We start from the raw sequence: 142,670 nt of genomic DNA, 5'->3' as shown, positions 1-142,670 counted from the left end.
GCCACAGGCTCCTTCTACAGGGCAAGGGCCCCCTCCACAAGGCCAAAGGCCCTTTGCAAAGGGCCATAGGTCCATTCCACAGGGCCATAGTCATTTCCATAGGGCCATAACCCCCCTCAAGCTCTCTCCACAGAACCGCAGGCTCCTTCTACAGGTTTACAGGCATATACACAGGGCCACATCCGCCTTCACCTCTCTCCACAAGGCGACAGGGCCCTTTCACTGTGTCATAGGCCTTTCCATAAGGCCACAACCCCCTCTGTCTCTCTCAAAAAGGACAGAGGCTCCCTTTACAAGGCAACAGCCCCCTCCACAAGGCCAAAGGCCTTTTTCAAAGGGCCACAGGTCCCTTTCGCAGGGCCATAGGCATTTCCCCAAGGCAATAACCCCCTCCAGCTCTCTCCACAGGACCACAGGCTCCTTCTACAAGACTACAACCCCTTTGAGCTCTTTCATCAGGGCCACAGCCTCCTCCGCCCCCCTTTAATCAGTTAAAAGGGCTCAATTGAGTGACCACAACACCTTCAGCTCTCTCCACAGGACCACAGGCTCCTACTGAGCCACAGGACTTTCCACAGTGCCACAAGCCCCTCTAGCTCTCTCCACAGGCAATCATGTTGCATGTTTTTTACTGCAAAGGACTTCATAGGCCAAAATCTTACTCCAGAGCCTTCCACAGGCCCCTCCAGCCGGCTCCACATGGCCTTTTCCTCAGGCCACAACTCCCTCCAGCTCTCTTTACATCGCCACATGCCCCTCTGCGGGGCCACAGACCCCTATACAGGGTCACTGGCCTTTCCACAGGGCCTCAACCCCTTCAGCTCTCTCCACAGGACCACAGGCTTTTCCACAGCCCACAACTCCTTCCAGCTCTCACCACAGGGCCACAGCCCCTTCCACAAGGCTAAAGGGCCTATCCATAGGGCCACATACCTTTCCACAGGGCCACAACACGCTCCAGCTCTCTCCACAGGACAAGAAGCTCTCTTTACAGGGCCATAGCTCACCTCCACAGGGCCAAATGCACTTTCCACACGGCCACAACTCCCAACAGCCCTCTCCACAGAGTCACAGGGCCCGTCTGCAGAGCACAAGCCCCTCTTTAAGGCCAAAAGGCCTTTCTACATGGCCATAGTCATTCCCATAGGGCACGAGCACCTCCAGCTCTCTCCACAGGGCAACGGACCCCTGTACAGGGTCACAGTCCTTTCCACAGGGCCACAACAGCTTCAGCTCTCTCCACAGGCAATCATGTTGCATGTTGTTTACTGCAGAGGACTTCATAGGCCCAAACCTTACTCCAGAGCCTTCCACAGGCCCCTCCAGCCCGCTCCACATGGCCTTTTCCTCAGGCCACAACTCCCTCCAGCTCTCTTTACATCGCCACATGCCCCTCTGCGGGGCCACAGACCCCTATACAGGGTCACATGCCTTTCCACAGGGCCTCAACCCCTTCAGCTCTCTCCACAGGACCACTGCCTCCTTCTGCCGGGCTACAAGCCTTTCCAGAGGGCCACAATCCCCTCCAACTCTTCTCCACAGGACAACAAGCTCTCTTTACAGGGCCATAGCTCCCCTCCACAGGGCCAAATGCACTTTCTGCACGGCCACAGCCCCCTTTACCTCTCTCCACAGAGACACAAGGCCCGTCTGCAGGGCACAAGCCCCCTCTTCAAGGCCAAAAGGCCTTTCTACATGGCCATAGTCATTTCCATAGGGCACGAGCCCCTCCAGCTCTCTCCACAGGGCAACGGACCGCTATACAGGGTCACAGGCCTTTCCACAGGGCCACAACACCTTCAGCTCTTCCACATGACCACAGGCTCCAGCCCGGCCACAGGCCTTTCCACAGTGCTACAAGTCCCTCCAGCTCTCTCCACAGGCAATCATGTTTCATGTTGTTTACCGCAAAAGGACTTCATAGGCCCAAATCTTACTTCAGACCCTTCCACAGGCCCCTCCAGCCCGCTCCACATGGCCTTTTCCGCAGGCCACAACTCCCTCCTGCTCTCTTTACATCGCCACATGCCCCTCTGCGGGGCCACAGACCCCTATACAGGGTCACAGGCCTTTCCACAGGACCTCAACCCCTTCAGCTCTCTCCACAGGACCACAGACTTTTCCACAGCCCACAACTCCTTCCAGCTCTCACCAGAGGGCCACAGCCCCTTCCACAAGGCTAAAGGGCCTATCCATAGGGCCACAACACCCTCCAGCTCTCTCCACAGGACAAGAAGCTCTCTTTACAGGGCCATAGCTCACCTCCACAGGGCCAAATGCACTTTCCACACAGCCACAACTCCCAACAGCTCTCTCCACAGAGTCACAAGGCCCGTCTGCAGGGCACAAGCCCCCTCTTCAAGGCCAAAAGGCCTTTCTACATGGCCATAGTCATTTCCATAGGGCACGAGCCCCTCCAGCTCTCTCCACAGGGCAACGGACCCCTATACAGGGTCACAGGCCTTTCTCCAGGGCCACAATCCCCTCCAACTCTTCTCCACACGACAACAAGCTCTCTTTACCGGGCCATAGCTCCCCTCCACAGGGCCAAATGCACTTTCTGCATGGCCACAGCCCCCTTTAGCTCTCTCCACAGAGACACAAGGCCCGTCTGCAGGGCACAAGCCCCCTCTTCAAGGCCAAAAGGCCTTTCTACATGGCCATAGTCATTTCCATAGGGCACAAGCCCCTCCAGCTCTCTCCACAGGGCAACGGACCCCTATACAGGGTCACAGGCCTTTCCACAGGGCCACAACACTTTCAGCTCTCTCCACAGGACCACAGGCTCCTACTGGGCCACAGGCCTTTCCACAGTGCCTCAAGCCCCTCCAGCTCTCTCCACAGGCAATCATGTTGCATGTTGTTTACTGCAAAGGACTTCATGGGCCCAAATCTTACTCCAGAGCCTTCCACAGGCCTTTCCAGCCCACTCCACATGGCCTTTTCCTCAGGCCACAACTCCCTCCCGCTCTCTTTACATCGCCACATGCACCCTCTGCGGGGCCACAGACCCCTATACAGGGTCACAGGCCTTTCCACAGGGCCTCAACCCCTTCAGCTCTCTCCACAGGACCACTGGCTCCTTCTGCCGGGCCACAAGCATTTCCACAGGGCCACAATCCCCTCCAACTCTCTACACAGGACAACTAGCTCTCTTTACAGGGCTATAGCTCCCCTCCACAGGGCCAAATGCACTTTCCACACGGCCAAAATCCCCTCCAGCTCTCTCCACAGAGTCACGGGGCTCGTCTGCAGGGCACAAGCCCCTTCATCAAGGCCAAGGGGCCTTTCTACAGGGCTACTGGCCTTTAAATAGGGCCACAACCCCCTCTGGTACTCTCAACAGGGCCACAGGCTCCTTCTACAGGTGTACAGGCATTTACACAGGGCCACAACCACCTTTACCTCTCTCCACAGGGCAACAGGGCCCTTTCACTATGCAATAAGCCTTTCCATAAGGCCACAACCCCCTCTCTCTCTCTCAAAAAGGACAGAGGCTCCCTTTACAAGGAAACAGCCCCCTCCACAAGGCCAAAGTCCTTTTTCAAAGCGCCACAGGTCCCTTCCACAGGGCCATAGGCATTTCCCCAAGGCAATAGCCCCCTCCAGCTCTCTCCACAGGACCACAGGCTCCTTCTACAAGGCTACAACCCATTTCAGCTCTTTCATCAGGGCCACAGCCCCCTCCACCCCTCTTTAATCAGTTAAAAGGACTCATTTGAGTGACCTATTGACCATTGGTCAGCTCGAGTAAAGGAACCTGATATAGTATACTGCACTGTTTAATATTCTTTTTTTTCTTTACACAGGTTGAATGCTGGCAAAGAAATGTCACCTATGCCATGCTCCTTTATACCAGTTTTCTTGATTGACATGTTATTTTTGGAGCCAAATGAGAAAATTGGGAAATAGAAAGCTCCCCCCTCCTTCCAATCAGTGGATCCGGTCAGGTGCTCAGTGGCGGTAGGCCACCGCCTGGAAGCCAAACATGAAAAAAGGAATGCTGGCACCGGTTTCCATATGATGAATTTTACTTTATTCCATGAAGATCAATACATTAAAAAGAAGGCATCTTTACAGGCAATCCGCCATCATGTCATTTTTGGTTTAAGCCTAATTTCTTTCAATAAATAAAATGGAATAAATGTGTCACTTTTTTGCCTATACTAGTAGTTGTGGGGTATTATGACATCACAATAGAATTAATACTTACCCTTTCCGATGCCTTTTAGGGCTATCCGGTGCAGAACCAAGGCCAAATACCAACCGACAGGACCTTCATGTGACATCATGGAAGGTCCTGTCGCTCAGGACGTGGCTTTGGCTCTGCACCGGATAGACCGAAAAGGCGTCTGAAAGGGTAAGTATTAATTCTTTATTATTTTTAATACATCTGTATTTATTTAATTTTGATTTCGTACTGTATAGTAATACATTACAAAATGAAATGGGGGCTGGCAGACATGTCACAAAGGGGAGGAGGAACAGGATTCTTCTTCCACCTCTGTGACATCACTTCTCCTCCGGACCGGGTGGTGTGTGAACACAGCCTCAGGCTGCGTGCCCACGTAGCGATTTACAAGCGTATATGTTGCGTAATTTACGCAGCGGAAACGCTTGTGAAACACTTGATAATCTGCACCCCATGGTACTCAGTGGCATTCCGCAATGTTAATGCCCATGCTGTAGATTTTTACGCAGCGTTTCTGCTGCGCTTAAAAATCCTTTCCACAGGGCCACAACACATTCAGCTCTCTCCACAGGACCACAGGCTCCTACCCGGCCACAGGCCTTTCCACAGTGCTACGAGTCCCTCCAGCTCTCTCCACAGGCAATCATGTTGCATGTTGTTTACCGCAAAAGGACTTCATAGGCCCAAATCTTACTTTAGACCCTTCCACAGGCCCCTCCAGCCAGCTCCACATGGCCTTTTCCGCAGGCCACAACTCCCTCCAGCTCTCTTTACATCTCCACATGCCCCTCTGCGGGGCCACAGACCCCTATACAGGGTCACAGGCCATTCCACAGGGCCACAATCCCCTCCAACTCTTCTCCACAGGACAACAAGCTCTCTTTACCGGGCCATAGCTCCCCTCCACAGGGCCAAATGCACTTTCTGCACGGCCACAGCCCCCTTTAGCTCTCTCCACAGAGACACAAGGCCCGTCTGCAGGGCACAAGCCCCCTCTTCAAGGCCAAAAGGCCTTTCTACATGGCCATAGTCATTTCCATAGGGCACGAGCCCCTCCAGCTCTCTCCACAGGGCAACGGACCGCTATACAGGGTCAGAGGCCTTTCCACAGGGCCACAACACCTTCAGCTCTTCCACAGGACCACAGGCTCCAGCCCGGCCACAGGCCTTTCCACAGTGCTACAAGTCCCTCCAGCTCTCTCCACAGGCAATCATGTTTCATGTTGTTTACCGCAAAAAGACTTCATAGGCCCAAATCTTACTTCAGACCCTTCCACAGGCCCCTCCAGCCCGCTCCACATGGCCTTTTCCGCAGGCCACAACTCCCTCCAGCTCTCTTTACATCGCCACATGCCCCTCTGCGGGGCCACAGACCCCTATACAGGGTCACAGGCCTTTCCACAGGAACTCAACCCCTTCAGCTCTCTCCACAGGACCACAGACTTTTCCACAGCCCACAACTCCTTCCAGCTCTCACCAGAGGGCCACAGCCCCTTCCACAAGGCTAAAGGGCCTATCCATAGGGCCACAGACATTTCCACAGGGCCACAACACCCTCCAGCTCTCTCCACAGGACAAGAAGCTCTCTTTACAGGGCCATAGCTCACCTCCACAGGGCCAAATGCACTTTCCACACGGCCACAACTCCCAGCAGCTCTCTCCACAGAGTCACAAGGCCCGTCTGCAGGGCACAAGCCCCCTCTTCAAGGCCAAAAGGCCTTTCTACATGGCCATAGTCATTTCCATAGGGCACGAGCCCCTCCAGCTCTCTCCACAGGGCAACGGACCCCTATACAGGGTCACAGGCCTTTCCCCAGGGCCACAATCCCCTCCAACTCTTCTCCACACGACAACAAGCTCTCTTTACCGGGCCATAGCTCCCCTCCACAGGGCCAAATGCACTTTCTGCATGGCCACAGCCCCCTTTAGCTCTCTCCACAGAGACACAAGGCCCGTCTGCAGGGCACAAGCCCCCTCTTCAAGGCCAAAAGGCCTTTCTACATGGCCATAGTCATTTCCATAGAGCACAAGCCCCTCCAGCTCTCTCCACAGGGCAACGGACCCCTATACAGGGTCACAGGCCTTTCCACAGGGCCACAACACTTTCAGCTCTCTCCACAGGACCACAGGCTCCTACTGGGCCACAGGCCTTTCCACGGTGCCACAAGCCCCTCCAGCTCTCTCCACAGGCAATCATGTTGCATGTTGTTTACTGCAAAGGACTTCATAGGCCCAAATCTTACTCCAGAGCCTTCCACACGCCTTTCCAGCCCACTCCACATGGCCTTTTCCTCAGGCCACAACTCCCTCCAGCTCTCTTTACATCGCCACATGCACCCTCTGCGGGACCACAGACCCCTATACAGGGTCACAGGCCTTTCCACAGGGCCTCAACCCCTTCAGCTCTCTCCACAGGACCACTGGCTCCTTCTGCCGGGCCACAAGCATTTCCACAGGGCCACAATCCCCTCCAACTCTTCTCCACAGGACAACAAGCTCTCTTTACAGAGCCATAACTCCCCTCCACAGGGCCAAATGCACTTTCTGCACGGCCACAGCCCCCTTTAGCTCTCTCCACAGAGACACAGGGCCCGTCTGCAGGACACAAGCAACCTCTTCAAGGCCAAAGGGCCTTTCTACATGGCCATAGTCATTTCCATAGGGCACAAGCCCCTCCAGCTCTCTCCACAGGGCAACGGACCCCTATACAGGGTCACAGGCCTTTCTACAGGGCCACAACACCTTCAGCTCTCTCCACAGGACCACAGGCTACTACCGGGCCACAGGTCTTTCCACAGTGCCACAAGCACCATCCAGCTCTCTCCACAGGCAATCATGTTGCACTTTTGCAACAAGAGTCAATTTTTGTTGCAGTTCGGCAACATTGGAGTCAACCCTGTTGCAAATCGGACACGAAGCTTGAAAATTTAGATGTTTACTGCAAAGGACTTCATAGGCCTTCATCTTACTCCAGAGCCTTCCACAGGCCCCTCCAGCACGCTCCACATGGCCTTTTCCACAGGCCACAACTCCATCCAGCTCTCTTTACATCGCCACATGCCCCTCTGCGGGGCAACAGACCCCTATACAGGGTCACAGGCCTCTCCACAGGGCCTCAACCCCTTCAGCTCTCTCCACAGGACCACTGGCTCCTTCTGCCGGGCCACAAGCCTTTCCACAGGGCCACAATCCCCTCCAATTCCACAGGACAACAGGCTCTCTTTACAGGGCCATAGCTCCCCTCCACAGGGCCAAATGCACTTTCCACATGGCCACAACCCCCTCCAGCTCTCTACACAGAGTCATGGGGCCCGTCTGCAGGGCACAAGCCCCTTCATCAAGGCCAAGGGGCCTTTCTACAGGGCCACTGGCCTTTAAATAGTGCCACAACCTCCTCTGGCTCTCTCAAGAGGGCCACAGGCTCCTTCTACAGGGCAAGGGCCCCCTCCACAAGGCCAAAGGCCCTTTGCAAAGGGCCATAGGTCCATTCCACAGGGCCATAGTCATTTCCATAGGGCCATAACCCCCCTCAAGCTCTCTCCACAGAACCGCAGGCTCCTTCTACAGGTTTACAGGCATATACACAGGGCCACATCCGCCTTCACCTCTCTCCACAAGGCGACAGGGCCCTTTCACTGTGTCATAGGCCTTTCCATAAGGCCACAACCCCCTCTGTCTCTCTCAAAAAGGACAGAGGCTCCCTTTACAAGGCAACAGCCCCCTCCACAAGGCCAAAGGCCTTTTTCAAAGGGCCACAGGTCCCTTTCGCAGGGCCATAGGCATTTCCCCAAGGCAATAACCCCCTCCAGCTCTCTCCACAGGACCACAGGCTCCTTCTACAAGACTACAACCCCTTTGAGCTCTTTCATCAGGGCCACAGCCTCCTCCGCCCCCCTTTAATCAGTTAAAAGGGCTCAATTGAGTGACCACAACACCTTCAGCTCTCTCCACAGGACCACAGGCTCCTACTGAGCCACAGGACTTTCCACAGTGCCACAAGCCCCTCTAGCTCTCTCCACAGGCAATCATGTTGCATGTTTTTTACTGCAAAGGACTTCATAGGCCAAAATCTTACTCCAGAGCCTTCCACAGGCCCCTCCAGCCGGCTCCACATGGCCTTTTCCTCAGGCCACAACTCCCTCCAGCTCTCTTTACATCGCCACATGCCCCTCTGCGGGGCCACAGACCCCTATACAGGGTCACTGGCCTTTCCACAGGGCCTCAACCCCTTCAGCTGTCTCCACAGGACCACAGGCTTTTCCACAGCCCACAACTCCTTCCAGCTCTCACCACAGGGCCACAGCCCTTTCCACAAGGCTAAAGGGCCTATCCATAGGGCCACATACCTTTCCACAGGGCCACAACACCCTCCAGCTCTCTCCACAGGACAAGAAGCTCTCTTTACAGGGCCATAGCTCACGTCCACAGGGCCAAATGCACTTTCCACACGGCCACAACTCCCAACAGCTCTCTCCACAGAGTCACAGGGCCCGTCTGCAGGGCACAAGCCCCCTCTTCAAGGCCAAAAGGCCTTTCTACATGGCCATAGTCATTTCCATAGGGCACGAGCCCCTCCAGCTCTCTCCACAGGGCAACAGACCCCTATACAGGATCACAGGCCTTTCCACAGGGCCACAACACCTTCAGCTCTCTCCACAGGACCACAGGCTCCTACTGGGCCACAGGCCTTTCCACAGTGCCACAAGCCCCTCCAGCTCTCTCCACAGGCAATCATGTTGCATGTTGTTTACTGCAAAGGACTTCATAGGCTCAAATCTTACTCCAGAGCCTTCCACAGGCCTCTCCAGCCCGCTCCACATGGCCTTTTCCTCAGGCCACAACTCCCTCCAGCTCTCTTTACATCGCCACATGCCCCTCTGCGGGGCCACAGACCCCTATACAGGGTCACAGGCCTTTCCACAGGGCCTCAACCCCTTCAGCTGTCTCCACAGGACCACAGGCTTTTCCACAGCCCACAACTCCTTCCACCTCTCACCACAGGGCCACAGCCCTTTCCACAAGGCTAAAGGGCCTATCCATAGGGCCACATACCTTTCCACAGGGCCACAACACCCTCCAGCTCTCTCCACAGGACAAGAAGCTCTCTTTACAGGGCCATAGCTCACGTCCACAGGGCCAAATGCACTTTCCACACGGCCACAACTCCCAACAGCTCTCTCCACAGAGTCACAGGGCCCGTCTGCAGGGCACAAGCCCCCTCTTCAAGGCCAAAAGGCCTTTCTACATGGCCATAGTCATTTCCATAGGGCACGAGCCCCTCCAGCTCTCTCCACAGGGCAACAGACCCCTATACAGGATCACAGGCCTTTCCACAGGGCCACAACACCTTCAGCTCTCTCCACAGGACCACAGGCTCCTACTGGGCCACAGGCCTTTCCACAGTGCCACAAGCCCCTCCAGCTCTCTCCACAGGCAATCATGTTGCATGTTGTTTACTGCAAAGGACTTCATAGGCTCAAATCTTACTCCAGAGCCTTCCACAGGCCTCTCCAGCCCGCTCCACATGGCCTTTTCCTCAGGCCACAACTCCCTCCAGCTCTCTTTACATCGCCACATGCCCCTCTGCGGGGCCACAGACCCCTATACAGGGTCACAGGCCTTTCCACAGGGCCTCAACCCCTTCAGCTGTCTCCACAGGACCACAGGCTTTTCCACAGCCCACAACTCCTTCCACCTCTCACCACAGGGCCACAGCCCTTTCCACAAGGCTAAAGGGCCTATCCATAGGGCCACAGACCTTTCCACAGGGCCACAACACCCTCCAGCTCTCTCCACAGGACAAGAAGCTCTCTTTACAGAGCCATAGCTCACCTCCACAGGGCCAAATGCACTTTCCACACGGCTACAACTCCCAACAGCTCGCTCCACAGAGTCACAGGGCCCGTCTGCAGGGCACAAGCGCCCTCTTCAAGGCCAAAAGGCCTTTCTACATGGCTATAGTCATTTCCATACGGCACGAACCCCTCCAGCTCTCTCCACAGGGCAACGGACCCCTATACAGGGTCACAGGCCTTTCCACAGGGCCACAACACCTTCAGCTCTCTCCACAGGACCACAGGCTCCTACTGGGCCACAGGCCTTTCCACAGTGCCACAAGCCCCTCCAGCTCTCTCCACAGGCAATCATGTTGCATGTTGTTTACTGCAAAGGACTTCATAGGCTCAAATCTTACTCCAGAGCCTTCCACAGGCCTCTCCAGCCCGCTCCACATGGCCTTTTCCTCAGGCCACAACTCCCTCCAGCTCTCTTTACATCGCCACATGCCCCTCTGCGGGGCCACAGACCCCTATACAGGGTCACAGGCCTTTCCACAGGGCCTCAACCCCTTCAGCTGTCTCCACAGGACCACAGGCTTTTCCACAGCCCACAACTCCTTCCAGCTCTCACCACAGGGCCACAGCCCTTTCCACAAGGCTAAAGGGCCTATCCATAGGGCCACAGACCTTTCCACAGGGCCACAACACCCTCCAGCTCTCTCCACAGGACAAGAAGCTCTCTTTACAGGGCCATAGCTCACCTCCACAGGGCCAAATGCACTTTCCATACGGCCACAACTCCCAACAGCTCTCTCCACAGAGTCACAAGGCCCGTCTGCAGGGCACAAGCCCCCTCTTCAAGGCCAAAAGGCCTTTCTACATGGCCATAGTCATTTCCATAGGGCACGAGCCCCTCCAGCTCTCTCCACAGGGCAACGGACCCCTATACAGGGTCACAGGCCTTTCCCCAGGGCCACAATCCCCTCCAACTCTTCTCCACACGACAACAAGCTCTCTTTACCGGGCCATAGCTCCCCTCCACAGGGCCAAATGCACTTTCTGCATGGCCACAGCCCCCTTTAGCTCTCTCCACAGAGACACAAGGCCCGTCTGCAGGGCACAAGCCCCCTCTTCAAGGCCAAAAGGCCTTTCTACATGGCCATAGTCATTTCCATAGGGCACAAGCCCCTCCAGCTCTCTCCACAGGGCAACGGACCCCTATACAGGGTCACAGGCCTTTCCACAGGGCCACAACACTTTCAGCTCTCTCCACAGGACCACAGGCTCCTACTGGGCCACAGGCCTTTCCACGGTGCCACAAGCCCCTCCAGCTCTCTCCACAGGCAATCATGTTGCATGTTGTTTACTGCAAAGGACTTCATAGGCCCAAATCTTACTCCAGAGCCTTCCACACGCCTTTCCAGCCCACTCCACATGGCCTTTTCCTCAGGCCACAACTCCCTCCAGCTCTCTTTACATCGCCACATGCACCCTCTGCGGGACCACAGACCCCTATACAGGGTCACAGGCCTTTCCACAGGGCCTCAACCCCTTCAGCTCTCTCCACAGGACCACTGGCTCCTTCTGCCGGGCCACAAGCATTTCCACAGGGCCACAATCCCCTCCAACTCTTCTCCACAGGACAACAAGCTCTCTTTACAGAGCCATAACTCCCCTCCACAGGGCCAAATGCACTTTCTGCACGGCCACAGCCCCCTTTAGCTCTCTCCACAGAGACACAGGGCCCGTCTGCAGGACACAAGCCCCCTCTTCAAGGCCAAAGGGCCTTTCTACATGGCCATAGTCATTTCCATAGGGCACAAGCCCCTCCAGCTCTCTCCACAGGGCAACGGACCCCTATACAGGGTCACAGGCCTTTCTACAGGGCCACAACACCTTCAGCTCTCTCCACAGGACCACAGGCTACTACCGGGCCACAGGTCTTTCCACAGTGCCACAAGCACCATCCAGCTCTCTCCACAGGCAATCATGTTGCACTTTTGCAACAAGAGTCAATTTTTGTTGCAGTTCGGCAACATTGGAGTCAACCCTGTTGCAAATCGGACACGAAGCTTGAAAATTTAGATGTTTACTGCAAAGGACTTCATAGGCCTTCATCTTACTCCAGAGCCTTCCACAGGCCCCTCCAGCACGCTCCACATGGCCTTTTCCACAGGCCACAACTCCATCCAGCTCTCTTTACATCGCCACATGCCCCTCTGCGGGGCAACAGACCCCTATACAGGGTCACAGGCCTCTCCACAGGGCCTCAACCCCTTCAGCTCTCTCCACAGGACCACTGGCTCCTTCTGCCGGGCCACAAGCCTTTCCACAGGGCCACAATCCCCTCCAATTCCACAGGACAACAGGCTCTCTTTACAGGGCCATAGCTCCCCTCCACAGGGCCAAATGCACTTTCCACATGGCCACAACCCCCTCCAGCTCTCTACACAGAGTCATGGGGCCCGTCTGCAGGGCACAAGCCCCTTCATCAAGGCCAAGGGGCCTTTCTACAGGGCCACTGGCCTTTAAATAGTGCCACAACCTCCTCTGGCTCTCTCAAGAGGGCCACAGGCTCCTTCTACAGGGCAAGGGCCCCCTCCACAAGGCCAAAGGCCCTTTGCAAAGGGCCATAGGTCCATTCCACAGGGCCATAGTCATTTCCATAGGGCCATAACCCCCCTCAAGCTCTCTCCACAGAACCGCAGGCTCCTTCTACAGGTTTACAGGCATATACACAGGGCCACATCCGCCTTCACCTCTCTCCACAAGGCGACAGGGCCCTTTCACTGTGTCATAGGCCTTTCCATAAGGCCACAACCCCCTCTGTCTCTCTCAAAAAGGACAGAGGCTCCCTTTACAAGGCAACAGCCCCCTCCACAAGGCCAAAGGCCTTTTTCAAAGGGCCACAGGTCCCTTTCGCAGGGCCATAGGCATTTCCCCAAGGCAATAACCCCCTCCAGCTCTCTCCACAGGACCACAGGCTCCTTCTACAAGACTACAACCCCTTTGAGCTCTTTCATCAGGGCCACAGCCTCCTCCGCCCCCCTTTAATCAGTTAAAAGGGCTCAATTGAGTGACCACAACACCTTCAGCTCTCTCCACAGGACCACAGGCTCCTACTGAGCCACAGGACTTTCCACAGTGCCACAAGCCCCTCTAGCTCTCTCCACAGGCAATCATGTTGCATGTTTTTTACTGCAAAGGACTTCATAGGCCAAAATCTTACTCCAGAGCCTTCCACAGGCCCCTCCAGCCGGCTCCACATGGCCTTTTCCTCAGGCCACAACTCCCTCCAGCTCTCTTTACATCGCCACATGCCCCTCTGCGGGGCCACAGACCCCTATACAGGGTCACTGGCCTTTCCACAGGGCCTCAACCCCTTCAGCTGTCTCCACAGGGCCACAGGCTTTTCCACAGCCCACAACTCCTTCCAGCTCTCACCACAGGGCCACAGCCCTTTCCACAAGGCTAAAGGGCCTATCCATAGGGCCACATACCTTTCCACAGGGCCACAACACCCTCCAGCTCTCTCCACAGGACAAGAAGCTCTCTTTACAGGGCCATAGCTCACGTCCACAGGGCCAAATGCACTTTCCACACGGCCACAACTCCCAACAGCTCTCTCCACAGAGTCACAGGGCCCGTCTGCAGGGCACAAGCCCCCTCTTCAAGGCCAAAAGGCCTTTCTACATGGCCATAGTCATTTCCATAGGGCATGAGCCCCTCCAGCTCTCTCCACAGGGCAACAGACCCCTATACAGGATCACAGGCCTTTCCACAGGGCCACAACACCTTCAGCTCTCTCCACAGGACCACAGGCTCCTACTGGGCCACAGGCCTTTCCACAGTGCCACAAGCCCCTCCAGCTCTCTCCACAGGCAATCATGTTGCATGTTGTTTACTGCAAAGGACTTCATAGGCTCAAATCTTACTCCAGAGCCTTCCACAGGCCTCTCCAGCCCGCTCCACATGGCCTTTTCCTCAGGCCACAACTCCCTCCAGCTCTCTTTACATCGCCACATGCCCCTCTGCGGGGCCACAGACCCCTATACAGGGTCACAGGCCTTTCCACAGGGCCTCAACCCCTTCAGCTGTCTCCACAGGACCACAGGCTTTTCCACAGCCCACAACTCCTTCCACCTCTCACCACAGGGCCACAGCCCCTTCCACAAGGCCAAAGGGCCTATCCATAGGGCCACAGACCTTTCCACATGGCCACAACACCCTCCAGCTCTCTCCACAGGACAAGAAGCTCTCTTTACAGGGCCATACCTCACCTCCACAGGGCCAAATGCACTTTCCACACGGCCACAACTCCCAACAGCTCTCTCCACAGAGTCACAGGGCCCGTCTGCAGGGCACAAGCCCCCTCTTCAAGGCCAAAAGGCCTTTCTACATGGCCATAGTCATTTCCATAGGGCAAGAGCCCCTCCAGCTCTCTCCACAGGGCAACAGACCCCTATACAGGATCACAGGCCTTTCCACAGGGCCACAACACCTTCAGCTCTCTCCACAGGACCACAGGCTCCTACTGGGCCACAGGCCTTTCTACAGTGCCACAAGCCCCTCCAGCTCTCTCCACAGGCAATCATGTTGCATGTTGTTTACTGCAAAGGACTTCATAGGCTCAAATCTTACTCCAGAGCCTTCCACAGGCCTCTCCAGCCCGCTCCACATGGCCTTTTCCTCAGGCCACAACTCCCTCCAGCTCTCTTTACATCGCCACATGCCCCTCTGCGGGGCCACAGACCCCTATACAGGGTCACAGGCCTTTCCACAGGGCCTCAACCCCTTCAGCTGTCTCCACAGGACCACAGGCTTTTCCACAGCCCACAACTCCTTCCAGCTCTCACCACAGGGCCACAGCCCTTTCCACAAGGCTAAAGGGCCTATCCATAGGGCCACAGACCTTTCCACAGGGCCACAACACCCTCCAGCTCTCTCCACAGGACAAGAAGCTCTCTTTACAGAGCCATAGCTCACCTCCACAGGGCCAAATGCACTTTCCACACGGCTACAACTCCCAACAGCTCGCTCCACAGAGTCACAGGGCCCGTCTGCAGGGCACAAGCGCCCTCTTCAAGGCCAAAAGGCCTTTCTACATGGCTATAATCATTTCCATACGGCACGAACCCCTCCAGCTCTCTCCACAGGGCAACGGACCCCTATACAGGGTCACAGGCCTTTCCACAGGGCCACAACACCTTCAGCTCTCTCCACAGGACCACAGGCTCCTACTGGGCCACAGGCCTTTCCACAGTGCCACAAGCCCCTCCAGCTCTCTCCACAGGCAATCATGTTGCATGTTGTTTACTGCAAAGGACTTCATAGGCTCAAATCTTACTCCAGAGCCTTCCACAGGCCTCTCCAGCCCGCTCCACATGGCCTTTTCCTCAGGCCACAACTCCCTCCAGCTCTCTTTACATCGCCACATGCCCCTCTGCGGGGCCACAGACCCCTATACAGGGTCACAGGCCTTTCCACAGGGCCTCAACCCCTTCAGCTGTCTCCACAGGACCACAGGCTTTTCCACAGCCCACAACTCCTTCCAGCTCTCACCACAGGGCCACAGCCCTTTCCACAAGGCTAAAGGGCCTATCCATAGGGCCACAGACCTTTCCACAGGGCCACAACACCCTCCAGCTCTCTCCACAGGACAAGAAGCTTTCTTTACAGGGCCATAGCTCCCCTCCACAGGGCCAAATGCACTTTCCACACGGCTACAACTCCCAACAGCTCTCTCCACAGAGTCACAGGGCCCGTCTGCAGGGCACAAGCGCCCTCTTCAAGGCCAAAAGGCCTTTCTACATGGCTATAGTCATTTCCATACGGCACGAGCCCCTCCAGCTCTCTCCACAGGGCAACGGACCCCTATACAGGGTCACAGGCCTTTCCACAGGGCCACAACACCTTCAGCTCTCTCCACAGGACCACAGGCTCCTACTGGGCCACAGGCCTTTCCACAGTGCCACAAGCCCCTCCAGCTCTCTCCACAGGCAATCATGTTGCATGTTGTTTACTGCAAAGGACTTCATAGGCTCAAATCTTACTCCAGAGCCTTCCACAGGCCTCTCCAGCCCGCTCCACATGGCCTGTTCCTCAGACCACAACTCCCTCCAGCTCTCTTTACATCGCCACATGCCCCTCTGCGGGGCCACAGACCCCTATACAGGGTCACAGGCCTTTCCACAGGGCCTCAACCCCTTCAGCTGTCTCCACAGGACCACAGGCTTTTCCACAGCCCACAACTCCTTCCAGCTCTCACCACAGGGCCACAGCCCTTTCCACAAGGCTAAAGGGCCTATCCATAGGGCCACATACCTTTCCACAGGGCCACAACACCCTCCAGCTCTCTCCACAGGACAAGAAGCTCTCTTTACAGGGCCATAGCTCACCTCCACAGGGCCAAATGCACTTTCCACACGGCTACAACTCCCAACAGCTCTCTCCACAGAGTCACAGGGCCCGTCTGCAGGGCACAAGCGCCCTCTTCAAGGCCAAAAGGCCTTTCTACATGGCTATAGTCATTTCCATACGGCACGAGCCCTTCCAGCTCTCTCCACAGGGCAACGGACCCCTATACAGGATCACAGGCCTTTCCACAGGGCCGCAACACCTTCAGCTCTCTCCACAGGACCACAGGCTCCTACTGGGCCACAGGCCTTTCCACAGTGCCACAAGCCCCTCCAGCTCTCTCCACAGGCAATCATGTTGCATGTTGTTTACTGCAAAGGACTTCATAGGCTCAAATCTTACTCCAGAGCCTTCCACAGGCCTCTCCAGCCCGCTCCACATGGCCTTTTCCTCAGGCCACAACTCCCTCCAGCTCTCTTTACATCGCCACATGCCCCTCTGCGGGGCCACAGACCCCTATACAGGGTCACAGGCCTTTCCACAGGGCCTCAACCCCTTCAGCTGTCTCCACAGGACCACAGGCTTTTCCACAGCCCACAACTCCTTCCAGCTCTCACCACAGGGCCACAGCCCTTTCCACAAGGCTAAAGGGCCTATCCATAGGGCCACATACCTTTCCACAGGGCCACAACACCCTCCAGCTCTCTCCACAGGACAAGAAGCTCTCTTTACAGGGCCATAGCTCACCTCCACAGGGCCAAATGCACTTTCCACACGGCCACAACTCCCAACAGCTCTCTCCACAGAGTCACAGGGCCCGTCTGCAGGGCACAAGCCCCCTCTTCAAGGCCAAAAGGCCTTTCTGCATGGCCATAGTCATTTCCATACGGCACGAGCCCCTCCAGCTCTCTCCACAGGGCAACAGACCCCTATACAGGATCACAGGCCTTTCCACAGGGCCACAACACCTTCAGCTCTCTCCACAGGACCACAGGCTCCTACTGGGCCACAGGCCTTTCTACAGTGCCACAAGCCCCTCCAGCTCTCTCCACAGGCAATCATGTTGCATGTTGTTTACTGCAAAGGACTTCATAGGCTCAAATCTTACTCTAGAGCCTTCCACAGGCCTCTCCAGCCCGCTCCACATGGCCTTTTCCTCAGGCCACAACTCCCTCCAGCTCTCTTTACATCGCCACATGCCCCTCTGCGGGGCCACAGACCCCTATACAGGGTCACAGGCCTTTCCACAGGGCCTCAACCCCTTCAGCTGTCTCCACAGGACCACAGGCTTTTCCACAGCCCACAACTCCTTCCAGCTCTCACCACAGGGCCACAGCCCTTTCCACAAGGCTAAAGGGCCTATCCATAGGGCCACAGACCTTTCCACAGGGCAACAACACCCTCCAGCTCTCTCCACAGGACAAGAAGCTCTCTTTACAGGGCCATAGCTCACCTCCACAGGGCCAAATGCACTTTCCACACGGCTACAACTCCCAACAGCTCTCTCCACAGAGTCACAGGGCCCGTCTGCAGGGCACAAGCGCCCTCTTCAAGGCCAAAAGGCCTTTCTACATGGCTATAGTCATTTCCATACGGCACGAGCCCCTCCAGCTCTCTCCACAGGGCAACGGACCCCTATACAGGGTCACAGGCCTTTCCACAGGGCCACAACACCTTCAGCTCTCTCCACAGGACCACAGGCTCCTACTGGGCCACAGGCCTTTCTACAGTGCCACAAGCCCCTCCAGCTCTCTCCACAGGCAATCATGTTGCATGTTGTTTACTGCAAAGGACTTCATAGGCTCAAATCTTACTCCAGAGCCTTCCACAGGCCTCTCCAGCCCGCTCCACATGGCCTTTTCCTCAGGCCACAACTCCCTCCAGCTCTCTTTATGACGCGCCCCTGGGCCTGTGTCGCGCTGCGTTGCGCACGCGGGAGCTTACCCGGAGCCGGATCTGTTTAGGGTTGTAGTCTCGTGGCGGTGACCCGGTCCGTGCCCAGGGAGTCAAACTGGACGGCAGTCTGTTAGCGGTAGAAAATGGTTGATGACTACGCCACCCGTTGAATGCAGCCAGGGGGCTGCTGCTGCAGGGCAGACCGCTGAGGCCGGTGGAAGGATGGTGCAGCGTGATAGTATAACCCCCAACGGGAGGGGTATGGCCTCAGGGCAGCCGACGTGGATGATGGGGGTAGCAGGAACCACTCAGAGACGGTATGGTAGCGTTCAGGGTCTTTACTGGTAACAACGATAGACCCTCCCGGAGTACTTGCTAGCGAACGGGGCCTGGTCAGTCCTTGAGCAGATGGGATCTCCCCTGGCCAGGCGTAGTTGTAGGCCTCCCAAGCTGACTGTACTCTTCTGTCTACCTTGCTAGAAGCTGATGTAAGTAGCCCACGTCCCTGAGTGTACCGTGTGGTGCTCACCCGTATGGCCGGTGACTCGGGGCCTTCTAATGGCTTCCGCTCCACGATGGCGGTGCTGGTCCCACGCGTGTGACCGGGCCTTCGGGCTTCTGGGCCAGGGGACCTGAAATCCCCTGCCTGACGGATTCTGCTGCTGGGTAGAAGTTAGTCCCCACAGCCTCGGACGCCGGGTCCGGTAAAGAATCTTCTTAGTCAGGGCGAGCTCTTTAGCTGCCAGCCCCTGACTCCTTGTGACTCTGCTGCTTCCTATGCTGCTCTTGTCTCTACTCTTCCTGGACTCACTAACCCTGCCTCAGCCCCGGGTTTATACAGGGGAAGTTCTTCCCCTCCCAAGGCTGGGCAGGAGGTGTGGCATGCACAGGATCCCTGACCAAAGGACCTCCCACCTGCTCTCAGACGTAATATCTCTATCACTGTGACAACCAGACCCCTGGGGTGTCACACTCCCCCCTAGTGAAATTTAGTACTCCGGGACTAAACATTTTTTAGAAAAATATAACAAGGTATATCAAAGAACAATAAAATACAATAAGGAAACACAATAAGATGGTCACGGATGTCCGCAACCGGGTGCAGTCTTTGAAGAAAAGCAAAGGTGTCCATTTCACCAACACAGGGAGACGTAACCAGGTAGGGGTCTGTCCTACCCCGAGTCCTTAACAGTCTCTAGTCCATCCTGGGTTACGCTCCAACTATATACAAAGGATTCCCGGTAAATCCACCGAAGACTCCTAAAAACAACTAGAAACACAAAATTACACACAAGCAACAATAAACAGGTAAACATTGTAAAACAACTTAAACATTTAGATCCTCCAACGTGCGGGTAACTGGCCTCTAGTGGCCCTAGTGGACCTACGGAGCTGACTGTCTGGCCCTGAACTACAGGGTGTAGGAGCTGTCAAGGGTAAACTGGGCAGCTGTCTACCGGCTCTTTGTCTCACTAGGGGTACGGCAGGCTCACTATAAGCAGAGGGTGGATTCTCCTGTTCCGCTTGGGTGGAGTCTTCTGCCTCCTGGACCGGCTGCTCTTCCAGCTCTACCCGTTGCTCCGTAGGTTCTTGGGATGATGGTTGGAGGAAGGTGAGTACGGGTACCACAACTGCACCATTGACTTGAGTCCAAGACCGAGGGAAGTCCCCGAGCACGGTACTAACCATATCTTCCCTTTCTTCCACGGGTCGATGGTCTTCCTGTTCCTCCTCAGGGTTCCTCAGTTGTTCGGGGCACTTCTTCAGGTGGTCCCGGGATACAATGGCTGTGGTTTCCCCTCCGTCTTTACTGATGGTACAGACCTTCGGGTTCTCGTGGCTTGAGGGCAGTACGGTGTACGGGTCCTTCTCCCACTGGTCGTCCAACTTGTGGAGCCGTCTCTTCCTCTTCAAGACCTGCTCTCCGGGTACCAGGGGAACAGCGGGAGCATACTGGTTGTAAGTCTTCTCTTGTCTTTCCCTAGCCTGACAGAGACTTCGCTCCACGCTCTCCTGTACTTTCCGGTACTGCTGCTGCCTCTCTGTGTCCCAGTCCGTTTCTGGTGAAGTGTCCTCGGGCGTCAGGACTCCCATTTCCAGGTCAACAGGTAACTTACCAGGTCTTGCCCTCATTAGGTAAGCCGGGGTACAGTTGGTGGAACCTACCGGGATGTGGTTGTATAGGTCCACCAGATCGGGCAACTTCTCAGGCCACAGACTGCGTTCTTCCAGGGGCAACGTTTTTAGAAGATCCATTACCACCTGGTTCATTTTCTCACAAAGTCCATTAGTTTGCGGATGGTAGGGTGTCGTCCTTATCTTCCGGCAGCCATACAGATTGCAGAATTCCTGGAAGACCTCCGCTTCAAAGGCAGGTCCCTGGTCCGTCAGCACTTGGTCCGGGTACCCGTGTGGACGGCAAAAGTGCTGCTGGAAGGCTCTAGCTGCTGTTCGAGCCGTTAAGTCCTTGACGGGGACGACAACCAGAAACCGGGAGTAATGATCCACGATGGTTAACGCGTAGACGTAGCCACTTCTGCTGGGGGTCAGTTTTACATGATCCAAGGCTACCAGTTCCAACGGTTGCCGGGTGACGATGGACTGCAGGGGAGTCTTCTGGCTGGCCCGGTCCTTCCTTCTCAGATTGCACGGGCCACAGTCTCTGCACCACTTCTCGATGGTTCCCCTCATGCCTACCCAGTGGAACCGCTCGCGCAGCAGGAACTCCAGCTTTTTCCACCCGAAGTGTCCAGCTCCGTCGTGGTATGCCTCCATCACCATGGCTGCGTCTCTTCGTGGCACCACTACTTGCCAGAGTAGTTCATGCGTCCTGGAGTTAACCATTCTGCGGCACAACTTCCCCTTGTAAAGGAACAGTCGACTCTTCTCTGCCCATAGTTGTTTGGCTTCCTCTGGAGCGTCTGATTCCAGGCTAGCCTCCGGGCGAGTCAGCATCTCCTTCACCAGTCGGACGGCAGGGTCGCTGTCTTGCGTTTCCGCCCAGTTGTAGTGAGGTAAGGGGTTCAACGTAGCAGCCTGCTTACTCCTTACCCGGTGGGAATACTGGATAGTCCCATGACGGTGGAACGCAGGGAGTTCAACTTCTTCCAGTCCCTCCGGATCTTCTCCTCCGTCCGGCAGGTTGGGCATCCTGGACAGGGCGTCCGCGTTGGTATTGGAGCGCCCTGCCCGGTATTTAATTGTGAACTCGTAGTTGGACAGACGGGCCATCCACCTCTGCTTCAGGGCACCGAGTCTTGCCGTGTCCAGGTGTGTCAGCGGGTTGTTATCCGTGTATACGGTGAACCGGGAAGAAGCGAGGTAATGCCTAAAGCGCTCGGTGACTGCCCATACCACGGCCAGGAACTCTAGCTTAAATGAGCTGTAATTTTCGGGGTTCCTTTCGGTGGGTCGCAGTTTTCGGCTGGCATAGGAGATTACTCGTTCTCTCCCCTGCTGAATCTGGGACAGTACGGCTCCTAGCCCGATGTTACTGGCGTCGGTGTAGAGGATGAAGGGCTGGCTATAGTCCGGGTACGCCAAGATTTCATCCCCCGTGAGGGCCATCTTCAGCTGGCGGAAGGACTCTTCTTCTAGCTTTTCCCATTTGAAGGGCGGCTTCTGGTTCTTGGCCTTCCGGGACTGGCCTATCAGGAGGTCCTGCATAGGTGCTGCCTTTTTGGTGAAACCGGGAATAAACCTTCGGTAGTAGCCTACCAACCCTAGGAACTGCCGCACTTCTTTTACGCTGGAGGGGCTTGGCCATCCCTTAATTGCGGTGATCTTATCGGGGTCGGGAGCCACTCCGTCAGCGCTCACCACGTGTCCCAGGTATTGCACCTTTGGTTTCAGGAGGTGACACTTGGAGGGTTTCACCTTTAAGCCGTAACTCGCCAGAGCTTCGAACACCTCCGCCAGGTGTTTCAGGTGGTCCTCATAAGTTTTGGAGTATACGATGACATCGTCCAGGTACAACAGGACCGTCTCGAAGTTTCTGTGGCCCAGACAGCACTCCATTAATCGTTGGAAGGTTCCTGGGGCGTTGCAGAGTCCGAACGGCATGCAGGTGAACTCGCTAAGTCCCATCGGGGTGGTGAATGCGGTCTTCTCCCGGTCCGCCTCTGCTACAGGAACCTGCCAGTACCCGCTAGTGAGATCCAAGGTAGAGAAGAAGTTAGCAGATCTTAAAGCAGCCAATGACTCCTCTATCCTTGGTAAGGGGTACGCATCCTTGTGTGTGATACGGTTGATTTTCCGGTAATCTACACACATCCTCATGGTGTTGTCTTTCTTTTTGACTAAAACTAGTGGGGCTGCCCAGGGGCTACAGCTATCCCGGATTACCCCAGCCTCCTTCATGTCTCTAAGCATCCCCTTGGCGTGTTGGTAATGTGCAGGGGGTACGGGTCGATACCTCTCTTTTATGGGAGGATGATCTCCCGTGGGGATGCGGTGTTCTACCCCCTTGACTCGCCCGAAGTCTAACGGGTGTTTACTAAACACTCTCTCATACTCTTGAACCACCCGATAGACTCCTTGTTTCTGGTGTGAGGGAGTGGAGTCAGTACCCAGATGTAGTTGCTGACACCAGTCCTCCATGTCTTTCTTAGAGCCGTTACCTTCCTCCGGGTGAGATGGAGGCAAGGGTTCCACAGATTGTATAGAATTTTGATTAGTGGTATATAATTTGGCTAGCGTGGCATACCGGGGCAGGTACACTTCCCTCTCCCCGATATTTATTATGCGAACGGGCACCCTCCCATGGCGTACATTGACCACCCCCCGTGCTGTCAAAATGGTGGGCCTACTGTCTGAGTAAACTGGTTCTACCATTGCCTGGTAATCTCTACCTCTCAGACCAATAGCTGCCCGGCACCAAATCATCATTTCACTTTTTGGGGGCATGGCAATAGGAAAAGGGTCACACATTCTTACGCTACCAATCTCACCGCCGGAGAGTTCCACTTGTTGCCGTTGCATCAGTGCCCGGATCTCTTTCTGGAGCACCCGCTGCTCGCCGGAGCTGGCATTCTTGGCAACCTGCTGTAAAAGGAAAATCACCTCTGCAAGACAATTTTCAATTACATTAGTTCCTAGAGTTATTTTTGGGTGACTCTCATGTTTGTCAATATCTACAATGATCAGTCCCTGTGCGGCCAGTTCGACTCTACCAATTTTGATGGTCACCTCTTTAAATCCGATCTGTGGCACGGGCTGACCATTGCTGGCGATGATACTCAAGTCGTCGTCAGGGTAGCGGGTAATATCCGAGTCATTCCAGTACTGCTTGAAGAGCACGTACGGGATGGTGGTGACCTGTGACCCGGTGTCCAGTAGGGCACTCATGGGAATGCCATCCAGTACCACAGGCAAGACTGGACGTCCTCCCACATATCTGTCGCGCCAGTTCGATGGGCCTGGTGATCTTTTTCCTGGGGGTTGGCCCTCTACCCCAGGTTGTGCCCGTTTAAAGAACAGTACCTTTCCATATGTCCGGGTTGATTGCAGCGGCGGCAGATGGGTCGTCCGTCCTCGCTGTATCGGTCACTGGGTCTTCCTCTGGCCGGTGGGGTCCTCCTTGGTCGACGCCACGGGATGTCCTCCGGCCCGGATGCCAGCTGGATCTTCCCTGGAGTGGAAACCTGTAAAGACTGCACAGTTCGGGTTAGCGCAGCAACGCTTTTAGCTAGCTCTTGGACCTGATGGTGTAGGTCTGGAGCCGGGTCATTGTCCAAAGCCTGCGCATCAGCTCCCACAGGCCCTGCTGACAAGGGCGCCGCCTCCTGGTAGTAAGTGGTAGTGGGGCGTCTGTGGGTCACAACGCCACCTGGTGCCGGTTCTCGGAGCACCCGGATGGCTCTGTCCTTGAACTGTGCAAATTCTAGATGAGGGTCCTGTAAGGCCATTGCCCGCAACTGGGTGCGGTGGGCATTGCAATATAAACCCTCTATAAATTGTTCGGTCAACAGCCTGTCCTCGTTTCCCACTCCATTAGGGTCGGTCTGCTTAATGGCCCTCAGGGCCTCTTGTAGGTTGAGTGCATAGTCCCTTATACTCTCATGCGCTCGCTGCTTGCACCCGTAGAATCTAAGTTTAATCTCGGCTGAGGTGCGGGTATCAAAGGTGTCCTTCAGCCGGGTTAGTATCCCTGCGACAGTCTTCCTCCCAGGTGGCCAGGATTTTACTTCCCTTTTGGCTGCCCCAGTTAGTTGGGCCACCAGGATGCTCACTTTTTGCTCTTCTGTGAGGGGGTACACCTGGAAGAGGCTATCCAGCTTTTCTCTAAAGTCATGCAGGGTATGTGACTCCCCTGAGTACTGGGGTAGCCAAGCTGCTCCCGGGATATAGGGCATGGTGAAGGGCATAACTGCAACAGCGGTAGCGCTGGCGGGGGTTGAGGCAGTGGAGCTCTCCTCCGTATCCGACATCTTGCTCCCCCCTAGTGGACCGTGGCCTACCTTGCGATGATCCTGTTCCGTAGGCCGCGGCTCCGCAGTGGATCGTCAGGGTTGAGGACCTTCCGTCGCGCTCCTGTGACGTCGGCGTCTGCTGGGCTCCTTCCAGGACCTTACGCAACGTCCGGACGTGAGGCGGGGCTTCAGTTCTCGCGCGCTTTCGGAGTCCACGCCCCTCTTCTTCCCGCGCGGCGTCCTCAAGATGGCGTCCAATGGCGGGAAAACTCCACGGATGGCGGGAAGAAGGCTGAAGTTGGCGCCGGATGGCGGGAAACTTCACCGATGGCGGGAAGAAGGCTGAAGATGGCGCCGGATGGCGGGAATCTTCACCGATGGCGGGAATCTTCACCACTGGTAAGTTTGAACAGTCTTTGCTTTTCAGGCACGCAGTACCCGGTGGTTGCGGGCACATGATCCTGCCGACTACGCCAAAGTTGACGCGCCCCTGGGCCTGTGTCGCGCTGCGTTGCGCACGCGGGAGCTTACCCGGAGCCGGATCTGTTTAGGGTTGTAGTCTCGTGGCGGTGACCCGGTCCGTGCCCAGGGAGTCAAACTGGACGGCAGTCTGTTAGCGGTAGAAAATGGTTGATGACTACGCCACCCGTTGAATGCAGCCAGGGGGCTGCTGCTGCAGGGCAGACCGCTGAGGCCGGTGGAAGGATGGTGCAGCGTGATAGTATAACCCCCAACGGGAGGGGTATGGCCTCAGGGCAGCCGACGTGGATGATGGGGGTAGCAGGAACCACTCAGAGACGGTATGGTAGCGTTCAGGGTCTTTACTGGTAACAACGATAGACCCTCCCGGAGTACTTGCTAGCGAACGGGGCCTGGTCAGTCCTTGAGCAGATGGGATCTCCCCTGGCCAGGCGTAGTTGTAGGCCTCCCAAGCTGACTGTACTCTTCTGGCTACCTTGCTAGAAGCTGATGTAAGTAGCCCACGTCCCTGAGTGTACCGTGTGGTGCTCACCCGTATGGCCGGTGACTCGGGGCCTTCTAATGGCTTCCGCTCCACGATGGCGGTGCTGGTCCCACGCGTGTGACCGGGCCTTCGGGCTTCTGGGCCAGGGGACCTGAAATCCCCTGCCTGACGGATTCTGCTGCTGGGTAGAAGTTAGTCCCCACAGCCTCGGACTCCAGGTCCGGTAAAGAATCTTCTTAGTCAGGGCGAGCTCTTTAGCTGCCAGCCCCTGACTCCTTGTGACTCTGCTGCTTCCTATGCTGCTCTTGTCTCTACTCTTCCTGGACTCACTAACCCTGCCTCAGCCCCGGGTTTATACAGGGGAAGTTCTTCCCCTCCCAAGGCTGGGCAGGAGGTGTGGCATGCACAGGATCCCTGACCAAAGGACCTCCCACCTGCTCTCAGACGTAATATCTCTATCACTGTGACAACCAGACCCCTGGGGTGTCACATTTACATCGCCACATGCCCCTCTGTGGGGCCACAGACCCCTATACAGGGTCACAGGCCTTTCCACAGGGCCACAACACCCTCCAGCTCTCTCCACGGGACAAGAAGCTCTCTTTACAGGGCCATAGCTCACCTCCACAGGGCCAAATGCACTTTCCACACGGCTACAACTCCCAACAGCTCTCTCCACAGAGTCACAGGGCCCGTCTGCAGGGCACAAGCGCCCTCTTCAAGGCCAGAAGGCCTGTCTACATGGCCATAGTCATTTCCATAGGGCACGAGCCCCTACAGCTCTCTCCACAGGGCAACGGACCCCTATACAGGGTCACAGGCCTTTCCACAGGGCCTCAACCCCATCAGCTCTCTCCACAGGACCACTGGCTCCTTCTGCCGGGCCACAAGCATTTCCACAGGGCCACAATCCCCTCAAACTCTTTTCCACATGACAACAAGCTAACTTTACAAGGACATAGCTCCCTTCCTCATAGCCAGCCATCATGGTGTTTGTGTTATTAAAGAAAAAAAAAATTTGAGGGCTGGCTAGAGGCAGCCGTGGACACACTATAGCCAGCCCTCATGGTGTTTGTGTTATTAAAGAAAAAAAAATTTGGGGGTTGGCTAGAGGCAGCCGTGGACACACGATAGCCAGCCCTCATGGTGTTTGTGTTATTAAAGAAAAAAAAAATTGGGGGGCTGGCTAGAGGCAGCCGTGAACACACGATAGCCAGCCCTCATGGTGTTTGTGTTATTAAAGAAAAAAAAAATTGGGGGGCTGGCTAGAGGCAGCCGTGGACACACGATAGCCAGCCCTCATGGTGTTTGTGTTATTAAAGAAAAAAAAATTGGGGGGCTGGCTAGAGGCAGCCGTGAACACACGACAGCCAGTCCTCATGGTGTTTGTGTTATTAAAGAAAAAAAAAATTGGGGGGCTGGCTAGAGGCAGCCGTGGACACATGATAGCCAGCCCTCATGGTGTTTGTGTTATTAAAGAAAAAAAAAATTGGGGGGCTGGCTAGAGGCAGCCGTGGACACACGATAGACAGGCCTCATGGTGCTTGTGTTATTAAAGAACAAAAAAAATTGGGGGGCTGGCTAGAGGTAGCTGTGGATACACGATAGCCAGCCCTCATGGTGTTTGTGTTATTAAAGAAAAAAAAAAATTGGGGGGCTGGCTAGAGGCAGCCGTGAACACACGATAGCCAGCCCTCATGGTGTTTGTGTTATTAAAGAAAAAAAAAAAATTGGGGGGCTGGCTAGAGGCAGCCGTGGACACACGATAGCCAGCCCTCATGGTGTTTGTGTTATTAAAGAAAAAAAAAATTGGGGTGCTGGCTAGAGGCAGCCATGGACACATGATAGCCAGCCCTTATGGTGTTTGTGTTATTAAAGAAAAAAAAATTGGGGGGCTGGCTAGAGGCAGCCGTGAACACACGATAGCCAGCCCTCATGGTGTTTGTGTTATTAAAGAAAAACAAAAATTGGGGGACTGGCTAGAGGCAGCCGTTGACACACGATAGCCAGCCCTCATGGTGTTTGTGTTATTAAAGAAAAAAAAATTGGGGGGTTGGCTAGAGGCAGCCGTGGACACACGATAGCCAGCCCTCATGGTGTTTGTGTTATTAAAGAAAAAAAAAATTGGGGGGCTGGCTAGAGGCAGCCGTGAACACACGATAGCCAGCCCTCATGGTGTTTGTGTTATTAAAGAAAAAAAAAAATTGGGGGGCTGGCTAGAGGCAGCCGTGGACACACGATAGCCAGCCCTCATGGTGTTTGTGTTATTAAAGAAAAAAAAAATTGGGGGGCTGGCTAGAGGCAGCCGTGAACACACGATAGCCAGCCCTCATGGTGTTTGTGTTATTAAAGAAAAAAAAAATTGGGGGGCTGGCTAGAGGCAGCCGTGGACACATGATAGCGAGCCCTCATGGTGTTTGTGTTATTAAAGAAAAAAAAAAATTGGGGGGCTGGCTAGAGGCAGCCGTGGACACATGATAGCTAGCCCTCATGGTGTTTGTGTTATTAAAGAAAAAAAAAATTGGGGGGCTGGCTAGAGGCAGCCGTGAACACACGATAGCCAGCCCTCATGGTGTTTGTGTTATTAAAGAAAAAAAATATTTGGGTGGCTGGCTAGAGGCAGCCGTGGACACACGATAGCCAGCCCTAATGGTGTTTGTGTTATTAAAGAAAAAAAAAATTGGGGGGCTGGCTAGAGGCAGCCGTGAACACACGATAGCCAGGCCTCATGGTGCTTGTGTTATTAAAGAAAAAAAAAATTGGGGGGCTGGCTAGAGGTAGCCGTGGATACACGATAGCCATCCCTCATGGTGTTTGTGTTATTAAAGAAAAAAAAAATTGGGGGGCTGGCTAGAGGCAGCCGTGAACACACGATAGCCAGCCCTCATGGTGTTTGTGTTATTAAAGAAAAAAAAAAATTGGGGGGCTGGCTAGAGGCAGCCGTGAACACACGATAGCCAGCCCTCATGGTGTTTGTGTTATTAAAGAAAAAAAAAATTGGGGGGCTGGCTAGAGGCAGCCATGGACACATGATAGCCAGCCCTCATGGTGTTTGTGTTATTAAAGAAAAAAAAATTGGGGGGCTGGCTAGAGGCAGCCGTGAACACACGATAGCCAGCCCTCATGGTGTTTGTGTTATTAAAGAAAAACAAAAATTGGGGGGCTGGCTAGAGGCAGCCGTGGACACACGATAGCCAGCCCTCATGGTGTTTGTGTTATTAAAGAAAAAAAAATTGGGGGGTTGGCTAGAGGCAGCCGTGGACACACGATAGCCAGCCCTCATGGTGTTTGTGTTATTAAAGAAAAAAAAAATTGGGGGGCTGGCTAGAGGCAGCCGTGAACACACGATAGCCAGCCCTCATGGTGTTTGTGTTATTAAAGAAAAAAAAAATTGGGGGGCTGGCTAGAGGCAGCCGTGGACACACGGTAGCCAGCCCTCATGGTGTTTGTGTTATTAAAGAAAAAAAAAATTGGGGGGCTGGCTAGAGGCAGCCGTGAACACACGATAGTCAGCCCTCATGGTGTTTGTGTTATTAAAAAAAAAAAAAATTGGGGGGCTGGCTAGAAGCAGCCGTGGACACACGATAGCCAGCCCTCATGGTGTTTGTGTTATTAAAGAAAAAAAAAATTGGGGGGCTGGCTAGAGGCAGCCGTGGACACACGATAGCCAGCCCTCATGGTGCTTGTGTTATTAAAGAAAAAAAAAATTGGGGGGCTGGCTAGAGGTAGCCGTGGATACACGATAGCCAGCCCTCATGGTGTTTGTGTTATTAAAGAAAAAAAAAAATTGGGGGGCTGGCTAGAGGCAGCCGTGAACACACGATAGCCAGCCCTCATGGTGTTTGTGTTATTAAAGAAAAAAAAAAATTGGGGGGCTGGCTAGAGGCAGCCGTGGACACACGATAGCCAGCCCTCATGGTGTTTGTGTTATTAAAGAAAAAAAAAATTAGGGGGCTGGCTAGAGGCAGCCGTGAACACACGATAGCCAGCCCTCATGGTGTTTGTGTTATTAAAGAAAAAAAATATTTGGGTGGCTGGCTAGAGGCAGCCGTGGACACACGATAGCCAGCCCTAATGGTGTTTGTGTTATTAAAGAAAAAAAAAAATGGGGGGCTGGCTAGAGGCAGCCGTGAACACACGATAGCCAGGCCTCATGGTGCATGTGTTATTAAAGAAAAAAAAAATTGGGGGGCTGGCTAGAGGTAGCCGTGGATACACGATAGCCAGCCCTCATGGTGTTTGTGTTATTAAAGAAAAAAAAATTAGGGGGCTGGCTAGAGGCAGCCGTGAACACACGATAGCCAGCCCTCATGGTGTTTGTGTTATTAAAGAAAAAAAAAAATTGGGGGGCTGGCTAGAGGCAGCCGTGAACACACGATAGCCAGCCCTCATGGTGTTTGTGTTATTAAAGAAAAAAAAAATTGGGGGGCTGGCTAGAGGCAGCCATGGACACATGATAGCCAGCCCACATGGTGTTTGTGTTATTAAAGAAAAAAAAAATTGGGGGGCTGGCTAGAGGCAGCCGTGAACACACGATAGCCAGCCCTCATGGTGTTTGTGTTATTAAAGAAAAACAAAAATTGGGGGGCTGGCTAGAGGCAGCCGTGGACACACGATAGCCAGCCCTCATGGTGTTTGTGTTATTAAAGAAAAAAAAATTTGGGGGTTGGCTAGAGGCAGCCGTGGACACACGATAGCCAGCCCTCATGGTGTTTGTGTTATTAAAGAAAAAAAAAATTGGGGGGCTGGCTAGAGGCAGCCGTGAACACACGATAGCCAGCCCTCATGGTGTTTGTGTTATTAAAGAACAAAAAAATTGGGGGGCTGGCTAGAGGCAGCCGTGGACACACGATAGCCAGCCCTCATGGTGTTTGTGTTATTAAAGAAAAAAAAAATTGGGGGGCTGGCTAGAGGCAGCCGTGAACACACGATAGTCAGCCCTCATGGTGTTTGTGTTATTAAAGAAAAAAAAAATTGGGGGGCTGGCTAGAGGCAGCCGTGGACACACGATAGCCAGCCCTCATGGTGTTTGTGTTATTAAAGAAAAAAAAAATTGGGGGGCTGGCTAGAGGCAGCCGTAGACACACGATAGCCAGCCCTCATGGTGCTTGTGTTATTAAAGAAAAAAAAAATTGGGGGGCTGGCTAGAGGTAGCCGTGGATACACGATAGCCAGCCCTTATGGTGTTTGTGTTATTAAAGAAAAAAAAAATTGGGGGGCTGGCTAGAGGCAGCCGTGAACACACAATAGCCAGCCCTCATGGTGTTTGTGTTATTAAAGAAAAAAAAAATTGGGGGGCTGGCTAGAGGCAGCTGTGGACACACGATAGCCAGCCCCCTCATGGTGTTTGTGTTATTAAAGAAAAAAAAAATTAGGGGGCTGGCTAGAGGCAGCCGTGGACACACGATAGCCAGCCCTCATGGTGTTTGTGTTATTAAAGAAAAAAAAAAATTGGGGGGCTGGCTAGAGGCAGCCGTGAACACACGATAGCCAGCCCTCATGGTGTTTGTGTTATTAAAGAAAAAAAAAATTGGGGGGCTGGCTAGAGGCAGCTGTGGACACACGATAGCCAGCCCTCATGGTGTTTGTGTTATTAAAGAAAAAAAAATTTAGGGGGCTGGCTAGAGGCAGCCGTGGACACATGATAGCCAGCCCTCATGGTGTTTGTGTTATTAAAGAAAAAAAAAAATTGGGGGGCTGGCTAGAGGCAGCCGTGAACACACGATAGCCAGCCCTCATGGTGTTTGTGTTATTAAAGAAAAAAAAAATTGGGGGGCTGGCTAGAGGCAGCCGTGAACACACGATAGCCAGCCCTCATGGTGTTTGTGTTATTAAAGAAAAAAAATATTTGGGGGGCTGGCTAGAGGCAGCCGTGGACACACGATAGCCAGCCCTCATGGTGTTTGTGTTATTAAAGAAAAAAAAAATTGGGGGGCTGGCTAGAGGCAGCCGTGAACACACGATAGCCAGCCCTCATGGTGTTTGTGTTATTAAAGAAAAAAAAAAATTGGGGGGCTGGCTAGAGGCAGCCGTGGACACACGATAGCCAGCCCTCATGGTGCTTGTGTTATTAAAGAAAAAAAAAATTGGGGGGCTGGCTAGAGGTAGCCGTGGATACATGATAGCCAGCCCTCATGGTGTTTGTGTTATTAAATAAAAAAAAAAATTGGGGGGCTGGCTAGAGGCATCCGTGAACACACGATAGCCAGCCCTCATGGTGTTTGTGTTATTAAAGAAAAAAAAAATTGGGGGGCTGGCTAGAGGCAGCCGTGAACACACGATAGCCAGCCCTCATGTTGTTTGTGTTATTAAAGAAAAAAAATATTTGGGGGGCTGGCTAGAGGCAGCCGTGGACACACGATAGCCAGCCCTCATGGTGTTTGTGTTATTAAAGAAAAAAAAAATTGGGGGGCTGGCTAGAGGCAGCCGTGAACACACGATAGCCAGCCCTCATGGTGTTTGTGTTATTAAAGAAAAAAAAAATTGGGGGGCTGGCTAGAGGCAGCCGTGGACACACGATAGCCAGCCCTCATGGTGTTTGTGTTATTAAAGAAAAAAAAAATTGGGGGGCTGGCTAGAGGCAGCCGTGAACACACGATAGTCAGCCCTCATGGTGTTTGTGTTATTAAAGAAAAAAAAAATTGGGGGGCTGGCTAGAGGCAGCCGTGGACACACGATAGCCAGCCCTCATGGTGTTTGTGTTATTAAAGAAAAAAAAAATTGGGGGGCTGGCTAGAGGCAGCCGTGGACACACGATAGCCAGCCCTCATGGTGCTTGTGTTATTAAAGAAAAAAAAAATTGGGGGGCTGGCTAGAGGTAGCCGTGGATACACGATAGCCAGCCCTCATGGTGTTTGTGTTATTAAAGAAAAAAAAAAATTGGAGGGCTGGCTAGAGGCAGCCGTGAACACACGATAGCCAGCCCTCATGGTGTTTGTGTTATTAAAGAAAAAAAAAATTGGGGGGCTGGCTAGAGGCAGCTGTGGACACACGATAGCCAGCCCTCATGGTGTTTGTGTTATTAAAGAAAAAAAAAATTAGGGGGCTGGCTAGAGGCAGCCGTGGACACACGATAGCCAGCCCTCATGGTGTTTGTGTTATTAAAGAAAAAAAAAAATTGGGGGGCTGGCTAGAGGCAGCCGTGAACACACTATAGCCAGCCCTCATGGTGTTTGTGTTATTAAAGAAAAAAAAAATTGGGGGGCTGGCTAGAGGCAGCTGTGGACACACGATAGCCAGCCCTCATGGTGTTTGTGTTATTAAAGAAAAAAAAAATTAGGGGGCTGGCTAGAGGCAGCCGTGGACACACGATAGCCAGCCCTCATGGTGTTTGTGTTATTAAAGAAAAAAAAAAATTGGGGGGCTGGCTAGAGGCAGCCGTGAACACACGATAGCCAGCCCTCATGGTGTTTGTGTTATTAAAGAAAAAAAATATTTGGGGGGCTGGCTAGAGGCAGCCGTGGACACACGATAGCCAGCCCTCATGGTGTTTGTGTTATTAAAGAAAAAAAAAATTGGGGGGCTGGCTAGAGGCAGCCGTGAACACACGATAGCCAGCCCTCATGGTGTTTGTGTTATTAAAGAAAAAAAAAAATTGGGGGGCTGGCTAGAGGCAGCCGTGGACACACGATAGCCAGCCCTCATGGTGCTTGTGTTATTAAAGAAAAAAAAAATTGGGGGGCTGGCTAGAGGTAGCCGTGGATACACGATAGCCAGCCCTCATGGTGTTTGTGTTATTAAAGAAAAAAAAAAAATTGGGGGGCTGGCTAGAGGCATCTGTGAACACACGATAGCCAGCACTCATGGTGTTTGTGTTATTAAAGAAAAAAAAAATTGGTGGGCTGACTAGAGGCAGCCGTGAACACACGATAGCCAGCCCTCATGGTGTTTGTGTTATTAAAGAAAAAAAATATTTGGGGGGCTGGCTAGAGGCAGCCGTGGACACACGATAGCCAGCCCTCATGGTGTTTGTGTTATTAAAGAAAAAAAAAAATGGGGGGCTGGCTAGAGGCAGCCATGAACACACGATAGCCAGCCCTCATGGTGTTTGTGTTATTAAAGAAAAAAAAAATTGGGGGGCTGGCTAGAGGCAGCCGTGGACACACGATAGCCAGCCCTCATGGTGTTTGTGTTATTAAAGAAAAAAAAAATTGGGGGGCTGGCTAGAGGCAGCCGTGGACACACGATAGCCAGCCCTCATGGTGCTTGTGTTATTAAAGAAAAAAAAAATTGGGGGGCTGGCTAGAGGTAGCCGTGGATACACGATAGCCAGCCCTCATGGTGTTTGTGTTATTAAAGAAAAAAAAAATTAGGGGGCTGGCTAGAGGCAGCGGTGGACACACGATAGCCAGCCCTCATGGTGTTTGTGTTATTAAAGAAAAAAAAAATTGGGGGGCTGGCTAGAGGCAGCCGTGAACACACGATAGCCAGCCCTCATGGTGTTTGTGTTATTAAAGAAAAAAAAAATTGGGGGGCTGGCTAGAGGCAGCCGTGAACACACGATAGCCAGCCCTCATGGTGTTTGTGTTATTAAAGAAAAAAAATATTTGGGGGGCTGGCTAGAGGCAGCCGTGGACAAACGATAGCCAGCCCTCATGGTGTTTGTGTTATTAAAGAAAAAAAAAATTGGGGGGCTGGCTAGAGGCAGCCGTGAACACACGATAGCCAGCCCTCATGGTGTTTGTGTTATTAAAGAAAAAAAAAATTGGGGGGCTGGCTAGAGGCAGCCGTGGACACACGATAGCCAGCCCTCATGGTGCTTGTGTTATTAAAGAAAAAAAAAATTGGGGGGCTAGCTAGAGGTAGCCGTGGATACACGATAGCCAGCCCTCATGGTGTTTGTGTTATTAAAGAAAAAAAAAAATTGGGGGGCTGGCTAGACGCAGCCGTGAACACACGATAGCCAGCCCTCATGGTGTTTGTGTTATTAAAGAAAAAAAAATTGGGGGGCTGGCTAGAGGCAGCTGTGGACACACGATAGCCAGCCCTCATGGTGTTTGTGTTATTAAAGAAAAAAAAAATTAGGGGGCTGGCTAGAGGCAGCGGTGGACACACGATAGCCAGCCCTCATGGTGTTTGTGTTATTAAAGAAAAAAAAAATTGGGGGGCTGGCTAGAGGCAGCCGTGAACACACGATAGCCAGCCCTCATGGTGTTTGTGTTATTAAAGAAAAAAAAAATTGGGGGGCTGGCTAGAGGCAGCCGTGAACACACGATAGCCAGCCCTCATGGTGTTTGTGTTATTAAAGAAAAAAAATATTTGGGGGGCTGGCTAGAGGCAGCCGTGGACACACGATAGCCAGCCCTCATGGTGTTTGTGTTATTAAAGAAAAAAAAAATTGGGGGGCTGGCTAGAGGCAGCCGTGAACACACGATAGCCAGCCCTCATGGTGTTTGTGTTATTAAAGAAAAAAAAATTGGGGGGCTGGCTAGAGGCAGCTGTGGACACACGATAGCCAGCCCTCATGGTGTTTGTGTTATTAAAGAAAAAAAAAATTAGGGGGCTGGCTAGAGGCAGCGGTGGACACACGATAGCCAGCCCTCATGGTGTTTGTGTTATTAAAGAAAAAAAAAATTGGGGGGCTGGCTAGAGGCAGCCGTGAACACACGATAGCCAGCCCTCATGGTGTTTGTGTTATTAAAGAAAAAAAAAATTGGGGGGCTGGCTAGAGGCAGCCGTGAACACACGATAGCCAGCCCTCATGGTGTTTGTGTTATTAAAGAAAAAAAATATTTGGGGGGCTGGCTAGAGGCAGCCGTGGACACACGATAGCCAGCCCTCATGGTGTTTGTGTTATTAAAGAAAAAAAAAATTGGGGGGCTGGCTAGAGGCAGCCGTGAACACACGATAGCCAGCCCTCATGGTGTTTGTGTTATTAAAGAAAAAAAAAAATTGGGGGGCTGGCTAGAGGCAGCCGTGGACACACGATAGCCAGCCCACATGGTGCTTGTGTTATTAAAGAAAAAAAAAATTGGGGGGCTGGCTAGAGGTAGCCGTGGATACACGATAGCCAGCCCTCATGGTGTTTGTGTTATTAAAGAAAAAAAAAATTGGGGGGCTGGCTAGAGGCATCCGTGAACACACGATAGCCAGCCCTCATGGTGTTTGTGTTATTAAAGAAAAAAAAAATTGGGGAGCTGGCTAGAGGCAGCCGTGGACACACGATAGCCAGCCCTCATGGTGTTTGTGTTATTAAAGAAAAAAAAAATTGGGGGGCTGGCTAGAGGCAGCCGTGGACACACGATAGCCAGCCCTCATGGTGCTTGTGTTATTAAAGAAAAAAAAATTGGGGGGCTGGCTAGAGGTAGCCGTGGATACACGATAGCCAGCCCTCATGGTGTTTGTGTTATTAAAGAAAAAAAAAAAATTGGGGGGCTGGCTAGAGGCAGCCGTGAACACACGATAGCCAGCCCTCATGGTGTTTGTGTTATTAAAGAAAAAAAAAATTGGGGGGCTGGCTAGAGGCAGCTGTGGACACACGATAGCCAGCCCTCATGGTGTTTGTGTTATTAAAGAAAAAAAAAATTAGGGGGCTGGCTAGAGGCAGCCATGGACACACGATAGCCAGCCCTCATGGTGTTTGTGTTATTAAAGAAAAAAAAAAATTGGGGGGCTGGCTAGAGGCAGCCGTGAACACACGATAGCCAGCCCTCATGGTGTTTGTGTTATTAAAGAAAAAAAAAATTGGGGGGCTGGCTAGAGGCAGCCGTGAACACACGATAGCCAGCCCTCATGGTGTTTGTGTTATTAAAGAAAAAAAAAATTGGGGGGCTGGCTAGAGGCAGCCGTGGACACACGATAGCCAGCCCTCATGGTGCTTGTGTTATTAAAGAAAAAAAAAATTGGGGGGCTGGCTAGAGGTAGCCGTGGATACACGATAGCCAGCCCTCATGGTGTTTGTGTTATTAAAGAAAAAAAAAAATTGGGGGGCTGGCTAGAGGCATCCGTGAACACACGATAGCCAGCCCTCATGATGTTTGTGTTATTAAAGAAAAAAAAAATTGGGGGGCTGGCTAGAGGCAGCCGTGAACACACGATAGCCAGCCCTCATGGTGTTTTTGTTATTAAAGAAAAAAAATATTTGGGGGGCTGGCTAGAGGCAGCCGTGGACACACGATAGCCAGCCCTCATGGTGTTTGTGTTATTAAAGAAAAAAAAATTGGGGGGCTGGCTAGAGGCAGCCGTGGACACACGATAGCCAGCCCTCATGGTGTTTGTGTTATTAAAGAAAAAAAAAATTGGGGGGCTGGCTAGAGGCAGCCGTGAACACACGATAGTCAGCCCTCATGGTGTTTGTGTTATTAAAGAAAAAAAAAATTGGGGGGCTGGCTAGAGGCAGCCGTGGACACACGATAGCCAGCCCTCATGGTGTTTGTGTTATTAAAGAAAAAAAAAATTGGGGGGCTGGCTAGAGGCAGCCGTGGACACACGATAGCCAGCCCTCATGGTGCTTGTGTTATTAAAGAAAAAAAAAATTGGGGGGCTGGCTAGAGGTAGCCGTGGATACACGATAGCCAGCCCTCATGGTGTTTGTGTTATTAAAGAAAAAAAAAAAATTGGGGGGCTGGCTAGAGGCAGCCGTGAACACACGATAGCCAGCCCTCATGGTGTTTGTGTTATTAAAGAAAAAAAAAATTGGGGGGCTGGCTAGAGGCAGCTGTGGACACACGATAGCCAGCCCTCATGGTGTTTGTGTTATTAAAGAAAAAAAAAATTAGGGGGCTGGCTAGAGGCAGCCGTAGACACACGATAGCCAGCCCTCATGGTGTTTGTGTTATTAAAGAAAAAAAAAAATTGGGGGGCTGGCTAGAGGCAGCCGTGAACACACGATAGCCAGCCCTCATGGTGTTTGTGTTATTAAAGAAAAAAAAAATTGGGGGGCTGGCTAGAGGCAGCTGTGGACACACGATAGCCAGCCCTCATGGTGTTTGTGTTATTAAAGAAAAAAAAAATTAGGGGGCTGGCTAGAGGCAGCGGTGGACACACGATAGCCAGCCCTCATGGTGTTTGTGTTATTAAAGAAAAAAAAAATTGGGGGGCTGGCTAGAGGCAGCCGTGAACACACGATAGCCAGCCCTCATGGTGTTTGTGTTATTAAAGAAAAAAAAAATTGGGGGGCTGGCTAGAGGCAGCCGTGAACACACGATAGCCAGCCCTCATGGTGTTTGTGTTATTAAAGAAAAAAAATATTTGGGGGGCTGGCTAGAGGCAGCCGTGGACACACGATAGCCAGCCCTCATGGTGTTTGTGTTATTAAAGAAAAAAAAAATTGGGGGGCTGGCTAGAGGCAGCCGTGAACACACGATAGCCAGCCCTCATGGTGTTTGTGTTATTAAAGAAAAAAAAAATTGGGGGGCTGGCTAGAGGCAGCCGTGGACACACGATAGCCAGCCCTCATGGTGTTTGTGTTATTAAAGAAAAAAAAAATTGGGGGGCTGGCTAGAGGCAGCCGTGGACACACGATAGCCAGCCCTCATGGTGCTTGTGTTATTAAAGAAAAAAAAAATTGGGGGGCTGGCTAGAGGTAGCCGTGGATACACGATAGCCAGCCCTCATGGTGTTTGTGTTATTAAAGAAAAAAAAAAAATTGGGGGGCTGGCTAGAGGCAGCCGTGAACACACGATAGCCAGCCCTCATGGTGTTTGTGTTATTAAAGAAAAAAAAAATTGGGGGGCTGGCTAGAGGCAGCTGTGGACACACGATAGCCAGCCCTCATGGTGTTTGTGTTATTAAAGAAAAAAAAAATTAGGGGGCTGGCTAGAGGCAGCCGTAGACACACGATAGCCAGCCCTCATGGTGTTTGTGTTATTAAAGAAAAAAAATATTTGGGGGGCTGGCTAGAGGCAGCCGTGGACACACGATAGCCAGCCCTCATGGTGTTTGTGTTATTAAAGAAAAAAAAAATTGGGGGGCTGGCTAGAGGCAGCCGTGAACACACGATAGCCAGCCCTCATGGTGTTTGTGTTATTAAAGAAAAAAAAAATTGGGGGGCTGGCTAGAGGCAGCCGTGGACACACGATAGCCAGCCCTCATGGTGCTTGTGTTATTAAAGAAAAAAAAAATTGGGGGGCTAGCTAGAGGTAGCCGTGGATACACGATAGCCAGCCCTCATGGTGTTTGTGTTATTAAAGAAAAAAAAAAATTGGGGGGCTGGCTAGAGGCAGCCGTGAACACACGATAGCCAGCCTTCATGGTGTTTGTGTTATTAAAGAAAAAAAAAATTGGGGGGCTGGCTAGAGGCAGCTGTGGACACACGATAGCCAGCCCTCATGGTGTTTGTGTTATTAAAGAAAAAAAAAATTAGGGGGCTGGCTAGAGGCAGCCGTGGACACACGATAGCCAGCCCTCATGGTGTTTGTGTTATTAAAGAAAAAAAAAAATTGGGGGGCTGGCTAGAGGCAGCCGTGAACACACGATAGCCAGCCCTCATGGTGTTTGTGTTATTAAAGAAAAAAAAATTGGGGGGCTGGCTAGAGGCAGCTGTGGACACACGATAGCCAGCCCTCATGGTGTTTGTGTTATTAAAGAAAAAAAAAATTAGGGGGCTGGCTAGAGGCAGCGGTGGACACACGATAGCCAGCCTTCATGGTGTTTGTGTTATTAAAGAAAAAAAAAATTTGGTTGGCTGGCTAGAGGCAGCTGTGGACACACGATAGCCAGCCCTCATGGTGTTTGTGTTATTAAAGAAAAAAAAAATTAGGGGGCTGGCTAGAGGCAGCCGTGGGCACACGATAGCCAGCCCTCATGGTGTTTGTGTTATTAAAGAAAAAAAAAAATTGGGTGGCTGGCTAGAGGCAGCCGTGAACACACGATAGCCAGCCCTCATGGTGTTTGTGTTATTAAAGAAAAAAAAAATTGGGGGGCTGGCTAGAGGCAGCTGTGGACACACGATAGCCAGCCCTCATGGTGTTTGTGTTATTAAAGAAAAAAAAAATTAGGGGGCTGGCTAGAGGCAGCGGTGGACACACGATAGCCAGCCCTCATGGTGTTTGTGTTATTAAAGAAAAAAAAAATTGGGGGGCTGGCTAGAGGCAGCCGTGAACACACGATAGCCAGCCCTCATGGTGTTTGTGTTATTAAAGAAAAAAAAAATTGGGGGGCTGGCTAGAGGCAGCCGTGAACACACGATAGCCAGCCCTCATGGTGTTTGTGTTATTAAAGAAAAAAAATATTTGGGGGGCTGGCTAGAGGCAGCCGTGGACAAACGATAGCCAGCCCTCATGGTGTTTGTGTTATTAAAGAAAAAAAAAATTGGGGGGCTGGCTAGAGGCAGCCGTGAACACACGATAGCCAGCCCTCATGGTGTTTGTGTTATTAAAGAAAAAAAAAATTGGGGGGCTGGCTAGAGGCAGCCGTGGACACACGATAGCCAGCCCTCATGGTGCTTGTGTTATTAAAGAAAAAAAAAATTGGGGGGCTAGCTAGAGGTAGCCGTGGATACACGATAGCCAGCCCTCATGGTGTTTGTGTTATTAAAGAAAAAAAAAAATTGGGGGGCTGGCTAGACGCAGCCGTGAACACACGATAGCCAGCCCTCATGGTGTTTGTGTTATTAAAGAAAAAAAAATTGGGGGGCTGGCTAGAGGCAGCTGTGGACACACGATAGCCAGCCCTCATGGTGTTTGTGTTATTAAAGAAAAAAAAAATTAGGGGGCTGGCTAGAGGCAGCGGTGGACACACGATAGCCAGCCCTCATGGTGTTTGTGTTATTAAAGAAAAAAAAAATTGGGGGGCTGGCTAGAGGCAGCCGTGAACACACGATAGCCAGCCCTCATGGTGTTTGTGTTATTAAAGAAAAAAAAAATTGGGGGGCTGGCTAGAGGCAGCCGTGAACACACGATAGCCAGCCCTCATGGTGTTTGTGTTATTAAAGAAAAAAAATATTTGGGGGGCTGGCTAGAGGCAGCCGTGGACACACGATAGCCAGCCCTCATGGTGTTTGTGTTATTAAAGAAAAAAAAAATTGGGGGGCTGGCTAGAGGCAGCCGTGAACACACGATAGCCAGCCCTCATGGTGTTTGTGTTATTAAAGAAAAAAAAATTGGGGGGCTGGCTAGAGGCAGCTGTGGACACACGATAGCCAGCCCTCATGGTGTTTGTGTTATTAAAGAAAAAAAAAATTAGGGGGCTGGCTAGAGGCAGCGGTGGACACACGATAGCCAGCCCTCATGGTGTTTGTGTTATTAAAGAAAAAAAAAATTGGGGGGCTGGCTAGAGGCAGCCGTGAACACACGATAGCCAGCCCTCATGGTGTTTGTGTTATTAAAGAAAAAAAAAATTGGGGGGCTGGCTAGAGGCAGCCGTGAACACACGATAGCCAGCCCTCATGGTGTTTGTGTTATTAAAGAAAAAAAATATTTGGGGGGCTGGCTAGAGGCAGCCGTGGACACACGATAGCCAGCCCTCATGGTGTTTGTGTTATTAAAGAAAAAAAAAATTGGGGGGCTGGCTAGAGGCAGCCGTGAACACACGATAGCCAGCCCTCATGGTGTTTGTGTTATTAAAGAAAAAAAAAAATTGGGGGGCTGGCTAGAGGCAGCCGTGGACACACGATAGCCAGCCCACATGGTGCTTGTGTTATTAAAGAAAAAAAAAATTGGGGGGCTGGCTAGAGGTAGCCGTGGATACACGATAGCCAGCCCTCATGGTGTTTGTGTTATTAAAGAAAAAAAAAATTGGGGGGCTGGCTAGAGGCATCCGTGAACACACGATAGCCAGCCCTCATGGTGTTTGTGTTATTAAAGAAAAAAAAAATTGGGGAGCTGGCTAGAGGCAGCCGTGAACACACGATAGCCAGCCCTCATGGTGTTTGTGTTATTAAAGAAAAAAAATATTTGGGGGGCTGGCTAGAGGCAGCCGTGGACACACGATAGCCAGCCCTCATGGTGTTTGTGTTATTAAAGAAAAAAAAATTGGGGGGCTGGCTAGAGGCAGCCGTGAACACACGATAGCCAGCCCTCATGGTGTTTGTGTTATTAAAGAAAAAAAAAATTGGGGGGCTGGCTAGAGGCAGCCGTGCACACACGATAGCCAGCCCTCATGGTGTTTGTGTTATTAAAGAAAAAAAAAATTGGGGGGCTGGCTAGAGGCAGCCGTGAACACACGATAGTCAGCCCTCATGGTGTTTGTGTTATTAAAGAAAAAAAAAATTGGGGGGCTGGCTAGAGGCAGCCGTGGACACACGATAGCCAGCCCTCATGGTGTTTGTGTTATTAAAGAAAAAAAAAATTGGGGGGCTGGCTAGAGGCAGCCGTGGACACACGATAGCCAGCCCTCATGGTGCTTGTGTTATTAAAGAAAAAAAAATTGGGGGGCTGGCTAGAGGTAGCCGTGGATACACGATAGCCAGCCCTCATGGTGTTTGTGTTATTAAAGAAAAAAAAAAAATTGGGGGGCTGGCTAGAGGCAGCCGTGAACACACGATAGCCAGCCCTCATGGTGTTTGTGTTATTAAAGAAAAAAAAAATTGGGGGGCTGGCTAGAGGCAGCTGTGGACACACGATAGCCAGCCCTCATGGTGTTTGTGTTATTAAAGAAAAAAAAAATTAGGGGGCTGGCTAGAGGCAGCCATGGACACACGATAGCCAGCCCTCATGGTGTTTGTGTTATTAAAGAAAAAAAAAAATTGGGGGGCTGGCTAGAGGCAGCCGTGAACACACGATAGCCAGCCCTCATGGTGTTTGTGTTATTAAAGAAAAAAAAAATTGGGGGGCTGGCTAGAGGCAGCCGTGAACACACGATAGCCAGCCCTCATGGTGTTTGTGTTATTAAAGAAAAAAAAAATTGGGGGGCTGGCTAGAGGCAGCCGTGGACACACGATAGCCAGCCCTCATGGTGCTTGTGTTATTAAAGAAAAAAAAAATTGGGGGGCTGGCTAGAGGTAGCCGTGGATACACGATAGCCAGCCCTCATGGTGTTTGTGTTATTAAAGAAAAAAAAAAATTGGGGGGCTGGCTAGAGGCATCCGTGAACACACGATAGCCAGCCCTCATGATGTTTGTGTTATTAAAGAAAAAAAAAATTGGGGGGCTGGCTAGAGGCAGCCGTGAACACACGATAGCCAGCCCTCATGGTGTTTTTGTTATTAAAGAAAAAAAATATTTGGGGGGCTGGCTAGAGGCAGCCGTGGACACACGATAGCCAGCCCTCATGGTGTTTGTGTTATTAAAGAAAAAAAAATTGGGGGGCTGGCTAGAGGCAGCCGTGAACACACGATAGCCAGCCCTCATGGTGTTTGTGTTATTAAAGAAAAAAAAAATTGGGGGGCTGGCTAGAGGCAGCCGTGGACACACGATAGCCAGCCCTCATGGTGTTTGTGTTATTAAAGAAAAAAAAAATTGGGGGGCTGGCTAGAGGCAGCCGTGAACACACGATAGTCAGCCCTCATGGTGTTTGTGTTATTAAAGAAAAAAAAAATTGGGGGGCTGGCTAGAGGCAGCCGTGGACACACGATAGCCAGCCCTCATGGTGTTTGTGTTATTAAAGAAAAAAAAAATTGGGGGGCTGGCTAGAGGCAGCCGTGGACACACGATAGCCAGCCCTCATGGTGCTTGTGTTATTAAAGAAAAAAAAAATTGGGGGGCTGGCTAGAGGTAGCCGTGGATACACGATAGCCAGCCCTCATGGTGTTTGTGTTATTAAAGAAAAAAAAAAAATTGGGGGGCTGGCTAGAGGCAGCCGTGAACACACGATAGCCAGCCCTCATGGTGTTTGTGTTATTAAAGAAAAAAAAAATTGGGGGGCTGGCTAGAGGCAGCTGTGGACACACGATAGCCAGCCCTCATGGTGTTTGTGTTATTAAAGAAAAAAAAAATTAGGGGGCTGGCTAGAGGCAGCCGTAGACACACGATAGCCAGCCCTCATGGTGTTTGTGTTATTAAAGAAAAAAAAAAATTGGGGGGCTGGCTAGAGGCAGCCGTGAACACACGATAGCCAGCCCTCATGGTGTTTGTGTTATTAAAGAAAAAAAAAATTGGGGGGCTGGCTAGAGGCAGCTGTGGACACACGATAGCCAGCCCTCATGGTGTTTGTGTTATTAAAGAAAAAAAAAATTAGGGGGCTGGCTAGAGGCAGCGGTGGACACACGATAGCCAGCCCTCATGGTGTTTGTGTTATTAAAGAAAAAAAAAATTGGGGGGCTGGCTAGAGGCAGCCGTGAACACACGATAGCCAGCCCTCATGGTGTTTGTGTTATTAAAGAAAAAAAAAATTGGGGGGCTGGCTAGAGGCAGCCGTGAACACACGATAGCCAGCCCTCATGGTGTTTGTGTTATTAAAGAAAAAAAATATTTGGGGGGCTGGCTAGAGGCAGCCGTGGACACACGATAGCCAGCCCTCATGGTGTTTGTGTTATTAAAGAAAAAAAAAATTGGGGGGCTGGCTAGAGGCAGCCGTGAACACACGATAGCCAGCCCTCATGGTGTTTGTGTTATTAAAGAAAAAAAAAATTGGGGGGCTGGCTAGAGGCAGCCGTGGACACACGATAGCCAGCCCTCATGGTGTTTGTGTTATTAAAGAAAAAAAAAATTGGGGGGCTGGCTAGAGGCAGCCGTGGACACACGATAGCCAGCCCTCATGGTGCTTGTGTTATTAAAGAAAAAAAAAATTGGGGGGCTGGCTAGAGGTAGCCGTGGATACACGATAGCCAGCCCTCATGGTGTTTGTGTTATTAAAGAAAAAAAAAAAATTGGGGGGCTGGCTAGAGGCAGCCGTGAACACACGATAGCCAGCCCTCATGGTGTTTGTGTTATTAAAGAAAAAAAAAATTGGGGGGCTGGCTAGAGGCAGCTGTGGACACACGATAGCCAGCCCTCATGGTGTTTGTGTTATTAAAGAAAAAAAAAATTAGGGGGCTGGCTAGAGGCAGCCGTAGACACACGATAGCCAGCCCTCATGGTGTTTGTGTTATTAAAGAAAAAAAAAAATTGGGGGGCTGGCTAGAGGCAGCCGTGAACACACGATAGCCAGCCCTCATGGTGTTTGTGTTATTAAAGAAAAAAAAAATTGGGGGGCTGGCTAGAGGCAGCTGTGGACACACGATAGCCAGCCCTCATGGTGTTTGTGTTATTAAAGAAAAAAAAAATTAGGGGGCTGGCTAGAGGCAGCGGTGGACACACGATAGCCAGCCCTCATGGTGTTTGTGTTATTAAAGAAAAAAAAAATTGGGGGGCTGGCTAGAGGCAGCCGTGAACACACGATAGCCAGCCCTCATGGTGTTTGTGTTATTAAAGAAAAAAAAAATTGGGGGGCTGGCTAGAGGCAGCCGTGAACACACGATAGCCAGCCCTCATGGTGTTTGTGTTATTAAAGAAAAAAAATATTTGGGGGGCTGGCTAGAGGCAGCCGTGGACACACGATAGCCAGCCCTCATGGTGTTTGTGTTATTAAAGAAAAAAAAAATTGGGGGGCTGGCTAGAGGCAGCCGTGAACACACGATAGCCAGCCCTCATGGTGTTTGTGTTATTAAAGAAAAAAAAAATTGGGGGGCTGGCTAGAGGCAGCCGTGGACACACGATAGCCAGCCCTCATGGTGCTTGTGTTATTAAAGAAAAAAAAAATTGGGGGGCTAGCTAGAGGTAGCCGTGGATACACGATAGCCAGCCCTCATGGTGTTTGTGTTATTAAAGAAAAAAAAAAATTGGGGGGCTGGCTAGAGGCAGCCGTGAACACACGATAGCCAGCCTTCATGGTGTTTGTGTTATTAAAGAAAAAAAAAATTGGGGGGCTGGCTAGAGGCAGCTGTGGACACACGATAGCCAGCCCTCATGGTGTTTGTGTTATTAAAGAAAAAAAAAATTAGGGGGCTGGCTAGAGGCAGCCGTGGACACACGATAGCCAGCCCTCATGGTGTTTGTGTTATTAAAGAAAAAAAAAAATTGGGGGGCTGGCTAGAGGCAGCCGTGAACACACGATAGCCAGCCCTCATGGTGTTTGTGTTATTAAAGAAAAAAAAATTGGGGGGCTGGCTAGAGGCAGCTGTGGACACACGATAGCCAGCCCTCATGGTGTTTGTGTTATTAAAGAAAAAAAAAATTAGGGGGCTGGCTAGAGGCAGCCGTAGACACACGATAGCCAGCCCTCATGGTGTTTGTGTTATTAAAGAAAAAAAAAAATTGGGGGGCTGGCTAGAGGCAGCCGTGAACACACGATAGCCAGCCCTCATGGTGTTTGTGTTATTAAAGAAAAAAAAAATTGGGGGGCTGGCTAGAGGCAGCTGTGGACACACGATAGCCAGCCCTCATGGTGTTTGTGTTATTAAAGAAAAAAAAAATTAGGGGGCTGGCTAGAGGCAGCGGTGGACACACGATAGCCAGCCCTCATGGTGTTTGTGTTATTAAAGAAAAAAAAAATTGGGGGGCTGGCTAGAGGCAGCCGTGAACACACGATAGCCAGCCCTCATGGTGTTTGTGTTATTAAAGAAAAAAAAAATTGGGGGGCTGGCTAGAGGCAGCCGTGAACACACGATAGCCAGCCCTCATGGTGTTTGTGTTATTAAAGAAAAAAAATATTTGGGGGGCTGGCTAGAGGCAGCCGTGGACACACGATAGCCAACCCTCATGGTGTTTGTGTTATTAAAGAAAAAAAAAATTGGGGGGCTGGCTAGAGGCAGCCGTGAACACACGATAGCCAGCCCTCATGGTGTTTGTGTTATTAAAGAAAAAAAAAATTGGGGGGCTGGCTAGAGGCAGCCGTGGACACACGATAGCCAGCCCTCATGGTGCTTGTGTTATTAAAGAAAAAAAAAATTGGGGGGCTAGCTAGAGGTAGCCGTGGATACACGATAGCCAGCCCTCATGGTGTTTGTGTTATTAAAGAAAAAAAAAAATTGGGGGGCTGGCTAGAGGCAGCCGTGAACACACGATAGCCAGCCTTCATGGTGTTTGTGTTATTAAAGAAAAAAAAAATTGGGGGGCTGGCTAGAGGCAGCTGTGGACACACGATAGCCAGCCCTCATGGTGTTTGTGTTATTAAAGAAAAAAAAAATTAGGGGGCTGGCTAGAGGCAGCCGTGGACACACGATAGCCAGCCCTCATGGTGTTTGTGTTATTAAAGAAAAAAAAAAATTGGGGGGCTGGCTAGAGGCAGCCGTGAACACACGATAGCCAGCCCTCATGGTGTTTGTGTTATTAAAGAAAAAAAAATTGGGGGGCTGGCTAGAGGCAGCTGTGGACACACGATAGCCAGCCCTCATGGTGTTTGTGTTATTAAAGAAAAAAAAAATTAGGGGGCTGGCTAGAGGCAGCGGTGGACACACGATAGCCAGCCCTCATGGTGTTTGTGTTATTAAAGAAAAAAAAAATTGGGGGGCTGGCTAGAGGCAGCCGTGAACACACGATAGCCAGCCCTCATGGTGTTTGTGTTATTAAAGAAAAAAAAAATTGGGGGGCTGGCTAGAGGCAGCCGTGAACACACGATAGCCAGCCGTCATGGTGTTTGTGTTATTAAAGAAAAAAAATATTTGGGGGGCTGGCTAGAGGCAGCCGTGGACACACGATAGCCAGCCCTCATGGTGTTTGTGTTATTAAAGAAAAAAAAAATTGGGGGGCTGGCTAGAGGCAGCCGTGAACACACGATAGCCAGCCCTCATGGTGTTTGTGTTATTAAAGAAAAAAAAAATTGGGGGGCTGGCTAGAGGCAGCCGTGGACACACGATAGCCAGCCTTCATGGTGCTTGTGTTATTAAAGAAAAAAAAAATTGGGGGGCTGGCTAGAGGTAGCCGTGGATACACGATAGCCAGCCCTCATGGTGTTTGTGTTATTAAAGAAAAAAAAAAATTGGGGGGCTGGCTAGAGGCATCCGTGAACACACGATAGCCAGCCCTCATGGTGTTTGTGTTATTAAAGAAAAAAAAAATTGGGGGGCTGGCTAGAGGCAGCCGTGAACACACGATAGCCAGCCCTCATGGTGTTTTTGTTATTAAAGAAAAAAAATATTTGGGGGGCTGGCTAGAGGCAGCCGTGGACACACGATAGCCAGCCCTCATGGTGTTTGTGTTATTAAAGAAAAAAAAAATTGGGGGGCTGGCTAGAGGCAGCCGTGAACACACGATAGCCAGCCCTCATGGTGTTTGTGTTATTAAAGAAAAAAAAAATTGGGGGGCTGGCTAGAGGCAGCCGTGGACACACGATAGCCAGCCCTCATGGTGTTTGTGTTATTAAAGAAAAAAAAAATTGGGGGGCTGGCTAGAGGCAGCCGTGAACACACGATAGTCAGCCCTCATGGTGTTTGTGTTATTAAAGAAAAAAAAAATTGGGGGGCTGGCTAGAGGCAGCCGTGGACACACGATAGCCAGCCCTCATGGTGTTTGTGTTATTAAAGAAAAAAAAAATTGGGGGGCTGGCTAGAGGCAGCCGTGGACACACGATAGCCAGCCCTCATGGTGCTTGTGTTATTAAAGAAAAAAAAAATTGGGGGGCTGGCTAGAGGTAGCCGTGGATACACGATAGCCAGCCCTCATGGTGTTTGTGTTATTAAAGAAAAAAAAAAAATTGGGGGGCTGGCTAGAGGCAGCCGTGAACACACGATAGCCAGCCCTCATGGTGTTTGTGTTATTAAAGAAAAAAAAAATTGGGGGGCTGGCTAGAGGCAGCTGTGGACACACGATAGCCAGCCCTCATGGTGTTTGTGTTATTAAAGAAAAAAAAAATTAGGGGGCTGGCTAGAGGCAGCCGTAGACACACGATAGCCAGCCCTCATGGTGTTTGTGTTATTAAAGAAAAAAAAAATTGGGGGGCTGGCTAGAGGCAGCTGTGGACACACGATAGCCAGCCCTCATGGTGTTTGTGTTATTAAAGAAAAAAAAAATTAGGGGGCTGGCTAGAGGCAGCCGTGGACACACGATAGCCAGCCCTCATGGTGTTTGTGTTATTAAAGAAAAAAAAAAATTGGGGGGCTGACTAGAGGCAGCCTTGAACACACGATAGCCAGCCCTCATGGTGTTTGTGTTATTAAAGAAAAAAAAAATTGGAGGGCTGGCTAGAGGCAGCCGTGAACACACGATAGCCAGCCCTCATGGTGTTTGTGTTATTAAAGAAAAAAAATATTTGGGGGGCTGGCTAGAGGCAGCCGTGGACACACGATAGCCAGCCCTCATGGTGTTTGTGTTATTAAAGAAAAAAAAAATTGGGGGGCTGGCTAGAGGCAGCCATGAACACACGATAGCCAGCCCTCATGGTGTTTGTGTTATTAAAGAAAAAAAAAAATTGGGGGGCTGGCTAGAGGCAGCCGTGGACACACGATAGCCAGCCCTCATGGTGCTTGTGTTATTAAAGAAAAAAAAAATTGGGGGGCTGGCTAGAGGTAGCCATGGATACACGATAGCCAGCCCTCATGGTGTTTGTGTTATTAAAGAAAAAAAAAAATTGGGGGGCTGGCTAGAGGCATCCGTGAACACACGATAGCCAGCCCTCATGGTGTTTGTGTTATTAAAGAAAAAAAAAATTGGGGGGCTGGCTAGAGGCAGCCGTGAACACACGATAGCCAGCCCTCATGGTGTTTGTGTTATTAAAGAAAAAAAATATTTGGGGGGCTGGCTAGAGGCAGCCGTGGACACACGATAGCCAGCCCTCATGGTGTTTGTGTTATTAAAGAAAAAAAAAATTGGGGGGCTGGCTAGAGGCAGCCGTGAACACACGATAGCCAGCCCTCATGGTGTTTGTGTTATTAAAGAAAAAAAAAATTGGGGGGCTGGCTAGAGGCAGCCGTGGACACACGATAGCCAGCCCTCATGGTGTTTGTGTTATTAAACAAAAAAAAAATTGGGGGGCTGGCTAGAGGCAGCCGTGAACACACGATAGTCAGCCCTCATGGTGTTTGTGTTATTAAAGAAAAAAAAAATTGGGGGGCTGGCTAGAGGCAGCCGTGGACACACGATAGCCAGCCCTCATGGTGTTTGTGTTATTAAAGAAAAAAAAAATTGGGGGGCTGGCTAGAGGCAGCCGTGGACACACGATAGCCAGCCCTCATGGTGCTTGTGTTATTAAAGAAAAAAAAAATTGGGGGGCTGGCTAGAGGTAGCCGTGGATACACGATAGCCAGCCCTCATGGTGTTTGTGTTATTAAAGAAAAAAAAAAAATTGGGGGGCTGGCTAGAGGCAGCCGTGAAAACACGATAGCCAGCCCTCATGGTGTTTGTGTTATTAAAGAAAAAAAAAATTGGGGGGCTGGCTAGAGGCAGCTGTGGACACACGATAGCCAGCCCTCATGGTGTTTGTGTTATTAAAGAAAAAAAAAATTAGGGGGCTGGCTAGAGGCAGCCGTGGACACACGATAGCCAGCCCTCATGGTGTTTGTGTTATTAAAGAAAAAAAAAATTGGGGGGCTGGCTAGAGGCAGCCGTGAACACACGATAGCCAGCCCTCATGGTGTTTGTGTTATTAAAGAAAAAAAAAATTGGGGGGCTGGCTAGAGGCAGCTGTGGACACACGATAGCCAGCCCTCATGGTGTTTGTGTTATTAAAGAAAAAAAAAATTAGGGGGCTGGCTAGAGGCAGCCGTGAACACACGATAGCCAGCCCTCATGGTGTTTGTGTTATTAAAGAAAAAAAATATTTGGGGGGCTGGCTAGAGGCAGCCGTGGACACACGATAGCCAGCCCTCATGGTGTTTGTGTTATTAAAGAAAAAAAAAATTGGGGGGCTGGCTAGAGGCAGCCGTGAACACACGATAGCCAGCCCTCATGGTGTTTGTGTTATTAAAGAAAAAAAAAATTGGGGGGCTGGCTAGAGGCAGCCGTGGACACACGATAGCCAGCCCTCATGGTGTTTGTGTTATTAAAGAAAAAAAAAAATTGGGGGGCTGGCTAGAGGCAGCCGTGAACACACGATAGCCAGCCCTCATGGTGTTTGTGTTATTAAAGAAAAAAAAAATTGGGGGGCTGGCTAGAGGCAGCCGTGGACACACGATAGCCAGCCCTCATGGTGTTTGTGTTATTAAAGAAAAAAAAAATTGGGGGGCTGGCTAGAGGCAGCTGTGGACACACGATAGCCAGCCCTCATGGTGTTTGTGTTATTAAAGAAAAAAAAAATTAGGGGGCTGGCTAGAGGCAGCCGTGGACACACGATAGCCAGCCCTCATGGTGTTTGTGTTATTAAAGAAAAAAAAAATTGGGGGGCTGGCTAGAGGCAGCCGTGAACACACGATAGCCAGCCCTCATGGTGTTTGTGTTATTAAAGAAAAAAAAAATTGGGGGGCTGGCTAGAGGCAGCCGTGAACACACGATAGCCAGCCCTCATGGTGTTTGTGTTATTAAAGAAAAAAAATATTTGGGGAGCTGGCTAGAGGCAGCCGTGGACACACGATAGCCAGCCTTCATGGTGTTTGTGTTATTAAAGAAAAAAAAAATTGGGGGGCTGGCTAGAGGCAGCCGTGAACACACGATAGCCAGCCCTCATGGTGTTTGTGTTATTAAATAAAAAAAAAATTGGGGGGCTGGCTAGAGGCAGCCGTGGACACACGATAGCCAGCCCTCATGGTGCTTGTGTTATTAAAGAAAAAAAAAATTGGGGGGCTGGCTAGAGGTAGCCGTGGATACACGATAGCCAGCCCTCATGGTGTTTGTGTTATTAAAGAAAAAAAAAAATTGGGGGGCTGGCTAGAGGCATCCGTGAACACACGATAGCCAGCCCTCATGGTGTTTGTGTTATTAAAGAAAAAAAAAATTGGGGGGCTGGCTAGAGGCAGCCGTGAACACACGATAGCCAGCCCTCATGGTGTTTGTGTTATTAAAGAAAAAAAATATTTGGGGGGCTGGCTAGAGGCAGCCGTGGACACACGATAGCCAGCCCTCATGGTGTTTGTGTTATTAAAGAAAAAAAAAATTGGGGGGCTGGCTAGAGGCAGCCGTGAACACACGATAGCCAGCCCTCATGGTGTTTGTGTTATTAAAGAAAAAAAAAATTGGGGGGCTGGCTAGAGGCAGCCGTGGACACACGATAGCCAGCCCTCATGGTGTTTGTGTTATTAAAGAAAAAAAAAATTGGGGGGCTGGCTAGAGGCAGCCGTGAACACACGATAGTCAGCCCTCATGGTGTTTGTGTTATTAAAGAAAAAAAAATTGGGGGGCTGGCTAGAGGCAGCTGTGGACACACGATAGCCAGCCCTCATGGTGTTTGTGTTATTAAAGAAAAAAAAAATTAGGGGGCTGGCTAGAGGCAGCCGTGGACACACGATAGCCAGCCCTCATGGTGTTTGTGTTATTAAAGAAAAAAAAAAATTGGGGGGCTGACTAGAGGCAGCCTTGAACACACGATAGCCAGCCCTCATGGTGTTTGTGTTATTAAAGAAAAAAAAAATTGGAGGGCTGGCTAGAGGCAGCCGTGAACACACGATAGCCAGCCCTCATGGTGTTTGTGTTATTAAAGAAAAAAAATATTTGGGGGGCTGGCTAGAGGCAGCCGTGGACACACGATAGCCAGCCCTCATGGTGTTTGTGTTATTAAAGAAAAAAAAAATTGGGGGGCTGGCTAGAGGCAGCCATGAACACACGATAGCCAGCCCTCATGGTGTTTGTGTTATTAAAGAAAAAAAAAAATTGGGGGGCTGGCTAGAGGCAGCCGTGGACACACGATAGCCAGCCCTCATGGTGCTTGTGTTATTAAAGAAAAAAAAAATTGGGGGGCTGGCTAGAGGTAGCCATGGATACACGATAGCCAGCCCTCATGGTGTTTGTGTTATTAAAGAAAAAAAAAAATTGGGGGGCTGGCTAGAGGCATCCGTGAACACACGGTAGCCAGCCCTCATGGTGTTTGTGTTATTAAAGAAAAAAAAAATTGGGGGGCTGGCTAGAGGCAGCCGTGAACACACGATAGCCAGCCCTCATGGTGTTTGTGTTATTAAAGAAAAAAAATATTTGGGGGGCTGGCTAGAGGCAGCCGTGGACACACGATAGCCAGCCCTCATGGTGTTTGTGTTATTAAAGAAAAAAAAAATTGGGGGGCTGGCTAGAGGCAGCCGTGAACACACGATAGCCAGCCCTCATGGTGTTTGTGTTATTAAAGAAAAAAAAAATTGGGGGGCTGGCTAGAGGCAGCCGTGGACACACGATAGCCAGCCCTCATGGTGTTTGTGTTATTAAAGAAAAAAAAAATTGGGGGGCTGGCTAGAGGCAGCCGTGAACACACGATAGTCAGCCCTCATGGTGTTTGTGTTATTAAAGAAAAAAAAAATTGGGGGGCTGGCTAGAGGCAGCCGTGGACACACGATAGCCAGCCCTCATGGTGTTTGTGTTATTAAAGAAAAAAAAAATTGGGGGGCTGGCTAGAGGCAGCCGTGGACACACGATAGCCAGCCCTCATGGTGCTTGTGTTATTAAAGAAAAAAAAAATTGGGGGGCTGGCTAGAGGTAGCCGTGGATACACGATAGCCAGCCCTCATGGTGTTTGTGTTATTAAAGAAAAAAAAAAATTGGGGGGCTGGCTAGAGGCAGCCGTGAAAACACGATAGCCAGCCCTCATGGTGTTTGTGTTATTAAAGAAAAAAAAAATTGGGGGCTGGCTAGAGGCAGCTGTGGACACACGATAGCCAGCCCTCATGGTGTTTGTGTTATTAAAGAAAAAAAAAATTAGGGGGCTGGCTAGAGGCAGCCGTGGACACACGATAGCCAGGCCTCATGGTGTTTGTGTTATTAAAGAAAAAAAAAATTGGGGGGCTGGCTAGAGGCAGCCGTGAACACACGATAGCCAGCCCTCATGGTGTTTGTGTTATTAAAGAAAAAAAAATTGGGGGGCTGGCTAGAGGCAGCTGTGGACACACGATAGCCAGCCCTCATGGTGTTTGTGTTATTAAAGAAAAAAAAAATTAGGGGGCTGGCTAGAGGCAGCCGTGAACACACGATAGCCAGCCCTCATGGTGTTTGTGTTATTAAAGAAAAAAAATGTTTGGGGGGCTGGCTAGAGGCAGCCGTGGACACACGATAGCCAGCCCTCATGGTGTTTGTGTTATTAAAGAAAAAAAAAATTGGGGGGCTGGCTAGAGGCAGCCGTGAACACACGATAGCCAGCCCTCATGGTGTTTGTGTTATTAAAGAAAAAAAAAATTGGGGGGCTGGCTAGAGGCAGCCGTGGACACACGATAGCCAGCCCTCATGGTGTTTGTGTTATTAAAGAAAAAAAAAAATTGGGGGGCTGGCTAGAGGCAGCCGTGAACACACGATAGCCAGCCCTCATGGTGTTTGTGTTATTAAAGAAAAAAAAAATTGGGGGGCTGGCTAGAGGCAGCCGTGGACACACGATAGCCAGCCCTCATGGTGTTTGTGTTATTAAAGAAAAAAAAAAATTAGGGGGCTGGCTAGAGGCAGCCGTGGACACACGATAGCCAGCCCTCATGGTGTTTGTGTTATTAAAGAAAAAAAAAATTGGGGGGCTGGCTAGAGGCAGCCGTGAACACACGATAGCCAGCCCTCATGGTGTTTGTGTTATTAAAGAAAAAAAAAATTGGGGGGCTGGCTAGAGGCAGCTGTGGACACACGATAGCCAGCCCTCATGGTGTTTGTGTTATTAAAGAAAAAAAAAATTAGGGGGCTGGCTAGAGGCAGCCGTGGACACACGATAGCCAGCCCTCATGGTGTTTGTGTTATTAAAGAAAAAAAAAAATTGGGGGGCTGGCTAGAGGCAGCCGTGAACACACGATAGCCAGCCCTCATGGTGTTTGTGTTATTAAAGAAAAAAAAAATTGGGGGGCTGGCTAGAGGCAGCCGTGAACACACGATAGCCAGCCCTCATGGTGTTTGTGTTATTAAAGAAAAAAAATATTTGGGGAGCTGGCTAGAGGCAGCCGTGGACACACGATAGCCAGCCCTCATGGTGTTTGTGTTATTAAAGAAAAAAAAAATTGGGGGGCTGGCTAGAGGCAGCCGTGAACACACGATAGCCAGCCCTCATGGTGTTTGTGTTATTAAAGAAAAAAAAAATTGGGGGGCTGGCTAGAGGCAGCCGTGGACACACGATAGCCAGCCCTCATGGTGCTTGTGTTATTAAAGAAAAAAAAAATTGGGGGGCTGGCTAGAGGTAGCCGTGGATACACGATAGCCAGCCCTCATGGTGTTTGTGTTATTAAAGAAAAAAAAAAATTGGGGGGCTGGCTAGAGGCATCCGTGAACACACGATAGCCAGCCCTCATGGTGTTTGTGTTATTAAAGAAAAAAAAATTGGGGGGCTGGCTAGAGGCAGCCGTGAACACACGATAGCCAGCCCTCATGGTGTTTGTGTTATTAAAGAAAAAAAATATTTGGGGGGCTGGCTAGAGGCAGCCGTGGACACACGATAGCCAGCCCTCATGGTGTTTGTGTTATTAAAGAAAAAAAAAATTGGGGGGCTGGCTAGAGGCAGCCGTGAACACACGATAGCCAGCCCTCATGGTGTTTGTGTTATTAAAGAAAAAAAAAATTGGGGGGCTGGCTAGAGGCAGCCGTGGACACACGATAGCCAGCCCTCATGGTGTTTGTGTTATTAAAGAAAAAAAAAATTGGGGGGCTGGCTAGAGGCAGCCGTGAACACACGATAGTCAGCCCTCATGGTGTTTGTGTTATTAAAGAAAAAAAAAATTGGGGGGCTGGCTAGAGGCAGCCGTGGACACACGATAGCCAGCCCTCATGGTGTTTGTGTTATTAAAGAAAAAAAAAATTGGGGGGCTGGCTAGAGGCAGCCGTGGACACACGATAGCCAGCCCTCATGGTGCTTGTGTTATTAAAGAAAAAAAAAATTGGGGGGCTGGCTAGAGGTAGCCGTGGATACACGATAGCCAGCCCTCATGGTGTTTGTGTTATTAAAGAAAAAAAAAAATTGGGGGGCTGGCTAGAGGCAGCCGTGAACACACGATAGCCAGCCCTCATGGTGTTTGTGTTATTAAAGAAAAAAAAAATTGGGGGGCTGGCTAGAGGCAGCTGTGGACACACGATAGCCAGCCCTCATGGTGTTTGTGTTATTAAAGAAAAAAAAAATTAGGGGGCTGGCTAGAGGCAGCCGTGGACACACGATAGCCAGCCCTCATGGTGTTTGTGTTATTAAAGAAAAAAAAAATTGGGGGGCTGGCTAGAGGCAGCCGTGAACACACGATAGCCAGCCCTCATGGTGTTTGTGTTATTAAAGAAAAAAAAAATTGGGGGGCTGGCTAGAGGCAGCTGTGGACACATGATAGCCAGCCCTCATGGTGTTTGTGTTATTAAAGAAAAAAAAAATTAGGGGGCTGGCTAGAGGCAGCCGTGGACACACGATAGCCAGCCCTCATGGTGTTTGTGTTATTAAAGAAAAAAAAAAATTGGGGGGCTGGCTAGAGGCAGCCGTGAACACACGATAGCCAGCCCTCATGGTGTTTGTGTTATTAAAGAAAAAAAAAATTGGGGGGCTGGCTAGAGGCAGCCGTGAACACACGATAGCCAGCCCTCATGGTGTTTGTGTTATTAAAGAAAAAAAATATTTGGGGGGCTGGCTAGAGGCAGCCGTGGACACACGATAGCCAGCCCTCATGGTGTTTGTGTTATTAAAGAAAAAAAAAATTGGGGGGCTGGCTAGAGGCAGCCGTGAACACACGATAGCCAGCCCTCATGGTGTTTGTGTTATTAAAGAAAAAAAAAAATTGGGGGGCTGGCTAGAGGCAGCCGTGGACACACGATAGCCAGCCCTCATGGTGCTTGTGTTATTAAAGAAAAAAAAAATTGGGGGGCTGGCTAGAGGTAGCCGTGGACACACGATAGCCAGCCCTCATGGTGTTTGTGTTATTAAAGAAAAAAAAAATTGGGGGGCTGGCTAGAGGCATCCGTGAACACACGATAGCCAGCCCTCATGGTGTTTGTGTTATTAAAGAAAAAAAAAATTGGGGGGCTGGCTAGAGGCAGCCGTGAACACACGATAGCCAGCCCTCATGGTGTTTGTGTTGTTAAAGAAAAAAAATATTTGGGGGGCTGGCTAGAGGCAGACGTGGACACACGATAGCCAGCCCTCATGGTGTTTGTGTTATTAAAGAAAAAAAAAATTGGGGGGCTGGCTAGAGGCAGCCGTGAACACACGATAGCCAGCCCTCATGGTGTTTGTGTTATTAAAGAAAAAAAAAATTGGGGGGCTGGCTAGAGGCAGCCGTGGACACACGATAGCCAGCCCTCATGGTGTTTGTGTTATTAAAGAAAAAAAAAATTGGGGGGCTGGCTAGAGGCAGCCGTGAACACACGATAGTCAGCCCTCATGGTGTTTGTGTTATTAAAGAAAAAAAAAATTGGGGGGCTGGCTAGAGGCAGCCGTGGACACACGATAGCCAGCCCTCATGGTGTTTGTGTTATTAAAGAAAAAAAAATTGGGGGGCTGGCTAGAGGCAGCCGTGGACACACGATAGCCAGCCCTCATGGTGCTTGTGTTATTAAAGAAAAAAAAAATTGGGGGGCTGGCTAGAGGTAGCCGTGGATACACGATAGCCAGCCCTCATGGTGTTTGTGTTATTAAAGAAAAAAAAAAATTGGGGGGCTGGCTAGAGGCAGCCGTGAACACACGATAGCCAGCCCTCATGGTGTTTGTGTTATTAAAGAAAAAAAAATTGGGGGGCTGGCTAGAGGCAGCTGTGGACACGCGATAGCCAGCCCTCATGGTGTTTGTGTTATTAAAGAAAAAAAAAATTAGGGGGCTGGCTAGAGGCAGCCGTGGACACACGATAGCCAGCCCTCATGGTGTTTGTGTTATTAAAGAAAAAAAAAATTGGGGGGCTGGCTAGAGGCAGCCGTGAACACACTATAGCCAGCCCTCATGGTGTTTGTGTTATTAAAGAAAAAAAAAATTGGGGGGCTGGCTAGAGGCAGCTGTGGACACACGATAGCCAGCCCTCATGGTGTTTGTGTTATTAAAGAAAAAAAAAATTAGGGGGCTGGCTAGAGGCAGCCGTGGACACACGATAGCCAGCCCTCATGGTGTTTGTGTTATTAAAGAAAAAAAAAAATTGGGGGGCTGGCTAGAGGCAGCCGTGAACACACGATAGCCAGCCCTCATGGTGTTTGTGTTATTAAAGAAAAAAAATATTTGGGGGGCTGGCTAGAGGCAGCCGTGGACACACGATAGCCAGCCCTCATGGTGTTTGTGTTATTAAAGAAAAAAAAAATTGGGGGGCTGGCTAGAGGCAGCCGTGAACACACGATAGCCAGCCCTCATGGTGTTTGTGTTATTAAAGAAAAAAAAAAATTGGGGGGCTGGCTAGAGGCAGCCGTGGACACACGATAGCCAGCCCTCATGGTGCTTGTGTTATTAAAGAAAAAAAAAATTGGGGGGCTGGCTAGAGGTAGCCGTGGATACACGATAGCCAGCCCTCATGGTGTTTGTGTTATTAAAGAAAAAAAAAAAATTGGGGGGCTGGCTAGAGGCATCCGTGAACACACGATAGCCAGCCCTCATGGTGTTTGTGTTATTAAAGAAAAAAAAAATTGGGGGGCTGGCTAGAGGCAGCCGTGAACACACGATAGCCAGCCCTCATGGTGTTTGTGTTATTAAAGAAAAAAAATATTTGGGGGGCTGGCTAGAGGCAGCCGTGGACACACGATAGCCAGCCCTCATGGTGTTTGTGTTATTAAAGAAAAAAAAAATTGGGGGGCTGGCTAGAGGCAGCCGTGAACACACGATAGCCAGCCCTCATGGTGTTTGTGCTATTAAAGAAAAAAAAAATTGGGGGGCTGGCTAGAGGCAGCCGTGGATACACGATAGCCAGCCCTCATGGTGTTTGTGTTATTAAAGAAAAAAAAAATTGGGGGGCTGGCTAGAGGCAGCCGTGGACACACGATAGCCAGCCCTCATGGTGCTTGTGTTATTAAAGAAAAAAAAAATTGGGGGGCTGGCTAGAGGTAGCCGTGGATACACGATAGCCAGCCCTCATGGTGTTTGTGTTATTAAAGAAAAAAAAAAATTGGGGGGCTGGCTAGAGGCAGCCGTGAACACACGATAGCCAGCCCTCATGGTGTTTGTGTTATTAAAGAAAAAAAAAATTGGGGGGCTGGCTAGAGGCAGCTGTGGACACACGATAGCCAGCCCTCATGGTGTTTGTGTTATTAAAGAAAAAAAAATTAGGGGGCTGGCTAGAAGCAGCCGTGGACACACGATAGCCAGCCCTCATGGTGTTTGTGTTATTAAAGAAAAAAAAAATTGGGGGGCTGGCTAGAGGCAGCCGTGAACACACGATAGCCAGCCCTCATGGTGTTTGTGTTATTAAAGAAAAAAAAAATTGGGGGGCTGGCTAGAGGCAGCCGTGAACACACGATAGCCAGCCCTCATGGTGTTTGTGTTATTAAAGAAAAAAAATATTTGGGGGGCTGGCTAGAGGCAGCCGTGGACACACGATAGCCAGCCCTCATGGTGTTTGTGTTATTAAAGAAAAAAAAAATTGGGGGGCTGGCTAGAGGCAGCCGTGAACACACGATAGCCAGCCCTCATGGTGTTTGTGTTATTAAAGAAAAAAAATATTTGGGGGGCTGGCTAGAGGCAGCCGTGGACACACGATAGCCAGCCCTCATGGTGCTTGTGTTATTAAAGAAAAAAAAAATTGGGGGGCTGGCTAGAGGTAGCCGTCGATACACGATAGCCAGCCCTCATGGTGTTTGTGTTATTAAAGAAAAAAAAAAATTGGGGGGCTGGCTAGAGGCATCCGTGAACACACGATAGCCAGCCCTCATGGTGTTTGTGTTATTAAAGAAAAAAAAAATTGGGGGGCTGGCTAGAGGCAGCCGTGAACACACGATAGCCAGCCCTCATGGTGTTTGTGTTATTAAAGAAAAAAAATATTTGGGGGGCTGGCTAGAGGCAGCCGTGGACACACGATAGCCAGCCCTCATGGTGTTTGTGTTATTAAAGAAAAAAAAAATTGGGGGGCTGGCTAGAGGCAGCCGTGAACACACGATAGCCAGCCCTCATGGTGTTTGTGTTATTAAAGAAAAAAAAAATTGGGGGGCTGGCTAGAGGCAGCCGTGGACACACGATAGCCAGCCCTCATGGTGTTTGTGTTATTAAAGAAAAAAAAAATTGGGGGGCTGGCTAGAGGCAGCCGTGAACACACGATAGTCAGCCCTCATGGTGTTTGTGTTATTAAAGAAAAAAAAAATTGGGGGGCTGGCTAGAGGCAGCCGTGGACACACGATAGCCAGCCCTCATGGTGTTTGTGTTATTAAAGAAAAAAAAATTGGGGGGCTGGCTAGAGGCAGCCGTGGACACACGATAGCCAGCCCTCATGGTGCTTGTGTTATTAAAGAAAAAAAAAATTGGGGGGCTGGCTAGAGGTAGCCGTGGATACACGATAGCCAGCCCTCATGGTGTTTGTGTTATTAAAGAAAAAAAAAAAATTGGGGGGCTGGCTAGAGGCAGCCGTGAACACACGATAGCCAGCCCTCATGGTGTTTGTGTTATTAAAGAAAAAAAAAATTGGGGGGCTGGCTAGAGGCAGCTGTGAACACACGATAGCCAGCCCTCATGGTGTTTGTGTTATTAAAGAAAAAAAAAATTAGGGGGCTGGCTAGAGGCAGCCGTGGACACACGATAGCCAGCCCTCATGGTGTTTGTGTTATTAAAGAAAAAAAAAAATTGGGGGGCTGGCTAGAGGCAGCCGTGAACACACGATAGCCAGCCCTCATAGTGTTTGTGTTATTAAAGAAAAAAAAAATTGGGGGGCTGGCTAGAGGCAGCTGTGGACACACGATAGCCAGCCCTCATGGTGTTTGTGTTATTAAAGAAAAAAAAAATTAGGGGGCTGGCTAGAGGCAGCCGTGGACACACGATAGCCAGCCCTCATGGTGTTTGTGTTATTAAAGAAAAAAAAAAATTGGGGGGCTGGCTAGAGGCAGCCGTGAACATACGATAGCCAACAGTCATGGTGTTTGTGTTATTAAAGAAAAAAAAAATTGGGGGGCTGGCTAGAGGCAGCCGTGAACACACGATAGCCAGCCCTCATGGTGTTTGTGTTATTAAAGAAAAAAAATATTTGGGGGGCTGGCTAGAGGCAGCCGTGGACACACGATAGCCAGCCCTCATGGTGTTTGTGTTATTAAAGAAAAAAAAAATTGGGGACTGGCTAGAGGCAGCCGTGAACACACGATAGCCAGCCCTCATGGTGTTTGTGTTATTAAAGAAAAAAAAAAATTGGGGGGCTGGCTAGAGGCAGCCGTGGACACACGATAGCCAGCCCTCATGGTGCTTGTGTTATTAAAGAAAAAAAAAATTGGGGGGCTGGCTAGAGGTAGCCGTGGATACACGATAGCCAGCCCTCATGGTGTTTGTGTTATTAAAGAAAAAAAAAATTGGGGGGCTGGCTAGAGGCAGCCGTGAACACACGAAAGCCAGCCCTCATGGTGTTTGTGTTATTAAAGAAAAAAAAAATTGGGGGGCTGGCTAGAGGCAGCCGTGGACACACGATAGCCAGCCCTCATGGTGTTTGTGTTATTAAAGAAAAAAAAAATTGGGGGGCTGGCTAGAGGCAGCCGTGAACACACGATAGTCAGCCCTCATGGTGTTTGTGTTATTAAAGAAAAAAAAAATTGGGGGCTGGCTAGAGGCAGCCGTGGACACACGATAGCCAGTCCTCATGGTGTTTGTGTTATTAAAGAAAAAAAAAATTGGGGGGCTGGCTAGAGGCAGCCGTGGACACACGATAGCCAGCCCTCATGGTGCTTGTGTTATTAAAGAAAAAAAAAATTGGGGGGCTGGCTAGAGGTAGCCGTGGATACACGATAGCCAGCCCTCATGGTGTTTGTGTTATTAAAGAAAAAAAAAAATTGGGGGGCTGGCTAGAGGCAGCCGTGAACACACGATAGCCAGCCCTCATGGTGTTTGTGTTATTAAAGAAAAAAAAAATTGGGGGGCTGGCTAGAGGCAGCTGTGGACACACGATAGCCAGCCCTCATGGTGTTTGTGTTATTAAAGAAAAAAAAAATTAGGGGGCTGGCTAGAGGCAGCCGTGGACACACGATAGCCAGCCCTCATGGTGTTTGTGTTATTAAAGAAAAAAAAAAATTGGGGGGCTGGTTAGAGGCAGCCGTGAACACACGATAGCCAGCCCTCATGGTGTTTGTGTTATTAAAGAAAAAAAAAATTGGGGGGCTGGCTAGAGGCAGCTGTGGACACACGATAGCCAGCCCTCATGGTGTTTGTGTTATTAAAGAAAAAAAAAATTAGGGGGCTGGCTAGAGGCAGCCGTGGACACACGATAGCCAGCCCTCATGGTGTTTGTGTTATTAAAGAAAAAAAAAAATTGGGGGGCTGGCTAGAGGCAGCCGTGAACACACGATAGCCAGCTCTCATGGTGTTTGTGTTATTAAAGAAAAAAAAAATTGGGGGGCTGGCTAGAGGCAGCCGTGAACACACGATAGCCAGCCCTCATGGTGTTTGTGTTATTAAAGAAAAAAATGTTTGGGGGGCTGGCTAGAGGCAGCCGTGGACACACGATAGCCAGCCCTCATGGTGTTTGTGTTATTAAAGAAAAAAAAAATTGGGGGGCTGGCTAGAGGCAGCCGTGAACACACGATAGCCAGCCCTCATGGTGTTTGTGTTATTAAAGAAAAAAAAAAATTGGGGGGCTGGCTAGAGGCAGCCGTGGACACACGATAGCCAGCCCTCATGGTGCTTGTGTTATTAAAGAAAAAAAAAATTGGGGGGCTGGCTAGAGGTAGCCGTGGATACACGATAGCCAGCCCTCATGGTGTTTGTGTTATTAAAGAAAAAAAAAAATTGGGGGGCTGGCTAGAGGCATCCGTGAACACACGATAGCCAGCCCTCATGGTGTTTGTGTTATTAAAGAAAAAAAAAATTGGGGGGCTGGCTAGAGGCAGCCGTGAACACACGATAGCCAGCCCTCATGGTGTTTGTGTTATTAAAGAAAAAAAATATTTGGGGGGCTGGCTAGAGGCAGCCGTGGACACACGATAGCCAGCCCTCATGGTGTTTGTGTTATTAAAGAAAAAAAAAATTGGGGGGCTGGCTAGAGGCAGCCGTGAACACACGATAGCCAGCCCTCATGGTGTTTGTGTTATTAAAGAAAAAAAAAATTGGGGGGCTGGCTAGAGGCAGCCGTGGACACACGATAGCCAGCCCTCATGGTGTTTGTGTTATTAAAGAAAAAAAAAATTGGGGGGCTGGCTAGAGGCAGCCGTGAACACACGATAGTCAGCCCTCATGGTGTTTGTGTTATTAAAGAAAAAAAAAAATTGGGGGGCTGGCTAGAGGCAGCCGTGGACACACGATAGCCAGCCCTCATGGTGTTTGTGTTATTAAAGAAAAAAAAAATTGGGGGGCTGGCTAGAGGCAGCCGTGGACACACGATAGCCAGCCCTCATGGTGCTTGTGTTATTAAAGAAAAAAAAAATTGGGGGGCTGGCTAGAGGTAGCCGTGGATACATGATAGCCAGCCCTCATGGTGTTTGTGTTATTAAAGAAAAAAAAAAATTGGGGGGCTGGCTAGAGGCAGCCGTGAACACACGATAGCCAGCCCTCATGGTGTTTGTGTTATTAAAGAAAAAAAAAATTGGGGGGCTGGCTAGAGGCAGCTGGTGACACACGATAGCCAGTCCTCATGGTGTTTGTGTTATTAAAGAAAAAAAAAATTAGGGGGCTGGCTAGAGGCAGCCGTGGACACACGATAGCCAGCCCTCATGGTGTTTGTGTTATTAAAGAAAAAAAAAAATTGGGGGGCTGGCTAGAGGCAGCCGTGAACACACGATAGCCAGCCCTCATGGTGTTTGTGTTATTAAAGAAAAAAAAAATTGGGGGGCTGGCTAGAGGCAGCTGTGGACACACGATAGCCAGCCCTCATGGTGTTTGTGTTATTAAAGAAAAAAAAAATTAGGGGGCTGGCTAGAGGCAGCCGTGGACACACGATAGCCAGCCCTCATGGTGTTTGTGTTATTAAAGAAAAAAAAAAATTGGGGGGCTGGCTAGAGGCAGCCGTGAACACACGATAGCCAGCCCTCATGGTGTTTGTGTTATTAAAGAAAAAAAAAATTGGGGGGCTGGCTAGAGGCAGCCGTGAACACACGATAGCCAGCCCTCATGGTGTTTGTGTTATTAAAGAAAAAAAATATTTGGGGGGCTGGCTAGAGGCAGCCGTGGACACACGATAGCCAGCCCTCATGGTGTTTGTGTTATTAAAGAAAAAAAAAATTGGGGGGCTGGCTAGAGGCAGCCGTGAACACACGATAGCCAGCCCTCATGGTGTTTGTGTTATTAAAGAAAAAAAAAAATTGGGGGGCTGGCTAGAGGCAGCCGTGGACACACGATAGCCAGCCCTCATGGTGCTTGTGTTATTAAAGAAAAAAAAAATTGGGGGGCTGGCTAGAGGTAGCCGTGGATACACGATAGCCAGCCCTCATGGTGTTTGTGTTATTAAAGAAAAAAAAAAATTGGGGGGCTGGCTAGAGGCATCCGTGAACACACGATAGCCAGCCCTCATGGTGTTTGTGTTATTAAAGAAAAAAAAAATTGGGGGGCTGGCTAGAGGCAGCCGTGAACACACGATAGCCAGCCCTCATGGTGTTTGTGTTATTAAAGAAAAAAAATATTTGGGGGGCTGGCTAGAGGCAGCCGTGGACACACGATAGCCAGCCCTCATGGTGTTTGTGTTATTAAAGAAAAAAAAAATTGGGGGGCTGGCTAGAGGCAGCCGTGAACACACGATAGCCAGCCCTCATGGTGTTTGTGTTATTAAAGAAAAAAAAAATTGGGGGGCTGGCTAGAGGCAGCCGTGGACACACGATAGCCAGCCCTCATGGTGTTTGTGTTATTAAAGAAAAAAAAAATTGGGGGGCTGGCTAGAGGCAGCCGTGAACACACGATAGTCAGCCCTCATGGTGTTTGTGTTATTAAAGAAAAAAAAAATTGGGGGGCTGGCTAGAGGCAGCCGTGGACACACGATAGCCAGCCCTCATGGTGTTTGTGTTATTAAAGAAAAAAAAAATTGGGGGGCTGGCTAGAGGCAGCCGTGGACACATGATAGCCAGCCCTCATGGTGCTTGTGTTATTAAAGAAAAAAAAAATTGGGGGGCTGGCTAGAGGTAGCCGTGGATACACGATAGCCAGCCCTCATGGTGTTTGTGTTATTAAAGAAAAAAAAAAATTGGGGGGCTGGCTAGAGGCAGCCGTGAACACACGATAGCCAGCCCTCATGGTGTTTGTGTTATTAAAGAAAAAAAAAATTGGGGGGCTGGCTAGAGGCAGCTGTGGACACACGATAGCCAGCCCTCATGGTGTTTGTGTTATTAAAGAAAAAAAAAATTAGGGGGCTGGCTAGAGGCAGCCGTGGACACACGATAGCCAGCCCTCATGGTGTTTGTGTTATTAAAGAAAAAAAAAAATTGGGGGGCTGGCTAGAGGCAGCCGTGAACACACGATAGCCAGCCCTCATGGTGTTTGTGTTATTAAAGAAAAAAAAAATTGGGGGGCTTGCTAGAGGCAGCTGTGGACACACGATAGCCAGCCCTCATGGTGTTTGTGTTATTAAAGAAAAAAAAAATTAGGGGGCTGGCTAGAGGCAGCCGTGGACACACGATAGCCAGCCCTCATGGTGTTTGTGTTATTAAAGAAAAAAAAAAATTGGGGGGCTGGCTAGAGGCAGCCGTGAACACACGATAGCCAGCCCTCATGGTGTTTGTGTTATTAAAGAAAAAAAAAATTGGGGGGCTGGCTAGAGGCAGCCGTGAACACACGATAGCCAGCCCTCATGGTGTTTGTGTTATTAAAGAAAAAAAATATTTGGGGGGCTGGCTAGAGGCAGCCGTGGACACACGATAGCCAGCCCTCATGGTGTTTGTGTTATTAAAGAAAAAAAATATTTGGGGGGCTGGCTAGAGGCAGCCGTGGACACACGATAGCCAGCTTTCATGGTGCTTGTGTTATTAAAGAAAAAAAAAATTGGGGGGCTGGCTAGAGGTAGCCGTGGATACACGATAGCCAGCCCTCATGGTGTTTGTGTTATTAAAGAAAAAAAAAAATTGGGGGGCTGGCTAGAGGCATCCGTGAACACACGATAGCCAGCCCTTATGGTGTTTGTGTTATTAAAGAAAAAAAAAATTGGGGGGCTGGCTAGAGGCAGCCGTGGACACACGATAGCCAGCCCTCATGGTGTTTGTGTTATTAAAGAAAAAAAAAATTGGGGGGCTGGCTAGAGGCAGCCGTGAACACACGATAGTCAGCCCTCATGGTGTTTGTGTTATTAAAGAAAAAAAAATTGGGGGGCTGGCTAGAGGCAGCCGTGGACACACGATAGCCAGCCCTCATGGTGTTTGTGTTATTAAAGAAAAAAAAAATTGGGGGGCTGGCTAGAGGCAGCCGTGGACACACGATAGCCAGCCCTCATGGTGCTTGTGTTATTAAAGAAAAAAAAATTGGGGGGCTGGCTAGAGGTAGCCGTGGATACACGATAGCCAGCCCTCATGGTGTTTGTGTTATTAAAGAAAAAAAAAAAATTGGGGGGCTGGCTAGAGGCAGCCGTGAACACACGATAGCCAGCCCTCATGGTGTTTGTGTTATTAAAGAAAAAAAAAATTGGGGGGCTGGCTAGAGGCAGCTGTGGACACACGATAGCCAGCCCTCATGGTGTTTGTGTTATTAAAGAAAAAAAAAATTAGGGGGCTGGCTAGAGGCAGCCGTGGACACACGATAGCCAGCCCTCATGGTGTTTGTGTTATTAAAGAAAAAAAAAATTGGGGGGCTGGCTAGAGGCAGCCGTGAACACACGATAGCCAGCCCTCATGGTGTTTGTGTTATTAAAGAAAAAAAAAATTGGGGGGCTGGCTAGAGGCAGCTGTGGACACACGATAGCCAGCCCTCATGGTGTTTGTGTTATTAAAGAAAAAAAAAATTAGGGGGCTGGCTAGAGGCAGCCGTGGACACACGATAGCCAGCCCTCATGGTGTTTGTGTTATTAAAGAAAAAAAAAAATTGGGGGGCTGGCTAGAGGCAGCCGTGAACACACGATAGCCAGCCCTCATGGTGTTTGTGTTATTAAAGAAAAAAAAATTGGGGGGCTGGCTAGAGGCAGCCGTGAACACACGATAGCCAGCCCTCATGGTGCTTGTGTTATTAAAGAAAAAAAAAATTGGGGGGCTGGCTAGAGGTAGCCGTGGATACACGATAGCCAGCCCTCATGGTGTTTGTGTTATTAAAGAAAAAAATATTTGGGGGGCTGGCTAGAGGCAGCCGTGGACACACGATAGCCAGCCCTCATGGTGTTTGTGTTATTAAAGAAAAAAAAAATTGGGGGGCTGGCTAGAGGCAGCCGTGAACACACGATAGCCAGCCCTCATGGTGTTTGTGTTATTAAAGAAAAAAAAAATTGGGGGGCTGGCTAGAGGTAGCCGTGGATACACGATAGCCAGCCCTCATGGTGTTTGTGTTATTAAAGAAAAAAAAAAATTGGGGGGCTGGCTAGAGGCATCCGTGAACACACGATAGCCAGCCCTCATGGTGTTTGTGTTATTAAAGAAAAAAAAAATTGGGGGGCTGGCTAGAGGCAGCCGTGAACACACGATAGCCAGCCCTCATGGTGTTTGTGTTATTAAAGAAAAAAAATATTTGGGGGGCTGGCTAGATTCAGCCGTGGACACACGATAGCCAGCCCTTATGGTGTTTGTGTTATTAAAGAAAAAAAAAATTGGGGGGCTGGCTAGAGGCAGCCGTGAACACACGATAGCCAGCCCTCATGGTGTTTGTGTTATTAAAGAAAAAAAAAATTGGGGGGCTGGCTAGAGGCAGCCGTGGACACACGATAGCCAGCCCTCATGGTGTTTGTGTTATTAAAGAAAAAAAAAATTGGGGGGCTGGCTAGAGGCAGCCGTGAACACACGATAGTCAGCCCTCATGGTGTTTGTGTTATTAAAGAAAAAAAAAATTGGGGGGCTGGCTAGAGGCAGCCGTGGACACACGATAGCCAGCCCTCATGGTGTTTGTGTTATTAAAGAAAAAAAAAATTGGGGGGCTGGCTAGAGGCAGCCGTGGACACACGATAGCCAGCCCTCATGGTGCTTGTGTTATTAAAGAAAAAAAAAATTGGGGGGCTGGCTAGAGGTAGCCGTGGATACACGATAGCCAGCCCTCATGGTGTTTGTGTTATTAAAGAAAAAAAAAAAATTGGGGGGCTGGCTAGAGGCAGCCGTGAACACACGATAGCCAGCCCTCATGGTGTTTGTGTTATTAAAGAAAAAAAAAATTGGGGGGCTGGCTAGAGGCAGCTGTGGACACACGATAGCCAGCCCTCATGGTGTTTGTGTTATTAAAGAAAAAAAAAATTGGGGGGCTGGCTAGAGGCAGCTGTGAACACACGATAGCCAGCCCTCATGGTGTTTGTGTTATTAAAGAAAAAAAAAAATTGGGGGGCTGGCTAGAGGCAGCCGTGGACACACGATAGCCAGCCCTCATGGTGCTTGTGTTATTAAAGAAAAAAAAAATTGGGGGGCTGGCTAGAGGTAGCCGTGGATACACGATAGCCAGCCCTCATGGTGTTTGTGTTATTAAAGAAAAAAAAAAATTGGGGGGCTGGCTAGAGGCATCCGTGAACACACGATAGCCAGCCCTCATGGTGTTTGTGTTATTAAAGAAAAAAAAATTGGGGGGCTGGCTAGAGGCAGCCGTGAACACACGATAGCCAGCCCTCATGGTGTTTGTGTTATTAAAGAAAAAAAATATTTGGGGGGCTGGCTAGAGGCAGCCGTGGACACACGATAGCCAGCCCTCATGGTGTTTGTGTTATTAAAGAAAAAAAAAATTGGGGGGCTGGCTAGAGGCAGCCGTGAACACACGATAGCCAGCCCTCATGGTGTTTGTGTTATTAAAGAAAAAAAAAATTGGGGGGCTGGCTAGAGGCAGCCGTGGACACACGATAGCAAGCCCTCATGGTGTTTGTGTTATTAAAGAAAAAAAAAATTGGGGGGCTGGCTAGAGGCAGCCGTGGACACACGATAGCCAGCCCTCATGGTGTTTGTGTTATTAAAGAAAAAAAAAATTGGGGGGCTGGCTAGAGGCAGCCGTGAACACACGATAGTCAGCCCTCATGGTGTTTGTGTTATTAAAGAAAAAAAAAATTGGGGGGCTGGCTAGAGGCAGCCGTGGACACACGATAGCCAGCCCTCATGGTGTTTGTGTTATTAAAGAAAAAAAAAATTGGGGGGCTGGCTAGAGGCAGCCGTGGACACACGATAGCCAGCCGTCATGGTGCTTGTGTTATTAAAGAAAAAAAAAAATTGGGGGGCTGGCTAGAGGTAGCCGTGGATACACGATAGCCAGCCCTCATGGTGTTTGTGTTATTAAAGAAAAAAAAAAATTGGGGGGCTGGCTAGAGGCAGCCGTGAACACACGATAGCCAGCCCTCATGGTGTTTGTGTTATTAAAGAAAAAAAAAATTGGGGGGCTGGCTAGAGGCAGCTGTGGACACACGATAGCCAGCCCTCATGGTGTTTGTGTTATTAAAGAAAAAAAAAATTGGGGGGCTGGCTAGAGGCAGCCGTGAACACACGATAGCCAGCCCTCATGGTGTTTGTGTTATTAAAGAAAAAAAAAAATTGGGGGGCTGGCTAGAGGCATCCGTGAACACACGATAGCCAGCCCTCATGGTGTTTGTGTTATTAAAGAAAAAAAAAATTGGGGGGCTGGCTAGAGGCAGCCGTGAACACACGATAGCCAGCCCTCATGGTGTTTGTGTTATTAAAGAAAAAAAATATTTGGGGGGCTGGCTAGAGGCAGCCGTGGACACACGATAGCCAGCCCTCATAGTGTTTGTGTTATTAAAGAAAAAAAAAATTGGGGGGCTGGCTAGAGGCAGCCGTGAACACACGATAGCCAGCCCTCATGGTGTTTGTGTTATTAAAGAAAAAAAAAATTGGGGGGCTGGCTAGAGGCAGCCGTGGACACACGATAGCAAGCCCTCATGGTGTTTGTGTTATTAAAGAAAAAAAAAATTGGGGGGCTGGCTAGAGGCAGCCGTGGACACACGATAGCCAGCCCTCATGGTGTTTGTGTTATTAAAGAAAAAAAAAATTGGGGGGCTGGCTAGAGGCAGCCGTGAACACACGATAGTCAGCCCTCATGGTGTTTGTGTTATTAAAGAAAAAAAAAATTGGGGGGCTGGCTAGAGGCAGCCGTGGACACACGATAGCCAGCCCTCATGGTGTTTGTGTTATTAAAGAAAAAAAAAATTGGGGGGCTGGCTAGAGGCAGCCGTGGACACACGATAGCCAGACTTAATGGTGCTTGTGTTATTAAAGAAAAAAAAAATTGAGGGGCTGGCTAGAGGTAGCCGTGGATACACGATAGCCAGAACTCATGGTGTTTGTGTTATTAAAGAAAAAAAAAAAATTGGGGGGCTGGCTAGAGGCAGCCGTGAACACACGATAGCCAGCCCTCATGGTGTTTGTGTTATTAAAGAAAAAAAAAATTGGGGGGCTGGCTAGAGGCAGCTGTGGACACACGATAGCCAGCCCTCATGGTGTTTGTGTTATTAAAGAAAAAAAAAATTGGGGGGCTGGCTAGAGGCAGCCGTGAACACACGATAGCCAGCCCTCATGGTGTTTGTGTTATTAAAGAAAAAAAAAAATTGGGGGGCTGGCTAGAGGCAGCCGTGGACACACGATAGCCAGCCCTCATGGTGTTTGTGTTATTAAAGAAAAAAAAATTGGGGGGCTGGCTAGAGGCAGCCGTGGACACACGATAGCCAGCCCTCATAGTGCTTGTGTTATTAAAGAAAAAAAAAGTTGGGGGGCTGGCTAGAGGTAGCCGTGGATACACGATAGCCAGCCCTCATGGTGTTTGTGTTATTAAAGAAAAAAAAAAAATTGGGGGGCTGGCTAGAGGCAGCCGTGAACACACGATAGCCAGCCCTCATGGTGTTTGTGTTATTAAAGAAAAAAAATTGGGGGGCTGGCTAGAGGCAGCTGTGGACACACGATAGCCAGCCCTCATGGTGTTTGTGTTATTAAAGAAAAAAAAAATTGGGGGGCTGGCTAGAGGCAGCCGTGCACACACGATAGCCAGCCCTCATGGTGTTTGTGTTATTAAAGAAAAAAAAAAATTGGGGGGCTGGCTAGAGGCAGCCGTGGACACACGATAGCCAGCCCTCATGGTGCTTGTGTTATTAAAGAAAAAAAAAATTGGGGGGCTGGCTAGAGGTAGCCGTGGATACACGATAGCCAGCCCTCATGGTGTTTGTGTTATTAAAGAAAAAAAAAAATTGGGGGGCTGGCTAGAGGCATCCGTGAACACACGATAGCCAGCCCTCATGGTGTTTGTGTTATTAAAGAAAAAAAAAATTGGGGGGCTGGCTAGAGGCAGCCGTGAACACACGATAGCCAGCCCTCATGGTGTTTGTGTTATTAAAGAAAAAAAATATTTGGGGGGCTGGCTAGAGGCAGCCGTGGACACACGATAGCCAGCCCTCATGGTGTTTGTGTTATTAAAGAAAAAAAAAATGGGGGGGCTGGCTAGAGGCAGCCGTGAACACACGATAGCCAGCCCTCATGGTGTTTGTGTTATTAAAGAAAAAAAAAATTGGGGGGCTGGCTAGAGGCAGCCGTGGACAAACGATAGCAAGCCCTCATGGTGTTTGTGTTATTAAAGAAAAAAAAAATTGGGGGGCTGGCTAGAGGCAGCCGTGGACACACGATAGCCAGCCCTCATGGTGTTTGTGTTATTAAAGAAAAAAAAAATTGGGGGGCTGGCTAGAGGCAGCCGTGAACACACGATAGTCAGCCCTCATGGTGTTTGTGTTATTAAAGAAAAAAAAAATTGGGGGGCTGGCTAGAGGCAGCCGTGGACACACGATAGCCAGCCCTCATGGTGTTTGTGTTATTAAAGAAAAAAAAATTGGGGGGCTGGCTAGAGGCAGCCGTGGACACACGATAGTCAGCCCTCATGGTGCTTGTGTTATTAAAGAAAAAAAAAATTGGGGGGCTGGCTAGAGGTAGCCGTGGATACACGATAGCCAGCCCTCATGGTGTTTGTGTTATTAAAGAAAAAAAAAAATTGGGGGGCTGGCTAGAGGCAGCCGAGAACACACGATAGCCAGCCCTCATGGTGTTTGTGTTATTAAAGAAAAAAAAAATTGGGGGGCTGGCTAGAGGCAGCTGTGGACACACGATAGCCAGCCCTCATGGTGTTTGTGTTATTAAAGAAAAAAAAAATTGGGGGGCTTGCTAGAGGCAGCCGTGAACACACGATAGCCAGCCCTCATGGTGTTTGTGTTATTAAAGAAAAAAAAAAATTGGGGGGCTGGCTAGAGGCAGCCGTGGACACACGATAGCCAGCCCTCATGGTGTTTGTGTTATTAAAGAAAAAAAAAATTGGGTGGCTGGCTAGAGGTAGCCGTGGATACACGATAGCCAGCCCTCATGGTGTTTGTGTTATTAAAGAAAAAAAAAATTGGGGGGCTGGCTAGAGGCATCCGTGAACACACGATAGCCAGCCCTCATGGTGTTTGTGTTATTAAAGAAAAAAAAAATTGGGGGGCTGGCTAGAGGCAGCCGTGAACACACGATAGCCAGCCCTCATGGTGTTTGTGTTATTAAAGAAAAAAAATATTTGGGGGGCTGGCTAGAGGCAGCCGTGGACACACGATAGCCAGCCCTCATGGTGTTTGTGTTATTAAAGAAAAAAAAAATTGGGGGGCTGGCTAGAGGCAGCCGTGGACACACGATAGCAAGCCCTCATGGTGTTTGTGTTATTAAAGAAAAAAAAAATTGGGGGGCTGGCTAGAGGCAGCCGTGGACACACGATAGCCAGCCCTCATGGTGTTTGTGTTATTAAAGAAAAAAAAAATTGGGGGGCTGGCTAGAGGCAGCCGTGAACACACGATAGTCAGCCCTCATGGTGTTTGTGTTATTAAAGAAAAAAAAAATTGGGGGGCTGGCTAGAGGCAGCCGTGGACACACGATAGCCAGCCCTCATGGTGTTTGTGTTATTAAAGAAAAAAAAATTGGGGGGCTGGCTAGAGGCAGTCGTGGACACACGATAGTCAGCCCTCATGGTGCTTGTGTTATTAAAGAAAAAGAAAATTGGGGGGCTGGCTAGAGGTAGCCGTGGATACACGATAGCCAGCCCTCATGGTGTTTGTGTTATTAAAGAAAAAAAAAATTGGGGGGCTGGCTAGAGGCAGCCGTGAACACACGATAGCCAGCCCTCATGGTGTTTGTGTTATTAAAGAAAAAAAAAATTGGGGGGCTGGCTAGAGGCAGCTGTGGACACACGATAGCCAGCCCTCATGGTGTTTGTGTTATTAAAGAAAAAAAAAATTGGGGGGCTGGCTAGAGGCAGCCGTGAACACACGATAGCCAGCCCTCATGGTGTTTGTGTTATTAAAGAAAAAAAAAATTGGGGGGCTGGCTAGAGGCAGCCGTGGACACACGATAGCCAGCCCTCATGGTGCTTGTGTTATTAAAGAAAAAAAAAATTGGGGGGCTGGCTAGAGGTAGCCGTGGATACACGATAGCCAGCCCTCATGGTGTTTGTGTTATTAAAGAAAAAAAAAATTGGGGGACTGGCTAGAGGCATCCGTGAACACACGATAGCCAGCCCTCATGGTGTTTGTGTTATTAAAGAAAAAAAAAATTGGGGGGCTGGCTAGAGGCAGCCGTGAACACACGATAGCCAGCCCTCATGGTGTTTGTGTTATTAAAGAAAAAAAATATTTGGGGGGCTGGCTAGAGGCAGCCGTGGACACACGATAGCCAGCCCTCATGGTGTTTGTGTTATTAAAGAAAAAAAAAATTGGGGGGCTGGCTAGAGGCAGCCGTGAACACACGATAGCCAGCCCTCATGGTGTTTGTGTTATTAAAGAAAAAAAAAATTGGGGGGCTGGCTAGAGGCAGCCGTGGACACACGATAGCAAGCCCTCATGGTGTTTGTGTTATTAAAGAAAAAAAAAATTGGGGGGCTGGCTAGAGGCAGCCGTGGACACACGATAGCCAGCCCTCATGGTGTTTGTGTTATTAAAGAAAAAAAAAATTGGGGGGCTGGCTAGAGGCAGCCGTGAACACACGATAGTCAGCCCTCATGGTGTTTGTGTTATTAAAGAAAAAAAAAATTGGGGGGCTGGCTAGAGGCAGCCGTGGACACACGATAGCCAGCCCTCATGGTGTTTGTGTTATTAAAGAAAAAAAAAATTGGGGGGCTGGCTAGAGGCAGCCGTGGACACACGATAGCCAGCCCTCATGGTGCTTGTGTTATTAAAGAAAAAAAAAATTGGGGGGCTGGCTAGAGGTAGCCGTGGATACACGATAGCCAGCCCTCATGGTGTTTGTGTTATTAAAGAAAAAAAAAATTGAGGGCTGGCTAGAGGCAGCCGTGAACACACGATAGCCAGCCCTCATGGTGTTTGTGTTATTAAAGAAAAAAAAAATTGGGGGGCTGGCTAGAGGCAGCTGTGGACACACGATAGCCAGCCCTCATTGTGTTTGTGTTATTAAAGAAAAAAAAAATTGGGGGACTGGCTAGAGGCAGCCGTGAACACACGATAGCCAGCCCTCATGGTGTTTGTGTTATTAAAGAAAAAAAAAAATTGGGGGGCTGGCTAGAGGCAGCCGTGGACACACGATAGCCAGCCCTCATGGTGCTTGTGTTATTAAAGAAAAAAAAAATTGGGGGGCTGGCTAGAGGTAGCCGTGGATACACGATAGCCAGCCCTCATGGTGTTTGTGTTATTAAAGAAAAAAAAAATTGGGGGGCTGGCTAGAGGCATCCGTGAACACACGATAGCCAGCCCTCATGGTGTTTGTGTTATTAAAGAAAAAAAAAATTGGGGGGCTGGCTAGAGGCAGCCGTGAACACACGATAGCCAGCCCTCATGGTGTTTGTGTTATTAAAGAAAAAAAATATTTGGGGGGCTGGCTAGAGGCAGCCGTGGACACACGATAGCCAGCCCTCATGGTGTTTGTGTTATTAAAGAAAAAAAAAATTGGGGGGCTGGCTAGAGGCAGCCGTGAACACACGATAGCCAGCCCTCATGGTGTTTGTGTTATTAAAGAAAAAAAAAATTGGGGGGCTGGCTAGAGGCAGCCGTGGACACACGATAGCAAGCCCTCATGGTGTTTGTGTTATTAAAGAAAAAAAAAATTGGGGGGCTGGCTAGAGGCAGCCGTGGACACACGATAGCCAGCCCTCATGGTGTTTGTGTTATTAAAGAAAAAAAAATTGGGGGGCTGGCTAGAGGCAGCCGTGAACACACGATAGTCAGCCCTCATGGTGTTTGTGTTATTAAAGAAAAAAAAAATTGGGGGGCTGGCTAGAGGCAGCCGTGGACACACGATAGCCAGCCCTCATGGTGTTTGTGTTATTAAAGAAAAAAAAAATTGGGGGGCTGGCTAGAGGCAGCCGTGGACACACGATAATCAGCCCTCATGGTGCTTGTGTTATTAAAGAAAAAAAAAATTGGGGGGCTGGCTAGAGGTAGCCGTGGATACACGATAGCCAGCCCTCATGGTGTTTGTGTTATTAAAGAAAAAAAAAAAATTGGGGGGCTGACTAGAGGCAGCCGTGAACACACGATAGCCAGCCCTCATGGTGTTTGTGTTATTAAAGAAAAAAAAAATTGGGGGGCTGGCTAGAGGCAGCTGTGGACACACGATAGCCAGCCCTCATGGTGTTTGTGTTATTAAAGAAAAAAAAAATTGGGGGGCTGGCTAGAGGCAGCCGTGAACACACGATAGCCAGCCCTCATGGTGTTTGTGTTATTAAAGAAAAAAAAAAATTGGGGGGCTGGCTAGAGGCAGCCGTGGACACACGATAGCCAGCCCTCATGGTGCTTGTGTTATTAAAGAAAAAAAAAATTGGGGGGCTGGCTAGAGGTAGCCGTGGATACACGATAGCCAGCCCTTATGGTGTTTGTGTTATTAAAGAAAAAAAAAAATTGGGGGGCTGGCTAGAGGCATCCGTGAACACACGATAGCCAGCCCTCATGGTGTTTGTGTTATTAAAGAAAAAAAAAATTGGGGGGCTGGCTAGAGGCAGCCGTGAACACACGATAGCCAGCCCTCATGGTGTTTGTGTTATTAAAGAAAAAAAATATTTGGGAGGCTGGCTAGAGGCAGCCGTGGACACACGATAGCCAGCCCTCATGGTGTTTGTGTTATTAAAGAAAAAAAAAATTGGGGGGCTGGCTAGAGGCAGCCGTGAACACACGATAGCCAGCCCTCATGGTGTTTGTGTTATTAAAGAAAAAAAAAATTGGGGGGCTGGCTATAGGCAGCCGTGGACACACGATAGCAAGCCCTCATGGTGTTTGTGTTATTAAAGAAAAAAAAAATTGGGGGGCTGGCTAGAGGCAGCCGTGGACACACGATAGCCAGCCCTCATGGTGTTTGTGTTATTAAAGAAAAAAAAATTGGGGCGCTGGCTAGAGGCAGCCGTGAACACACGATAGTCAGCCCTCATGGTGTTTGTGTTATTAAAGAAAAAAAAAATTGGGGGGCTGGCTAGAGGCAGCCGTGGACACACGATAGCCAGCCCTCATGGTGTTTGTGTTATTAAAGAAAAAAAAAATTGGGGGGCTGGCTAGAGGCAGCCGTGGACACACGATAGTCAGCCCTCATGGTGCTTGTGTTATTAAAGAAAAAAAAAATTGGGGGGCTGGCTAGAGGTAGCCGTGGATACACGATAGCCAGCCCTCATGGTGTTTGTGTTATTAAAGAAAAAAAAAAAATTGGGGGGCTGGCTAGAGGCAGCCGTGAACACACGATAGCCAGCCCTCATGGTGTTTGTGTTATTAAAGAAAAAAAAAATTGGGGGGCTGGCTAGAGGCAGCTGTGGACACACGATAGCCAGCCCTCATGGTGTTTGTGTTATTAAAGAAAAAAAAAATTGGGGGGCTGGCTAGAGGCAGCCGTGAACACACGATAGCCAGCCCTCATGGTGTTTGTGTTATTAAAGAAAAAAAAAAATTGGGGGGCTGGCTAGAGGCAGCCGTGGACACACGATAGCCAGCCCTCATGGTGCTTGTGTTATTAAAGAAAAAAAAAATTGGGGGGCTGGCTAGAGGTAGCCGTGGATACACGATAGCCAGCCCTCATGGTGTTTGTGTTATTAAAGAAAAAAAAAAATTGGGGGGCTGGCTAGAGGCATCCGTGAACACACGATAGCCAGCCCTCATGGTGTTTGTGTTATTAGAGAAAAAAAAAATTGGGGGGCTGGCTAGAGGCAGCCGTGAACACACGATAGTCAGCCCTCATGCTGTTTGTGTTATTAAAGAAAAAAAAAATTGGGGGGCTGGCTAGAGGCAGCTGTGGACACACGATAGCCAGCCCTCATGGTGTTTGTGTTATTAAAGAAAAAAAAAATTGGGGGGCTGGCTAGAGGCAGCCGTGAACACACGATAGCCAGCCCTCATGGTGTTTGTGTTATTAAAGAAAAAAAAAATTGGGGGGCTGGCTAGAGGCAGCCGTGGACACACGATAGCCAGCCCTCATGGTGCTTGTGTTATTAAAGAAAAAAAAAATTGGGGGGCTGGCTAGAGGTAGCCGTGGATACACGATAGCCAGCCCTCATGGTGTTTGTGTTATTAAAGAAAAAAAAAAATTGGGGGGCTGGCTAGAGGCATCCGTGAACACACGATACCCAGCCCTCATGGTGTTTGTGTTATTAAAGAAAAAAAAAATTGGGGGGCTGGCTAGAGGCAGCCGTGAACACACGATAGCCAGCCCTCATGGTGTTTGTGTTATTAAAGAAAAAAAATATTTGGGGGGCTGGCTAGAGGCAGCCGTGGACACAGGATAGCCAGCCCTCATGGTGTTTGTGTTATTAAAGAAAAAAAAAATTGGGGGGCTGGCTAGAGGCAGCCGTGAACACACGATAGCCAGCCCTCATGGTGTTTGTGTTATTAAAGGAAAAAAAAATTGGCGGCTGGCTAGAGGCAGCCGTGGACACACGATAGCAAGCCCTCATGGTGTTTGTGTTATTAAAGAAAAAAAAAATTGGGGGGCTGGCTAGAGGCAGCCGTGGACACACGATAGCCAGCCCTCATGGTGTTTGTGTTATTAAAGAAAAAAAAAATTGGGGGGCTGGCTAGAGGCAGCCGTGAACACACGATAGTCAGCCCTCATGGTGTTTGTGTTATTAAAGAAAAAAAAAATTGGGGGGCTGGCTAGAGGCAGCCGTGGACACACGATAGCCAGCCCTCATGGTGTTTGTGTTATTAAAGAAAAAAAAAATTGGGGGGCTGGCTAGAGGCAGCCGTGGACACACGATAGTCAGCCCTCATGGTGCTTGTGTTATTAAAGAAAAAAAAAATTGGGGGGCTGGCTAGAGGTAGCCGTGGATACACGATAGCCAGCCCTCATGGTGTTTGTGTTATTAAAGAAAAAAAAAAATTGGGGGGCTGGCTAGAGGCAGCCGTGAACACACGATAGCCAGCCCTCATGGTGTTTGTGTTATTAAAGAAAAAAAAAAATGGGGGGCTGGCTAGAGGCAGCTGTGGACACACGATAGCCAGCCCTCATGGTGTTTGTGTTATTAAAGAAAAAAAAAATTGGGGGGCTGGCTAGAGGCAGCCGTGAACACACGATAGCCAGCCCTCATGGTGTTTGTGTTATTAAAGAAAAAAAAAATTGGGGGGCTGGCTAGAGGCAGCCGTGGACACACGATAGCCAGCCCTCATGGTGCTTGTGTTATTAAAGAAAAAAAAAATTGGGGGGCTGGCTAGAGGTAGCCGTGGATACACGATAGCCAGCCCTCATGGTGTTTGTGTTATTAAAGAAAAAAAAAAATTGGGGGGCTGGCTAGAGGCATCCGTGAACACACGATAGCCAGCCCTCATGGTGTTTGTGTTATTAAAGAAAAAAAAAATTGGGGGGCTGGCTAGAGGCAGCCGTGAACACACGATAGCCAGCCCTCATGGTGTTTGTGTTATTAAAGAAAAAAAATATTTGGGGGGCTGGCTAGAGGCAGCCGTGGACACACGATAGCCAGCCCTCATGGTGTTTGTGTTATTAAAGAAAAAAAAAATTGGGGGGGCTGGCTAGAGGCAGCCGTGAACACACGATAGCCAGCCCTCATGGTGTTTGTGTTATTAAAGAAAAAAAAATTGGGGGGCTGGCTAGAGGCAGCCGTGGACACACGATAGCAAGCCCTCATGGTGTTTGTGTTATTAAAGAAAAAAAAAATTGGGGGGCTGGCTAGAGGCAGCCGTGGACACACGATAGCCAGCCCTCATGGTGTTTGTGTTATTAAAGAAAAAAAAAATTGGGGGGCTGGCTAGAGGCAGCCGTGAACACACGATAGTCAGCCCTCATGCTGTTTGTGTTATTAAAGAAAAAAAAAATTGGGGGGCTGGCTAGAGGCAGCCGTGGACACACGATAGCCAGCCCTCATGGTGTTTGTGTTATTAAAGAAAAAAAAAATTGGGGGGCTGGCTAGAGGCAGCCGTGGACACACGATAGCCAGCCCTCATGGTGCTTGTGTTATTAAAGAAAAAAAAAATTGGGGGGCTGGCTAGAGGTAGCCGTGGATACACGATAGCCAGCCCTCATGGTGTTTGTGTTATTAAAGAAAAAAAAAAAATTGGGGGGCTGGCTAGAGGCAGCCGTGAACACACGATAGCCAGCCCTCATGGTGTTTGTGTTATTAAAGAAAAAAAAAATTGGGGGGCTGGCTAGAGGCAGCTGTGGACACACGATAGCCAGCCCTCATGGTGTTTGTGTTATTAAAGAAAAAAAAAATTGGGGGGCTGGCTAGAGGCAGCCGTGAACACACGATAGCCAGCCCTCATGGTGTTTGTGTTATTAAAGAAAAAAAAAATTGGGGGGCTGGCTAGAGGCAGCCGTGGACACACGATAGCCAGCCCTCATGGTGCTTGTGTTATTAAAGAAAAAAAAAATTGGGGGGCTGGCTAGAGGTAGCCGTGGATACACGATAGCCAGCCCTCATGGTGTTTGTGTTATTAAAGAAAAAAAAAAATTGGGGGGCTGGCTAGAGGCATCCGTGAACACACGATACCCAGCCCTCATGGTGTTTGTGTTATTAAAGAAAAAAAAAATTGGGGGGCTGGCTAGAGGCAGCCGTGAACACACGATAGCCAGCCCTCATGGTGTTTGTGTTATTAAAGAAAAAAAATATTTGGGGGGCTGGCTAGAGGCAGCCGTGGACACAGGATAGCCAGCCCTCATGGTGTTTGTGTTATTAAAGAAAAAAAAAATTGGGGGGCTGGCTAGAGGCAGCCGTGAACACACGATAGCCAGCCCTCATGGTGTTTGTGTTATTAAAGGAAAAAAAAATTGGCGGCTGGCTAGAGGCAGCCGTGGACACACGATAGCAAGCCCTCATGGTGTTTGTGTTATTAAAGAAAAAAAAAATTGGGGGGCTGGCTAGAGGCAGCCGTGGACACACGATAGCCAGCCCTCATGGTGTTTGTGTTATTAAAGAAAAAAAAAATTGGGGGGCTGGCTAGAGGCAGCCGTGAACACACGATAGTCAGCCCTCATGGTGTTTGTGTTATTAAAGAAAAAAAAAATTGGGGGGCTGGCTAGAGGCAGCCGTGGACACACGATAGCCAGCCCTCATTGTGTTTGTGTTATTAAAGAAAAAAAAAATTGGGGGGCTGGCTAGAGGCAGCCGTGGACACACGATAGTCAGCCCTCATGGTGCTTGTGTTATTAAAGAAAAAAAAAATTGGGGGGCTGGCTAGAGGTAGCCGTGGATACACGATAGCCAGCCCTCATGGTGTTTGTGTTATTAAAGAAAAAAAAAAATTGGGGGGCTGGCTAGAGGCAGCCGTGAACACACGATAGCCAGCCCTCATGGTGTTTGTGTTATTAAAGAAAAAAAAAAATGGGGGGCTGGCTAGAGGCAGCTGTGGACACACGATAGCCAGCCCTCATGGTGTTTGTGTTATTAAAGAAAAAAAAAATTGGGGGGCTGGCTAGAGGCAGCCGTGAACACACGATAGCCAGCCCTCATGGTGTTTGTGTTATTAAAGAAAAAAAAAAATTGGGGGGCTGGCTAGAGGCAGCCGTGGACACACGATAGCCAGCCCTCATGGTGCTTGTGTTATTAAAGAAAAAAAAAATTGGGGGGCTGGCTAGAGGTAGCCGTGGATACACGATAGCCAGCCCTCATGGTGTTTGTGTTATTAAAGAAAAAAAAAAATTGGGGGGCTGGCTAGAGGCATCCGTGAACACACGATAGCCAGCCCTCATGGTGTTTGTGTTATTAAAGAAAAAAAAAATTGGGGGGCTGGCTAGAGGCAGCCGTGAACACACGATAGCCAGCCCTCATGGTGTTTGTGTTATTAAAGAAAAAAAATATTTGGGGGGCTGGCTAGAGGCAGCCGTGGACACACGATAGCCAGCCCTCATGGTGTTTGTGTTATTAAAGAAAAAAAAAATTGGGGGGGCTGGCTAGAGGCAGCCGTGAACACACGATAGCCAGCCCTCATGGTGTTTGTGTTATTAAAGAAAAAAAAATTGGGGGGCTGGCTAGAGGCAGCCGTGGACACACGATAGCAAGCCCTCATGGTGTTTGTGTTATTAAAGAAAAAAAAAATTGGGGGGCTGGCTAGAGGCAGCCGTGGACACACGATAGCCAGCCCTCATGGTGTTTGTGTTATTAAAGAAAAAAAAAATTGGGGGGCTGGCTAGAGGCAGCCGTGAACACACGATAGTCAGCCCTCATGGTGTTTGTGTTATTAAAGAAAAAAAAAATTGGGGGGCTGGCTAGAGGCAGCCGTGGACACACGATAGCCAGCCCTCATGGTGTTTGTGTTATTAAAGAAAAAAAAAAATTGGGGGGCTGGCTAGAGGCAGCCGTGGACACACGATAGTCAGCCCTCATGGTGCTTGTGTTATTAAAGAAAAAAAAAATTGGGGGGCTGGCTAGAGGTAGCCGTGGATACACGATAGCCAGCCCTCATGGTGTTTGTGTTATTAAAGAAAAAAAAAAAATTGGGGGGCTGGCTAGAGGCAGCCGTGAACACACGATAGCCAGCCCTCATAGTGTTTGTGTTATTAAAGAAAAAAAAAAATTGGGGGGCTGGCTAGAGGCAGCTGTGGACACACGATAGCCAGCCCTCATGGTGTTTGTGTTATTAAAGAAAAAAAAAATTGGGGGGCTGGCTAGAGGCAGCCGTGAACACAGGATAGCCAGCCCTCATGGTGTTTGTGTTATTAAAGAAAAAAAAAATTGGGGGGCTGGCTAGAGGCAGCTGTGGACACACGATAGCCAGCCCTCATGGTGCTTGTGTTATTAAAGAAAAAAAAAATTGGGGGGCTGGCTAGAGGTAGCCGTGGATACACGATAGCCAGCCCTCATGGTGTTTGTGTTATTAAAGAAAAAAAAAAATTGGGGGGCTGGCTAGAGGCAGCCGTGAACACACGATAGCCAGCCCTCATGGTGTTTGTGTTATTAAAGAAAAAAAAAAATGGGGGGCTGGCTAGAGGCAGCTGTGGACACACGATAGCCAGCCCTCATGGTGTTTGTGTTATTAAAGAAAAAAAAAATTGGGGGGCTGGCTAGAGGCAGCCGTGAACACACGATAGCCAGCCCTCATGGTGTTTGTGTTATTAAAGAAAAAAAAAAATTGGGGGGCTGGCTAGAGGCAGCCGTGGACACACGATAGCCAGCCCTCATGGTGCTTGTGTTATTAAAGAAAAAAAAAATTGGGGGGCTGGCTAGAGGTAGCCGTGGATACACGATAGCCAGCCCTCATGGTGTTTGTGTTATTAAAGAAAAAAAAAAATTGGGGGGCTGGCTAGAGGCAGCCGTGGACACACGATAGACAGGCCTCATGGTGCTTGTGTTATTAAAGAACAAAAAAAATTGGGGGGCTGGCTAGAGGTAGCTGTGGATACACGATAGCCAGCCCTCATGGTGTTTGTGTTATTAAAGAAAAAAAAAAATTGGGGGGCTGGCTAGAGGCAGCCGTGAACACACGATAGCCAGCCCTCATGGTGTTTGTGTTATTAAAGAAAAAAAAAAAATTGGGGGGCTGGCTAGAGGCAGCCGTGGACACACGATAGCCAGCCCTCATGGTGTTTGTGTTATTAAAGAAAAAAAAAATTGGGGTGCTGGCTAGAGGCAGCCATGGACACATGATAGCCAGCCCTTATGGTGTTTGTGTTATTAAAGAAAAAAAAATTGGGGGGCTGGCTAGAGGCAGCCGTGAACACACGATAGCCAGCCCTCATGGTGTTTGTGTTATTAAAGAAAAACAAAAATTGGGGGACTGGCTAGAGGCAGCCGTTGACACACGATAGCCAGCCCTCATGGTGTTTGTGTTATTAAAGAAAAAAAAATTGGGGGGTTGGCTAGAGGCAGCCGTGGACACACGATAGCCAGCCCTCATGGTGTTTGTGTTATTAAAGAAAAAAAAAATTGGGGGGCTGGCTAGAGGCAGCCGTGAACACACGATAGCCAGCCCTCATGGTGTTTGCGTTATTAAAGAAAAAAAAAAATTGGGGGGCTGGCTAGAGGCAGCCGTGGACACACGATAGCCAGCCCTCATGGTGTTTGTGTTATTAAAGAAAAAAAAAATTGGGGGGCTGGCTAGAGGCAGCCGTGAACACACGATAGCCAGCCCTCATGGTGTTTGTGTTATTAAAGAAAAAAAAAATTGGGGGGCTGGCTAGAGGCAGCCGTGGACACATGATAGCGAGCCCTCATGGTGTTTGTGTTATTAAAGAAAAAAAAAAATTGGGGGGCTGGCTAGAGGCAGCCGTGGACACATGATAGCTAGCCCTCATGGTGTTTGTGTTATTAAAGAAAAAAAAAATTGGGGGGCTGGCTAGAGGCAGCCGTGAACACACGATAGCCAGCCCTCATGGTGTTTGTGTTATTAAAGAAAAAAAATATTTGGGTGGCTGGCTAGAGGCAGCCGTGGACACACTATAGCCAGCCCTAATGGTGTTTGTGTTATTAAAGAAAAAAAAAATTGGGGGGCTGGCTAGAGGCAGCCGTGAACACACGATAGCCAGGCCTCATGGTGCTTGTGTTATTAAAGAAAAAAAAAATTGGGGGGCTGGCTAGAGGTAGCCGTGGATACACGATAGCCAGCCCTCATGGTGTTTGTGTTATTAAAGAAAAAAAAAATTGGGGGGCTGGCTAGAGGCAGCCGTGAACACACGATAGCCAGCCCTCATGGTGTTTGTGTTATTAAAGAAAAAAAAAAATTGGGGGGCTGGCTAGAGGCAGCCGTGAACACACGATAGCCAGCCCTCATGGTGTTTGTGTTATTAAAGAAAAAAAAAATTGGGGGGCTGGCTAGAGGCAGCCGTGAACACACGATAGCCAGCCCTCATGGTGTTTGTGTTATTAAAGAAAAACAAAAATTGGGGGGCTGGCTAGAGGCAGCCGTGGACACACGATAGCCAGCCCTCATGGTGTTTGTGTTATTAAAGAAAAAAAAATTGGGGGGTTGGCTAGAGGCAGCCGTGGACACACGATAGCCAGCCCTCATGGTGTTTGTGTTATTAAAGAAAAAAAAAATTGGGGGGCTGGCTAGAGGCAGCCGTGAACACACGATAGCCAGCCCTCATGGTGTTTGTGTTATTAAAGAAAAAAAAAATTGGGGGGCTGGCTAGAGGCAGCCGTGGACACACGGTAGCCAGCCCTCATGGTGTTTGTGTTATTAAAGAAAAAAAAAATTGGGGGGCTGGCTAGAGGCAGCCGTGAACACACGATAGTCAGCCCTCATGGTGTTTGTGTTATTAAAAAAAAAAAAAATTGGGGGGCTGGCTAGAAGCAGCCGTGGACACACGATAGCCAGCCCTCATGGTGTTTGTGTTATTAAAGAAAAAAAAAATTGGGGGGCTGGCTAGAGGCAGCCGTGGACACACGATAGCCAGCCCTCATGGTGCTTGTGTTATTAAAGAAAAAAAAAATTGGGGGGCTGGCTAGAGGTAGCCGTGGATACACGATAGCCAGCCCTCATGGTGTTTGTGTTATTAAAGAAAAAAAAAAATTGGGGGGCTGGCTAGAGGCAGCCGTGAACACACGATAGCCAGCCCTCATGGTGTTTGTGTTATTAAAGAAAAAAAAAAATTGGGGGGCTGGCTAGAGGCAGCCGTGGACACACGATAGCCAGCCCTCATGGTGTTTGTGTTATTAAAGAAAAAAAAAATTAGGGGGCTGGCTAGAGGCAGCCGTGAACACACGATAGCCAGCCCTCATGGTGTTTGTGTTATTAAAGAAAAAAAATATTTGGGTGGCTGGCTAGAGGCAGCCGTGGACACACGATAGCCAGCCCTAATGGTGTTTGTGTTATTAAAGAAAAAAAAAAATGGGGGGCTGGCTAGAGGCAGCCGTGAACACACGATAGCCAGGCCTCATGGTGCATGTGTTATTAAAGAAAAAAAAAATTGGGGGGCTGGCTAGAGGTAGCCGTGGATACACGATAGCCAGCCCTCATGGTGTTTGTGTTATTAAAGAAAAAAAAATTGGGGGGCTGGCTAGAGGCAGCCGTGAACACACGATAGCCAGCCCTCATGGTGTTTGTGTTATTAAAGAAAAAAAAAAATTGGGGGGCTGGCTAGAGGCAGCCGTGAACACACGATAGCCAGCCCTCATGGTGTTTGTGTTATTAAAGAAAAAAAAAATTGGGGGGCTGGCTAGAGGCAGCCATGGACACATGATAGCCAGCCCACATGGTGTTTGTGTTATTAAAGAAAAAAAAAATTGGGGGGCTGGCTAGAGGCAGCCGTGAACACACGATAGCCAGCCCTCATGGTGTTTGTGTTATTAAAGAAAAACAAAAATTGGGGGGCTGGCTAGAGGCAGCCGTGGACACACGATAGCCAGCCCTCATGGTGTTTGTGTTATTAAAGAAAAAAAAATTTGGGGGTTGGCTAGAGGCAGCCGTGGACACACGATAGCCAGCCCTCATGGTGTTTGTGTTATTAAAGAAAAAAAAAATTGGGGGGCTGGCTAGAGGCAGCCGTGAACACACGATAGCCAGCCCTCATGGTGTTTGTGTTATTAAAGAACAAAAAAATTGGGGGGCTGGCTAGAGGCAGCCGTGGACACACGATAGCCAGCCCTCATGGTGTTTGTGTTATTAAAGAAAAAAAAAATTGGGGGGCTGGCTAGAGGCAGCCGTGAACACACGATAGTCAGCCCTCATGGTGTTTGTGTTATTAAAGAAAAAAAAAATTGGGGGGCTGGCTAGAGGCAGCCGTGTACACACGATAGCCAGCCCTCATGGTGTTTGTGTTATTAAAGAAAAAGAAAATTGGGGGGCTGGCTAGAGGCAGCCGTAGACACACGATAGCCAGCCCTCATGGTGCTTGTGTTATTAAAGAAAAAAAAAATTGGGGGGCTGGCTAGAGGTAGCCGTGGATACACGATAGCCAGCCCTTATGGTGTTTGTGTTATTAAAGAAAAAAAAAATTGGGGGGCTGGCTAGAGGCAGCCGTGAACACACAATAGCCAGCCCTCATGGTGTTTGTGTTATTAAAGAAAAAAAAAATTGGGGGGCTGGCTAGAGGCAGCTGTGGACACACGATAGCCAGCCCTCATGGTGTTTGTGTTATTAAAGAAAAAAAAAATTAGGGGGCTGGCTAGAGGCAGCCGTGGACACACGATAGCCAGCCCTCATGGTGTTTGTGTTATTAAAGAAAAAAAAAAATTGGGGGGCTGGCTAGAGGCAGCCGTGAACACACGATAGCCAGCCCTCATGGTGTTTGTGTTATTAAAGAAAAAAAAAATTGGGGGGCTGGCTAGAGGCAGCTGTGGACACACGATAGCCAGCCCTCATGGTGTTTGTGTTATTAAAGAAAAAAAAATTTAGGGGGCTGGCTAGAGGCAGCCGTGGACACATGATAGCCAGCCCTCATGGTGTTTGTGTTATTAAAGAAAAAAAAAAATTGGGGGGCTGGCTAGAGGCAGCCGTGAACACACGATAGCCAGCCCTCATGGTGTTTGTGTTATTAAAGAAAAAAAAAATTGGGGGGCTGGCTAGAGGCAGCCGTGAACACACGATAGCCAGCCCTCATGGTGTTTGTGTTATTAAAGAAAAAAAATATTTGGGGGGCTGGCTAGAGGCAGCCGTGGACACACGATAGCCAGCCCTCATGGTGTTTGTGTTATTAAAGAAAAAAAAAATTGGGGGGCTGGCTAGAGGCAGCCGTGAACACACGATAGCCAGCCCTCATGGTGTTTGTGTTATTAAAGAAAAAAAAAAATTGGGGGGCTGGCTAGAGGCAGCCGTGGACACACGATAGCCAGCCCTCATGGTGCTTGTGTTATTAAAGAAAAAAAAAATTGGGGGGCTGGCTAGAGGTAGCCGTGGATACACGATAGCCAGCCCTCATGGTGTTTGTGTTATTAAATAAAAAAAAAAATTGGGGGGCTGGCTAGAGGCATCCGTGAACACACGATAGCCAGCCCTCATGGTGTTTGTGTTATTAAAGAAAAAAAAAATTGGGGGGCTGGCTAGAGGCAGCCGTGAACACACGATAGCCAGCCCTCATGTTGTTTGTGTTATTAAAGAAAAAAAATATTTGGGGGGCTGGCTAGAGGCAGCCGTGGACACACGATAGCCAGCCCTCATGGTGTTTGTGTTATTAAAGAAAAAAAAAATTGGGGGGCTGGCTAGAGGCAGCCGTGAACACACGATAGCCAGCCCTCATGGTGTTTGTGTTATTAAAGAAAAAAAAAATTGGGGGGCTGGCTAGAGGCAGCCGTGGACACACGATAGCCAGCCCTCATGGTGTTTGTGTTATTAAAGAAAAAAAAAATTGGGGGGCTGGCTAGAGGCAGCCGTGAACACACGATAGTCAGCCCTCATGGTGTTTGTGTTATTAAAGAAAAAAAAAATTGGGGGGCTGGCTAGAGGCAGCCGTGGACACACGATAGCCAGCCCTCATGGTGTTTGTGTTATTAAAGAAAAAAAAAATTGGGGGGCTGGCTAGAGGCAGCCGTGGACACACGATAGCCAGCCCTCATGGTGCTTGTGTTATTAAAGAAAAAAAAAATTGGGGGGCTGGCTAGAGGTAGCCGTGGATACACGATAGCCAGCCCTCATGGTGTTTGTGTTATTAAAGAAAAAAAAAAATTGGAGGGCTGGCTAGAGGCAGCCGTGAACACACGATAGCCAGCCCTCATGGTGTTTGTGTTATTAAAGAAAAAAAAAATTGGGGGGCTGGCTAGAGGCAGCTGTGGACACACGATAGCCAGCCCTCATGGTGTTTGTGTTATTAAAGAAAAAAAAAATTAGGGGGCTGGCTAGAGGCAGCCGTGGACACACGATAGCCAGCCCTCATGGTGTTTGTGTTATTAAAGAAAAAAAAAAATTGGGGGGCTGGCTAGAGGCAGCCGTGAACACACTATAGCCAGCCCTCATGGTGTTTGTGTTATTAAAGAAAAAAAAAATTGGGGGGCTGGCTAGAGGCAGCTGTGGACACACGATAGCCAGCCCTCATGGTGTTTGTGTTATTAAAGAAAAAAAAAATTAGGGGGCTGGCTAGAGGCAGCCGTGGACACACGATAGCCAGCCCTCATGGTGTTTGTGTTATTAAAGAAAAAAAAAAATTGGGGGGCTGGCTAGAGGCAGCCGTGAACACACGATAGCCAGCCCTCATGGTGTTTGTGTTATTAAAGAAAAAAAATATTTGGGGGGCTGGCTAGAGGCAGCCGTGGACACACGATAGCCAGCCCTCATGGTGTTTGTGTTATTAAAGAAAAAAAAAATTGGGGGGCTGGCTAGAGGCAGCCGTGAACACACGATAGCCAGCCCTCATGGTGTTTGTGTTATTAAAGAAAAAAAAAAATTGGGGGGCTGGCTAGAGGCAGCCGTGGACACACGATAGCCAGCCCTCATGGTGCTTGTGTTATTAAAGAAAAAAAAAATTGGGGGGCTGGCTAGAGGTAGCCGTGGATACACGATAGCCAGCCCTCATGGTGTTTGTGTTATTAAAGAAAAAAAAAAAATTGGGGGGCTGGCTAGAGGCATCTGTGAACACACGATAGCCAGCACTCATGGTGTTTGTGTTATTAAAGAAAAAAAAAATTGGTGGGCTGACTAGAGGCAGCCGTGAACACACGATAGCCAGCCCTCATGGTGTTTGTGTTATTAAAGAAAAAAAATATTTGGGGGGCTGGCTAGAGGCAGCCGTGGACACACGATAGCCAGCCCTCATGGTGTTTGTGTTATTAAAGAAAAAAAAAAATGGGGGGCTGGCTAGAGGCAGCCGTGAACACACGATAGCCAGCCCTCATGGTGTTTGTGTTATTAAAGAAAAAAAAAATTGGGGGGCTGGCTAGAGGCAGCCGTGGACACACGATAGCCAGCCCTCATGGTGTTTGTGTTATTAAAGAAAAAAAAAATTGGGGGGCTGGCTAGAGGCAGCCGTGGACACACGATAGCCAGCCCTCATGGTGCTTGTGTTATTAAAGAAAAAAAAAATTGGGGGGCTGGCTAGAGGTAGCCGTGGATACACGATAGCCAGCCCTCATGGTGTTTGTGTTATTAAAGAAAAAAAAAAATTGGGGGGCTGGCTAGAGGCAGCCGTGAACACACGATAGCCAGCCTTCATGGTGTTTGTGTTATTAAAGAAAAAAAAAATTGGGGGGCTGGCTAGAGGCAGCTGTGGACACACGATAGCCAGCCCTCATGGTGTTTGTGTTATTAAAGAAAAAAAAAATTAGAGGGCTGGCTAGAGGCAGCCGTGGGCACACGATAGCCAGCCCTCATGGTGTTTGTGTTATTAAAGAAAAAAAAAATTGGGGGGCTGGCTAGAGGCAGCCGTGAACACACGATAGCCAGCCCTCATGGTGTTTGTGTTATTAAAGAAAAAAAAAATTGGGGGGCTGGCTAGAGGCAGCTGTGGACACACGATAGCCAGCCCTCATGGTGTTTGTGTTATTAAAGAAAAAAAAAATTAGGGGGCTGGCTAGAGGCAGCGGTGGACACACGATAGCCAGCCCTCATGGTGTTTGTGTTATTAAAGAAAAAAAAAATTGGGGGGCTGGCTAGAGGCAGCCGTGAACACACGATAGCCAGCCCTCATGGTGTTTGTGTTATTAAAGAAAAAAAAAATTGGGGGGCTGGCTAGAGGCAGCCGTGAACACACGATAGCCAGCCCTCATGGTGTTTGTGTTATTAAAGAAAAAAAATATTTGGGGGGCTGGCTAGAGGCAGCCGTGGACAAACGATAGCCAGCCCTCATGGTGTTTGTGTTATTAAAGAAAAAAAAAATTGGGGGGCTGGCTAGAGGCAGCCGTGAACACACGATAGCCAGCCCTCATGGTGTTTGTGTTATTAAAGAAAAAAAAAATTGGGGGGCTGGCTAGAGGCAGCCGTGGACACACGATAGCCAGCCCTCATGGTGCTTGTGTTATTAAAGAAAAAAAAAATTGGGGGGCTAGCTAGAGGTAGCCGTGGATACACGATAGCCAGCCCTCATGGTGTTTGTGTTATTAAAGAAAAAAAAAAATTGGGGGGCTGGCTAGACGCAGCCGTGAACACACGATAGCCAGCCCTCATGGTGTTTGTGTTATTAAAGAAAAAAAAATTGGGGGGCTGGCTAGAGGCAGCTGTGGACACACGATAGCCAGCCCTCATGGTGTTTGTGTTATTAAAGAAAAAAAAAATTAGGGGGCTGGCTAGAGGCAACGGTGGACACACGATAGCCAGCCCTCATGGTGTTTGTGTTATTAAAGAAAAAAAAAATTGGGGGGCTGGCTAGAGGCAGCCGTGAACACACGATAGCCAGCCCTCATGGTGTTTGTGTTATTAAAGAAAAAAAAAATTGGGGGGCTGGCTAGAGGCAGCCGTGAACACACGATAGCCAGCCGTCATGGTGTTTGTGTTATTAAAGAAAAAAAATATTTGGGGGGCTGGCTAGAGGCAGCCGTGGACACACGATAGCCAGCCCTCATGGTGTTTGTGTTATTAAAGAAAAAAAAAATTGGGGGGCTGGCTAGAGGCAGCCGTGAACACACGATAGCCAGCCCTCATGGTGTTTGTGTTATTAAAGAAAAAAAAATTGGGGGGCTGGCTAGAGGCAGCTGTGGACACACGATAGCCAGCCCTCATGGTGTTTGTGTTATTAAAGAAAAAAAAAATTAGGGGGCTGGCTAGAGGCAGCGGTGGACACACGATAGCCAGCCCTCATGGTGTTTGTGTTATTAAAGAAAAAAAAAATTGGGGGGCTGGCTAGAGGCAGCCGTGAACACACGATAGCCAGCCCTCATGGTGTTTGTGTTATTAAAGAAAAAAAAAATTGGGGGGCTGGCTAGAGGCAGCCGTGAACACACGATAGCCAGCCCTCATGGTGTTTGTGTTATTAAAGAAAAAAAATATTTGGGGGGCTGGCTAGAGGCAGCCGTGGACACACGATAGCCAGCCCTCATGGTGTTTGTGTTATTAAAGAAAAAAAAAATTGGGGGGCTGGCTAGAGGCAGCCGTGAACACACGATAGCCAGCCCTCATGGTGTTTGTGTTATTAAAGAAAAAAAAAAATTGGGGGGCTGGCTAGAGGCAGCCGTGGACACACGATAGCCAGCCCACATGGTGCTTGTGTTATTAAAGAAAAAAAAAATTGGGGGGCTGGCTAGAGGTAGCCGTGGATACACGATAGCCAGCCCTCATGGTGTTTGTGTTATTAAAGAAAAAAAAAATTGGGGGGCTGGCTAGAGGCATCCGTGAACACACGATAGCCAGCCCTCATGGTGTTTGTGTTATTAAAGAAAAAAAAAATTGGGGAGCTGGCTAGAGGCAGCCGTGAACACACGATAGCCAGCCCTCATGGTGTTTGTGTTATTAAAGAAAAAAAATATTTGGGGGGCTGGCTAGAGGCAGCCGTGGACACACGATAGCCAGCCCTCATGGTGTTTGTGTTATTAAAGAAAAAAAAATTGGGGGGCTGGCTAGAGGCAGCCGTGAACACACGATAGCCAGCCCTCATGGTGTTTGTGTTATTAAAGAAAAAAAAAATTGGGGGGCTGGCTAGAGGCAGCCGTGCACACACGATAGCCAGCCCTCATGGTGTTTGTGTTATTAAAGAAAAAAAAAATTGGGGGGCTGGCTAGAGGCAGCCGTGAACACACGATAGTCAGCCCTCATGGTGTTTGTGTTATTAAAGAAAAAAAAAATTGGGGGGCTGGCTAGAGGCAGCCGTGGACACACGATAGCCAGCCCTCATGGTGTTTGTGTTATTAAAGAAAAAAAAAATTGGGGGGCTGGCTAGAGGCAGCCGTGGACACACGATAGCCAGCCCTCATGGTGCTTGTGTTATTAAAGAAAAAAAAATTGGGGGGCTGGCTAGAGGTAGCCGTGGATACACGATAGCCAGCCCTCATGGTGTTTGTGTTATTAAAGAAAAAAAAAAAATTGGGGGGCTGGCTAGAGGCAGCCGTGAACACACGATAGCCAGCCCTCATGGTGTTTGTGTTATTAAAGAAAAAAAAAATTGGGGGGCTGGCTAGAGGCAGCTGTGGACACACGATAGCCAGCCCTCATGGTGTTTGTGTTATTAAAGAAAAAAAAAATTAGGGGGCTGGCTAGAGGCAGCCATGGACACACGATAGCCAGCCCTCATGGTGTTTGTGTTATTAAAGAAAAAAAAAAATTGGGGGGCTGGCTAGAGGCAGCCGTGAACACACGATAGCCAGCCCTCATGGTGTTTGTGTTATTAAAGAAAAAAAAAATTGGGGGGCTGGCTAGAGGCAGCCGTGAACACACGATAGCCAGCCCTCATGGTGTTTGTGTTATTAAAGAAAAAAAAAATTGGGGGGCTGGCTAGAGGCAGCCGTGGACACACGATAGCCAGCCCTCATGGTGCTTGTGTTATTAAAGAAAAAAAAAATTGGGGGGCTGGCTAGAGGTAGCCGTGGATACACGATAGCCAGCCCTCATGGTGTTTGTGTTATTAAAGAAAAAAAAAAATTGGGGGGCTGGCTAGAGGCATCCGTGAACACACGATAGCCAGCCCTCATGATGTTTGTGTTATTAAAGAAAAAAAAAATTGGGGGGCTGGCTAGAGGCAGCCGTGAACACACGATAGCCAGCCCTCATGGTGTTTTTGTTATTAAAGAAAAAAAATATTTGGGGGGCTGGCTAGAGGCAGCCGTGGACACACGATAGCCAGCCCTCATGGTGTTTGTGTTATTAAAGAAAAAAAAATTGGGGGGCTGGCTAGAGGCAGCCGTGAACACACGATAGCCAGCCCTCATGGTGTTTGTGTTATTAAAGAAAAAAAAAATTGGGGGGCTGGCTAGAGGCAGCCGTGGACACACGATAGCCAGCCCTCATGGTGTTTGTGTTATTAAAGAAAAAAAAAATTGGGGGGCTGGCTAGAGGCAGCCGTGAACACACGATAGTCAGCCCTCATGGTGTTTGTGTTATTAAAGAAAAAAAAAATTGGGGGGCTGGCTAGAGGCAGCTGTGGACACACGATAGCCAGCCCTCATGGTATTTGTGTTATTAAAGAAAAAAAAAATTGGGGGGCTGGCTAGAGGCAGCCGTGGACACACGATAGCCAGCCCTCATGGTGCTTGTGTTATTAAAGAAAAAAAAAATTGGGGGGCTGGCTAGAGGTAGCCGTGGATACACGATAGCCAGCCCTCATGGTGTTTGTGTTATTAAAGAAAAAAAAAAATTGGGGGGCTGGCTAGAGGCAGCCGTGAACACACGATAGCCAGCCCTCATGGTGTTTGTGTTATTAAAGAAAAAAAAAATTGGGGGGCTGGCTAGAGGCAGCTGTGGACACACGATAGCCAGCCCTCATGGTGTTTGTGTTATTAAAGAAAAAAAAAATTAGGGGGCTGGCTAGAGGCAGCCGTAGACACACGATAGCCAGCCCTCATGGTGTTTGTGTTATTAAAGAAAAAAAAAAATTGGGGGGCTGGCTAGAGGCAGCCGTGAACACACGATAGCCAGCCCTCATGGTGTTTGTGTTATTAAAGAAAAAAAAAATTGGGGGGCTGGCTAGAGGCAGCTGTGGACACACGATAGCCAGCCCTCATGGTGTTTGTGTTATTAAAGAAAAAAAAAATTAGGGGGCTGGCTAGAGGCAGCGGTGGACACACGATAGCCAGCCCTCATGGTGTTTGTGTTATTAAAGAAAAAAAAAATTGGGGGGCTGGCTAGAGGCAGCCGTGAACACACGATAGCCAGCCCTCATGGTGTTTGTGTTATTAAAGAAAAAAAAAATTGGGGGGCTGGCTAGAGGCAGCCGTGAACACACGATAGCCAGCCCTCATGGTGTTTGTGTTATTAAAGAAAAAAAATATTTGGGGGGCTGGCTAGAGGCAGCCGTGGACACACGATAGCCAGCCCTCATGGTGTTTGTGTTATTAAAGAAAAAAAAAATTGGGGGGCTGGCTAGAGGCAGCCGTGAACACACGATAGCCAGCCCTCATGGTGTTTGTGTTATTAAAGAAAAAAAAAATTGGGGGGCTGGCTAGAGGCAGCCGTGGACACACGATAGCCAGCCCTCATGGTGTTTGTGTTATTAAAGAAAAAAAAAATTGGGGGGCTGGCTAGAGGCAGCCGTGGACACACGATAGCCAGCCCTCATGGTGCTTGTGTTATTAAAGAAAAAAAAAATTGGGGGGCTGGCTAGAGGTAGCCGTGGATACACGATAGCCAGCCCTCATGGTGTTTGTGTTATTAAAGAAAAAAAAAAAATTGGGGGGCTGGCTAGAGGCAGCCGTGAACACACGATAGCCAGCCCTCATGGTGTTTGTGTTATTAAAGAAAAAAAAAATTGGGGGGCTGGCTAGAGGCAGCTGTGGACACACGATAGCCAGCCCTCATGGTGTTTGTGTTATTAAAGAAAAAAAAAATTAGGGGGCTGGCTAGAGGCAGCCGTAGACACACGATAGCCAGCCCTCATGGTGTTTGTGTTATTAAAGAAAAAAAATATTTGGGGGGCTGGCTAGAGGCAGCCGTGGACACACGATAGCCAGCCCTCATGGTGTTTGTGTTATTAAAGAAAAAAAAAATTGGGGGGCTGGCTAGAGGCAGCCGTGAACACACGATAGCCAGCCCTCATGGTGTTTGTGTTATTAAAGAAAAAAAAAATTGGGGGGCTGGCTAGAGGCAGCCGTGGACACACGATAGCCAGCCCTCATGGTGCTTGTGTTATTAAAGAAAAAAAAAATTGGGGGGCTAGCTAGAGGTAGCCGTGGATACACGATAGCCAGCCCTCATGGTGTTTGTGTTATTAAAGAAAAAAAAAAATTGGGGGGCTGGCTAGAGGCAGCCGTGAACACACGATAGCCAGCCTTCATGGTGTTTGTGTTATTAAAGAAAAAAAAAATTGGGGGGCTGGCTAGAGGCAGCTGTGGACACACGATAGCCAGCCCTCATGGTGTTTGTGTTATTAAAGAAAAAAAAAATTAGGGGGCTGGCTAGAGGCAGCCGTGGATACACGATAGCCAGCCCTCATGGTGTTTGTGTTATTAAAGAAAAAAAAAAATTGGGGGGCTGGCTAGAGGCAGCCGTGAACACACGATAGCCAGCCCTCATGGTGTTTGTGTTATTAAAGAAAAAAAAATTGGGGGGCTGGCTAGAGGCAGCTGTGGACACACGATAGCCAGCCCTCATGGTGTTTGTGTTATTAAAGAAAAAAAAAATTAGGGGGCTGGCTAGAGGCAGCGGTGGACACACGATAGCCAGCCTTCATGGTGTTTGTGTTATTAAAGAAAAAAAAAATTGGGGGGCTGGCTAGAGGCAGCTGTGGACACACGATAGCCAGCCCTCATGGTGTTTGTGTTATTAAAGAAAAAAAAAATTAGGGGGCTGGCTAGAGGCAGCCGTGGGCACACGATAGCCAGCCCTCATGGTGTTTGTGTTATTAAAGAAAAAAAAAATTGGGGGGCTGGCTAGAGGCAGCCGTGAACACACGATAGCCAGCCCTCATGGTGTTTGTGTTATTAAAGAAAAAAAAATTGGGGGGCTGGCTAGAGGCAGCTGTGGACACACGATAGCCAGCCCTCATGGTGTTTGTGTTATTAAAGAAAAAAAAAATTAGGGGGCTGGCTAGAGGCAGCGGTGGACACACGATAGCCAGCCCTCGTGGTGTTTGTGTTATTAAAGAAAAAAAAAATTGGGGGGCTGGCTAGAGGCAGCCGTGAACACACGATAGCCAGCCCTCATGGTGTTTGTGTTATTAAAGAAAAAAAAAATTGGGGGGCTGGCTAGAGGCAGCCGTGAACACACGATAGCCAGCCCTCATGGTGTTTGTGTTATTAAAGAAAAAAAATATTTGGGGGGCTGGCTAGAGGCAGCCGTGGACACACGATAGCCAGCCCTCATGGTGTTTGTGTTATTAAAGAAAAAAAAAATTGGGGGGCTGGCTAGAGGCAGCCGTGAACACACGATAGCCAGCCCTCATGGTGTTTGTGTTATTTAAAGAAAAAAAAATTGGGGGGCTGGCTAGAGGCAGCTGTGGACACACGATAGCCAGCCCTCATGGTGTTTGTGTTATTAAAGAAAAAAAAAATTAGGGGGCTGGCTAGAGGCAGCGGTGGACACACGATAGCCAGCCCTCATGGTGTTTGTGTTATTAAAGAAAAAAAAAATTGGGGGGCTGGCTAGAGGCAGCCGTGAACACACGATAGCCAGCCCTCATGGTGTTTGTGTTATTAAAGAAAAAAAAAATTGGGGGGCTGGCTAGAGGCAGCCGTGAACACACGATAGCCAGCCCTCATGGTGTTTGTGTTATTAAAGAAAAAAAATATTTGGGGGGCTGGCTAGAGGCAGCCGTGGACACACGATAGCCAGCCCTCATGGTGTTTGTGTTATTAAAGAAAAAAAAAATTGGGGGGCTGGCTAGAGGCAGCCGTGAACACACGATAGCCAGCCCTCATGGTGTTTGTGTTATTAAAGAAAAAAAAAAATTGGGGGGCTGGCTAGAGGCAGCCGTGGACACACGATAGCCAGCCCACATGGTGCTTGTGTTATTAAAGAAAAAAAAAATTGGGGGGCTGGCTAGAGGTAGCCGTGGATACACGATAGCCAGCCCTCATGGTGTTTGTGTTATTAAAGAAAAAAAAAATTGGGGGGCTGGCTAGAGGCATCCGTGAACACACGATAGCCAGCCCTCATGGTGTTTGTGTTATTAAAGAAAAAAAAAATTGGGGAGCTGGCTAGAGGCAGCCGTGAACACACGATAGCCAGCCCTCATGGTGTTTGTGTTATTAAAGAAAAAAAATATTTGGGGGGCTGGCTAGAGGCAGCCGTGGACACACGATAGCCAGCCCTCATGGTGTTTGTGTTATTAAAGAAAAAAAAATTGGGGGGCTGGCTAGAGGCAGCCGTGAACACACGATAGCCAGCCCTCATGGTGTTTGTGTTATTAAAGAAAAAAAAAATTGGGGGGCTGGCTAGAGGCAGCCGTGCACACACGATAGCCAGCCCTCATGGTGTTTGTGTTATTAAAGAAAAAAAAAATTGGGGGGCTGGCTAGAGGCAGCCGTGAACACACGATAGTCAGCCCTCATGGTGTTTGTGTTATTAAAGAAAAAAAAAATTGGGGGGCTGGCTAGAGGCAGCCGTGGACACACGATAGCCAGCCCTCATGGTGTTTGTGTTATTAAAGAAAAAAAAAATTGGGGGGCTGGCTAGAGGCAGCCGTAGACACACGATAGCCAGCCCTCATGGTGCTTGTGTTATTAAAGAAAAAAAAATTGGGGGGCTGGCTAGAGGTAGCCGTGGATACACGATAGCCAGCCCTCATGGTGTTTGTGTTATTAAAGAAAAAAAAAAAATTGGGGGGCTGGCTAGAGGCAGCCGTGAACACACGATAGCCAGCCCTCATGGTGTTTGTGTTATTAAAGAAAAAAAAAATTGGGGGGCTGGCTAGAGGCAGCTGTGGACACACGATAGCCAGCCCTCATGGTGTTTGTGTTATTAAAGAAAAAAAAAATTAGGGGGCTGGCTAGAGGCAGCCATGGACACACGATAGCCAGCCCTCATGGTGTTTGTGTTATTAAAGAAAAAAAAAAATTGGGGGGCTGGCTAGAGGCAGCCGTGAACACACGATAGCCAGCCCTCATGGTGTTTGTGTTATTAAAGAAAAAAAAAATTGGGGGGCTGGCTAGAGGCAGCCGTGAACACACGATAGCCAGCCCTCATGGTGTTTGTGTTATTAAAGAAAAAAAAAATTGGGGGGCTGGCTAGAGGCAGCCGTGGACACACGATAGCCAGCCCTCATGGTGCTTGTGTTATTAAAGAAAAAAAAAATTGGGGGGCTGGCTAGAGGTAGCCGTGGATACACGATAGCCAGCCCTCATGGTGTTTGTGTTATTAAAGAAAAAAAAAAATTGGGGGGCTGGCTAGAGGCATCCGTGAACACACGATAGCCAGCCCTCATGATGTTTGTGTTATTAAAGAAAAAAAAAATTGGGGGGCTGGCTAGAGGCAGCCGTGAACACACGATAGCCAGCCCTCATGGTGTTTTTGTTATTAAAGAAAAAAAATATTTGGGGGGCTGGCTAGAGGCAGCCGTGGACACACGATAGCCAGCCCTCATGGTGTTTGTGTTATTAAAGAAAAAAAAATTGGGGGGCTGGCTAGAGGCAGCCGTGAACACACGATAGCCAGCCCTCATGGTGTTTGTGTTATTAAAGAAAAAAAAAATTGGGGGGCTGGCTAGAGGCAGCCGTGGACACACGATAGCCAGCCCTCATGGTGTTTGTGTTATTAAAGAAAAAAAAAATTGGGGGGCTGGCTAGAGGCAGCCGTGAACACACGATAGTCAGCCCTCATGGTGTTTGTGTTATTAAAGAAAAAAAAAATTGGGGGGCTGGCTAGAGGCAGCCGTGGACACACGATAGCCAGCCCTCATGGTGTTTGTGTTATTAAAGAAAAAAAAAATTGGGGGGCTGGCTAGAGGCAGCCGTGGACACACGATAGCCAGCCCTCATGGTGCTTGTGTTATTAAAGAAAAAAAAAATTGGGGGGCTGGCTAGAGGTAGCCGTGGATACACGATAGCCAGCCCTCATGGTGTTTGTGTTATTAAAGAAAAAAAAAAAATTGGGGGGCTGGCTAGAGGCAGCCGTGAACACACGATAGCCAGCCCTCATGGTGTTTGTGTTATTAAAGAAAAAAAAAATTGGGGGGCTGGCTAGAGGCAGCTGTGGACACACGATAGCCAGCCCTCATGGTGTTTGTGTTATTAAAGAAAAAAAAAATTAGGGGGCTGGCTAGAGGCAGCCGTAGACACACGATAGCCAGCCCTCATGGTGTTTGTGTTATTAAAGAAAAAAAAAAATTGGGGGGCTGGCTAGAGGCAGCCGTGAACACACGATAGCCAGCCCTCATGGTGTTTGTGTTATTAAAGAAAAAAAAAATTGGGGGGCTGGCTAGAGGCAGCTGTGGACACACGATAGCCAGCCCTCATGGTGTTTGTGTTATTAAAGAAAAAAAAAATTAGGGGGCTGGCTAGAGGCAGCGGTGGACACACGATAGCCAGCCCTCATGGTGTTTGTGTTATTAAAGAAAAAAAAAATTGGGGGGCTGGCTAGAGGCAGCCGTGAACACACGATAGCCAGCCCTCATGGTGTTTGTGTTATTAAAGAAAAAAAAAATTGGGGGGCTGGCTAGAGGCAGCCGTGAACACACGATAGCCAGCCCTCATGGTGTTTGTGTTATTAAAGAAAAAAAATATTTGGGGGGCTGGCTAGAGGCAGCCGTGGACACACGATAGCCAGCCCTCATGGTGTTTGTGTTATTAAAGAAAAAAAAAATTGGGGGGCTGGCTAGAGGCAGCCGTGAACACACGATAGCCAGCCCTCATGGTGTTTGTGACGCGCCCCTGGGCCTGTGTCGCGCTGCGTTGCGCACGCGGGAGCTTACCCGGAGCCGGATCTGTTTAGGGTTGTAGTCTCGTGGCGGTGACCCGGTCCGTGCCCAGGGAGTCAAACTGGACGGCAGTCTGTTAGCGGTAGAAAATGGTTGATGACTACGCCACCCGTTGAATGCAGCCAGGGGGCTGCTGCTGCAGGGCAGACCGCTGAGGCCGGTGGAAGGATGGTGCAGCGTGATAGTATAACCCCCAACGGGAGGGGTATGGCCTCAGGGCAGCCGACGTGGATGATGGGGGTAGCAGGAACCACTCAGAGACGGTATGGTAGCGTTCAGGGTCTTTACTGGTAACAACGATAGACCCTCCCGGAGTACTTGCTAGCGAACGGGGCCTGGTCAGTCCTTGAGCAGATGGGATCTCCCCTGGCCAGGCGTAGTTGTAGGCCTCCCAAGCTGACTGTACTCTTCTGGCTACCTTGCTAGAAGCTGATGTAAGTAGCCCACGTCCCTGAGTGTACCGTGTGGTGCTCACCCGTATGGCCGGTGACTCGGGGCCTTCTAATGGCTTCCGCTCCACGATGGCGGTGCTGGTCCCACGCGTGTGACTGGGCCTTCGGGCTTCTGGGCCAGGGGACCTGAAATCCCCTGCCTGACGGATTCTGCTGCTGGGTAGAAGTTAGTCCCCACAGCCTCGGACTCCGGGTCCGGTAAAGAATCTTCTTAGTCAGGGCGAGCTCTTTAGCTGCCAGCCCCTGACTCCTTGTGACTCTGCTGCTTCCTATGCTGCTCTTGTCTCTACTCTTCCTGGACTCCCTAACCCTGCCTCAGCCCCGGGTTTATACAGGGGAAGTTCTTCCCCTCCCAAGGCTGGGCAGGAGGTGTGGCATGCACAGGATCCCTGACCAAAGGACCTCCCACCTGCTCTCAGACGTAATATCTCTATCACTGTGACAACCAGACCCCTGGGGTGTCACACTCCCCCCTAGTGAAATTTAGTACTCCGGGACTAAACACTTTTTAGAAAAATATAAAAAGGTATATCAAAGAACAATAAAATACAATAAGGAAACACAATAAGATGGTCACGGATGTCCGCAACCGGGTGCAGTCTTTGAAGAAAAGCAAAGGTGTCCATTTCACCAACACAGGGAGACGTAACCAGGTAGGGGTCTGTCCTACCCCGAGTCCTTAACAGTCTCTAGTCCATCCTGGGTTACGCTCCAACTATATACAAAGGATTCCCGGTAAATCCACCGAAGACTCCTAAAAACAACTAGAAACACAAAATTACACACAAGCAACAATAAACAGGTAAACATTGTAAAACAACTTAAACATTTAGATCCTCCAACGTGCGGGTAACTGGCCTCTAGTGGCCCTAGTGGACCTACGGAGCTGACTGTCTGGCCCTGAACTACAGGGTGTAGGAGCTGTCAAGGGTAAACTGGGCAGCTGTCTACCGGCTCTTTGTCTCACTAGGGGTACGGCAGGCTCACTATAAGCAGAGGGTGGATTCTCCTGTTCCGCTTGGGTGGAGTCTTCTGCCTCCTGGACCGGCTGCTCTTCCAGCTCTACCCGTTGCTCCGTAGGTTCTTGGGATGATGGTTGGAGGAAGGTGAGTACGGGTACCACAACTGCACCATTGACTTGAGTCCAAGACCGAGGGAAGTCCCCGAGCACGGTACTAACCATATCTTCCCTTTCTTCCACGGGTCGATGGTCTTCCTGTTCCTCCTCAGGGTTCCTCAGTTGTTCGGGGCACTTCTTCAGGTGGTCCCGGGATACAATGGCTGTGGTTTCCCCTCCGTCTTTACTGATGGTACAGACCTTCGGGTTCTCGTGGCTTGAGGGCAGTACGGTGTACGGGTCCTTCTCCCACTGGTCGTCCAACTTGTGGAGCCGTCTCTTCCTCTTCAAGACCTGCTCTCCGGGTACCAGGGGAACAGCGGGAGCATACTGGTTGTAAGTCTTCTCTTGTCTTTCCCTAGCCTGACAGAGACTTCGCTCCACGCTCTCCTGTACTTTCCGGTACTGCTGCTGCCTCTCTGTGTCCCAGTCTGTTTCTGGTGAAGTGTCCTCGGGCGTCAGGACTCCCATTTCCAGGTCAACAGGTAACTTACCAGGTCTTGCCCTCATTAGGTAAGCCGGGGTACAGTTGGTGGAACCTACCGGGATGTGGTTGTATAGGTCCACCAGATCGGGCAACTTCTCAGGCCACAGACTGCGTTCTTCCAGGGGCAACGTTTTTAGAAGATCCATTACCACCTGGTTCATTTTCTCACAAAGTCCATTAGTTTGCGGATGGTAGGGTGTCGTCCTTATCTTCCGGCAGCCATACAGATTGCAGAATTCCTGGAAGACCTCCGCTTCAAAGGCAGGTCCCTGGTCCGTCAGCACTTGGTCCGGGTACCCGTGTGGACGGCAAAAGTGCTGCTGGAAGGCTCTAGCTGCTGTTCGAGCCGTTAAGTCCTTGACGGGGACGACAACCAGAAACCGGGAGTAATGATCCACGATGGTTAACGCGTAGACGTAGCCACTTCTGCTGGGGGTCAGTTTTACATGATCCAAGGCTACCAGTTCCAACGGTTGCCGGGTGACGATGGACTGCAGGGGAGTCTTCTGGCTGGCCCGGTCCTTCCTTCTCAGATTGCACGGGCCACAGTCTCTGCACCACTTCTCGATGGTTCCCCTCATGCCTACCCAGTGGAACCGCTCGCGCAGCAGGAACTCCAGCTTTTTCCACCCGAAGTGTCCAGCTCCGTCGTGGTATGCCTCCATCACCATGGCTGCGTCTCTTCGTGGCACCACTACTTGCCAGAGTAGTTCATGCGTCCTGGAGTTAACCATTCTGCGGCACAACTTCCCCTTGTAAAGGAACAGTCGACTCTTCTCTGCCCATAGTTGTTTGGCTTCCTCTGGAGCGTCTGATTCCAGGCTAGCCTCCGGGCGAGTCAGCATCTCCTTCACCAGTCGGACGGCAGGGTCGCTGTCTTGCGTTTCCGCCCAGTTGTAGTGAGGTAAGGGGTTCAACGTAGCAGCCTGCTTACTCCTTACCCGGTGGGAATACTGGATAGTCCCATGACGGTGGAACGCAGGGAGTTCAACTTCTTCCAGTCCCTCCGGATCTTCTCCTCCGTCCGGCAGGTTGGGCATCCTGGACAGGGCGTCCGCGTTGGTATTGGAGCGCCCTGCCCGGTATTTAATTGTGAACTCGTAGTTGGACAGACGGGCCATCCACCTCTGCTCCAGGGCACCGAGTCTTGCCGTGTCCAGGTGTGTCAGCGGGTTGTTATCCGTGTATACGGTGAACCGGGAAGAAGCGAGGTAATGCTTAAAGCGCTCGGTGACTGCCCATACCACGGCCAGGAACTCTAGCTTAAATGAGCTATAATTCTCGGGATTCCTTTCGGTGGGTCGCAGTTTTCGGCTGGCATAGGCGATTACTCGTTCTTTCCCCTGCTGAATCTGGGACAGTACGGCTCCTAGCCCGACGTTACTGGCGTCGGTGTAGAGGATGAAGGGCTGGCTATAGTCCGGATACGCCAAGATTTCATCCCCCGTGAGGGCCATCTTCAGCTGGCGGAAGGACTCTTCCTCTAGCTCTTCCCATTTGAAGGGCGGCTTCTGGTTCTTGGCCTTCCGGGACTGGCCTATCAGGAGGTCCTGCATAGGCGCCGCCTTTTTGGTGAAACCGGGAATAAACCTTCGGTAGTAGCCTACCAACCCTAGGAACTGCCGCACTTCTTTTACGCTGGAAGGGCTTGGCCATCCTTTGATTGCGGTGATCTTATCGGGGTCGGGAGCCACTCCGTCAGCGCTCACCACGTGTCCCAGGTATTGCACCTTTGGTTTCAGGAGGTGACACTTGGAGGGTTTCACCTTTAGGCCGTAACTCGCCAGAGCTTCGAACACCTCCGCCAGGTGTTTCAGGTGGTCCTCATAAGTTTTGGAGTATACGATGACATCGTCCAGGTACAACAGGACCGTCTCGAAGTTTCTGTGGCCCAGACAGCACTCCATTAATCGTTGGAAGGTTCCTGGGGCGTTGCAGAGTCCGAACGGCATGCAGGTGAACTCGCTAAGTCCCATCGGGGTGGTGAATGCGGTCTTCTCCCGGTCCGCCTCTGCTACAGGAACCTGCCAGTACCCGCTAGTGAGATCCAAGGTAGAGAAGAAGTTAGCAGATCTTAAAGCAGCCAATGACTCCTCTATCCTTGGTAAGGGGTACGCATCCTTGTGTGTGATACGGTTGATTTTCCGGTAATCTACACACATCCTCATGGTGTTGTCTTTCTTTTTGACTAAAACTAGTGGGGCTGCCCAGGGGCTACAGCTATCCCGGATTACCCCAGCCTCCTTCATGTCTCTAAGCATCCCCTTGGCGTGTTGGTAATGTGCAGGGGGTACGGGTCGATACCTCTCTTTTATGGGAGGATGATCTCCCGTGGGGATGCGGTGTTCTACCCCCTTGACTCGCCCGAAGTCTAACGGGTGTTTACTAAACACTCTCTCATACTCTTGAACCACCCGATAGACTCCTTGTTTCTGGTGTGAGGGAGTGGAGTCAGTACCCAGATGTAGTTGCTGACACCAGTCCTCCATGTCTTTCTTAGAGCCGTTACCTTCCTCCGGGTGAGATGGAGGCAAGGGTTCCACAGATTGTATAGAATTTTGATTAGTGGTATATAATTTGGCTAGCGTGGCATACCGGGGCAGGTACACTTCCCTCTCCCCGATATTTATTATGCGAACGGGCACCCTCCCATGGCGTACATTGACCACCCCCCGTGCTGTCAAAATGGTGGGCCTACTGTCTGAGTAAACTGGTTCTACCATTGCCTGGTAATCTCTACCTCTCAGACCAATAGCTGCCCGGCACCAAATCATCATTTCACTTTTTGGGGGCATGGCAATAGGAAAAGGGTCACACATTCTTACGCTACCAATCTCACCGCCGGAGAGTTCCACTTGTTGCCGTTGCATCAGTGCCCGGATCTCTTTCTGGAGCACCCGCTGCTCGCCGGAGCTGGCATTCTTGGCAACCTGCTGTAAAAGGAAAATCACCTCTGCAAGACAATTTTCAATTACATTAGTTCCTAGAGTTATTTTTGGGTGACTCTCATGTTTGTCAATATCTACAATGATCAGTCCCTGTGCGGCCAGTTCGACTCTACCAATTTTGATGGTCACCTCTTTAAATCCGATCTGTGGCACGGGCTGACCATTGCTGGCGATGATACTCAAGTCGTCGTCAGGGTAGCGGGTAATATCCGAGTCATTCCAGTACTGCTTGAAGAGCACGTACGGGATGGTGGTGACCTGTGACCCGGTGTCCAGTAGGGCACTCATGGGAATGCCATCCAGTACCACAGGCAAGACTGGACGTCCTCCCACATATCTGTCGCGCCAGTTCGATGGGCCTGGTGATCTTTTTCCTGGGGGTTGGCCCTCTACCCCAGGTTGTGCCCGTTTAAAGAACAGTACCTTTCCATATGTCCGGGTTGATTGCAGCGGCGGCAGATGGGTCGTCCGTCCTCGCTGTATCGGTCACTGGGTTTTCCTCTGGCCGGTGGGGTCCTCCTTGGTCGACGCCACGGGATGTCCTCCGGTCCGGATGCCAGCTGGATCTTCCCTGGAGTGGAAACCTGTAAAGACTGCACAGTTCGGGTTAGCGCAGCAACGCTTTTAGCTAGCTCTTGGACCTGATGGTGTAGGTCTGGAGCCGGGTCATTGTCCAAAGCCTGCGCATCAGCTCCCACAGGCCCTGCTGACAAGGGCGCCGCCTCCTGGTAGTAAGTGGTAGTGGGGCGTCTGTGGGTCACAACGCCACCTGGTGCCGGTTCTCGGAGCACCCGGATGGCTCTGTCCTTGAACTGTGCAAATTCTAGATGAGGGTCCTGTAAGGCCATTGCCCGCAACTGGGTGCGGTGGGCATTGCAATATAAACCCTCTATAAATTGTTCGGTCAACAGCCTGTCCTCGTTTCCCACTCCATTAGGGTCGGTCTGCTTAATGGCCCTCAGGGCCTCTTGTAGGTTGAGTGCATAGTCCCTTATACTCTCATGCGCTCGCTGCTTGCACCCGTAGAATCTAAGTTTAATCTCGGCTGAGGTGCGGGTATCAAAGGTGTCCTTCAGCCGGGTTAGTATCCCTGCGACAGTCTTCCTCCCAGGTGGCCAGGATTTTACTTCCCTTTTGGCTGCCCCAGTTAGTTGGGCCACCAGGATGCTCACTTTTTGCTCTTCTGTGAGGGGGTACACCTGGAAGAGGCTATCCAGCTTTTCTCTAAAGTCATGCAGGGTATGTGACTCCCCTGAGTACTGGGGTAGCCAAGCTGCTCCCGGGATATAGGGCATGGTGAAGGGCATAACTGCAACAGCGGTAGCGCTGGCGGGGGTTGAGGCAGTGGAGCTCTCCTCCGTATCCGACATCTTCCTCCCCCCTAGTGGACCGTGGCCTACCTTGCGATGATCCTGTTCCGTAGGCCGCGGCTCCGCAGTGGATCGTCAGGGTTGAGGACCTTCCGTCGCGCTCCTGTGACGTCGGCGTCTGCTGGGCTCCTTCCAGGACCTTACGCAACGTCCGGACGTGAGGCGGGGCTTCAGTTCTCGCGCGCTTTCGGAGTCCACGCCCCTCTTCTTCCGCGCGGCGTCCTCAAGATGGCGTCCAATGGCGGGAAAACTCCACGGATGGCGGGAAGAAGGCTGAAGATGGCGCCGGATGGCGGGAAACTTCACCGATGGCGGGAAGAAGGCTGAAGATGGCGCCGGATGGCGGGAATCTTCACCGATGGCGGGAATCTTCACCACTGGTAAGTTTGAACAGTCTTTGCTTTTCAGGCACGCAGTACCCGGTGGTTGCGGGCACGTGATCCTGCCGACTACGCCAAAGTTGACGCGCCCCTGGGCCTGTGTCGCGCTGCGTTGCGCACGCGGGAGCTTACCCGGAGCCGGATCTGTTTAGGGTTGTAGTCTCGTGGCGGTGACCCGGTCCGTGCCCAGGGAGTCAAACTGGACGGCAGTCTGTTAGCGGTAGAAAATGGTTGATGACTACGCCACCCGTTGAATGCAGCCAGGGGGCTGCTGCTGCAGGGCAGACCGCTGAGGCCGGTGGAAGGATGGTGCAGCGTGATAGTATAACCCCCAACGGGAGGGGTATGGCCTCAGGGCAGCCGACGTGGATGATGGGGGTAGCAGGAACCACTCAGAGACGGTATGGTAGCGTTCAGGGTCTTTACTGGTAACAACGATAGACCCTCCCGGAGTACTTGCTAGCGAACGGGGCCTGGTCAGTCCTTGAGCAGATGGGATCTCCCCTGGCCAGGCGTAGTTGTAGGCCTCCCAAGCTGACTGTACTCTTCTGGCTACCTTGCTAGAAGCTGATGTAAGTAGCCCACGTCCCTGAGTGTACCGTGTGGTGCTCACCCGTATGGCCGGTGACTCGGGGCCTTCTAATGGCTTCCGCTCCACGATGGCGGTGCTGGTCCCACGCGTGTGACTGGGCCTTCGGGCTTCTGGGCCAGGGGACCTGAAATCCCCTGCCTGACGGATTCTGCTGCTGGGTAGAAGTTAGTCCCCACAGCCTCGGACTCCGGGTCCGGTAAAGAATCTTCTTAGTCAGGGCGAGCTCTTTAGCTGCCAGCCCCTGACTCCTTGTGACTCTGCTGCTTCCTATGCTGCTCTTGTCTCTACTCTTCCTGGACTCCCTAACCCTGCCTCAGCCCCGGGTTTATACAGGGGAAGTTCTTCCCCTCCCAAGGCTGGGCAGGAGGTGTGGCATGCACAGGATCCCTGACCAAAGGACCTCCCACCTGCTCTCAGACGTAATATCTCTATCACTGTGACAACCAGACCCCTGGGGTGTCACACTTGTGTTATTAAAGAAAAAAAAAATTGGGGGGCTGGCTAGAGGCAGCCGTGGACACACGATAGCCAGCCCTCATGGTGTTTGTGTTATTAAAGAAAAAAAAAATTGGGGGGCTGGCTAGAGGCAGCCGTGGACACACGATAGCCAGCCCTCATGGTGCTTGTGTTATTAAAGAAAAAAAAAATTGGGGGGCTGGCTAGAGGTAGCCGTGGATACACGATAGCCAGCCCTCATGGTGTTTGTGTTATTAAAGAAAAAAAAAAATTGGGGGGCTGGCTAGAGGCAGCCGTGAACACACGATAGCCAGCCCTCATGGTGTTTGTGTTATTAAAGAAAAAAAAAATTGGGGGGCTGGCTAGAGGCAGCTGTGGACACACGATAGCCAGCCCTCATGGTGTTTGTGTTATTAAAGAAAAAAAAAATTAGGGGGCTGGCTAGAGGCAGCCGTAGACACACGATAGCCAGCCCTCATGGTGTTTGTGTTATTAAAGAAAAAAAAAAATTGGGGGGCTGGCTAGAGGCAGCCGTGAACACACGATAGCCAGCCCTCATGGTGTTTGTGTTATTAAAGAAAAAAAAAATTGGGGGGCTGGCTAGAGGCAGCTGTGGACACACGATAGCCAGCCCTCATGGTGTTTGTGTTATTAAAGAAAAAAAAAATTAGGGGGCTGGCTAGAGGCAGCGGTGGACACACGATAGCCAGCCCTCATGGTGTTTGTGTTATTAAAGAAAAAAAAAATTGGGGGGCTGGCTAGAGGCAGCCGTGAACACACGATAGCCAGCCCTCATGGTGTTTGTGTTATTAAAGAAAAAAAAAATTGGGGGGCTGGCTAGAGGCAGCCGTGAACACACGATAGCCAGCCCTCATGGTGTTTGTGTTATTAAAGAAAAAAAATATTTGGGGGGCTGGCTAGAGGCAGCCGTGGACACACGATAGCCAGCCCTCATGGTGTTTGTGTTATTAAAGAAAAAAAAAATTGGGGGGCTGGCTAGAGGCAGCCGTGAACACACGATAGCCAGCCCTCATGGTGTTTGTGTTATTAAAGAAAAAAAAAATTGGGGGGCTGGCTAGAGGCAGCCGTGGACACACGATAGCCAGCCCTCATGGTGCTTGTGTTATTAAAGAAAAAAAAAATTGGGGGGCTAGCTAGAGGTAGCCGTGGATACACGATAGCCAGCCCTCATGGTGTTTGTGTTATTAAAGAAAAAAAAAAATTGGGGGGCTGGCTAGAGGCAGCCGTGAACACACGATAGCCAGCCTTCATGGTGTTTGTGTTATTAAAGAAAAAAAAAATTGGGGGGCTGGCTAGAGGCAGCTGTGGACACACGATAGCCAGCCCTCATGGTGTTTGTGTTATTAAAGAAAAAAAAAATTAGGGGGCTGGCTAGAGGCAGCCGTGGACACACGATAGCCAGCCCTCATGGTGTTTGTGTTATTAAAGAAAAAAAAAAATTGGGGGGCTGGCTAGAGGCAGCCGTGAACACACGATAGCCAGCCCTCATGGTGTTTGTGTTATTAAAGAAAAAAAAATTGGGGGGCTGGCTAGAGGCAGCTGTGGACACACGATAGCCAGCCCTCATGGTGTTTGTGTTATTAAAGAAAAAAAAAATTAGGGGGCTGGCTAGAGGCAGCGGTGGACACACGATAGCCAGCCCTCATGGTGTTTGTGTTATTAAAGAAAAAAAAAATTGGGGGGCTGGCTAGAGGCAGCCGTGAACACACGATAGCCAGCCCTCATGGTGTTTGTGTTATTAAAGAAAAAAAAAATTGGGGGGCTGGCTAGAGGCAGCCGTGAACACACGATAGCCAGCCGTCATGGTGTTTGTGTTATTAAAGAAAAAAAATATTTGGGGGGCTGGCTAGAGGCAGCCGTGGACACACGATAGCCAGCCCTCATGGTGTTTGTGTTATTAAAGAAAAAAAAAATTGGGGGGCTGGCTAGAGGCAGCCGTGAACACACGATAGCCAGCCCTCATGGTGTTTGTGTTATTAAAGAAAAAAAAAAATTGGGGGGCTGGCTAGAGGCAGCCGTGGACACACGATAGCCAGCCCACATGGTGCTTGTGTTATTAAAGAAAAAAAAAATTGGGGGGCTGGCTAGAGGTAGCCGTGGATACACGATAGCCAGCCCTCATGGTGTTTGTGTTATTAAAGAAAAAAAAAATTGGGGGGCTGGCTAGAGGCATCCGTGAACACACGATAGCCAGCCCTCATGGTGTTTGTGTTATTAAAGAAAAAAAAAATTGGGGAGCTGGCTAGAGGCAGCCGTGAACACACGATAGCCAGCCCTCATGGTGTTTGTGTTATTAAAGAAAAAAAATATTTGGGGGGCTGGCTAGAGGCAGCCGTGGACACACGATAGCCAGCCCTCATGGTGTTTGTGTTATTAAAGAAAAAAAAATTGGGGGGCTGGCTAGAGGCAGCCGTGAACACACGATAGCCAGCCCTCATGGTGTTTGTGTTATTAAAGAAAAAAAAAATTGGGGGGCTGGCTAGAGGCAGCCGTGGACACACGATAGCCAGCCCTCATGGTGTTTGTGTTATTAAAGAAAAAAAAAATTGGGGGGCTGGCTAGAGGCAGCCGTGAACACACGATAGTCAGCCCTCATGGTGTTTGTGTTATTAAAGAAAAAAAAAATTGGGGGGCTGGCTAGAGGCAGCCGTGGACACACGATAGCCAGCCCTCATGGTGTTTGTGTTATTAAAGAAAAAAAAAATTGGGGGGCTGGCTAGAGACAGCCGTGGACACACGATAGCCAGCCCCCATGGTGCTTGTGTTATTAAAGAAAAAAAAATTGGGGGGCTGGCTAGAGGTAGCCGTGGATACACGATAGCCAGCCCTCATGGTGTTTGTGTTATTAAAGAAAAAAAAAAAATTGGGGGGCTGGCTAGAGGCAGCCGTGAACACACGATAGCCAGCCCTCATGGTGTTTGTGTTATTAAAGAAAAAAAAAATTGGGGGGCTGGCTAGAGGCAGCTGTGGACACACGATAGCCAGCCCTCATGGTGTTTGTGTTATTAAAGAAAAAAAAAATTAGGGGGCTGGCTAGAGGCAGCCGTGGACACACGATAGCCAGCCCTCATGGTGTTTGTGTTATTAAAGAAAAAAAAAAATTGGGGGGCTGGCTAGAGGCAGCCGTGAACACACGATAGCCAGCCCTCATGGTGTTTGTGTTATTAAAGAAAAAAAAAATTGGGGGGCTGGCTAGAGGCAGCTGTGGACACACGATAGCCAGCCCTCATGGTGTTTGTGTTATTAAAGAAAAAAAAAATTAGGGGGCTGGCTAGAGGCAGCCATGGACACACGATAGCCAGCCCTCATGGTGTTTGTGTTATTAAAGAAAAAAAAAAATTGGGGGGCTGGCTAGAGGCAGCCGTGAACACACGATAGCCAGCCCTCATGGTGTTTGTGTTATTAAAGAAAAAAAAAATTGGGGGGCTGGCTAGAGGCAGCCGTGAACACACGATAGCCAGCCCTCATGGTGTTTGTGTTATTAAAGAAAAAAAAAATTGGGGGGCTGGCTAGAGGCAGCCGTGGACACACGATAGCCAGCCCTCATGGTGCTTGTGTTATTAAAGAAAAAAAAAATTGGGGGGCTGGCTAGAGGTAGCCGTGGATACACGATAGCCAGCCCTCATGGTGTTTGTGTTATTAAAGAAAAAAAAAAATTGGGGGGCTGGCTAGAGGCATCCGTGAACACACGATAGCCAGCCCTCATGGTGTTTGTGTTATTAAAGAAAAAAAAAATTGGGGGGCTGGCTAGAGGCAGCCGTGAACACACGATAGCCAGCCCTCATGGTGTTTTTGTTATTAAAGAAAAAAAATATTTGGGGGGCTGGCTAGAGGCAGCCGTGGACACACGATAGCCAGCCCTCATGGTGTTTGTGTTATTAAAGAAAAAAAAAATTGGGGGGCTGGCTAGAGGCAGCCGTGAACACACGATAGCCAGCCCTCATGGTGTTTGTGTTATTAAAGAAAAAAAAAATTGGGGGGCTGGCTAGAGGCAGCCGTGGACACACGATAGCCAGCCCTCATGGTGTTTGTGTTATTAAAGAAAAAAAAAATTGGGGGGCTGGCTAGAGGCAGCCGTGAACACACGATAGTCAGCCCTCATGGTGTTTGTGTTATTAAAGAAAAAAAAAATTGGGGGGCTGGCTAGAGGCAGCCGTGGACACACGATAGCCAGCCCTCATGGTGTTTGTGTTATTAAAGAAAAAAAAAATTGGGGGGCTGGCTAGAGGCAGCCGTGGACACACGATAGCCAGCCCTCATGGTGCTTGTGTTATTAAAGAAAAAAAAAATTGGGGGGCTGGCTAGAGGTAGCCGTGGATACACGATAGCCAGCCCTCATGGTGTTTGTGTTATTAAAGAAAAAAAAAAAATTGGGGGGCTGGCTAGAGGCAGCCGTGAACACACGATAGCCAGCCCTCATGGTGTTTGTGTTATTAAAGAAAAAAAAAATTGGGGGGCTGGCTAGAGGCAGCCATGAACACACGATAGCCAGCCCTCATGGTGTTTGTGTTATTAAAGAAAAAAAAAAATTGGGGGGCTGGCTAGAGGCAGCCGTGGACACACGATAGCCAGCCCTCATGGTGCTTGTGTTATTAAAGAAAAAAAAAATTGGGGGGCTGGCTAGAGGTAGCCATGGATACACGATAGCCAGCCCTCATGGTGTTTGTGTTATTAAAGAAAAAAAAAAATTGGGGGGCTGGCTAGAGGCATCCGTGAACACACGATAGCCAGCCCTCATGGTGTTTGTGTTATTAAAGAAAAAAAAAATTGGGGGGCTGGCTAGAGGCAGCCGTGAACACACGATAGCCAGCCCTCATGGTGTTTGTGTTATTAAAGAAAAAAAATATTTGGGGGGCTGGCTAGAGGCAGCCGTGGACACACGATAGCCAGCCCTCATGGTGTTTGTGTTATTAAAGAAAAAAAAAATTGGGGGGCTGGCTAGAGGCAGCCGTGAACACACGATAGCCAGCCCTCATGGTGTTTGTGTTATTAAAGAAAAAAAAAATTGGGGGGCTGGCTAGAGGCAGCCGTGGACACACGATAGCCAGCCCTCATGGTGTTTGTGTTATTAAACAAAAAAAAAATTGGGGGGCTGGCTAGAGGCAGCCGTGAACACACGATAGTCAGCCCTCATGGTGTTTGTGTTATTAAAGAAAAAAAAAATTGGGGGGCTGGCTAGAGGCAGCCGTGGACACACGATAGCCAGCCCTCATGGTGTTTGTGTTATTAAAGAAAAAAAAAATTGGGGGGCTGGCTAGAGGCAGCCGTGGACACACGATAGCCAGCCCTCATGGTGCTTGTGTTATTAAAGAAAAAAAAAATTGGGGGGCTGGCTAGAGGTAGCCGTGGATACACGATAGCCAGCCCTCATGGTGTTTGTGTTATTAAAGAAAAAAAAAAAATTGGGGGGCTGGCTAGAGGCAGCCGTGAAAACACGATAGCCAGCCCTCATGGTGTTTGTGTTATTAAAGAAAAAAAAAATTGGGGGGCTGGCTAGAGGCAGCTGTGGACACACGATAGCCAGCCCTCATGGTGTTTGTGTTATTAAAGAAAAAAAAAATTAGGGGGCTGGCTAGAGGCAGCCGTGGACACACGATAGCCAGCCCTCATGGTGTTTGTGTTATTAAAGAAAAAAAAAATTGGGGGGCTGGCTAGAGGCAGCCGTGAACACACGATAGCCAGCCCTCATGGTGTTTGTGTTATTAAAGAAAAAAAAAATTGGGGGGCTGGCTAGAGGCAGCTGTGGACACACGATAGCCAGCCCTCATGGTGTTTGTGTTATTAAAGAAAAAAAAAATTAGGGGGCTGGCTAGAGGCAGCCGTGAACACACGATAGCCAGCCCTCATGGTGTTTGTGTTATTAAAGAAAAAAAATATTTGGGGGGCTGGCTAGAGGCAGCCGTGGACACACGATAGCCAGCCCTCATGGTGTTTGTGTTATTAAAGAAAAAAAAAATTGGGGGGCTGGCTAGAGGCAGCCGTGAACACACGATAGCCAGCCCTCATGGTGTTTGTGTTATTAAAGAAAAAAAAAATTGGGGGGCTGGCTAGAGGCAGCCGTGGACACACGATAGCCAGCCCTCATGGTGTTTGTGTTATTAAAGAAAAAAAAAAATTGGGGGGCTGGCTAGAGGCAGCCGTGAACACACGATAGCCAGCCCTCATGGTGTTTGTGTTATTAAAGAAAAAAAAAATTGGGGGGCTGGCTAGAGGCAGCCGTGGACACACGATAGCCAGCCCTCATGGTGTTTGTGTTATTAAAGAAAAAAAAAAATTAGGGGGCTGGCTAGAGGCAGCCGTGGACACACGATAGCCAGCCCTCATGGTGTTTGTGTTATTAAAGAAAAAAAAAATTGGGGGGCTGGCTAGAGGCAGCCGTGAACACACGATAGCCAGCCCTCATGGTGTTTGTGTTATTAAAGAAAAAAAAAATTGGGGGGCTGGCTAGAGGCAGCTGTGGACACACGATAGCCAGCCCTCATGGTGTTTGTGTTATTAAAGAAAAAAAAAATTAGGGGGCTGGCTAGAGGCAGCCGTGGACACACGATAGCCAGCCCTCATGGTGTTTGTGTTATTAAAGAAAAAAAAAAATTGGGGGGCTGGCTAGAGGCAGCCGTGAACACACGATAGCCAGCCCTCATGGTGTTTGTGTTATTAAAGAAAAAAAAAATTGGGGGGCTGGCTAGAGGCAGCCGTGAACACACGATAGCCAGCCCTCATGGTGTTTGTGTTATTAAAGAAAAAAAATATTTGGGGAGCTGGCTAGAGGCAGCCGTGGACACACGATAGCCAGCCTTCATGGTGTTTGTGTTATTAAAGAAAAAAAAAATTGGGGGGCTGGCTAGAGGCAGCCGTGAACACACGATAGCCAGCCCTCATGGTGTTTGTGTTATTAAAGAAAAAAAAAATTGGGGGGCTGGCTAGAGGCAGCCGTGGACACACGATAGCCAGCCCTCATGGTGCTTGTGTTATTAAAGAAAAAAAAAATTGGGGGGCTGGCTAGAGGTAGCCGTGGATACACGATAGCCAGCCCTCATGGTGTTTGTGTTATTAAAGAAAAAAAAAAATTGGGGGGCTGGCTAGAGGCATCCGTGAACACACGATAGCCAGCCCTCATGGTGTTTGTGTTATTAAAGAAAAAAAAAATTGGGGGGCTGGCTAGAGGCAGCCGTGAACACACGATAGCCAGCCCTCATGGTGTTTGTGTTATTAAAGAAAAAAAATATTTGGGGGGCTGGCTAGAGGCAGCCGTGGACACACGATAGCCAGCCCTCATGGTGTTTGTGTTATTAAAGAAAAAAAAAATTGGGGGGCTGGCTAGAGGCAGCCGTGAACACACGATAGCCAGCCCTCATGGTGTTTGTGTTATTAAAGAAAAAAAAAATTGGGGGGCTGGCTAGAGGCAGCCGTGGACACACGATAGCCAGCCCTCATGGTGTTTGTGTTATTAAAGAAAAAAAAAATTGGGGGGCTGGCTAGAGGCAGCCGTGAACACACGATAGTCAGCCCTCATGGTGTTTGTGTTATTAAAGAAAAAAAAAATTGGGGGGCTGGCTAGAGGCAGCTGTGGACACACGATAGCCAGCCCTCATGGTGTTTGTGTTATTAAAGAAAAAAAAAATTAGGGGGCTGGCTAGAGGCAGCCGTGGACACACGATAGCCAGCCCTCATGGTGTTTGTGTTATTAAAGAAAAAAAAAAATTGGGGGGCTGACTAGAGGCAGCCTTGAACACACGATAGCCAGCCCTCATGGTGTTTGTGTTATTAAAGAAAAAAAAAATTGGAGGGCTGGCTAGAGGCAGCCGTGAACACACGATAGCCAGCCCTCATGGTGTTTGTGTTATTAAAGAAAAAAAATATTTGGGGGGCTGGCTAGAGGCAGCCGTGGACACACGATAGCCAGCCCTCATGGTGTTTGTGTTATTAAAGAAAAAAAAAATTGGGGGGCTGGCTAGAGGCAGCCATGAACACACGATAGCCAGCCCTCATGGTGTTTGTGTTATTAAAGAAAAAAAAAAATTGGGGGGCTGGCTAGAGGCAGCCGTGGACACACGATAGCCAGCCCTCATGGTGCTTGTGTTATTAAAGAAAAAAAAAATTGGGGGGCTGGCTAGAGGTAGCCATGGATACACGATAGCCAGCCCTCATGGTGTTTGTGTTATTAAAGAAAAAAAAAAATTGGGGGGCTGGCTAGAGGCATCCGTGAACACACGATAGCCAGCCCTCATGGTGTTTGTGTTATTAAAGAAAAAAAAAATTGGGGGGCTGGCTAGAGGCAGCCGTGAACACACGATAGCCAGCCCTCATGGTGTTTGTGTTATTAAAGAAAAAAAAAATTGGGGGGCTGGCTAGAGGCAGCCGTGGACACACGATAGCCAGCCCTCATGGTGTTTGTGTTATTAAAGAAAAAAAAAAATTGGGGGGCTGGCTAGAGGCAGCCGTGAACACACGATAGCCAGCCCTCATGGTGTTTGTGTTATTAAAGAAAAAAAAAATTGGGGGGCTGGCTAGAGGCAGCAGTGGACACACGATAGCCAGCCCTCATGGTGTTTGTGTTATTAAAGAAAAAAAAAAATTAGGGGGCTGGCTAGAGGCAGCCGTGGACACACGATAGCCAGCCCTCATGGTGTTTGTGTTATTAAAGAAAAAAAAAATTGGGGGGCTGGCTAGAGGCAGCCGTGAACACACGATAGCCAGCCCTCATGGTGTTTGTGTTATTAAAGAAAAAAAAAATTGGGGGGCTGGCTAGAGGCAGCTGTGGACACACGATAGCCAGCCCTCATGGTGTTTGTGTTATTAAAGAAAAAAAAAATTAGGGGGCTGGCTAGAGGCAGCCGTGGACACACGATAGCCAGCCCTCATGGTGTTTGTGTTATTAAAGAAAAAAAAAAATTGGGGGGCTGGCTAGAGGCAGCCGTGAACACACGATAGCCAGCCCTCATGGTGTTTGTGTTATTAAAGAAAAAAAAAATTGGGGGGCTGGCTAGAGGCAGCCGTGAACACACGATAGCCAGCCCTCATGGTGTTTGTGTTATTAAAGAAAAAAAATATTTGGGGAGCTGGCTAGAGGCAGCCGTGGACACACGATAGCCAGCCCTCATGGTGTTTGTGTTATTAAAGAAAAAAAAAATTGGGGGGCTGGCTAGAGGCAGCCGTGAACACACGATAGCCAGCCCTCATGGTGTTTGTGTTATTAAAGAAAAAAAAAATTGGGGGGCTGGCTAGAGGCAGCCGTGGACACACGATAGCCAGCCCTCATGGTGCTTGTGTTATTAAAGAAAAAAAAAATTGGGGGGCTGGCTAGAGGTAGCCGTGGATACACGATAGCCAGCCCTCATGGTGTTTGTGTTATTAAAGAAAAAAAAAATTGGGGGGCTGGCTAGAGGCAGCCGTGAACACACGATAGCCAGCCCTCATGGTGTTTGTGTTATTAAAGAAAAAAAATATTTGGGGGGCTGGCTAGAGGCAGCCGTGGACACACGATAGCCAGCCCTCATGGTGTTTGTGTTATTAAAGAAAAAAAAAATTGGGGGGCTGGCTAGAGGCAGCCGTGAACACACGATAGCCAGCCCTCATGGTGTTTGTGTTATTAAAGAAAAAAAAAATTGGGGGGCTGGCTAGAGGCAGCCGTGGACACACGATAGCCAGCCCTCATGGTGTTTGTGTTATTAAAGAAAAAAAAAATTGGGGGGCTGGCTAGAGGCAGCCGTGAACACACGATAGTCAGCCCTCATGGTGTTTGTGTTATTAAAGAAAAAAAAAATTGGGGGGCTGGCTAGAGGCAGCCGTGGACACACGATAGCCAGCCCTCATGGTGTTTGTGTTATTAAAGAAAAAAAAAATTGGGGGGCTGGCTAGAGGCAGCCGTGGACACACGATAGCCAGCCCTCATGGTGCTTGTGTTATTAAAGAAAAAAAAAATTGGGGGGCTGGCTAGAGGTAGCCGTGGATACACGATAGCCAGCCCTCATGGTGTTTGTGTTATTAAAGAAAAAAAAAAATTGGGGGGCTGGCTAGAGGCAGCCGTGAACACACGATAGCCAGCCCTCATGGTGTTTGTGTTATTAAAGAAAAAAAAAATTGGGGGGCTGGCTAGAGGCAGCTGTGGACACACGATAGCCAGCCCTCATGGTGTTTGTGTTATTAAAGAAAAAAAAAATTAGGGGGCTGGCTAGAGGCAGCCGTGGACACACGATAGCCAGCCCTCATGGTGTTTGTGTTATTAAAGAAAAAAAAAAATTGGGGGGCTGGCTAGAGGCAGCCGTGAACACACGATAGCCAGCCCTCATGGTGTTTGTGTTATTAAAGAAAAAAAAAATTGGGGGGCTGGCTAGAGGCAGCTGTGGACACATGATAGCCAGCCCTCATGGTGTTTGTGTTATTAAAGAAAAAAAAAATTAGGGGGCTGGCTAGAGGCAGCCGTGGACACACGATAGCCAGCCCTCATGGTGTTTGTGTTATTAAAGAAAAAAAAAAATTGGGGGGCTGGCTAGAGGCAGCCGTGAACACACGATAGCCAGCCCTCATGGTGTTTGTGTTATTAAAGAAAAAAAAAATTGGGGGGCTGGCTAGAGGCAGCCGTGAACACACGATAGCCAGCCCTCATGGTGTTTGTGTTATTAAAGAAAAAAAATATTTGGGGGGCTGGCTAGAGGCAGCCGTGGACACACGATAGCCAGCCCTCATGGTGTTTGTGTTATTAAAGAAAAAAAAAATTGGGGGGCTGGCTAGAGGCAGCCGTGAACACACGATAGCCAGCCCTCATGGTGTTTGTGTTATTAAAGAAAAAAAAAAATTGGGGGGCTGGCTAGAGGCATCCGTGAACACACGATAGCCAGCCCTCATGGTGTTTGTGTTATTAAAGAAAAAAAAAATTGGGGGGCTGGCTAGAGGCAGCTGTGGACACACGATAGCCAGCCCTCATGGTGTTTGTGTTATTAAAGAAAAAAAAAATTAGGGGGCTGGCTAGAGGCAGCCGTGGACACACGATAGCCAGCCCTCATGGTGTTTGTGTTATTAAAGAAAAAAAAAAATTGGGGGGCTGGCTAGAGGCAGCCATGAACACACGATAGCCAGCCCTCATGGTGTTTGTGTTATTAAAGAAAAAAAAATTGGGGGGCTGGCTAGAGGCAGCCGTGAACACACGATAGCCAGCCCTCATGGTGTTTGTGTTATTAAAGAAAAAAAATATTTGGGGGGCTGGCTAGAGGCAGCCGTGGACACACGATAGCCAGCCCTCATGGTGTTTGTGTTATTAAAGAAAAAAAAAATTGGGGGGCTGGCTAGAGGCAGCCGTGAACACACGATAGCCAGCCCTCATGGTGTTTGTGTTATTAAAGAAAAAAAAAAATTGGGGGGCTGGCTAGAGGCAGCCGTGGACACACGATAGCCAGCCCTCATGGTGCTTGTGTTATTAAAGAAAAAAAAAATTGGGGGGCTGGCTAGAGGTAGCCGTGGACACACGATAGCCAGCCCTCATGGTGTTTGTGTTATTAAAGAAAAAAAAAATTGGGGGGCTGGCTAGAGGCATCCGTGAACACACGATAGCCAGCCCTCATGGTGTTTGTGTTATTAAAGAAAAAAAAAATTGGGGGGCTGGCTAGAGGCAGCCGTGAACACACGATAGCCAGCCCTCATGGTGTTTGTGTTGTTAAAGAAAAAAAATATTTGGGGGGCTGGCTAGAGGCAGACGTGGACACACGATAGCCAGCCCTCATGGTGTTTGTGTTATTAAAGAAAAAAAAAATTGGGGGGCTGGCTAGAGGCAGCCGTGAACACACGATAGCCAGCCCTCATGGTGTTTGTGTTATTAAAGAAAAAAAAAATTGGGGGGCTGGCTAGAGGCAGCCGTGGACACACGATAGCCAGCCCTCATGGTGTTTGTGTTATTAAAGAAAAAAAAAATTGGGGGGCTGGCTAGAGGCAGCCGTGAACACACGATAGTCAGCCCTCATGGTGTTTGTGTTATTAAAGAAAAAAAAAATTGGGGGGCTGGCTAGAGGCAGCCGTGGACACACGATAGCCAGCCCTCATGGTGTTTGTGTTATTAAAGAAAAAAAAAATTGGGGGGCTGGCTAGAGGCAGCCGTGGACACACGATAGCCAGCCCTCATGGTGCTTGTGTTATTAAAGAAAAAAAAAATTGGGGGGCTGGCTAGAGGTAGCCGTGGATACACGATAGCCAGCCCTCATGGTGTTTGTGTTATTAAAGAAAAAAAAAAATTGGGGGGCTGGCTAGAGGCAGCCGTGAACACACGATAGCCAGCCCTCATGGTGTTTGTGTTATTAAAGAAAAAAAAATTGGGGGGCTGGCTAGAGGCAGCTGTGGACACACGATAGCCAGCCCTCATGGTGTTTGTGTTATTAAAGAAAAAAAAAATTAGGGGGCTGGCTAGAGGCAGCCGTGGACACACGATAGCCAGCCCTCATGGTGTTTGTGTTATTAAAGAAAAAAAAATTGGGGGGCTGGCTAGAGGCAGCCGTGAACACACTATAGCCAGCCCTCATGGTGTTTGTGTTATTAAAGAAAAAAAAAATTGGGGGGCTGGCTAGAGGCAGCTGTGGACACACGATAGCCAGCCCTCATGGTGTTTGTGTTATTAAAGAAAAAAAAAATTAGGGGGCTGGCTAGAGGCAGCCGTGGACACACGATAGCCAGCCCTCATGGTGTTTGTGTTATTAAAGAAAAAAAAAAATTGGGGGGCTGGCTAGAGGCAGCCGTGAACACACGATAGCCAGCCCTCATGGTGTTTGTGTTATTAAAGAAAAAAAATATTTGGGGGGCTGGCTAGAGGCAGCCGTGGACACACGATAGCCAGCCCTCATGGTGTTTGTGTTATTAAAGAAAAAAAAAATTGGGGGGCTGGCTAGAGGCAGCCGTGAACACACAATAGCCAGCCCTCACGGTGTTTGTGTTATTAAAGAAAAAAAAAAATTGGGGGGCTGGCTAGAGGCAGCCGTGGACACACGATAGCCAGCCCTCATGGTGCTTGTGTTATTAAAGAAAAAAAAAATTGGGGGGCTGGCTAGAGGTAGCCGTGGATACACGATAGCCAGCCCTCATGGTGTTTGTGTTATTAAAGAAAAAAAAAAAATTGGGGGGCTGGCTAGAGGCATCCGTGAACACACGATAGCCAGCCCTCATGGTGTTTGTGTTATTAAAGAAAAAAAAAATTGGGGGGCTGGCTAGAGGCAGCCGTGAACACACGATAGCCAGCCCTCATGGTGTTTGTGTTATTAAAGAAAAAAAATATTTGGGGGGCTGGCTAGAGGCAGCCGTGGACACACGATAGCCAGCCCTCATGGTGTTTGTGTTATTAAAGAAAAAAAAAATTGGGGGGCTGGCTAGAGGCAGCCGTGAACACACGATAGCCAGCCCTCATGGTGTTTGTGCTATTAAAGAAAAAAAAATTGGGGGGCTGGCTAGAGGCAGCCGTGGACACACGATAGCCAGCCCTCATGGTGTTTGTGTTATTAAAGAAAAAAAAAATTGGGGGGCTGGCTAGAGGCAGCCGTGGACACACGATAGCCAGCCCTCATGGTGCTTGTGTTATTAAAGAAAAAAAAAATTGGGGGGCTGGCTAGAGGTAGCCGTGGATACACGATAGCCAGCCCTCATGGTGTTTGTGTTATTAAAGAAAAAAAAAAATTGGGGGGCTGGCTAGAGGCAGCCGTGAACACACGATAGCCAGCCCTCATGGTGTTTGTGTTATTAAAGAAAAAAAAAATTGGGGGGCTGGCTAGAGGCAGCTGTGGACACACGATAGCCAGCCCTCATGGTGTTTGTGTTATTAAAGAAAAAAAAAATTAGGGGGCTGGCTAGAGGCAGCCGTGGACACACGATAGCCAGCCCTCATGGTGTTTGTGTTATTAAAGAAAAAAAAAAATTGGGGGGCTGGTTAGAGGCAGCCGTGAACACACGATAGCCAGCCCTCATGGTGTTTGTGTTATTAAAGAAAAAAAAAATTGGGGGGCTGGCTAGAGGCAGCTGTGGACACACGATAGCCAGCCCTCATGGTGTTTGTGTTATTAAAGAAAAAAAAAATTAGGGGGCTGGCTAGAGGCAGCCGTGGACACACGATAGCCAGCCCTCATGGTGTTTGTGTTATTAAAGAAAAAAAAAAATTGGGGGGCTGGCTAGAGGCAGCCGTGAACACACGATAGCCAGCTCTCATGGTGTTTGTGTTATTAAAGAAAAAAAAAATTGGGGGGCTGGCTAGAGGCAGCCGTGAACACACGATAGCCAGCCCTCATGGTGTTTGTGTTATTAAAGAAAAAAAATGTTTGGGGGGCTGGCTAGAGGCAGCCGTGGACACACGATAGCCAGCCCTCATGGTGTTTGTGTTATTAAAGAAAAAAAAAATTGGGGGGCTGGCTAGAGGCAGCCGTGAACACACGATAGCCAGCCCTCATGGTGTTTGTGTTATTAAAGAAAAAAAAAAATTGGGGGGCTGGCTAGAGGCAGCCGTGGACACACGATAGCCAGCCCTCATGGTGCTTGTGTTATTAAAGAAAAAAAAAATTGGGGGGCTGGCTAGAGGTAGCCGTGGATACACGATAGCCAGCCCTCATGGTGTTTGTGTTATTAAAGAAAAAAAAAAATTGGGGGGCTGGCTAGAGGCATCCGTGAACACACGATAGCCAGCCCTCATGGTGTTTGTGTTATTAAAGAAAAAAAAAATTGGGGGGCTGGCTAGAGGCAGCCGTGAACACACGATAGCCAGCCCTCATGGTGTTTGTGTTATTAAAGAAAAAAAATATTTGGGGGGCTGGCTAGAGGCAGCCGTGGACACACGATAGCCAGCCCTCATGGTGTTTGTGTTATTAAAGAAAAAAAAAATTGGGGGGCTGGCTAGAGGCAGCCGTGAACACACGATAGCCAGCCCTCATGGTGTTTGTGTTATTAAAGAAAAAAAAAATTGGGGGGCTGGCTAGAGGCAGCCGTGGACACACGATAGCCAGCCCTCATGGTGTTTATGTTATTAAAGAAAAAAAAAATTGGGGGGCTGGCTAGAGGCAGCCGTGAACACACGATAGTCAGCCCTCATGGTGTTTGTGTTATTAAAGAAAAAAAAAAATTGGGGGGCTGGCTAGAGGCAGCCGTGGACACACGATAGCCAGCCCTCATGGTGTTTGTGTTATTAAAGAAAAAAAAAATTGGGGGGCTGGCTAGAGGCAGCCGTGGACACACGATAGCCAGCCCTCATGGTGCTTGTGTTATTAAAGAAAAAAAAAATTGGGAGGCTGGCTAGAGGTAGCCGTGGATACATGATAGCCAGCCCTCATGGTGTTTGTGTTATTAAAGAAAAAAAAAATTGGGGGGCTGGCTAGAGGCAGCCGTGAACACACGATAGCCAGCCCTCATGGTGTTTGTGTTATTAAAGAAAAAAAAAATTGGGGGGCTGGCTAGAGGCAGCTGGTGACACACGATAGCCAGTCCTCATGGTGTTTGTGTTATTAAAGAAAAAAAAAATTAGGGGGCTGGCTAGAGGCAGCCGTGGACACACGATAGCCAGCCCTCATGGTGTTTGTGTTATTAAAGAAAAAAAAAAATTGGGGGGCTGGCTAGAGGCAGCCGTGAACACACGATAGCCAGCCCTCATGGTGTTTGTGTTATTAAAGAAAAAAAAAATTGGGGGGCTGGCTAGAGGCAGCTGTGGACACACGATAGCCAGCCCTCATGGTGTTTGTGTTATTAAAGAAAAAAAAAATTAGGGGGCTGGCTAGAGGCAGCCGTGGACACACGATAGCCAGCCCTCATGGTGTTTGTGTTATTAAAGAAAAAAAAAAATTGGGGGGCTGGCTAGAGGCAGCCGTGAACACACGATAGCCAGCCCTCATGGTGTTTGTGTTATTAAAGAAAAAAAAAATTGGGGGGCTGGCTAGAGGCAGCCGTGAACACACGATAGCCAGCCCTCATGGTGTTTGTGTTATTAAAGAAAAAAAATATTTGGGGGGCTGGCTAGAGGCAGCCGTGGACACACGATAGCCAGCCCTCATGGTGTTTGTGTTATTAAAGAAAAAAAAAATTGGGGGGCTGGCTAGAGGCAGCCGTGAACACACGATAGCCAGCCCTCATGGTGTTTGTGTTATTAAAGAAAAAAAAAAATTGGGGGGCTGGCTAGAGGCAGCCGTGGACACACGATAGCCAGCCCTCATGGTGCTTGTGTTATTAAAGAAAAAAAAAATTGGGGGGCTGGCTAGAGGTAGCCGTGGATACACGATAGCCAGCCCTCATGGTGTTTGTGTTATTAAAGAAAAAAAAAAATTGGGGGGCTGGCTAGAGGCATCCGTGAACACACGATAGCCAGCCCTCATGGTGTTTGTGTTATTAAAGAAAAAAAAAATTGGGGGGCTGGCTAGAGGCAGCCGTGAACACACGATAGCCAGCCCTCATGGTGTTTGTGTTATTAAAGAAAAAAAATATTTGGGGGGCTGGCTAGAGGCAGCCGTGGACACACGATAGCCAGCCCTCATGGTGTTTGTGTTATTAAAGAAAAAAAAAATTGGGGGGCTGGCTAGAGGCAGCCGTGAACACACGATAGCCAGCCCTCATGGTGTTTGTGTTATTAAAGAAAAAAAAAATTGGGGGGCTGGCTAGAGGCAGCCGTGGACACACGATAGCCAGCCCTCATGGTGTTTGTGTTATTAAAGAAAAAAAAAATTGGGGGGCTGGCTAGAGGCAGCCGTGAACACACGATAGTCAGCCCTCATGGTGTTTGTGTTATTAAAGAAAAAAAAAATTGGGTGGCTGGCTAGAGGCAGCCGTGGACACACGATAGCCAGCCCTCATGGTGTTTGTGTTATTAAAGAAAAAAAAAATTGGGGGGCTGGCTAGAGGCAGCCGTGGACACATGATAGCCAGCCCTCATGGTGCTTGTGTTATTAAAGAAAAAAAAAATTGGGGGGCTGGCTAGAGGTAGCCGTGGATACACGATAGCCAGCCCTCATGGTGTTTGTGTTATTAAAGAAAAAAAAAAATTGGGGGGCTGGCTAGAGGCAGCCGTGAACACACGATAGCCAGCCCTCATGGTGTTTGTGTTATTAAAGAAAAAAAAAATTGGGGGGCTGGCTAGAGGCAGCTGTGGACACACGATAGCCAGCCCTCATGGTGTTTGTGTTATTAAAGAAAAAAAAAATTAGGGGGCTGGCTAGAGGCAGCCGTGGACACACGATAGCCAGCCCTCATGGTGTTTGTGTTATTAAAGAAAAAAAAAAATTGGGGGGCTGGCTAGAGGCAGCCGTGAACACACGATAGCCAGCCCTCATGGTGTTTGTGTTATTAAAGAAAAAAAAAATTGGGGGGCTTGCTAGAGGCAGCTGTGGACACACGATAGCCAGCCCTCATGGTGTTTGTGTTATTAAAGAAAAAAAAAATTAGGGGGCTGGCTAGAGGCAGCCGTGGACACACGATAGCCAGCCCTCATGGTGTTTGTGTTATTAAAGAAAAAAAAAATTGGGGGGCTGGCTAGAGGCAGCCGTGAACACACGATAGCCAGCCCTCATGGTGTTTGTGTTATTAAAGAAAAAAAAAATTGGGGGGCTGGCTAGAGGCAGCCGTGAACACACGATAGCCAGCCCTCATGGTGTTTGTGTTATTAAAGAAAAAAAATATTTGGGGGGCTGGCTAGAGGCAGCCGTGGACACACGATAGCCAGCCCTCATGGTGCTTGTGTTATTAAAGAAAAAAAAAATTGGGGGGCTGGCTAGAGGCAGCCGTGAACACACGATAGCCAGCCCTCATGGTGTTTGTGTTATTAAAGAAAAAAAAAATTGGGGGGCTGGCTAGAGGCAGCCGTGGACACACGATAGCCAGCTTTCATGGTGCTTGTGTTATTAAAGAAAAAAAAAATTGGGGGGCTGGCTAGAGGTAGCCGTGGATACACGATAGCCAGCCCTCATGGTGTTTGTGTTATTAAAGAAAAAAAAAAATTGGGGGGCTGGCTAGAGGCATCCGTGAACACACGATAGCCAGCCCTTATGGTGTTTGTGTTATTAAAGAAAAAAAAAATTGGGGGGCTGGCTAGAGGCAGCCGTGGACACACGATAGCCAGCCCTCATGGTGTTTGTGTTATTAAAGAAAAAAAAAATTGGGGGGCTGGCTAGAGGCAGCCGTGAACACACGATAGTCAGCCCTCATGGTGTTTGTGTTATTAAAGAAAAAAAAATTGGGGGGCTGGCTAGAGGCAGCCGTGGACACACGATAGCCAGCCCTCATGGTGTTTGTGTTATTAAAGAAAAAAAAAATTGGGGGGCTGGCTAGAGGCAGCCGTGGACACACGATAGCCAGCCCTCATGGTGCTTGTGTTATTAAAGAAAAAAAAATTGGGGGGCTGGCTAGAGGTAGCCGTGGATACACGATAGCCAGCCCTCATGGTGTTTGTGTTATTAAAGAAAAAAAAAAAATTGGGGGGCTGGCTAGAGGCAGCCGTGAACACACGATAGCCAGCCCTCATGGTGTTTGTGTTATTAAAGAAAAAAAAAATTGGGGGGCTGGCTAGAGGCAGCTGTGGACACACGATAGCCAGCCCTCATGGTGTTTGTGTTATTAAAGAAAAAAAAAATTAGGGGGCTGGCTAGAGGCAGCCGTGGACACACGATAGCCAGCCCTCATGGTGTTTGTGTTATTAAAGAAAAAAAAAATTGGGGGGCTGGCTAGAGGCAGCCGTGAACACACGATAGCCAGCCCTCATGGTGTTTGTGTTATTAAAGAAAAAAAAAATTGGGGGGCTGGCTAGAGGCAGCTGTGGACACACGATAGCCAGCCCTCATGGTGTTTGTGTTATTAAAGAAAAAAAAAATTAGGGGGCTGGCTAGAGGCAGCCGTGGACACACGATAGCCAGCCCTCATGGTGTTTGTGTTATTAAAGAAAAAAAAAAATTGGGGGGCTGGCTAGAGGCAGCCGTGAACACACGATAGCCAGCCCTCATGGTGTTTGTGTTATTAAAGAAAAAAAAATTGGGGGGCTGGCTAGAGGCAGCCGTGAACACACGATAGCCAGCCCTCATGGTGCTTGTGTTATTAAAGAAAAAAAAAATTGGGGGGCTGGCTAGAGGTAGCCGTGGATACACGATAGCCAGCCCTCATGGTGTTTGTGTTATTAAAGAAAAAAATATTTGGGGGGCTGGCTAGAGGCAGCCGTGGACACACGATAGCCAGCCCTCATGGTGTTTGTGTTATTAAAGAAAAAAAAAATTGGGGGGCTGGCTAGAGGCAGCCGTGAACACACGATAGCCAGCCCTCATGGTGTTTGTGTTATTAAAGAAAAAAAAAATTGGGGGGCTGGCTAGAGGCAGCCGTGGACACACGATAGCCAGCCCTCATGGTGCTTGTGTTATTAAAGAAAAAAAAAATTGGGGGGCTGGCTAGAGGTAGCCGTGGATACACGATAGCCAGCCCTCATGGTGTTTGTGTTATTAAAGAAAAAAAAAAATTGGGGGGCTGGCTAGAGGCATCCGTGAACACACGATAGCCAGCCCTCATGGTGTTTGTGTTATTAAAGAAAAAAAAAATTGGGGGGCTGGCTAGAGGCAGCCGTGAACACACGATAGCCAGCCCTCATGGTGTTTGTGTTATTAAAGAAAAAAAATATTTGGGGGGCTGGCTAGATTCAGCCGTGGACACACGATAGCCAGCCCTTATGGTGTTTGTGTTATTAAAGAAAAAAAAAATTGGGGGGCTGGCTAGAGGCAGCCGTGAACACACGATAGCCAGCCCTCATGGTGTTTGTGTTATTAAAGAAAAAAAAAATTGGGGGGCTGGCTAGAGGCAGCCGTGGACACACGATAGCCAGCCCTCATGGTGTTTGTGTTATTAAAGAAAAAAAAAATTGGGGGGCTGGCTAGAGGCAGCCGTGAACACACGATAGTCAGCCCTCATGGTGTTTGTGTTATTAAAGAAAAAAAAAATTGGGGGGCTGGCTAGAGGCAGCCGTGGACACACGATAGCCAGCCCTCATGGTGTTTGTGTTATTAAAGAAAAAAAAAATTGGGGGGCTGGCTAGAGGCAGCCGTGGACACACGATAGCCAGCCCTCATGGTGCTTGTGTTATTAAAGAAAAAAAAAATTGGGGGGCTGGCTAGAGGTAGCCGTGGATACACGATAGCCAGCCCTCATGGTGTTTGTGTTATTAAAGAAAAAAAAAAAATTGGGGGGCTGGCTAGAGGCAGCCGTGAACACACGATAGCCAGCCCTCATGGTGTTTGTGTTATTAAAGAAAAAAAAAATTGGGGGGCTGGCTAGAGGCAGCTGTGGACACACGATAGCCAGCCCTCATGGTGTTTGTGTTATTAAAGAAAAAAAAAATTGGGGGGCTGGCTAGAGGCAGCCGTGAACACACGATAGCCAGCCCTCATGGTGTTTGTGTTATTAAAGAAAAAAAAAAATTGGGGGGCTGGCTAGAGGCAGCCGTGGACACACGATAGCCAGCCCTCATGGTGCTTGTGTTATTAAAGAAAAAAAAAATTGGGGGGCTGGCTAGAGGTAGCCGTGGATACACGATAGCCAGCCCTCATGGTGTTTGTGTTATTAAAGAAAAAAAAAAATTGGGGGGCTGGCTAGAGGCATCCGTGAACACACGATAGCCAGCCCTCATGGTGTTTGTGTTATTAAAGAAAAAAAAATTGGGGGGCTGGCTAGAGGCAGCCGTGAACACACGATAGCCAGCCCTCATGGTGTTTGTGTTATTAAAGAAAAAAAATATTTGGGGGGCTGGCTAGAGGCAGCCGTGGACACACGATAGCCAGCCCTCATGGTGTTTGTGTTATTAAAGAAAAAAAAAATTGGGGGGCTGGCTAGAGGCAGCCGTGAACACACGATAGCCAGCCCTCATGGTGTTTGTGTTATTAAAGAAAAAAAAAATTGGGGGGCTGGCTAGAGGCAGCCGTGGACACACGATAGCAAGCCCTCATGGTGTTTGTGTTATTAAAGAAAAAAAAAATTGGGGGGCTGGCTAGAGGCAGCCGTGGACACACGATAGCCAGCCCTCATGGTGTTTGTGTTATTAAAGAAAAAAAAAATTGGGGGGCTGGCTAGAGGCAGCCGTGAACACACGATAGTCAGCCCTCATGGTGTTTGTGTTATTAAAGAAAAAAAAAATTGGGGGGCTGGCTAGAGGCAGCCGTGGACACACGATAGCCAGCCCTCATGGTGTTTGTGTTATTAAAGAAAAAAAAAATTGGGGGGCTGGCTAGAGGCAGCCGTGGACACACGATAGCCAGCCGTCATGGTGCTTGTGTTATTAAAGAAAAAAAAAAATTGGGGGGCTGGCTAGAGGTAGCCGTGGATACACGATAGCCAGCCCTCATGGTGTTTGTGTTATTAAAGAAAAAAAAAAATTGGGGGGCTGGCTAGAGGCAGCCGTGAACACACGATAGCCAGCCCTCATGGTGTTTGTGTTATTAAAGAAAAAAAAAATTGGGGGGCTGGCTAGAGGCAGCTGTGGACACACGATAGCCAGCCCTCATGGTGTTTGTGTTATTAAAGAAAAAAAAAATTGGGGGGCTGGCTAGAGGCAGCCGTGAACACACGATAGCCAGCCCTCATGGTGTTTGTGTTATTAAAGAAAAAAAAAAATTGGGGGGCTGGCTAGAGGCATCCGTGAACACACGATAGCCAGCCCTCATGGTGTTTGTGTTATTAAAGAAAAAAAAAATTGGGGGGCTGGCTAGAGGCAGCCGTGAACACACGATAGCCAGCCCTCATGGTGTTTGTGTTATTAAAGAAAAAAAAAATTGGGGGGCTGGCTAGAGGCAGCCGTGGACACACGATAGCCAGCCCTCATGGTGCTTGTGTTATTAAAGAAAAAAAAAATTGGGGGGCTGGCTAGAGGCAGCTGTGAACACACGATAGCCAGCCCTCATGGTGTTTGTGTTATTAAAGAAAAAAAAAATTGGGGGGCTGGCTAGAGGCAGCCGTGGACACACGATAGCCAGCCCTCATGGTGCTTGTGTTATTAAAGAAAAAAAAAATTGGGGGGCTGGCTAGAGGTAGCCGTGGATACACGATAGCCAGCCCTCATGGTGTTTGTGTTATTAAAGAAAAAAAAAATTGGGGGACTGGCTAGAGGCATCCGTGAACACACGATAGCCAGCCCTCATGGTGTTTGTGTTATTAAAGAAAAAAAAAATTGGGGGGCTGGCTAGAGGCAGCCGTGAACACACGATAGCCAGCCCTCATGGTGTTTGTGTTATTAAAGAAAAAAAATATTTGGGGGGCTGGCTAGAGGCAGCCGTGAACACACGATAGCCAGCCCTCATGGTGTTTGTGTTATTAAAGAAAAAAAATATTTGGGGGGCTGGCTAGAGGCAGCCGTGGACACACGATAGCCAGCCCTCATGGTGTTTGTGTTATTAAAGAAAAAAAAAATTGGGGGGCTGGCTAGAGGCAGCCGTGAACACACGATAGCCAGCCCTCATGGTGTTTGTGTTATTAAAGAAAAAAAAAATTGGGGGGCTGGCTAGAGGCAGCCGTGGACACACGATAGCAAGCCCTCATGGTGTTTGTGTTATTAAAGAAAAAAAAAATTGGGGGGCTGGCTAGAGGCAGCCGTGGACACACGATAGCCAGCCCTCATGGTGTTTGTGTTATTAAAGAAAAAAAAAATTGGGGGGCTGGCTAGAGGCAGCCGTGAACACACGATAGTCAGCCCTCATGGTGTTTGTGTTATTAAAGAAAAAAAAAATTGGGGGGCTGGCTAGAGGCAGCCGTGGACACACGATAGCCAGCCCTCATGGTGTTTGTGTTATTAAAGAAAAAAAAAATTGGGGGGCTGGCTAGAGGCAGCCGTGGACACACGATAGCCAGCCCTCATGGTGCTTGTGTTATTAAAGAAAAAAAAAATTGGGGGGCTGGCTAGAGGTAGCCGTGGATACACGATAGCCAGCCCTCATGGTGTTTGTGTTATTAAAGAAAAAAAAAAATTGAGGGCTGGCTAGAGGCAGCCGTGAACACACGATAGCCAGCCCTCATGGTGTTTGTGTTATTAAAGAAAAAAAAAATTGGGGGGCTGGCTAGAGGCAGCTGTGGACACACGATAGCCAGCCCTCATTGTGTTTGTGTTATTAAAGAAAAAAAAAATTGGGGGACTGGCTAGAGGCAGCCGTGAACACACGATAGCCAGCCCTCATGGTGTTTGTGTTATTAAAGAAAAAAAAAAATTGGGGGGCTGGCTAGAGGCAGCCGTGGACACACGATAGCCAGCCCTCATGGTGCTTGTGTTATTAAAGAAAAAAAAAATTGGGGGGCTGGCTAGAGGTAGCCGTGGATACACGATAGCCAGCCCTCATGGTGTTTGTGTTATTAAAGAAAAAAAAAATTGGGGGGCTGGCTAGAGGCATCCGTGAACACACGATAGCCAGCCCTCATGGTGTTTGTGTTATTAAAGAAAAAAAAAATTGGGGGGCTGGCTAGAGGCAGCCGTGAACACACGATAGCCAGCCCTCATGGTGTTTGTGTTATTAAAGAAAAAAAATATTTGGGGGGCTGGCTAGAGGCAGCCGTGGACACACGATAGCCAGCCCTCATGGTGTTTGTGTTATTAAAGAAAAAAAAAATTGGGGGGCTGGCTAGAGGCAGCCGTGAACACACGATAGCCAGCCCTCATGGTGTTTGTGTTATTAAAGAAAAAAAAAATTGGGGGGCTGGCTAGAGGCAGCCGTGGACACACGATAGCAAGCCCTCATGGTGTTTGTGTTATTAAAGAAAAAAAAAATTGGGGGGCTGGCTAGAGGCAGCCGTGGACACACGATAGCCAGCCCTCATGGTGTTTGTGTTATTAAAGAAAAAAAAATTGGGGGGCTGGCTAGAGGCAGCCGTGAACACACGATAGTCAGCCCTCATGGTGTTTGTGTTATTAAAGAAAAAAAAAATTGGGGGGCTGGCTAGAGGCAGCCGTGGACACACGATAGCCAGCCCTCATGGTGTTTGTGTTATTAAAGAAAAAAAAAATTGGGGGGCTGGCTAGAGGCAGCCGTGGACACACGATAATCAGCCCTCATGGTGCTTGTGTTATTAAAGAAAAAAAAAATTGGGGGGCTGGCTAGAGGTAGCCGTGGATACACGATAGCCAGCCCTCATGGTGTTTGTGTTATTAAAGAAAAAAAAAAAATTGGGGGGCTGACTAGAGGCAGCCGTGAACACACGATAGCCAGCCCTCATGGTGTTTGTGTTATTAAAGAAAAAAAAAATTGGGGGGCTGGCTAGAGGCAGCTGTGGACACACGATAGCCAGCCCTCATGGTGTTTGTGTTATTAAAGAAAAAAAAAATTGGGGGGCTGGCTAGAGGCAGCCGTGAACACACGATAGCCAGCCCTCATGGTGTTTGTGTTATTAAAGAAAAAAAAAAATTGGGGGGCTGGCTAGAGGCAGCCGTGGACACACGATAGCCAGCCCTCATGGTGCTTGTGTTATTAAAGAAAAAAAAAATTGGGGGGCTGGCTAGAGGTAGCCGTGGATACACGATAGCCAGCCCTTATGGTGTTTGTGTTATTAAAGAAAAAAAAAAATTGGGGGGCTGGCTAGAGGCATCCGTGAACACACGATAGCCAGCCCTCATGGTGTTTGTGTTATTAAAGAAAAAAAAAATTGGGGGGCTGGCTAGAGGCAGCCGTGAACACACGATAGCCAGCCCTCATGGTGTTTGTGTTATTAAAGAAAAAAAATATTTGGGAGGCTGGCTAGAGGCAGCCGTGGACACACGATAGCCAGCCCTCATGGTGTTTGTGTTATTAAAGAAAAAAAAAATTGGGGGGCTGGCTAGAGGCAGCCGTGAACACACGATAGCCAGCCCTCATGGTGTTTGTGTTATTAAAGAAAAAAAAAATTGGGGGGCTGGCTATAGGCAGCCGTGGACACACGATAGCCAGCCCTCATGGTGTTTGTGTTATTAAAGAAAAAAAAATTGGGGCGCTGGCTAGAGGCAGCCGTGAACACACGATAGTCAGCCCTCATGGTGTTTGTGTTATTAAAGAAAAAAAAATTGGGGGGCTGGCTAGAGGCAGCCGTGGACACACGATAGCCAGCCCTCATGGTGTTTGTGTTATTAAAGAAAAAAAAAATTGGGGGGCTGGCTAGAGGCAGCCGTGGACACACGATAGTCAGCCCTCATGGTGCTTGTGTTATTAAAGAAAAAAAAAATTGGGGGGCTGGCTAGAGGTAGCCGTGGATACACGATAGCCAGCCCTCATGGTGTTTGTGTTATTAAAGAAAAAAAAAAAATTGGGGGGCTGGCTAGAGGCAGCCGTGAACACACGATAGCCAGCCCTCATGGTGTTTGTGTTATTAAAGAAAAAAAAAATTGGGGGGCTGGCTAGAGGCAGCTGTGGACACACGATAGCCAGCCCTCATGGTGTTTGTGTTATTAAAGAAAAAAAAAATTGGGGGGCTGGCTAGAGGCAGCCGTGAACACACGATAGCCAGCCCTCATGGTGTTTGTGTTATTAAAGAAAAAAAAAAATTGGGGGGCTGGCTAGAGGCAGCCGTGGACACACGATAGCCAGCCCTCATGGTGCTTGTGTTATTAAAGAAAAAAAAAATTGGGGGGCTGGCTAGAGGTAGCCGTGGATACACGATAGCCAGCCCTCATGGTGTTTGTGTTATTAAAGAAAAAAAAAAATTGGGGGGCTGGCTAGAGGCATCCGTGAACACACGATAGCCAGCCCTCATGGTGTTTGTGTTATTAAAGAAAAAAAAAATTGGGGGGCTGGCTAGAGGCAGCCGTGAACACACGATAGCCAGCCCTCATGGTGTTTGTGTTATTAAAGAAAAAAAATATTTGGGGGGCTGGCTAGAGGCAGCCGTGGACACACGATAGCCAGCCCTCATGGTGTTTGTGTTATTAAAGAAAAAAAAAATTGGGGGGCTGGCTAGAGGCAGCCGTGAACACACGATAGCCAGCCCTCATGGTGTTTGTGTTATTAAAGAAAAAAAAAATTGGGGGGCTGGCTAGAGGCAGCCGTGGACACACGATAGCAAGCCCTCATGGTGTTTGTGTTATTAAAGAAAAAAAAAATTGGGGGGCTGGCTAGAGGCAGCCGTGGACATACGATAGCCAGCCCTCATGGTGTTTGTGTTATTAAAGAAAAAAAAAATTGGGGGGCTGGCTAGAGGCAGCCGTGAACACACGATAGTCAGCCCTCATGCTGTTTGTGTTATTAAAGAAAAAAAAATTGGGGGGCTGGCTAGAGGCAGCTGTGGACACACGATAGCCAGCCCTCATGGTGTTTGTGTTATTAAAGAAAAAAAAAATTGGGGGGCTGGCTAGAGGCAGCCGTGAACACACGATAGCCAGCCCTCATGGTGTTTGTGTTATTAAAGAAAAAAAAAATTGGGGGGCTGGCTAGAGGCAGCCGTGGACACACGATAGCCAGCCCTCATGGTGCTTGTGTTATTAAAGAAAAAAAAAATTGGGGGGCTGGCTAGAGGTAGCCGTGGATACACGATAGCCAGCCCTCATGGTGTTTGTGTTATTAAAGAAAAAAAAAAATTGGGGGGCTGGCTAGAGGCATCCGTGAACACACGATACCCAGCCCTCATGGTGTTTGTGTTATTAAAGAAAAAAAAAATTGGGGGGCTGGCTAGAGGCAGCCGTGAACACACGATAGCCAGCCCTCATGGTGTTTGTGTTATTAAAGAAAAAAAATATTTGGGGGGCTGGCTAGAGGCAGCCGTGGACACAGGATAGCCAGCCCTCATGGTGTTTGTGTTATTAAAGAAAAAAAAAATTGGGGGGCTGGCTAGAGGCAGCCGTGAACACACGATAGTCAGCCCTCATGGTGTTTGTGTTATTAAAGAAAAAAAAAATTGGGGGGCTGGCTAGAGGCAGCCGTGGACACACGATAGCCAGCCCTCATGGTGTTTGTGTTATTAAAGAAAAAAAAAATTGGGGGGCTGGCTAGAGGCAGCCGTGGACACACGATAGCCAGCCCTCATGGTGCTTGTGTTATTAAAGAAAAAAAAAATTGGGGGGCTGGCTAGAGGTAGCCGTGGATACACGATAGCCAGCCCTCATGGTGTTTGTGTTATTAAAGAAAAAAAAAAAATTGGGGGGCTGGCTAGAGGCAGCCGTGAACACACGATAGCCAGCCCTCATGGTGTTTGTGTTATTAAAGAAAAAAAAAATTGGGGGGCTGGCTAGAGGCAGCTGTGGACACACGATAGCCAGCCCTCATGGTGTTTGTGTTATTAAAGAAAAAAAAAATTGGGGGGCTGGCTAGAGGCAGCCGTGAACACACGATAGCCAGCCCTCATGGTGTTTGTGTTATTAAAGAAAAAAAAAATTGGGGGGCTGGCTAGAGGCAGCCGTGGACACACGATAGCCAGCCCTCATGGTGCTTGTGTTATTAAAGAAAAAAAAAATTGGGGGGCTGGCTAGAGGTAGCCGTGGATACACGATAGCCAGCCCTCATGGTGTTTGTGTTATTAAAGAAAAAAAAAAATTGGGGGGCTGGCTAGAGGCATCCGTGAACACACGATACCCAGCCCTCATGGTGTTTGTGTTATTAAAGAAAAAAAAAATTGGGGGGCTGGCTAGAGGCAGCCGTGAACACACGATAGCCAGCCCTCATGGTGTTTGTGTTATTAAAGAAAAAAAATATTTGGGGGGCTGGCTAGAGGCAGCCGTGAACACAGGATAGCCAGCCCTCATGGTGTTTGTGTTATTAAAGAAAAAAAAAATTGGGGGGCTGGCTAGAGGCAGCCGTGAACACACGATAGCCAGCCCTCATGGTGTTTGTGTTATTAGAGGAAAAAAAAATTGGCGGCTGGCTAGAGGCAGCCGTGGACACACGATAGCAAGCCCTCATGGTGTTTGTGTTATTAAAGAAAAAAAAAATTGGGGGGCTGGCTAGAGGCAGCCGTGGACACACGATAGCCAGCCCTCATGGTGTTTGTGTTATTAAAGAAAAAAAAAATTGGGGGGCTGGCTAGAGGCAGCCGTGAACACACGATAGTCAGCCCTCATGGTGTTTGTGTTATTAAAGAAAAAAAAAATTGGGGGGCTGGCTAGAGGCAGCCGTGGACACACGATAGCCAGCCCTCATGGTGTTTGTGTTATTAAAGAAAAAAAAAATTGGGGGGCTGGCTAGAGGCAGCCGTGGACACACGATAGTCAGCCCTCATGGTGCTTGTGTTATTAAAGAAAAAAAAAATTGGGGGGCTGGCTAGAGGTAGCCGTGGATACACGATAGCCAGCCCTCATGGTGTTTGTGTTATTAAAGAAAAAAAAAAATTGGGGGGCTGGCTAGAGGCAGCCGTGAACACACGATAGCCAGCCCTCATGGTGTTTGTGTTATTAAAGAAAAAAAAAAATGGGGGGCTGGCTAGAGGCAGCTGTGGACACACGATAGCCAGCCCTCATGGTGTTTGTGTTATTAAAGAAAAAAAAAATTGGGGGGCTGGCTAGAGGCAGCCGTGAACACACGATAGCCAGCCCTCATGGTGTTTGTGTTATTAAAGAAAAAAAAAAATTGGGGGGCTGGCTAGAGGCAGCCGTGGACACACGATAGCCAGCCCTCATGGTGCTTGTGTTATTAAAGAAAAAAAAAATTGGGGGGCTGGCTAGAGGTAGCCGTGGATACACGATAGCCAGCCCTCATGGTGTTTGTGTTATTAAAGAAAAAAAAAATTGGGGGGCTGGCTAGAGGCATCCGTGAACACACGATAGCCAGCCCTCATGGTGTTTGTGTTATTAAAGAAAAAAAAAATTGGGGGGCTGGCTAGAGGCAGCCGTGAACACACGATAGCCAGCCCTCATGGTGTTTGTGTTATTAAAGAAAAAAAATATTTGGGGGGCTGGCTAGAGGCAGCCGTGGACACACGATAGCCAGCCCTCATGGTGTTTGTGTTATTAAAGAAAAAAAAAATTGGGGGGGCTGGCTAGAGGCAGCCGTGAACACACGATAGCCAGCCCTCATGGTGTTTGTGTTATTAAAGAAAAAAAAATTGGGGGGCTGGCTAGAGGCAGCCGTGGACACACGATAGCAAGCCCTCATGGTGTTTGTGTTATTAAAGAAAAAAAAAATTGGGGGGCTGGCTAGAGGCAGCCGTGGACACACGATAGCCAGCCCTCATGGTGTTTGTGTTATTAAAGAAAAAAAAAATTGGGGGGCTGGCTAGAGGCAGCCGTGAACACACGATAGTCAGCCCTCATGGTGTTTGTGTTATTAAAGAAAAAAAAAATTGGGGGGCTGGCTAGAGGCAGCCGTGGACACACGATAGCCAGCCCTCATGGTGTTTGTGTTATTAAAGAAAAAAAAAAATTGGGGGGCTGGCTAGAGGCAGCCGTGGACACACGATAGTCAGCCCTCATGGTGCTTGTGTTATTAAAGAAAAAAAAAATTGGGGGGCTGGCTAGAGGTAGCCGTGGATACACGATAGCCAGCCCTCATGGTGTTTGTGTTATTAAAGAAAAAAAAAAAATTGGGGGGCTGGCTAGAGGCAGCCGTTAACACACGATAGCCAGCCCTCATAGTGTTTGTGTTATTAAAGAAAAAAAAAAATTGGGGGGCTGGCTAGAGGCAGCTGTGGACACACGATAGCCAGCCCTCATGGTGTTTGTGTTATTAAAGAAAAAAAAAATTGGGGGGCTGGCTAGAGGCAGCCGTGAACACAGGATAGCCAGCCCTCATGGTGTTTGTGTTATTAAAGAAAAAAAAAATTGGGGGGCTGGCTAGAGGCAGCTGTGGACACACGATAGCCAGCCCTCATGGTGCTTGTGTTATTAAAGAAAAAAAAAATTGGGGGGCTGGCTAGAGGTAGCCGTGGATACACGATAGCCAGCCCTCATGGTGTTTGTGTTATTAAAGAAAAAAAAAAATTGGGGGGCTGGCTAGAGGCAGCCGTGAACACACGATAGCCAGCCCTCATGGTGTTTGTGTTATTAAAGAAAAAAAAAAATGGGGGGCTGGCTAGAGGCAGCTGTGGACACACGATAGCCAGCCCTCATGGTGTTTGTGTTATTAAAGAAAAAAAAAATTGGGGGGCTGGCTAGAGGCAGCCGTGAACACACGATAGCCAGCCCTCATGGTGTTTGTGTTATTAAAGAAAAAAAAAAATTGGGGGGCTGGCTAGAGGCAGCCGTGGACACACGATAGCCAGCCCTCATGGTGCTTGTGTTATTAAAGAAAAAAAAAATTGGGGGGCTGGCTAGAGGTAGCCGTGGATACACGATAGCCAGCCCTCATGGTGTTTGTGTTATTAAAGAAAAAAAAAAATTGGGGGGCTGGCTAGAGGCATCCGTGAACACACGATAGCCAGCCCTCATGGTGTTTGTGTTATTAAAGAAAAAAAAAATTGGGGGGCTGGCTAGAGGCAGCCGTGAACACACGATAGCCAGCCCTCATGGTGTTTGTGTTATTAAAGAAAAAAAATATTTGGGGGGCTGGCTAGAGGCAGCCGTGGACACACGATAGCCAGCCCTCATGGTGTTTGTGTTATTAAAGAAAAAAAAAATTGGGGGGGCTGGCTAGAGGCAGCCGTGAACACACGATAGCCAGCCCTCATGGTGTTTGTGTTATTAAAGAAAAAAAAATTGGGGGGCTGGCTAGAGGCAGCCGTGGACACACGATAGCAAGCCCTCATGGTGTTTGTGTTATTAAAGAAAAAAAAAATTGGGGGGCTGGCTAGAGGCAGCCGTGGACACACGATAGCCAGCCCTCATGGTGTTTGTGTTATTAAAGAAAAAAAAAATTGGGGGGCTGGCTAGAGGCAGCCGTGAACACACGATAGTCAGCCCTCATGGTGTTTGTGTTATTAAAGAAAAAAAAAATTGGGGGGCTGGCTAGAGGCAGCCGTGGACACACGATAGCCAGCCCTCATGGTGTTTGTGTTATTAAAGAAAAAAAAAAATTGGGGGGCTGGCTAGAGGCAGCCGTGGACACACGATAGTCAGCCCTCATGGTGCTTGTGTTATTAAAGAAAAAAAAAATTGGGGGGCTGGCTAGAGGTAGCCGTGGATACACGATAGCCAGCCCTCATGGTGTTTGTGTTATTAAAGAAAAAAAAAAAATTGGGGGGCTGGCTAGAGGCAGCCGTGAACACACGATAGCCAGCCCTCATAGTGTTTGTGTTATTAAAGAAAAAAAAAAATTGGGGGGCTGGCTAGAGGCAGCTGTGGACACACGATAGCCAGCCCTCAAGGTGTTTGTGTTATTAAAGAAAAAAAAAATTGGGGGGCTGGCTAGAGGCAGCCGTGAACACAGGATAGCCAGCCCTCATGGTGTTTGTGTTATTAAAGAAAAAAAAAATTGGGGGGCTGGCTAGAGGCAGCTGTGGACACACGATAGCCAGCCCTCATGGTGCTTGTGTTATTAAAGAAAAAAAAAATTGGGGGGCTGGCTAGAGGTAGCCGTGGATACACGATAGCCAGCCCTCATGGTGTTTGTGTTATTAAAGAAAAAAAAAAATTGGGGGGCTGGCTAGAGGCATCCGTGAACACACGATAGCCAGCCCTCATGGTGTTTGTGTTATTAAAGAAAAAAAAAATTGGGGGGCTGGCTAGAGGCATCCGTGAACACACGATAGCCAGCCCTCATGGTGTTTGTGTTATTAAAGAAAAAAAATATTTGGGGGGCTGGCTAGAGGCAGCCGTGGACACACGATAGCCAGCCCTCATGGTGTTTGTGTTATTAAAGAAAAAAAAAATTGGGGGGCTGGCTAGAGGTAGCCGTGGATACACGATAGCCAGCCCTCATGGTGTTTGTGTTATTAAAGAAAAAAAAAAATTGGGGGGCTGGCTAGAGGCAGCCGTGAACACACGATAGCCAGCCCTCATGGTGTTTGTGTTATTAAAGAAAAAAAAAAATGGGGGGCTGGGTAGAGGCACCTGTGGACACACGATAGCCAGCCCTCATGGTGTTTGTGTTATTAAAGAAAAAAAAAATTGGGGGGCTGGCTAGAGGCAGCCGTGAACACACGATAGCCAGCCCTCATGGTGTTTGTGTTATTACAGAAAAAAAAAAATTGGGGGGCTGGCTAGAGGCAGCCGTGGACACACGATAGCCAGCCCTCATAGTGCTTGTGTTATTTAAGAAAAAAAAAATTGGGGGGCTGGCTAGAGGTAGCCGTGGATACACGATAGCCAGCCCTCATGGTGTTTGTGTTATTAAAGAAAAAAAAAAATTGGGGGGCTGGCTAGAGGCATCCGTGAACACACGATAGCCAGCCCTCATGGTGTTTGTGTTATTAAAGAAAAAAAAAATTGGGGGGCTGGCTAGAGGCAGCCGTGAACACACGATAGCCAGCCCTCATGGTGTTTGTGTTATTAAAGAAAAAAAATATTTGGGGGGCTGGCTAGAGGCAGCCGTGGACACACGATAGCCAGCCCTCATGGTATTTGTGTTATTAAAGAAAAAAAAAATTGGGGGGGATGGCTAGAGGCAGCCGTGAACACACGATAGCCAGCCCTCATGGTGTTTGTGTTATTAAAGAAAAAAAAATTGGGGGGCTGGCTAGAGGCAGCCGTGGACACACGATAGCAAGCCCTCATGGTGTTTGTGTTATTAAAGAAAAAAAAAATTGGGGGGCTGGCTAGAGGCAGCCGTGGACACACGATAGCCAGCCCTCATGGTGTTTGTGTTATTAAAGAAAAAAAAAATTGGGGGGCTGGCTAGAGGCAGCCGTGAACACACGATAGTCAGCCCTCATGGTGTTTGTGTTATTAAAGAAAAAAAAAATTGGGGGGCTGGCTAGAGGCAGCCGTGGACACACGATAGCCAGCCCTCATGGTGTTTGTGTTATTAAAGAAAAAAAAAATTGGGGGGCTGGCTAGAGGCAGCCGTGGACACACGATAGTCAGCCCTCATGGTGCTTGTGTTATTAAAGAAAAAAAAAATTGGGGGGCTGGCTAGAGGTAGCCGTGGATACACGATAGCCAGCCCTCATGGTGTTTGTGTTATTAAAGAAAAAAAAAAAATTGGGGGGCTGGCTAGAGGCAGCCGTGAACACACGATAGCCAGCCCTCATAGTGTTTGTGTTATTAAAGAAAAAAAAAATTGGGGGGCTGGCTAGAGGCAGCTGTGGACACACGATAGCCAGCCCTCATGGTGTTTGTGTTATTAAAGAAAAAAAAAATTGGGGGGCTGGCTAGAGGCAGCCGTGAACACACGATAGCCAGCCCTCATGGTGTTTGTGTTATTAAAGAAAAAAAAAAATTGGGGGGCTGGCTAGAGGCAGCTGTGGACACACGATAGCCAGCCCTCATGGTGCTTGTGTTATTAAAGAAAAAAAAAATTGGGGGGCTGGCTAGAGGTAGCCGTGGATACACGATAGCCAGCCCTCATGGTGTTTGTGTTATTAAAGAAAAAAAAAAATTGGGGGGCTGGCTAGAGGCATCCGTGAACACACGATAGCCAGCCCTCATGGTGTTTGTGTTATTAAAGAAAAAAAAAATTGGGGGGCTGGCTAGAGGCAGCCGTGAACACACGATAGCCAGCCCTCATGGTGTTTGTGTTATTAAAGAAAAAAAATATTTGGGGGGCTGGCTAGAGGCAGCCGTGGACACACGATAGCCAGCCCTCATGGTGTTTGTGTTATTAAAGAAAAAAAAAATTGGGGGGCTGGCTAGAGGCAGCCGTGAACACACGATAGCCAGCCCTCATGGTGTTTGTGTTATTAAAGAAAAAAAAAATTGGGGGGCTGGCTAGAGGCAGCCGTGGACACACGATAGCAAGCCCTCATGGTGTTTGTGTTATTAAAGAAAAAAAAAATTGGGGGGCTGGCTAGTGGCAGCCGTGGACACACGATAGCCAGCCCTCATGGTGTTTGTGTTATTAAAGAAAAAAAAAATTGGGGGGCTGGCTAGAGGCAGCCGTGAACACACGATAGTCAGCCCTCATGGTGTTTGTGTTATTAAAGAAAAAAAAAATTGGGGGGCTGGCTAGAGGCAGCCGTGGACACACGATAGCCAGCCCTGATGGTGCTTGTGTTATTAAAGAAAAAAAAAATTGGGGGGCTGGCTAGAGGCAGCCGTGGACACACGATAGTCAGCCCTCATGGTGCTTGTGTTATTAAAGAAAAAAAAAAAATTGGGGGGCTGGCTAGAGGCAGCTGTGAACACTCGATAGCCAGCCCTCATGGTGTTTGTGTTATTAAAGAAAAAAAAAATTGGGGGGCTGGCTAGAGGCAGCTGTGGACACACGATAGCCAGCCCTCATGGTGTTTGTGTTATTAAAGAAAAAAAAAATTGGGGGGCTGGCTAGAGGCAGCCGTGAACACACGATAGCCAGCCCTCATGGTGTTTGTGTTATTAAAGAAAAAAAAAAATTGGGGGGCTGGCTAGAGGCAGCCGTGGACACACGATAGCCAGCCCTCATGGTGCTTGTGTTATTAAAGAAAAAAAAAATTGGGGGGCTGGCTAGAGGTAGCCGTGGATACACGATAGCCAGCCCTCATGGTGTTTGTGTTATTAAAGAAAAAAAAAAATTGGGGGGCTGGCTAGAGGCATCCGTGAACACACGATAGCCAGCCCTCATGGTGTTTGTGTTATTAAAGAAAAAAAAAATTGGGGGGCTGGCTAGAGGCAGCCGTGAACACACGATAGCCAGCCCTCATGGTGTTTGTGTTATTAAAGAAAAAAAATATTTGGGGGGCTGGCTAGAGGCAGCCGTGGACACACGATAGCCAGCCCTCATGGTGTTTGTGTTATTAAAGAAAAAAAAAATTGGGGGGCTGGCTAGAGGCAGCCGTGGACACACGATAGCCAGCCCTCATGGTGTTTGTGTTATTAAAGAAAAAAAAAATTGGGGGGCTGGCTAGAGGCAGCCGTGAACACACGATAGCCAGCCCTCATGGTGTTTGTGTTATTAAAGAAAAAAAAAATTGGGGGGCTGGCTAGAGGCAGCTGTGGACACACGATAGCAAGCCCTCATGGTGTTTGTGTTATTAAAGAAAAAAAAATTGGGGGGCTGGCTAGAGGCAGCCGTGGACACACGATAGCCAGCCCTCATGGTGTTTGTGTTATTAAAGAAAAAAAAAATTGGGGGGCTGGCTAGAGGCAGCCGTGAACACACGATAGCCAGCCCTCATGGTGTTTGTGTTATTAAAGAAAAAAAATATTTGGGGGGCTGGCTAGAGGCAGCCGTGGACACACGATAGCCAGCCCTCATGGTGTTTGTGTTATTAAAGAAAAAAAAAATTGGGGGGCTGGCTAGAGGCAGCCGTGGACACACGATAGCCAGCCCTCATGGTGTTTGTGTTATTAAAGAAAAAAAAAATTGGGGGGCTGGCTAGAGGCAGCCGTGAACACACGATAGCCAGCCCTCATGGTGTTTGTGTTATTAAAGAAAAAAAAAATTGGGGGGCTGGCTAGAGGCAGCCGTGGACACACGATAGCAAGCCCTCATGGTGTTTGTGTTATTAAAGAAAAAAAAATTGGGGGGCTGGCTAGAGGCAGCCGTGGACACACGATAGCCAGCCCTCATGGTGTTTGTGTTATTAAAGAAAAAAAAAATTGGGGGGCTGGCTAGAGGCAGCCGTGAACACACGATAGTCAGCCCTCATGGTGTTTGTGTTATTAAAGAAAAAAAAAATTGGGGGGCTGGCTAGAGGCAGC

This window comes from Phyllobates terribilis, unplaced genomic scaffold (assembly GCF_046119375.1).
Source record: "Phyllobates terribilis strain yellow unplaced genomic scaffold, ASM4611937v1 Scaffold_658__1_contigs__length_872986, whole genome shotgun sequence".
Lineage (NCBI taxonomy): Eukaryota > Metazoa > Chordata > Amphibia > Anura > Dendrobatidae > Phyllobates > Phyllobates terribilis.
This window is presented reverse-complemented; position numbering follows the sequence as displayed.